Below are 136,221 nucleotides of genomic sequence, written 5' to 3' on the forward strand. Positions count from 1 at the left end.
ATATTATATTACATATGGTGTAACAGTCTTCTTTGTTCATTGGTTATAATGATCATGTGATACAAAGGATATTCCACGTACATTAAACTTTGTTTCTATTTTTAAATATATTGACGCTATTTTTCTATTTATATGTATATTGAGGTGTAATATCACTATTTCGGAAACCAGTCGCCTGTACATACCAAAAAGTACTTCGTAATGACACGAAGTAGTCCCAATATTGCATTGTTTAGTATAGGTATACAAACTTGGTGTCATCTGAAAGCTAAATGAATCAGCAATACTCTAAAAACTTCATTTTCTTTATTCAGTGTAGGGTAAAACAATTCTGAACAAAAACTGTAGGCCCCTTGATATGGCTAAATTTCAGAACGAAAGTAGTGATTTCCGCACCTGTCTGCTTTCACTTTACCGTTCTTTCTTAAAAGGCACATAAGGTAGATTGGTATTTTTATGAGAGTTAAGGTTAATGGTGGCCATCATAGCGATACCCCTCTAGCACCATCTGTACTGATGCAGTATTTTTATGAGCCTTATAAAAAGCTGAATTTAACATAGAAAATAATGGAGACCAGAAATAGTGGTATGACACCTTGACGCTATGTGTCTATTTATTTGTTTATTGACACTGTATTATACTTCTAAATTTAGACCCGAATATAAATCGTTCCGTTCCGTAATTACTCTCAGCCAATCATGGCGAAAGCGCCGCAGACGAAGTAGACAAAAGAAATACACTATCCACATATGAAATATGTAAACTAAGGACCGTCACTCAGCCAATATGTTATATATGGACCTGTTAGATTATATTGACCGAGGACGCAATCCGGGGTCAGTATTATCTGAACATGTCCATATATATGTATTGATTTCGTTAAAAGTCCATAACTGATAATTATATATAAACAAAAATTGTATTTAAAGAAATGCTGAAGCGTCAAGAATGTAAAATCCAAGTGCATAACCTGAAACAAAGACGATCTACATTCATAATGTAGCGAACAGAATAAAACAGATTAGATATAAAACTAGGAAAACTAGAAAAAAAAACAAATAAACAAACTAAAGCACTATCTATTTGTCGTGAACGTCTTCAAAAGGATACTGCATCCTAAATTAATCTAAGATGCGGATCAAAGACCAATCCGCCTGATGAGGCCCTAAGTATGAAGAAATTGATTTCTGCATGATAGTGAAATCAATACGACGTGCACGTTGGCGTATACATTATAGTGAGTACACACTTTCTCCGTCAAAGACGGATAAGACACGTACGAAATCTTGTTCAACAAAGTGATCTTAGTTCGGCATAAGTTATGAATAATATTGTGTCACTAACGTGTTGTTGCATATTCATAGACGACATCTATCTTAAATCTCTTCCTCGTTTTCCCCGACATGTTACACAATTTTGATCAGTCGATGTGTACGCGCGTACGTTTTGACGTAAATGTAGCTACGCCATTGTCAGTGAACCTATAGGTTGTAACATTCGAAATGCCAATGTTATGGTCACGGACCCCACAATTGGCAATCAAAAATTGCAAAAGATTCTATTAACGTTCAGTATTTCAATATTGATAATCCTGAAATTTTGAACTTAACAAATGTTCATCGGTGTGAGTTATTAACCATTTAACAAAAACGTGTAACAAAATTGTCTAGTAAACAAGTATGCGTATATAAGTATAGATGAGGCCGCGTTAAAACAGCCATTTAATCAAAACTATTTCGACCATCATATTCATTATTTTCCCTTGAATTCTGAGTGTAAACCATGTTTTATACTTCTACTTATATAAACGTAATATTTCTGAAATCTGGATGGGATTTCTTTGGAATTCTGAGTATGCAACATTGTGCAATAATTACATTCATACAGAGGACCAGACACGTCACGAGTAAGAGTTGGCATTTAAAAGGAAGGGTCAAAATCTGGGGCAAAGAAAAGCGACATTTGTTTCAAGACGTATAAAAACAAAACATTTTGCTCCTTTTCGAAAACGAATTGATTTTCTCCAAAACATAATATATACATTCTATATAACAAATTTTCCAAAAAAATGGGCCCCCTGGATCCGACTGCGCATTAAAAGCGTTCTTTCAGGATCCAAAATGCACTAATCCTCTGTTTTCTTTCTGTCAGGATTTAAATTCGATAAACTTTATTACTTTTTGTCATTGTTAAACAAAAAAACTCTTAGAGAGGTGGAAATCAACTTTATTTAACTCATATGCAAACTCAGACCTTTGGCTTCTATGAATGTTCGTTTGCTACAAGTTCCAACAATGTCAAGAATATTTTGATCTATAAATTAAAGTACAATGTACATATACATGCAAGTTGAATTTCATGAACACTTTCAGTTATATTTTAGTAATAGTGTAATATGGTTGTGAAAGCTTGAGCATACTGAAATATCACAACAAAGAGAAACCAAAGACTGAAGTCTCGTCAAATATTCTATTGCCACTGATTTTTGCTCGCTTTCACAACTCGGGCGAATTCAGTGCTCAACAAAACTTAACTCCCAATCAATCAGTGATATTTTTTCTCATTTTCACCATAAACTCTGGCGTAGATATACATTGTATGCATGGACTTGGTTCAGAATTCTAAAAATTACAAATTTTAGTGAGCTGAAACTTTAAGATTTTAGGTCGAATCAAGGAATATACATTCATGTTGACATCGTACATTAATTTTGCACATTACTAGCAAAATATCGTACTCCTTTTTTCGAAAATATACTTGGCATTATGTAACGCATCTGCTAAGATCGACAAACTTTGGGTGAGTCCGAAATGGTATGAACTCAAGCGATGTTGAAATATTCTCTAAATTCGGGTTATTTTGTAACCATTATGACCCGAATATCTGAATATGAGACTATGAGTCTCTCTGCTATATTACAGAAAGTTCTATGCTAACCGATGATTTCATCTTTTAAATTAGATGTAAACTTTTCGCTCTCAAACAAGTAAAATCACACGTAGAACATATGTGTATGGAATTTAAGAGGTACATTTTTATCTCGTATTAGGCTAGAAATGACGGTTCTATGGCACCCATCTGAAACAAAAGATGGTGTAGTAATATATAATTATGAAAATCATATACGAATGTACAATATTGAAATTACAAGTTTTGGCGACTTAAAAACATTGAATTTGTTAGAAATTTATAAAGATTGGGACCATGAAACTTCTTGTAATGTATTTAAGGGTGTCAAAGCTAGCAACACATATAGTTGTGTTATCAGGCCTATGGAGATTTCCCCTAAACCTTGATCTCGTAATTCAGATGTAGACTTAAGAATTCACCAACAGATTTTTTTTTAAATATGCATATAATTAGAATAGATTAAACAAACAACTGAAGGTATATTCATGGTATTTCAACATTCAATTTGTCTTTCTGAGTGAAAAATGGACATAGACTTGTCAATACTGTATGTAAAGATGAATATAAAATTAAAAAAAAAAGAATTTCAAATATTGGAATAATATTTTAAAAACTTTTAACCAGGAACCTATTTACAAATTGTAAGTTTAACGAATCTTATGTTACATGCTATCTTGATATTAAAACGTTTCGAATAAGTAATCATTCACCTTAAGATTGAAACAGGTCGAACGAGATATTGGCAAACAAGATAAATTACCTCACGGCGAAGGAGTGTCTAAAAATGTACATGCATAACTGTATTGAAGACGAAGTACACTTAATGTTTATTTGTCAACTTCACGATTTGGAGAGAAAATTACTCTATGAAAAACTAAATACATTTCATCCAAATGTACACAATTCGACCCCCAGAGAACTTTGACCGCTTTTAATATTGAAGTTTTTATTTCATTACAGTTTATTTGGAACCAATTTGTTACATAAGAGTGCAAAATAATACATTACTGATATGTAGATTCATGTACATTCATTGTTTGTACATGTACTATTGTCTGGATTGGCTCTTCCGGTTATATTATTACCATGTTACATTGTATTTTTTCTAATTTATATATGTCGATTCAATGCAAATTAGATATGAATGGCTATGCGTTTCATTTGTAGACTTTGTGGTGTGCATGCTCATTGTTTCTGAATAACCATACCCGCAAAGGCTCAGTGATTAAGCAATAACATTATTCCTTTTTCTACGGATTTTGACGTAATGTAAACACCAGTTATTGAACAATTACAGAAAGATATATTGGATTATTCTGCAAAGCACGGGGTCCCTTTGACATGAACTCCTTCGTCGTTTAGGTGAAGATACCAAAACATGATAAAGTTCGTGGATCGTATGGTACTCTTATTTATTATTTGTTACAGGAGCTAGGGGAGAATGACGAGGCAAAGAGGAATGAGTCAGACTGTATAGGGTGTTAGTTATGTAACAGTTGAGACGAACAGAACAGGGGGTAAGCAGATTGGCCACCACTACGGACCCGCCAACCAGAAAGGGCCGAAACACCTGGGAACAGTTAGAGTTTACTTACAGCCAATCTCCAGACTGTAATACGTGTAAGACCATAAGCGACCAGAATCAGACAGGACACGCAGTTTGATTCAACAGACGCAGATTTTTTCTGTAAGTGTTTATTTTGGTAATGTGTAATACATACATGTAAATGTATATACAGGTAATGTTTATTAAAATTCCTGTTGTAGGAAACTACTTGTATATTACTCATGTATGATTTAGAATTGTTTTAAAACATCGATGACGGTTACAAATAAGTTAACCTTGATATTATTATTCGTAATTAAAATTGTCAAAATTATTATATATATATGAAGACCAACTTCTTTTACTTATCGATACATCAAACAAGAAATGAAGTGGATTACATTCCTTTCCTTATATCTCGGTCATCGTTCGATGTTTGTGAATGGACAGCAATGTTCCAGTCCAGTTTGTAGAACTGATTGGAAATACGATGAACTTCCGTATCTTTCTGAACGAGAAGGACTGTGTGGCCGGAATTGTACTCACTCTTTGGTTTGTGATCCTTGCAAAATAATAAGTTCACTGACAGGTATATTCATATTAAGGAGGGGGTACAGGTAGTACATTGTATGATGATAAAAATGTAATTGAAAAATTCAAGAAAATTAAGAATACAGTGTATTATGTAACAAGGCATCAAATTGATACGATGTATTTTTTTAAGGAGGTTGTCTGACGGTCTACGGGCCCATAGAAGTCAAGCATTAATTTATGCTAATTTATAGATTAATAGCTACTAAAATGTCACTTTGAATTGAATATTATTTCATATGCAAGCTGAAGACAGTAAAGGAATAATTTGGTTAAAAATCACTCCAAAAGTGGATATAGATTGTTGTTTACTTTTACATTGTATACATGTAACAGTATACTTCAATTTGTATGAACATGTTTTACATTGTATACATGTAACAGTATACTTGTATGTACATGTTTTACATTGTATACATGTGACAGAATACTTGTTGTATGTACATGTTTTACATTGTATACATGTGACAGAATACTTGTTGTATGTACATGTTCTAGGTGTTTCAATTTACATGTAAATGATTTTCCCCTGAAAACAATTATTATGTCCTCGTCCTACTTTGAGACGGTGTTTTTTTTTAACTTGTTTATCCTACAAATCTCCGTATTCATTTCATAAAGTTGTTTTCTAGTTTTTTATCTTTGTTTTTTTTCTTCTTTAGCTTGAAAATGAACAAATCATACGCAAACCTGCTTATTATTTCTCCTCTCTATGGTGAAGTTCTCTTTGAACAAGACATACAGTATGACTTTTCTTTAAACAATATAGTAAGCACAGGAAAGGTATTAAATGAACTTTTTTAAAGAAAGCGGTCAACCAAATGGTACCAACAACAACATTAACTCGGCAATTCTGCCGCTGCATGATTATTGGGGTTTAACGCCCGATATATTGCTGCTCGGGCGTTAAACGCCAATAATCAATCATAATCATGTAGCGACCGAATACCACATACATTGATTGGTAAGGAAACCCACCTGTTTAGAACAGTAAAACATTTTCAAATATGACACTTGGGTACTTCATATTTATAAACTGCATGTAGAGTCAACATGGCACATAGCTCATCATGTCAAATCAAACTTACGTGACAAAAAAAAAAAAAAAACAAAAAAAAACAAAAAAACAAAAAAAACAAAAAAAACAAAAAAAATACCAGATATACAAATATTTCCTCGCAATGAAAGCTTGGTCAAATATGACAAAAATCTTTTTTGTAAACGTACAGACGAAAGAAATCATCAGTTTTTCACCTTTCGGACGAGTTTGGTATTAAACGTCCTATATTTGTTTATATAAACACGAGCTTATCATGCTTCAACTAGAAGATAAAACAGGAATAAATTCAATGCTTTAATTCCCTCATATTAATCTGTTTTTTTTTAATTTTTGACTGAAAAAAAATACACAATGAAAAGAATCTGATGCTTTAAGTTTGTAAAATGGAAGTTAATATATAAGAAATTGCTTGAGCCATGCTAATTATCATCACCAGTATATTTACGCCGCAATGAGAGGGGGGTTGCGCGCTGTAAAACCTAGATTTAATCCACCATTCGTTGAAATGCATGTACAAAGTCAGGACCATTGCAATACCAGCTACTCCGGTGGTGTAATATCTATTTTGTCCGATTTAATTTGGACTTGATTATGGATCGGACTAGTGTTCGGTAATTTTGTTGTTACCCCGTAAGTTATTTTCTTTTGAGGTCAGCCTACTTGTACATGTTCATGTATGTGCCTTTGAATGTTCGTACATGTACCTGTGTAAATAAATATTAATCTAATTCAAATTAGACCTATCAGTTAAGTCTGTTGTTCCATGTACTTACTGAATGGAGAAGTAATCAAGAGAACCAAGATTCTAGTGGAAAAAATTGATATGTCTAATTTTTAATTTGATTGAGTTAATATATTGACCAAACTAAATTTATCGTGAAGTACATGTACAATATTAAGGCACAAAAGATAAAACTTATCTGCATCTATCAGATTTAATGAATTGTGAAGATATTAGCCAAAAGCAACACAATTCTGGGGACTAAGAATCAGCAAAGGCCGATTTGACCACGCAACATTCAAACATCTTAAAGACTTCAAACAGTTATGTGCTACGCATTTGTTTCATTCATTGTCTGCTTCCTGTACACATGTAATATTATGTCGACAAAGACATCGTGGTGGCTGACGACATCAGCACAAAATGTGAGCGTCCATTTAATAATTGCTGTTATTATCAACACTACGTTTTCATATATTTACAGCGGACCAAATAGACACAAAAATCCAAAACGTTACGTCATCAACATCGTTGTGCAACAACGACAACGAGAACAGAGTATACATTGGCGTTGCTCTGATCAATAAAATTGATTTTACATATGGGTAAGTATATACGTGTAATATAGAGTTACATGATTTACCTTTTTGTGACGGACGTTCACCTATCCTTAAATTGACTATAATATGGGTTTCCAACGGTGTCAAAAAGAGGGAAAATAAATAGGTTTAAGTAGCACACGAAGTTAACGAAGCATTTAGAATTATATGAAACTCAGTCCTTTCATTAAATAAGTGAAAGAACTGCTCTAAATAAATGTTCTCATATCTCTGCTTAACGTCCTGCGCCCCCTATAACTTCAAATCATAAAACCGCCCTGACTGAGTATTGTCCGTGTTAAGTGAATTAGTTGTTTTTGCCCAAATTATTTTTGCTTTATACGTTGTAATATTTTGAATATTATTAGAGGCCATTACTAGTTAAAAAGAGCTAAAATTAAGTTGTGTACTAGTATTTAAGAAGTCAACTTCAGGCGGCAAAGTAATCCCAGCTTTTTTGTAAATGAATAATGTTTGCTGTTCCAGTTAGTATAAATATTATTAAACATTGGTATTATGCTGTATATACATGATTAGTTTTGAGAAATCGTGTTTATTGTGGTTGAATTGGTTTTCAACAACGATGTTTAAGTACAAAATGCACATAAGAAATCGACTCATTTTAAAGTTTTTATTTAAGACAAAGGAAGATAACGCCAAGAATTTCGCAACAAATCTTAGAAAACGATGGAACCTAGGGCCGTATTCTTGTGACAGCGATGTAGTCATATTTTTCTCAAGAACAGACAGACAGGTATGCTCTTAGTACCTTGTATAAACTAATATTCTAGCAACATATCTAGTAATCGACTTTTACATTCGCATAAACGTATTATTTACATATACTATATCTTAATATCATATTTCTCTGTGACAAGCGCCTGACAGTTAATGTGCTAATAACGTCTATTTCGCTAAATGTTTAAAGTGTTTTTACTATTGACAGGGGCAATGGTGTCATACTTATATTTCGAAAAGTATATCCCTCCACGAACTGTTAAGTTCAGATTTTCTCGGGATTCATCCTTGAACAGTGGGAAAGGCTGGAAACCACTAATTCCACTTCCCATAGCCTTCAATGGTAATTTAACAATATTCAATGGCTTCTCTATATTACACCTTTAAGTTAACTTAGACCTACGGAAAACTATAAATCGGCATGATTCTACACATATGTCATCCCACAATCCCCAGAATGGCATTTGGGGTACTAAGAAAACTTTAAGTGCAGTACTGGTCACCGGAAGTGAAGGGTATATACAATGTATTAATTAAATAGCATGGTAAATCCCAGGGTTTCACAATATAGGGTGTATTTAGGATCATTATGGAGGTTAGGATTTACATCACAAGAAGAAAAATACCTTTCAAATGTGCAAAAACGCTTTTTTTTCTCTTTTAGTAACAGTTTAAATTTTTGAAATAAAATGAGAATTATTTCCAAAGCTAAGAGGTATATGTACGGGGGGTGTGGGGGGGTGGGGGTGTAATTTACGTTCCAAATGCTCATTGGTAAAATTGTTGGTGTGTAACCTGAAACCCGATACTGATTGATAACAACGAATCATTTTGCTACTCATTTCTCAATATTACGAAAGGCATCGTTATGGTTCAGTATACAATATCACATCTGTCGATTGTTCATTTAGGAATTCAAACAGTAAATTTATTCCCCAAATATTTATCAATACCAAATATTACCTTCGGCGTTGCTCGAGGTGTAAGTTGGTACCTCGGAGTAATAAATTAACTGTACCCCTCATGACCATTCAACCAATGTATAATACTACTGCAGTAATGTGAACGTCTAAAAGTGTGATAAATCTATTTGTTGTTCCATAAAATCATAATAAAGGGATTCAGAAGATAACGTAAGCATATGTATACATGTATAAGGGTCTCAAATTTACCCAGTGCAAACTTCTGGTTGTTCCCTCGGAGGGATTTGAAATTGCATATGTACCTCTCGTTTTGTAAACTGCATGCACTAAGCCAAGTGCCCTAGATCACTAAACCAGCAGGTTGAAATGTTTACTTTTTTACATCATAAAGAAATACATGTAGTATACATGTAATATAAATAATGGGATTCATTTTTCAAGTGTATACTGCAGGTTATTAGTTGTACAAACTGTAGTAGTTGATACATATATTACAATTTTAGTTTTGTCAGCATTCGGAAAATGGTCACCGGTTTAAATGTTGGCTTTCGAGAAAAAGGTACAGTTTGAATTCATTGCAGTCGAGGAATATGTACTTTACATTCTAGATCGTAATTTCAGGCTTCACTCAAGTTTTGAGAGGGAAGTCAAAAATGTTCATATTGGATAAAACACCGGAGCTTCGAGAATGTCACAAAAACCTGAAAAAAACTTCAAACTTGATATCGTCTTAGCATGATTTTATCTAACTTTATAATTTAGTAGCCCAGTGCTTTTACCTGTACACCTTAGTAACTTGTAGGCCAAGGGTTTGTTTGGAACAATTCTTTTTTATAAATATATTTTTAAGTTGATCTGTATGTCCCATTTTTTTTACCAGGCGAAAGTAACGCCTTAAAAACATGTAGTAACTTGCAGGCCAAGGGTTTGTTTGGAACAATTCTTTTTTATAGATATTTGTAAGTTGATCTGTATGTCCTATTTTCTTTTACCAAGCCAAGTAACGTCTCTAACACATGTAGAATATCTATTTCAGATTTACACCTCAGTTGGGAGCGATGCAAACAAGGTTCTGAAATCATTATGTATACAGAATATATATGAGGATGCTAGAGATACATATCTGAAATCAGATCGATTTGGAGAAGGCATTAAGTATATGGTTGATGAATACAAGTAAGTTATCAATTTATTTTGCTTTGTTTTTGTTAACGCTATAAACACTCAATCTTAAGTCAATTTTTCTCAAATCCTTCATCAAATTGTATATCAACCAAACAAATCGCTTGGCATTGAAGTGTTTTGAAAATTAACTCAAGAACTAGTCTTATAAAACCCATGCCTGATCTTGCATTTCATGAAAATATTTTAAAAGATACACCGCATACTACTTTGTAGCAAGTTACACAAATTAATCATGCAAATACAGTTTTATAGTGAAATTAAAAAGTTCCAGAACAAAGCATGATGATGTTGATCGTGGGAATCGAAGTTAAGGGAATCCGTGGATGTTAGGTACTAATTTGCATAAAGAGGTAAATTGAAGTACTGAGTGTAGCAGAGGCCAGGAACGGATCAAGACACTTTGAAAAGCAGGGGGCATGAGGGTGCTAAAACATTATTTATCTTTTTTTTAAATTCTACGCATGAAAATGACTGATTTTCCAAAGGACGAGTGCCAACCCCTTGCACCCCCTGTATCCGCCACTGGATGCGTAAATATTTGAAATGGTGAATATACCGATTGAAACGATAAATATTAGTTCTTGATAAGTATTAATGCATGTATCTCTAAAATAGTAAACAGTAAATGTAATTTTGATGACCTGCTGGTTATTATCACCTTAATTTTGTATGTTCAGTGTGGTAAAGTCTTTCTGTTCGTACTTTGTTTGCTTCATCTTTATCTTTTTGTTTTCGGATTTATGATGTCTTTTTGGTCGTGGTGAACATAATTATGATAAAAATGACATACCTTCTTAACCTCTGAATCAAACACAAGAAGTATTACATGAAATTCGATTCGGACAATAAATACCTACATTTATACCAAATCAACAGTTTAATATGAATGTGCTTTTTTTTCAGAATGATTTTTGAAGGTGGGAAGTGTGATGATACCAGTAATGTTTTACTCATAGTTGGATTAATGTTCGGCTTTGTTACAATAATAATCGTTGGTTCTTTTGGCGTTATCATCTACTGCCGAAGGCATGGGCATTGCGAAGAAGCTGGCAAAACAGGGGCGAGGTCTAGAGGAGGGGCATTTAGTCAAAGGAGTCATGGTTGGAGTAGTGGTGGAGGGGAAGGGGGAGGATGTGATGGTGGTGGTGGTGGTGGAGGGGGTTTCTAAATCTATGAAAGGGAGGTAATGCATAGCTACGATGTCATTTTGTCGTGGTTGACATTTGATAAACATTACATATCTTCTTATCTTAAAAATATCTCTGAATCAAAACAAACAGGTGTTGAAGTTCGATTCAGACAAGAAATACCTTCATTTGCATCAAATCAACAGTTATGATTTTAAAAAAAAAAAATCTTTTAATGTGGACATGTGATGATACTAGAAACTTTCATAGTTTTATTAACCATAATACAGTGTGTGTGTTTGTATCTTATTTAATAAGCTTATTTCTTTAGTCGTTGTACATATTTAAGTAGCTGCCTTTGTTAGAATCATGCAAAATCTAAAAAAAAAACACCCAAAAAAAGGCTACATATTTCTATTTTTGTTATAAAGTTGCTTTATATGTCTATATAATGTAATGTATATTTATCCATTCCAATCTGTCTGCTTTTATAATTTAATTCACATGGAAAATCCAATATTGTATTTTAGTGTCTTTATGGAGTTACCTCCCTTAATTTTGAATTTTACTGTCCATTCTATATGATTTTTATCTATGAACAAGGGTTATATGAAAAACCACATGTTACTTTCTGTTTACTATGACATTTTAAACAAACCATCAAAAGTAAAAATATGCAGACTTTCTAACAATGAATCATATTTTGCATGATTCTTATGTGGAGTGCTTTGTAATAATTAGGTCATACAAATTCTGTATTATGTGATATACCTAAAAAGGCTACACAGTTATATTTTTATTAATAAGTTATTTTGTGGGTCTATATGATGAATTGCATTATCAATCATTCCATTGTGTATGCACATGGGAGATTCTGCATTGAAACCCCAACAGTTTCTATTGTAATTTAGTGACGTTTACAAATCGATGGTAAAGGAAAACTATTGACCAAACTTTACGACAAACGTGATGACCTTTCATTCAGAATTGTCAACTTTCCTTTCATCTGTGGCAACATCTCTTCAGCACCTATCTATGGAGTGTTCATATCACAACTCTTACGTTATACCGGAGCTCGCCGAAAATACGCAGAATTTTTGTATCGCGCTGAAATTCTAACAAATAGGCTTCCGGAAAGGAAGTTTTATGGTCATCATCATGAACTCGTTGATCGTTACGGTGTATCCATCTGCGCCATGAAAACTGATTTGTTCAACGTGTCGTAGTTTTCCTTTCCTCTTTCGTCTACCCCGGAGCAACTCGGCGGGTGTTTCTAGAAAAGCAGAAGCTTATCCTACCGGTGCACCTGGTCCATGCTCCCAGTTTTTAGTGGAGTTAAAGTTGCTCATTTGCTTTTGTTACTTTGTATGTATGATTTTAGTTACTTTATGTCCGTTGTTGTGTATGTCTGTTTTCCATGTCTGGTCTTCGTCCCTGGATTACATCCTTTGATTACCGCTATTGGTTACAATAGCGCAATTATGTCTCCTCGGTATTCCGCCAGATCTTTACCCAAACATGCAGCCCAGTGGAAAATACAGAAACGTTCACGATTGGTGGATAATAAAAAAGATATTTTCATGAAAAAATTGTACGAACAGTTAGGAACCAAAAGTATCGAATTTGAAAATATGCGTATTTTATGGAGCACTTAAGGCTTAGGGTGGCTACTGAAAAATTGATGTTTGAAAAAGTATCCCTCTTTCTAACCCTTAATTTTACGGACAGAAACGCCGCATGGCATGGTGGTTTTTATTTCCAAATTTAGAAGCTATATGGGTGTATTTCAGCAACATTGCGTTACATTAGAGAAATTTCATCCGGATCTATTTTTAGAATTAAGTGGAAGTGAGGACCCCCATACGGAAATTGCATTGTGAATAATTGCGCTCTTGTATCCTATAACCTTGGTTCCCTTGATTATTCTCTTACAGAATTATCTCCCTTAAATTTTAAATTCTACTGTACAGTTTCTATATTCTTTATTGCCTAAGAGCACGGGTTATATGAAAAGCTACATGTTAATTTCTGTTAATTATAACAAATAAACAAAATATAAAAGATAAAAAAAATATGTAGGCTTTCCAACCATGAATACCATTTTGCATTATTCTTTAGTTACCTGGATTCCATTAACAACTTTTGAATCCATCTTCTCTTCTGAAATTATTGATTGGATTTGCAGATGAAGCTTAGCATGATTGCTCCCTAAAGTATCTTGCACAAACTGAGTTTTTCTCATATACAGGCATACCCAAAGTCATAAGGTTTAACTAAATTCTGACGTGAAGGGGTTAGTGTTCAGTACGATGAGATATGTCTTTTGGATGAAAACCTGTTGCGCCAATTTGGAGCAGGAGCCCTTTTTTAACCTTATGTTGCTGCTTTTGATGAATTACTTTTTAAAATCTTCTCAAAAACTGCTGTACAGAATTTAATGAAAGATTGTATGATTGTTTCTTAGGGTATCCTGCCCAATCCGATCGTTTGGATTTTTGATCCAAAAGTCATGACTGGTGTTACTAAAAATAGAACACAGAGGTCAAGATACAGTTGTTACTAAAAAACTGTAGAATTTAGCAAAATTCTGATGGTGAGTGATATTGTTCACCATCAGGAGATATTCGCTCAATTATTTTTAATAAACGAAAAATGATTTATTGATCCTCTTCTTTATATTCCATATACTAGTAGTATCATTCATACATGACGAAAGTCCTTAGGACAAACATTTGGACCCCCTTCCTTACACGATATGTTTGATTTTGTTTAATACTTTTTTGTATTTAATATTAATTTTACTTTTTTAACTTATTTATGATTAAAACTTTATTTCCCTTCCTCACATATTGTCTACAAACGCGTTCGAACATTTGTAATCTAAACGACGATTTGTTAGCTGGCTGTATTTCGTCTTCGTGGAAGACACCCTATTTACTATTCTTAAAGGCGGGAATAAACCGACACACAAATGTGACTCGTACATACCAAATGCATTTCTCTCGTCATTCTACAACCTGTTTGAAAGTATTTTAATCACAAGGATTCAATCACTTGTATGCTAATTAAAACTCGTTTTCAAACAAGCAGCAATTATAACTCACGTTCAAACAATCAGCTACAACAGAAGGTTCAATTGTTTGTCTACGTGGTTTGTGTGTACTGAAATCCTGATGAGAAGAATAACATTGTATGTCATCCTTTTTGGATATAAAAAGAGCTTTTGGTACGTTGTGGCATGCTGGTTTGATTATTTAAGTACTTCTCCGTCTAAGAATCAAGCAGAATGTGTATAAGGTGTGGCACGTGAAGTAAAAATACACAGAGATTTCATTGCATTATCCAAGTATTTATACCTCATAACCTCATGAAATTACTGTCAAAGTGTTTGTAAAGTTTGCCTTTTTAAGATATTGATAGTTCAAATTTAGTTGAAATGCACTGTGAAAAAATTGGGGAAAAGTTTTCCGGAACTTTTTCCGTATACATTTGTATAAACATTCAAAAAATATCTACAATGTATGTCACCAATGCTTCAGGATAATTTAAATAGCTTTTCAGTTGTTTTCTAGATCTATTTGAATATACTTGAGGCAAAAAAGATCAAATTGATATAAATGAAGTGCCTTTCATTGCCTGATTCTTAAACAGAATGGTACTTAATTATATTAATGGAAATTAAAGGTTCAATGTTCATTATTGACCAAAGCTATACATGCACGAACAGTGCGATAAAATATGATATATAGTGCGCGATCACAATGGTTTCTTATAAACCGAGGTATGCGGCAAGGAGGAGTTTATCTACTTTCTTGTAACGAGCAAATCTTGTTCGGCCTTTGGCAGTAGCGAACTGACATTAAAGCACAAAAATTCATCTAGGCACAGGGCTTATGACTCAGTTGAAATCAAACGAAAATGTTACACGTACATGTACAAGCGAAAGATCTCGGCGGTCATTCCACGACGTGTTTGGCGTTTCGGGTTTCCAGAAAGATGAGAACACTACAAACAATTTCATACTTTATCACACCGTAGTAATTCTGTCAGTTTTATATGGATGTATGCTTTGTAGTGTTATGAAATTACGCGACACTCAGGCATTGAGAACATTTCAACATGCCTGTTTAAAACGCATATCCAGGGTCTGGTGCAATGTACATCACTAACTGTAGAAAATTTGTAAGGCTATTACGACATTTTGTATGAAGTTGACATTAGGAAACTATAATTCTTTCAAAAACTTACAACACATAGAACAAAGACCATTACTTACATGTAAATGTTTATTCCTGTACAAACTTCATAATTATCTGAGTAGTGAAGAACTTACTACTTTTGGCTTTATTCCTCATTGTTTTACGCTTCCCTAGAACTACGATCTTAGGAACTAAATTAAAACTTTCATTTGAGAAAAACTTTTCGTGGTAAACATTATCATCTAAACGAGTTATGAAACATGTAGTGATGTATGCGAACGAGCTAATGGCAAAAACCGTGGTCAGTGAATAGTGACTTTCATATTTTATGAATCTAGCGATTCACCGATTAGCGTGCTGCTAAATCAACGACAGAACTGAACAATGTATTTATCTTGCAAAAAGTACATGTAACCTGATACGTGTGTGAAATGTGCATCAAGCCACACTAACCATATTTAATACTTTATTTTATTTGTCATGGCACTTGGACTGACATTTTGGACTCATGTGGAATACAGGCATTGAAATGAAAAGACGTTCTTGCTACTATCCTAAACCCCAAAACATCACTGCACTGGATATTGCATGAGCTATACTGCAACAGTCTTATGTTTCTATTTAACGTACATGTTAAAATCAATTTTGGCAGTGAACATTCATCAATCCACCAATGAACTTAAAGTGCTAAATTTTTGAAAGAAGACTTCAGATATGTTTTTTTTTAAATAATCTTGATATTGTTGAAACAAATAACTGATTTCTTCTGTTCTTTTTTTCTTGCCCCGTGCAGGTCCGGGTGTTAAAAGAATAGGCCTGCAGCAACGCTAAGCTTGTCGTAAAAGGCGACTAAATAGTGCTCAAAAACCTAGACGGGGCTAGGCTCTCTGTCCACAGAGCAACTGGGATGTGTGTCCCAGGTGGTGGAATGAGGTATCCCTGGCGTGTTACATGCTGGGGCTGTCAGGCTACAATACGGAAAACCTGACCGCAAACCATAGTGGTGCACCGTGGTGGGAAAAATGTCACGTTCCTCGCATGTTAAAGAATCCTGCTGTGGTATTCGATAAGAGTAGGACCCTTTGCTCTCCGCCACAGGAGGCTAAATTGCCCGACCTTACCCATCCCTCCCTTTTTCTAGTGGCAATCAAAATTTTTCGACTCTGTTATCCTTGTGTCCAATCCCTTTTTTCCATTTCATCATCATTTCATCTTCATTTTATCATCAATTTCATGTTCATCGTCTGAATATAGCTGAAATATTGCTGCTCGGACGTTAAACCCCAACAATCAATCAATCGGTTCTTTTTTAAACACAGACGTAGAAACCATCTTTGGCTATGACCATTCAGTCTTCTAATTCATTAAAGTATGTGCTAAGCATTTAAGGAACAAATATTTTTAAATAATCTTGATTTTTTTAATTATGTTTTTATATGTTATTCATGTTCCATTTGTAGAATTGTCTGGTTTCATCATGCATGCATGTACACATAACGAGAATATGAATGGTGAATATGTCGGAGAGACAATAACCTCACCGGGATGAAAATGTCAGCCTAAAGTCAGCCTTTGGTCTTCTATGTATGACGAAGAAACCATACATATTAACAAATCTCGTTAAAAGAGGAATTTAAGTATGATGACAATGACTGACATTGTTTGCAAAAGACATTCTATCAAACAATGGACTCTGTTTTTGTGTATATAACTGTATGAGGAAGCATTTAGAAGTTTCAGGAATTTCTTAAAAACACATTTTTTTTCGGAATTGTGATTAAAAAATAATTTGATAAGTAATATTCAAGATTTTGACTTTAGCGAAACCTTAACTGTGCGACATTTTGTCTTAACATTAACCAGAAGCTCTCTTCAGCCTTAGAATCATCTTATGAGCTACTTGAATACAAATCTAGTAACTAGACACCCTCTTTGAAGAATTGACTTCAATCTCTTAAATTGTTGTCTAGACAGTAAACTCTTAAGAATTTAGGTAGTCCTTATTTGTGTACGTAGAGTTTTTTTATCGGGTTCAACCACAGATATTTTTTATTATCCATAAGGCCACATTCAAAAGGAACTATATACAAATAAAAACACATATTGTTTGTATTTAATTTTTTAACGAATGTGGCTATTGTTCACTTTTTCATTATTCGAACTTGTGCTTAACCATGAAAGGATGCAACCATTTTATTTCTATACGGGGATTTTCTATTCTGCCTTTTTATTTCAAGCAAATATAGGTCCTTTTTATATTTGGTACAGATTGTCAAAATTTTTTATAATAACAAAAATATCTGGACAATAATAGATGGGTTTTTAATTTTCCATGGCCTTTCTTGTGTTTTATTTCTTGAAAACTTCCATGTTGCCTTTTTAAATTCAAATTTTAATCTAGCCCCCCTCCCCCCACCTCACCCCCTCCCAAAAAAAATCAAATGTTAAGCCACTTCACAACTTAATTATGTTTTTCTTTTATTTAGGAAAGAGGCTAGGTTTATCTCGGAGAGCTTTTTCCTTGACCACCTCTTCGGCTCTCGCACGGGCGATGGTAAAAAAAAGATTAAACTCATACAAATCAAATGTTTCTCGAATAGAAAGGGGGGAAGGTCAACGTTAATTGTATTCACACGATTATCATCATTGGAGACTTAAACTTAACTGGGCGGACCCAGGATTTTAGATTGGGGGGGGGGGGGCGCACAGTAAAACAAATTTGAGGTTAAACCCTTGAAATATTCCTCTAGAGTGGGTGCAATGTAGATATCTTTTGTGGCAAAATTAGCGAGAAATTAAAGTTTCATCCTAAAACCGCCTAAAGCAAAACACCGAGAGAAGCAAGTCCGATGTATTATAAATAAATTAGTGAAACCAAAGACAGTAACTTCGGAAAACTTTACTAAGAAGCGGTCCTTACATTTGCTACTTAAGAGTAATGTAAATGAGGTTTAAGAGTATTTTTCTAGTTACAATCTTAGAACGCTTGTAAGTCTCTCTTTAAACCATCGTAAGGCTACTCTTATTTCATACTTACGATTAAGTTTCTAGTTACTGGCCCCAGAACATTACGAACGTTTACTTAGAATTTGATGAATTAAATTTAGCATATAAAAAGTACCCATCAAATTCATATTTTTTTATGTGATATGTGATTTTACTTGGCATATAAATACAAATCATTTCTATTCAAATTAAAGGAGCAATATAAAGGTTTAATGTAATTGTAAAGTTTCAGGTTCCCCTTCTTTTGCCATTGGTGGGTTATTTCCCTTCTTTGAACAACACCTAGTTCTACTCAGACCTTTTGCTTCCAGGAAAACGCGTAACGGATGAACAAATGATACAAGTTCCAACATTGTCATGAATATTCTGACCTACAAAATAAAATGACATGTATGAATCTTCTAGAATACATTCAGTCTTTTTTGGGGGGATTCTAATATTTCTGATTGTGATGAAGTACATAAATCATTATTTTGCCACATATTTTTTCATCAACTATTTATAAACATTTTGATATACATACTTTCATTTTAACATGCCATTTAAATTTGATACATGTGTCTTCGTGAAATGTGTATTTTTCACGATTTTTAAAGGCTAACTATAAATGGGAAATGTGAATCATGTTAATTTATTCAAGTTTTATCGTGAATTCAGACAAGTGTAGTTTTTCAAAACAAGTACTATCTTTAAAACGACGCAGTAAAATTTGTTCTTTTTACTTATAATTTTCTACATTTCATTCAGGAAATATGTTTTTAAACACATGGCACGCAATTTCAATTTCCGATACAGTTTTTTCGAACGCCACTAAGTTATCAGTTACTTGACCAATCGGAAAGCAGAATTGCGATCAGGTGACTTGCGTTTCCATGGAAGAGCGTCTTTCATGTCAAAGAGTAAAAAAGCGAAACGAAACTATTCCGGCTCCGTCGGAAAAATGTTCAGACCTGTCGTTGGGAATCTGTTGACATGTTGTACCACATAAAAACTGGAATCTGTATCATTGAAAACAGACCACCTAAAGATAGTCCCAGAGAAAACAAAATGCTCTGGTGTTCAAGAGGATAACTGAAAAGGTAAAATATATTCAATATAAATAAATAACTAGACGTTCTTTTATCACGTTCCATTCCTCGACCAAACTTTATATTAACTCAGTACAATGTTTTTTAAAAGTACACAATAAATTCAAATATGTACAATAACAATAAACAACAGTCACATTTATTACGACAATAATCGATCCTGTCTTTTTATTTCTTTCTTATGGTCTGTCCTGGCTTTTTCTTTCTTCAAAATTTAAATACTGCCTTTTATTTTAAATTTGATCCTAACCTCCCCATAAAAATCAAATTTTAGTTCCGGAAGACAAGTAAACCATGAAAGGAACTACAAGCTTCCTTTTTTGATTGTTTACAATTCATTTCATGTTATAATATAATGTTTCACTTATAATACTTTTAATGCGTTTTAAATGTTAAAATTAAGTATTAAATTGAAAACGCTAATTGAAACACTATCAATTTCTTGATGTTACATGTATTCGCACGTCATCATTAGGAAGAGATTTGCGAAAGCATTAAATGCCTGTATTTGACAATGGTAATTTGACGTTCGAATCCCATTCTAGATGGCTTTTTCAAACATTGCAAGATTCTTCCAAATCGAATATTTGGAAAAAAATAAATAATGTTAAGCGACATTATTCGTCAAATGACGTGTAATTGATACAGTCAAAAAAATTCGTAAGGCCTGTCTGCAGTGTTTGGATAGAGCGAAAATAAATATCAGTCGATGCACGTAGCTAAGGTTAAAATATTAAAATATACTAAGACTTACGCAGAAACATTAAATGATACAGACGTACTGTAGAGGAAAGACCTGAACAGTGTCACTATGATAAATTCTACGAGGAACACAGTCTCCGAGGTATAGAAGGTTAATATATTGAGGATCAGACCCAGGATTACTGTTACAGTCAGAGGGAAGACACTCGGCATCAGCTGCCTTTCTTTAACATGTCTCCTGTCTAAAAGCAATGTACATGTACATGTACTAAAAAATGAAGACAACGTTCTGTTTCATCAGTTACATGTTAGGTTATATCATTTTTCCCAAGTAATTTATTGTACAAAAACCTGAAATCAGCCATTTTTAATGAGTCAGTCCAATAACTAAAAAAATCGAAAGGGAGCAAATATCAATGAAATAATTTACTTCCGTTTCATGAAAATGTTGAGAGTGTTTTTGAAATATTGTGCGGTGTGAACGACGAGCCGAAGGATCCCCCCCCCCCAAAAAAAAAGACTGGTGTCTAAACATCACATCAGAAATCACCTAACAGTTATTTTGTTTAACAAAACACATATAAAATATATGTAACTTACATTTGAATATTTTCTGCTGCCATTCAAATACCATGCCAGGAATGAATGCTGTTATTATACCACAGAGCATTATAACAGCCAGTATGTTGGTGAAATGACTGACTGCGAAGAAAATATAATTTATAAATTGTGTTATCTCACTCTTGACAGAATAAATCATGGACATTGTTTATTAATTCATTGGTGGTAAAAATGTCAAAATATTGGCACAACATACTGGAAAATAGACAACTGAATTATAAAAATATCAAATAATGGCACAACTTACTTTGACCAAACTTTACGACAAACGTGATGACTTTTCATTCAGAATTGTCAACTTTCCTTTCATCTTTGGCAACATCCCTTCGGCTGCTGCGTATGGAGTGTTCATATCACAACTCATACGTTATGCCAGAGCTTGCCGAAACTACGCAGACTTTTTGTATCGCGCTAGAACTCTAACAAATAGGCTTCTAGAACAGGGTTATGTTGCTACAAGATTGAAATCATCACTACAGAAGTTTTATGGTCGTCATCATGAACTCGTGGATCGTTATGGTGTATCCATCAGCACCACGAAAACTGATTTATTCAACGGGTCATAGTTTTCCTTTCCTTTCTTCGTTTGTTTACCCGGACTTGACTTTTTATGAGCAACTCGGCGGGTGTTTCTAGAAAAGCAGAGGACGCTTACCCTACCGGTGCATCTGGTCCAAGCTCCCAGTTTTTAGTGAAGGCCGAGTTGCTTATTTACTTTTGTTACTTTTTATGCATGATTTTAGTTACTTTATGTTCTTTGTTGTGTATGTCTGTTTTCCATGTCTGGTCTTTGTCCCTGGATTACATTCTTTTGATTACCGCTATAACCTTCATTCCCTCTTACTTAAAAATGAACAACTAAAAATTTGGTTTTAAGTTACTTCTATGTAAAAATATCTCAGTGGAAATATTTGACTCATAAAAAAAAACATCCAGTACCAGTTATTACTTTTACCTTTATCTTGGACTGCTGCATTCAGTCTTGTATTTATAGAACCAACATAATACAGAAAATTGAAAGTCCATATTGACAATGTTATATAAAATGTCAGCGTTTTAGACGAACATAAGCTATGTCGAAGTGGTATATTGTCTTGATTCGGTAGTTTAATATCACCTGTACCATCTCCTTTTGGAACAGCACCTGAAAGAGATTAAAAAAGGAAACAATTCACACATTTTTCAATAATGATATTTGTAGATTGAGGACTTTTAACAAAATTCTTGTAACGTTTTTGTTGTAAATTTATGCTGCATTAGCAGTTGAATAGTTTCTTTTTGAATAAAAGAAAACAAAATAGCGTCACGGTACAATTTTCGTCATATCAGTAAAAAAAACTATCAGTTCTATTATACAATGTACATATTTAACTGGCATATGCACAAACATTTGTCGATAAGCTAATATAAGATGCTCCAAACACTTCTGCATAATACGACAACTTGTAAGTATGAACATTTAAACATAATTAATATTAGTTACACTCCAATATGAAGGAGACCGAGTTTACCCGAGCTTAGCCATGAGTGAATCCATCGTGGAAATATCATCTGTACTATGATCCTCCGATCACTTACAATGTACCATCACAAACTGAGTGATGGTAGGACAGATGCACTCATACGTCGGCCATATTTCTTAAATTCGAGTAAATATAAAACGATCAAACACTGGTTTTTCCATAATTTATCGATGTGTAAAATCGGACCATTCACTCACAAAACAAGAAGGACTTTTATATCAGGTTTGTGAGTGAATGGCTCATTTTTAAACAGCCATAAATTTATCCTTATAATCCCTATCCCTTACTATCTGAAATATACAAATACTTTTTTTCTTAAAGGCTCTCATTCTGTGAAACTGATACCCAAAATTAGCACAGCAAATGTCGGCATTCAAACTGACCACGTGACATGGTTGTCAATTTCAATATTCAAAGTATTTATATACGGGCTACTGAAAACTGTATAGGAAAGTCGCCAATCTCATTAGTGATGTCATATTCACTAATTTGCATAAGTGTCAAATTGGCTGGCAAATAAACAATTAACAATTTCATGATTAGAATCCAAATTTTCAAAACTTTATAGCTTTGTTATTTTATATCTAATTTTGGTTCTGTAAAAAGTTTCATTTAGAAGTAATTCATATTTTGTATGTGAATTTTTTACTCTTATACTTACAAAAATTATTTTTAAATTTTTATGCTCACATAGTCTAATTACAGAATATTTATTTTAAAATTCCGTGGATAAAAAGAGTATTATTGGGAGTGTAGTGAACCAAAAGAATTTTTCAATTATCTTAAAAAAAACGAAAAAGTTATGATGATTTAATGTTGATGCCCCATACTGGTAAGTGATGACATCACGAAGAACTCTCCTATTCTTTCGAAAAATTGTTATTTTGAATACATTCCCGAAAGAGAATGGAATAAAGCAGCAGATAATATCGTTTTAAGCTTCTAAACAGGTCTATCTTTTGCCGAAGCAATGATAGACATGTTATTTACGGTATAGTATGTACATGGAATTTACAACGTTATAAAAAAATGTCATCGCTGAGGTCGGTCGTAAAAGGTGAACAACCAATCATGATGCACGAAAAAAGGCATATGCTTGAATAAAATTGCAATCATTATAGCTGATTAAATTCAGACTTTCTTGTGGTGAAATTAATTCATACAGCGTTCTTTCAAGAAATGTTGTTGGATTAAGACATTTCGCCAAAAAAACGGACTCGTGCAGGTCCGGGTGTCAAAAGAATAGGCCTGCAGCAGCACCAAGCTTGTCGTAAAAGGCGACTAAATAGTGCTTAGAACCCTAGGCGGGGGCTAGGACGCTTTGCCCACGGACCAACTTGGTTGTGTGCCCTAGGTGGTGGAATGGGGTACCACTGGCATGTCATATGCTTGGATTGTCAGGCTATAATATGGAAAACCTGACTGCAAACCATAGTGGTGCACCATGTTGGGAAAGATGCTACATTCCTCGCACGTTAAAAAAAAACCCTACTGTGGTATTCTCCTGGAGTAGGAACCATAGGGCTCCGCCACAGCAGGCTAAATTGCCCGACCCTACCCACCTCTCCCTATTTCAAGTGGCAATCAAAATTTCTCGACCCCCATTGTCCTTGTGTCCCGTCCCATTTTTCATACCATCAACATTTCATGTTCATTTTATCATCCACTTCATGTTCATCGCCTAAATATAGCTGAAATATTGCTGCTCGGGCGTTAAACCCTAACAAACAAACAAACAAACCAACAAAACGACAGCGATGAGACAACGTATGTTGCTGAAAAGATTTCCAAAAATTGCCCTTGAGTCGCCCTGAACATAGAGTGGAATGACGTTTGAATAGTAGACATTTACACATTAAATCTTAAATATATTAAAATCAATTTCACATTTCAAAGTACTTTGACGTTGAACCCACTTTATAAAAAAAACGCTAGTGTCATAGTGTACATTTGCATGTTAGACGGTGAATTTAACAACATTTTAGGCGTATTTTCTCAGAAATCTTACACTCCTTGAAACGTTCAGGTTTCCCATTTTAGCGTTCGTGCATCGTTAAAACGCACGATATTTTTGTATTTTGATCATTTCCATGATTTTACTATAAAAGAGATTTTTATATTTTTGTTATTATCAATTCAAATAATTTTGATAATTTTATTTTTTATTTTTTCTTCCTTCATTATTTGTTAATATTATCATTTTTTCACCGTTCGTTTATCGCGGGTTTAAACGCACGCTGGGAGCGTTCGTTTATCGTCCGTTTCGTGAGCGTTTAGCGTGCATTTGGGTATCGTTCGTGATGGAAACGTAAACGTCTCAAGGAGTGTAACTATGTTTATACCGCCAGCAAGTTGTTCATTGACACGATCTTCCATGTCTTCATTAAAATCTTCTGTTGTTTTCACGTCATAATAAGTAGAGGCATTCGTCGTGGATTTCTTTTCAAACTTCCGGTGTAAAACGAGACTTGCTCCTGATAAGAAAACTTCCAGTAAAGCAAACCCAACAAGAGGATACTTAAATGATATACCTTTATCATAGAATACCTACAACATATAAACTACCATAAATAACTTATATAGGATGTAGTAGCCTATATATCAATGTTGGCCCAGTGATAAATTATCTTCTGTATGGAACAGATTTCCAACTTTTAAATGCACGGAATCAACAAAATTTTCACCAAAAGAAGGGATAGGTCCATATAAAGGGAATGCAAATGTTGCCATAGCAAAATATGACCGTCTAATAAAAAAATAGGCTCACTAGAAACATGTAATCTCTCTCCTATACTGTATTCATGACCAGACTTCAGTCAAGGCAACGCTCTGTGTTTCCTCGGACAAGAAGAGACAGTAGAAACATATATCTGCACACTTTCCTGGAGTATCACTTTTGAAAATTTCTTTCCTGTTTTGTGCTTAATATCTGGCAAAATCTTCAATGCATTGAAGGTAGTCGAATGCATACATGTACATGACATATGATAGATGGAAACTGAAGTACATGTGTACTTTTTACAATCCGTAGAGTATACTTGTTGATATGATTTTTTAACTTTGCCTATATGCGACAAAGCGATTTGAATGTACTCTAATATAACATTTGACTTTGTTGATAGTGTGCAGCTGTGTTGTTAAATCGCATATGTCTCTGCTAACGGACATACAGGGGACGTCCATTCCAAAATTTGTCATTTCCGATAGAACAAAATTTAGCAATATATAGGACGTTACTGGCGCTCCGTCACTACGAGTATACCTACTGTACTTACCTTGACGATTCGTAGCGATATAACTGATGAATCACACGCACCGCTGAATACAGCGACATAGAACCCAGCACCAACGCGTAGCAGGGCGCTTACCTAAAGAAACAAAGAAATTGTCAATCAAAATCGGTTCCTTGCTCATTGGTCCGGAGAATTCTTTATTAATTATCATAACAAGAACTAGTGTATTATTTGGTAGGTTGTAATATGATGAAAATTAAAACTTGTTACGCTCCCGAAAAAAACATTAATTAAAAGCAACTTTGATAATTTTTGTCAGCTCTGATTTCATATATTATACTTGTTCATAAGGAATTATTTGTTGTCGTGGTCCGAAATGTTTTCGGGTCGAATTGCCCGGTGCTGGTAAACATTATAGTTCTTATAAATTGCAAAACGTCTTAAAAAATTTCCTTTATTCAATTTAGTTCAGCTTCAATCTGCTTCGATTTGTGTCGTTTACTTACGATTTTATTACGATTTCCTTTTATCGAGATGTTTTGTTTCGATTCTTTCTTTTATCGATTATTTTCGTTTCGTTTTGCTTCGTTTCGCAGTTTTTATGACCCGAGAATTATGGGTAATAATGATAAAGTAATTTTCGTAAATATCTGGGCGCCATATGGCAGACTATTATGACCAACCCTATCTGGGAAAATCTACGATTCGATTTGTATTTAATTATCGAAACTAGCGAATATTTTCCAATATATATTTGGAAAATATATTGGTTTGGCTCTCAATCGCATATATAACTATACGCAAATGAAGCTACCATTATGCTGTTTTTTTTCAGCTCCTGAAAATGAAGGTAAAAACCGGATATTAATGCTTTCTTTTGCCATAAGTATACAGAACCAAGTTGATAATACAACCATAAACGATCCCTTCGGCAGCGTATTACAGTTGCGGTTCATGAAAAAGGAGGGGGTAGTTACAAATTTTGCATGAATTAAGCATTTTTTTAACAAAAAGGGCGAGTCAATGGATTTGCCATTGGTATCAGATAATCTTTTCTGTTTCGTAGAACTTTATTCAATTATTATAACTGATTATTGCATTGAATTAAATACTCAATTTCTTTGCGACATTTGCACCCTTTGTTCATTCACTGCATACCAACTAGTTGGAAAAAAATTCTAAAACCGCTCAATAGTTAACCTTTTGACAGAAGTATTTTTGTTTGTAGAAAGTGCTGAGAAGACCTTTAGTGTAAACTGTTAGGTTGTCGATGTGCATGCTTATTTTACACTTCCGAAAGAAAATCTTGTTCCAAGCCCTACATCGCGTAAGTGTAGGTTACGCATATTCATCGATTGCCCGTATATTTACACTCTTTGAGACGTTTAGGTTTCCCACACGCACGATAAACGCTCACCAAACGCACGATAAACGAACGCTTCTATCGTGCGTTTAAATGAACCCTCCTAGCGTGCGTTTAAACGCACGATAGACGAACGACGAAAAATAATAATATTGACATATAATGAAGACAGAATAAATAGAAAATAAAATTAATGAAATTATATAAATTAATAATAGCAAAAAATATAAAAAATAACAGTTAAATCAAGGAAATAATCAAAATACAAAAAAAAAAAACCAACGCTCGTATCGTGCGTTTAAAGACAAATCACACTATTGTTTATGCGCATTGTATGGCGCAAGCTATTATTTCGTCGTCGAATTGTGACGTCGCTCTTAGCGCAAAAATCGCGACTTATCTCCCTTTGACCGTAGAAGCAATATGACGTCGAGGTTCAAGGGACACTTTGGAAAATCTTCCGTAGATGCCAGGCGTCCGTCCGTGTGTCCATCTGTCCTACACAAACTCACGACTACAATTTCACAAGGACATTCCTAAGAAACTTAAACACAAATTTTACCAAATTGAATACTTAGACTTTGAAACAAAAATTAACAATCAGCTTTGTCCGATAGTTTTAGGGGGAGTCTTGCCAATTTGATTATCAAACATTTTAGCGAGGGTCGGGTGAGAGATATGGAACAATAATCTTTTATTGGAGAATGTGAGCTAGTTTTCTCAATCACGACAAGTTGTTGAACTGGGGGATATTAAAGGTGGTCCCGCATCATTGCAAATAAAACACTATTTGCCAGTTCATTTACTAAGGTAAAAATGTAGAAATAGTTTCACGCAAATTATGTAATCCATGCACGGATTCATATGGGCGGAACCGGCGAATGCCCCTCCCCTGAAATTTGAGGACATATTTTTTTGGCACAAAATCATGATTTTTTACAGATTCTATCTCCGCAAATGTGTTTGCTTTGCTTGAAACTAGGTCGTATGCATATGATCGATTGTCGTCCATTATAAAAAAATCTATGCAGTATCATTGTAGGAATTAACACCCGAAAAATAATATAGCCTTAATTTACGACCAGGATGTATGTTTACCGACAATTTATTTTCTTGAACAAACTTGTTCGGAAAGTTAAAACGGATGACCTAAATTTTTATTACAGGATAAGGGGGTCATGTTTCTTATAATTTCAGAAGGTGGGTCATAATCCCCTCCTTTGTAAGGGAGTTCGTTTCTTTTACTTAATCAAAATAAGATAAGTTAATATAATAGGGATTCATACATCTACTTATGGAGCAACCATTTAATTTTAATTGGGGATTGGGGGAAAATTTTATGCCCAGCCTTTTTATTTTTAGAACACTTTTTTCATCAGCATAGAGCACCGAAATGGTTTTTAATGTAAAAGAAAAATATTAGGACAATAATAGGTCCTGTCTTTTTTGTTTCTTGAAAATTTCAATTCTGCCTTTTTATTTCAAATTTGATACAAAGTACGCCACAAGAAGACACAAACTTGTACAAGTACATATGGTTGGTATAAGTGCAATCTATTACATGCGAAAATACTTCAACGGCATCTGTCGTGCAATATTCCGTTCCCAAAATATTACTACTAACTGTTGAAATACCCCACGTACATATGTAAATGTTGTACTTTAGATACAGATAAGTCATTCGAAGTGTAAGTAAGCACTGTGGAAGCTTAAAATATGAATACAAATTTTGACATCTTCACGCAAGGAAACACGATCATGCAAAAACCAGAATAGTTTTATGTATAAATCGGCTGAAGATCAACTTTCTGTGCTCTCCCGTCGTAATTCTTTCGTCTTTCGTTTTTTTTTCGCAGTCAAGTTTTTGTATTGTAATTTTGGTATTCTATTTTTTCTTTCTGTTTCGAAGCTTATGAAGACGTCCCGTCGCTGACTATGACGTAAAGTCATCCAACATAACATTTTGAATAGGAAACATTCAATGACCAAACAAAATTATGCATGAATTGTTCACAAATGTGGTTAACTTTCTTATATGATCGGTGACCCCCAAGTTTTAAAGAGGTAATACCATCGGCTAATGGATACCTTTTCATACCGCAAATTTGGAAAAAAATCTTAACGTGAGAAGTATTTTAAATTACTATGAATATGGTTCAAAAGTTAGTTTTTCATTTGGCGGGAAACAATAAAAAGTCCTTTTTAGACGAATGAAACTCATTGTATTTTGTTTTTAATGTTTTCAGAATGAAGAAAAGAAAATTTTCAAGCTAGTGGTGTATGGCATGTGTCAGTCGTAAAAGCATTGACAAAATCAAAGACCTCTGAATTTAATTCGGAAAATGACTAAGAATCAAGATTTTACGAATTTTTGAACTGCTACATCTTCATTAAGAGCACGGTTACTTATATTTTTAGAAGCTTATTTCATTGCGTTATACTTGAGAACATTTCAGTAAAATTTCACGAAATTCCTAACGTCAGAACTGGTTAGTGGTATTTGTCTTTAAACGAACGCTCCTATCGTGCGTTTAAACGAACGTTCCTATCGTGCGTTTAAACGAATGCTCCCAGCGTGCGTTTAAACGAACGCTTCTATCGCGCGTTTAAACGAACGCAAAACGATGCGTAAACGCACGATAAACGATGCACGAACGCTAAAATGGGAAACGTGAACGTCTCAAGGAGTGTAACATACGAAATGGACAATTTGTGGAAACCAACTGTAAACTTTATCTTACCCTCATATTAATGATGAGAAGGCCAACACCCCCAAGACCAACGAATGCTAGTCCCGGGATTATCAACAAAGGTATATCTACAAGAGATATAAAAACTAAAATTTATTCAGTCATAAACATGCATGTGTACAGTTATAATACGCGTGAAGAGTTTCAATGGATTGAATTAAATGCCTATTTTGTATGGTGGGTGCATGACCGAATGCAGAGCATTTCATATAATTATGAGATATGATACGAATTGATATGAGTGAATTTTGTAAGCGCAGATTATATTTTTCACCCACTCAAACAAGATATTCAGAATCTATACATAGAAAACAACACATGACAAATTTGTATTGCATTTACATGTACATGCTATTATCCCGAGATATCTATATTTAGCACGAGGGCTTGTAGCCTGAGGCCTGATACTAATTGTTGGTGATACGGTATATGATACTGATTTTGAAATGTAATATATACTGTCTTCATCATAATCTTAAAATAGACGAGTATTACGTACAAATAATCAATCAATAATTATTTGAAAAATCCGTAGAGAACTCCGAGTAGGGGTGCGATAAAGGAGTGTGATAAAGGTTGAAAATGCTGCTCATTTGTGTCGAATTATACAGGAAATAACGGATCGTAAGGGGAGTGAGAGGTTATAAAACCTGGTTTAACCCACTTTCATTTTGGAAATTCCCGTTCCAAGTCAGGACCATTGAGGTTGTTTCTAACTTTCCGTTTTTTACCCTGATATGGCCACTTGTTATACGGATTTTCTTTTTGAATACTGCCTAGATTTTATCTGTTCGGTAATTTTTTTTTATTACCTTTCATGTGCCACAATACAAAAATGTGATGTATTTTAGGGTGTGACGAATCAGATATTCAAAACCACCATATTTAGTACTGAATATATGATAAATTACTATACAGATTTGATGAAATTTAAAAATAAATATATGTTTTATTGACGTGTAGGTGCTGAAAGGTATTTTAAATCCTGTTGCTTTACAGGGTGAATTGCAAGTACGTAATTTCATAGATTTTTTAAACCTTTGAAAAAGGCAAATGCAACTATAAATAATACACCATTAACTACGTATTGAATGCACTTTTGCAAAACATAATTAGTAACACATGTTCAAACAATTTTATATTGAACCAGAATCAAAATTATTCTGGGTTTTGAACAATGAAAATTTTAGCCTTTATTTCTAATTTGATCGTGCAGAGTAAAAAAAAAATGCTGTCATTGTCTGACTATTTCACATATGGAACAAGATGGCAAGATATATATATTAAAAAAAATATGTATTATTATATTATTCATATTTTATAAACTACATAAAATTTTATATAAATAAATACATGCAGATATTGACTCAATAAAATTATATAAAAAGAAACATTGAAATCATGCCTCAAGCATCGTCCTTTGGTACCACTTGTACCTTTCATTAGTAACATAGGATTTATAATAATTGTATTCTGAATTTGAGGCAATTTACTGTAGGGGTTAAGTCTGTGCGCGAGGTTCCTGTCTATACCAGGGTGTAGTCGATGTTTCATAGCAAATCTGTTCTTGTCATCATTACAAATTTTAGTGACCTGTATTTTTACGTTGTTTGAAATTATGATCATGATTGTTGAATATACTGTTTACCATGCCTCACATGACTTTAAATTTGGAAATATTTTTTTTTCAAATTCTTCATACGGCCGGCATATCTGTACGGTCTAGTTCATGATAATCACACGAATACACACAGTCTGCGTGTTTGTTTGGTCAATAATTCATGATAACCAAACCTCTATGCATACATACGATCAGTATATCTGTTCGGTCTATCTCAATCAAACCTACACGCGTGCATACGATCGGTATATCTGTTTGGTCTAGCTCTTGATAATCACACTTCTACCCGTACATACGATCGGTACATCTGTTCGGTCTATCTCAATCAAACCTACACGCGTTCATACGATCGGTATATCTGTTTGGTCTAGCTCATAATCAAACCTATACGCGTGCATACGATCAGTATATCTGTTTGGTCTATCTCAATCAAATCTATACGCGTGATTACAACCGGTATATCAGTTTGGTCTAGCTCATGATAATCACACTTCTACGCGTACATACGATCGGTATATCTGTTTAGTCTAGCTCATGATAATCACACTTCTACGCTTACATACGATTGGAATATCTGTTCGGTCTAACTCATGATGATCACACTTCTACGCGTACATACGGTCAGTATATCTGTTTGGTCTAGCTCATGATAATCACACTTTTACGCGTACATACGATCGGTATATCTGTTAGGTCTATCTCAATTAAACCTATACGCGTGCATACGATCGGCATATCTGTTTGGTCTATCTCTTGATAATCACACCTTTACGCGTACATACGATCGGTTTATCTGTTTGGTCTAGCTCATGATAATCACACTTATACGCGCACATATGATCGGTATATCTGTTCGGTCTAGCTCATAATAATCACTCTTATACGCGTACATACGATCGGTATATCTGTTGAGTCTAGCTTATGACAATCACTCCTCTACGCATACGGCACATACTGGTTCAGGGCTCGGACGATACGAGTATACACGAATGGTCTGGAAAATGTAGGTTTAATTTACATGTACTATATATATATACTAACCTGGATTCACAAAGGCAAGCATTAAACACCCAGAACTTATCAATAGGCTGAAAAAGAAGACGAGCAAAATTAATACATGTATGTATTAATAATATTTTAACCCGACGTTTTAAAGCATGTACCAGTTATACGGATAACAATTTTGAGAATGACTGTGCCTTTTTCTAATGCAAAAGAATTCCAATAGGTCGTAGTAAAAATGGTTTTAATGGATATTTACAGCTTGAATATGATAAGTGACACATGGCCCTCTCGAATTCCAACCACTGATGTACATGTAACTACAATGTATATGTTTTAAATGCTGTGACAGGTATTTGTTCGTTTACTCTTTAATATTTTAGTATACTAGTCTAGTATTATCCGTGCTGCCCATATAACTATAAAACTTTAAGCACGGTTCAATTCATCTGATGTGAAGTCTTATATTTTAAAAATATTCCGCCAAAATTCCTATATTTTGATTTCTGTGATTCTCTTCAAATAAGTTTTAAAGTGCGGTTTATGGTTTAAATCTGGGACGCAAACATTCACATACAAGAATGTTATTATAGTCGTTATCTCAATTCTTTATTAGCTGAAACGCTCAGATTTCGGGAAAAATTCGAAATGTCAGAAGTGGAATCATTCAAATACGTCAAAATAAAAAAAAACAACAAAAACAACAAAAAACAAAAACAAAAAACAAAAAACAAAAAAAACACGGTCTAGTAGTGAGCACATGAAAAAGAGGCGATCTACATACACAATGTACCTAACGAATTGAATAGAAGATTATACATGAAAACTGAAGATAATCGAAACAAGACGTGACACAAAGCAATATAAACACGGAGAAAGGGGGTGATATCTTTTGTTCCGGAAGAATACGCATCCATTTTAACTAAGTATCATAATTACGTAATATTTAACTTTAAGTTAACATACTTTATAATGCATTTCTATATTTTCTAAAATAAAAATGGTTTTTGGTATAAATATTTTTTTTAAATTGCACAGGGAAAGGTATTAGTCGTTTTCTATTATCAATCTAACATTGTGGGGACCTTATAGCGATATGAGGAGGCGTTTACATAAAATTATATTTTGCTATGAAACAATTGAATGCATTTGCTTTGCCTGTGCATCTTTTGAAAGAAAATCTAAAACTAATAATAAATAATCTAAAAGACCCCCCCCCCCGATACAACAACAACAAAAAACCTATTTTCATATATTTCAGGTGAAAACAAAACAAATATTGTAAGAAAGTTTCAGTCCATTATTCATTAAAACAATGAAAATATTGACAATTTCGTGTGTGCATCCCAGGCTTTTACTTTAAGAATCATAAACTCGTTTCTTTTAAGGAATTTGATGGTTAAGATCACTCATTATTCTATTTATAGAGAGGTACTGTAACATTTTAATAGCCGTGGACAATCATTTAATATAAAATTAATGCGAGCAGTATTATAATAACGAGAATGGATATGGTGAATAAAGTATGTCACAGAGACTACAACCCCACCGGAAATGAAAAAATGTCATCTCAAGGCCACCAATAGGTCTACAGTGAATGGCGAGGACATACCACTGCGCAGGACAGGCTATCAATGGCCCCAAAACAAAATAAAACACGTGTGCAGTGAAATAGTTTGCCCCCCATATACTCCAGCAACATAAAAGTAAACTGAAAGTGAAAAAGAAACATACAAGTACATACAGAGGACAGGAATGACTGACTTGGGACGACGCAAAAAAAAAGTAAAAATGTAATTTGGCATGACTACAACTTCTGGCCACTGTGGAAAACACATATCACAATTAAACACACCTTGAAATCGGTTCAAAAAGGTCTGAGACCCTTGTGTTGCAAGGTATACAACTTTTCTATCTCCTAAAATAGTGTAAAAGTTTTCGACCCCCGAAATCTTTCACATGGACCCGTCACATGTTTTAGCTTAACACTAATTCAAATTAAACCGGCACAAATGTGTTTAGTATTTGGTGTACAATCAATCACATCAAAGCGACCGGACTAACTCCGTTTCCGTTTTGTAAAAAGTACTTAAAATGTTAAATTGATAAAATTAACAACCAAAACAAATGTATGTCTGTTTGTCACGTGTTTGAAAAAAACGCTCCATCATCAGAGTCTCTCATTTTAAGTAATCTAACAGAAAACAAATGTTGAAATAGTTTCAAGCGAGCAAACGTACGTTTACTTACATGGAAAGAGTCTTCGGCCATGTCACTCCCAGTCTGTACACCAATGGACCCCAGAATACAACTAGCAGAAATATTATACCAATTGATGCTGTATATAAAAGATGGAGTTGTTCTTGCTGAGCCTTGCATGTAGTGGGTTTGTATACAATTTGAAGTCTATCGTCTGTAATCACGGTATATGGAACTGATTCATTTTTGAAGTTTTTAGTAGCTCCTTGAGTAGTTGGCGAGTTGAATTTAGAAACACTAATATTTCCTGTTATTTCATGCTGACATAATTCTGAATAAACTCCAAAGTCAATTAGTATATACACATATGAGCCCCAACCGGCGTACATGACCCCGAAAAATAGAGACTCGAGAATGGCAACAAAGGCCAGCAGGTACACAAGACAATTTTTATGCATTTTCCTTTACATAAATAAACACGTGTACAAGATACACAATTATGTATTAACAATTTCTTATCTAGTGTATTTGATTTTATACATCTCATCTCTCCAATAAATCGAAGTAATAAAAATCTGCATATTAGTTGTCATTTGAAAGACGAGGAAATCAATACAGTCTTTTTGTGTGAATATTATTTCTGTTGTCGTAAATTACACGTTTACATTATAACAAATTGACAAATTGAGCCTCAATAGTCAAACAAAAGTACTCTTCCGGAATAAATGGAAGGTAAAAAAGTGAATAGTGTTCGCATATTTTATCCTCTTTTCAATGCGATCATAACTCATCGAAAATTTTAAAAGTTAAATGTGTCATGTCTGGTTGCATTTACAATATAGGCAGCAAACATTTGATTCTCTAAGCAGGGTAGGGGTGCCTGTGAATCCAGACGCTTTGAAAAGGAAGGGGTGCCAGCTGGGGTTCCACAGAAAAAGGTGGTGCTACAAAATTTTGCCATTTTTTGTTAATTTTACGCATGAAAATGACACATATTCCAATAAAAATGGGGTGCCAACCCCCTGTACCCTCTAGATCCACCACTGAGGCGATTTATAACTTACAAGATTTTGAGAAAATTAAAAATAATTTGTCGCCAGCAATGTGAAAAAAAAAATTGTATGATTTACTCTCAGCTTTCAATAGCTAAATTAAGTCAAAAGCTTTAGTTAAAGTCAATACACATAAAACATATACAAAGGAAAGCTTTATTGAGCTTTTAAAATCGACTATACATCTATTTATCATCAATAGCACTGGCATCAGTCGTATAATGTGCATTTGTTACACTACATACTTGATAGCATCCATTTAGCACCAATAGTTATGGCATCAGTCGTATAATGTGCATTTGTTACACTACATGCATGATAGCATCTATTTATCATCAATAGCTATGGCATCAGTCGTATAATGTGCATTTGTTACACTACATGCATGATAGCATCTATTTATCACTAATAGCTATGGCATCAATCGTATAATGGGCATTTGTTACACTACATGCATGATAGCATCTATTTATCACCAATAGTTATGGCATCAGTCGTATAATGGGCATTTGTTACGCTACATGCATGATAGCATCTATTTATCACCAATAGCACTGGCATCAGTCGTATAATGGGCATTTATTACACTGCATGCATGATAGCATCTATTTATCACCAATAGCTATGACATCAGTCGTGCAATGTGCATTTGTTACACTACATACATGATAGCATCTATTTATCACCAATTGCTATGGCATCAGTTGTGTAATGTGCATTTGTTACACTACATACATGATAGCATCTATTTATCACCAATTGCTATGGCATCAGTTGTGTAATGTGCATTTGTTACACTACATGCATGATAGCATCTATTTATCACCAATAGCACTGGCATCAGTCGTATAATGTTTATTTGTAACACTTCATGCATGATAGCATCAATTTAGCACCAATAGCACTGGCATCAGTCGTATAATGAGAATTTGTTACACTACATGCATAATTGCATCTATTTATCATCAATGGCACTGGCATCAATCGTACAATGGGCATTTATTACACTACATGCATGATAGCATCTATTTATCACCAATAGCTATGTCATCAGTCGTACAATGGGCATTTGTTACACTACATGCATGATATCATCTATTTATCTCATAATAACTGACAAAAACGAGGAAGGAATCAAATAAACAAGCAACTCACCATATACAAACGAGTAGTATTGTTGTAGTGCAAAAGTCCCATAACTCCTGCAAAATTGTCAAATCCAAATGCGGCTCAAAATGATCAACTATAAATAGTGATCAACAATTCTACAAAATTAGAATCAAATCCGTTTAGTAGTTTCCTAGGAGTTGCGTCCACAAGTGTGACCGGACGGACGGGCGGACTGACACCGTTATTCCTATGTGCCCTTCCGCGTAGCAGCGGGGGACAATACATTAACTAATAAGATAATCAAACGATAAACTAAGTATATTTCGTTAAGACATTATGTAATTAATTTGTGCAAAATCAGAAACCGGAAGTATCCAATTCTGCATTTGTAACGGGGAAACATGATTTGACTCTGTATCGTCGGCTCGCCACCGATTGTTTGTTGTTTGTTGGGGTTTAACGCCCGAGTAGCAATATTTCAGCTATATTCAGGCGATGAACATGAAGTGGATGATAAAATGAACATGAAATGATGATGAAATGAGAAATGGGATGGGACACAAGGATAATGGGGTCGACAACCCAGTTGGTCTGTGGGCAGAGCGCCCTATCCCCCGGCTAAGGTTCTGAGCACTATTTAGTCGCCTTTTACGACAAGCTTAGTGCTGCTGCAGGCCTATTCTTTTGACACCCGGACTTGCAAGAGGATCGAACCTTAAACCACTTGGCCACAAGCCAGCGACGAACCGATTTGTCTACAGAATTAAACCTTCAGTCAATTAACTGGCTATTAAAATAATCTCATTGCCTAATTGAATGCAAGTACACCGTGTCTAACCCTTAAAGCAGGTTTTACGGTTCCAACGCCGGATTCACTGTTTAGTATTACGCCGGTGTTAATTTACAGTCATTTCCTGAGAAAATAAGTGGGTAGCCTTTAGTTAGTAAATTGCTTTGATATGAATGTTAGTGTTATGTTACCTTTTCTCAATCAATTGTGAAAAGCAAATGTAAACAAAGCAAATTTTGTTCCATTTTTTTTTGCATTTTCACCTTAAAACGGCCTGTCATTACCCTCAAATGCAGATCGGGCACTCCTTTTGTCATCATTTAGTCTACAGAGTTCTAAGATTTCCCGTAAATGCTCTCATTTTCGCAAAAACACGGAATTTTGATTTAATGCCGGGTTTGATGGATTTGCATTCTTGCAACGGTATCATTTTGATACCAAAATTAGGTATTATAGTAAATAAATATGAAGAATTTTAACAAAAACATCCCGTGGTTGATGTGCGTTTTGTCCTAGACTTACAAGCATGCTCGTTTGACAACAGTTATTAGAAATGAAGTTTCGTGACCATTAATGATTTCATAGTTTGTAGCTTATAAATTTTGCAACAAAAATGTTGTTATGGTTAAATGTTTCATATGCCTTTCATAATACATGATAGATACCAGGGTTTTGTTGCAAAAATAAAGCCTGTGTATTGAATGAGGCCGACGGACGGGACAATACTTTACTGGACATTTTCAACGTCTTTCGCCGAGTACGCATTTTCGACAATATCAAAATTTTGTTTTTATCCTGCTTTGGAAATGCAAAAAATGTTTTAAATATAGGTAGAATTTGTCTATTTACAATTCAATCCCATTGTGCCCCCCTCTAGAACTGTTTTGGCATGGGAAATGCGCGGCTTCTTGATTATCTTTGATTATTAAAGGCGATGCAATGCGATAACTTCTTTACGTAAATAAAGGCGGTGGTTGCAGAATGTATGAAATTACATAAACACAGAATGTTAGCGATAACTGAGTTTTTTGTTTTTAGTTTGTTTTGTTTTTCTTTGGTTTTTTTTTGTTTGTTTTATTTGTTTTTGCTTTTGTTTGTTACAAAAAATAATAAATTAGGAAATAATTAATGTTTTAAATGAAATCACGAGACATCACTTTTTTTTTTAAATTGCTCTTGGGCTTTTTTGTTAAGCACATTTCAAAATTTTTTTTTAAATACCTAATTTTAGTATCAAAATGATACCGTTACAAAAATGTACAACTGTCGTTGTTAGAATGTAAAACCGCCAAACCCGTGATTAAATCAAAATTCCGTATTTTTGCTAAAATGGGACCATTTATGGAAAATTAGAGGACTCTGTAAATTAAATGATAAGAGAAGCGCGTGCACGGTATGCATTTGAGTGTAATGACAGGCCGTTTTTAGGTGAAGATGAAAAAGCTAAAATAAAACAAAATTCCCTTTGTTTATATTTGATTTTCACGAATTATTGAGTAATCAAGGGAACAAAGAGGAGATTTAAGCGACTGCAACAAGTAGCGGGGTATACTATTACTATCAATACCCAGCAAAATACTGTTAAGAGTCCTATTAAGTAACAGTCTTGTAAAAATCAGGCAGAAGGTGATTCATGTATGTCAAAAACCCACCAAATTCAGTTTATTTCTTATTCAGAATAAGTAACTGATCACATAAGCAGTCTTAGTTTTTCATTTGGTTGTTGCGCTTTTGAGATAAAAAAATGTATAGATTGTACATGAAATTTGCACTTTGCAAGGGTTATCGTTCTTGAATTGTCTTCATTTGGTTGCTTTTAGTGGGAGATAAATGTATGATTTTCTCAAAAGTGCTAATCTGAATACAGAAAAGGTTGTTGTTATGTGAAAGTATAGCATATGTAGACTAAAAAAGCATCAATTGTTTGGTGGGTTTTTCTTAACCATGAATCACTTTACCATTGGTAGTGTCTGAATTTTATGTGGACTTGTACTTAATACCTTTTCTATCTGTATATTTGTAGTTTTGTTAGTGATAAATAATCTGGATTTATAGGCAAAAATCTCACTTGACAACTGTGGTTTGGTTATAATCTGTTCATTAGTTTTGGAGGAGAAGCTTAAGATGTTTAAAAAAAAGTTTACGACGACGACGGAAAACGGACACATAGTTATGACAATTAGCTCACAAAACCCTATTTACAATGTTCTTATCAAAAGAAGACTTGAATTACGCCACTCACTAAATTGTGAAAGCAAAATACCGGTGCCTTGCCCAACGACACAAACTGGGTGTAATGAACCACCTTAAGGAGGTAGACCTAGGTTAAAGAACATAACTCTTGAAATCAGTGATATGTTTGTATCATACTTAATTTCACCAAAGCCTATCAAGCTTTCCTTTGAAACAGAATGAAATCAATCCATTTAGATACTTCGATGCTTACATGAGATTGATGTCAAATGCGGAATACAAACATTCCAATAATTTGTAAGTTGTGCACCTTACCCTAGGTCTATCTCTTTAAGTTGTTTATATTCTCAAATCATTCAGTTGCTAAATACATGTACATGTATATTATTTGGTAAATCTGATATAAAGCACCTATAATACAAACATCCATTCATGTGGACAAAGATATCCTTTACTCCAAAAAATATCGGTCAGTGGCTGATCCAGGGAAGTTGCAAGGGGTTTGCAACCGCCTTATACATCCTAATAATATCCTAGCATCCCCATTTTTCTGGGGAATCTCGGCTGACAACCCCCTTTCAAGGTGTCTAGATCCGGCCCTCTCGGTGTTCATCTTAAATTTGACAGTCTATGAATAATGAGTTGTCGTTCTTTTGACACTGCTTCTCTGTTATGGGGTTACATTTATCCCGTTTCTTAATTGAATGTTTTTTATACAATGCTCATTGTTTTGTATACCATGCTCTTAGTTTGGTAACCGTCCATCATGTTCCTTAAGTCATGAATACTATGTTCATAATGTTATATATGCAATAATTATATATTTTAAAGTCCAAATAATTTCAAACTTTGAACTGATTTGTTTTCGCAAAGAAGGTACAAATGAAAATCATTTTTTATGTATTATGTCTTGCACATTTACAATAAAAACCACAATGTTTGTGAGAAAATCAAATTAAACCAAAAAAAAAACAAACAAACAAACAAACAAAACAAAAAACAAAAACAAGAACAAAAACAAAAACAAGAACACATTTCCTTTGGATTCATTTCTTTACTCTCCGTATTCATTTTTGTGATCTTTTCAAGTGTATTTTCGATAAGCTTCGTTTTATAAGAGATGGTACCGTACAAAGATTAATTAATTACATAAAAAATATTGCAAGAAATATCCTCACTTTGATTTTTTTTACACACATGTACACACATGATACATGGTACATATATGAGTTTTCATTCAATATTATGCTTAATTTATTTATGTCACTGCAGATTCAAGTTTTACACTACTATCAACTAATTTAATACAAAAAAAATGTGCAAAAATAATGAATAATGAATAATAAATTTAAAGTTTCTTATTACTTTCGATATATGTATTTATGTTTGTTTTATTTTGTTTGTTTGTTTGTTTGTTTGTGTTCTTATTAAGGGGGTCGCTTTTGTTTTGTCCTCTCTTAAATTTGTCTATCGGTAGTTTGGAACGTGTCCATGTACCTTGAATGTGATAACCCAGCAAGGTCGGTCGCGAATTTATTTTGCTTTAATTTTGATAATTTAATTTTTAACATAGATTACTAATCTATCATATTGCTATTTCAGGTTGATTATTTTTTGTTTGTTTATTTTGAAGAAAAAAAATTGCGTATAGTGAAGTTGAAGATGCGAACTGAAGGATCGACAAATTACGTTAATGTCTGTGTTACTTTCCTTGTTGAAGGTAATTGTAGGTTTATATTTAAATAACGACTTTTTGAAGCACCTAAGACAAGAATGTCTAGCTTCTAATACGGTTGGTTAGTTTAGAGTACAAAACTACCGTTGCAAATGCAGTTTACTTCTATTATTTTACGACATAATAAACGAAAAAGTTACATGTATGATGCATTCATTGTCTGTAGCTTACATGTACGTTTTTTTTGTATCAGTTCCAGCAGCTGGATTCGGAAGGGGGAAGTTCCGGGTGTTGGATTCACCTTTTTGTAGGAAAATTTGCTTCAAACTATGGAGAAAATGAGATCGAGCAAGTGATAGCCTTTAAACCCCCTTTTACAAATTTCTGGATAGGATCCCTCCCTAAAAGAATTATAAAATCTGGAGTTTGCTAATGTCGTACATTCCATTCACACGGTGAAAACTTACTTATATGTATATAAGTCCAGAATCTGAGAGTTCCAAGTAAATATTTTTCCATGAATAAAAGTATTCAGCAAAACTAGATTTGAAAGTAAAAGACAGCAGTCGCCCAAAAAGTCACCGCTATACAGGTGCAAGTAGTATTATAGACATCTCCAAGTGCATTGAATCTTGCAAGTCAATTTAATATCTTGCAACTTGGAAAATTATCAAAATACTTACACGTGCATTACAGAAGTACATGTAAATAAAAATTCGTGCAATTATACAGTAAATAATCAAAATTTGAATAAACTCTGGTTTATATTTGGCTCGTTGAATAATATGACCAAAAATAAGTTTCTCAGATTTTAAAATTTATCACATTTATCATCAAACTTATTTATGTTGACAATTATGCGAGCAAACAATTGAACAGGTGTAAAAGCAACACCACTTCATCAACAAAAGTCTGATTTCTTCTTAGAAAATAGTTACTATATTCGTGAATAACTGATATACAAATGTACATCTATTGAATATCATACTAGGTACATTGCCGACATGAAAAAAATGAGCTAGATTATGTTTATTTTTAATTACATTTAATAAGTCCAAATTTACAAAGATTAGTGGAATATCACAGCTAAATGTTGTATACATGCGTCATTTCAACTTAGAGCATATATCAAACTATTGAAAAATGAACATTTGTTCTTAACTTAGTCGCTAATATTATTAGACTTCTTGCACTCGTAATTTCAGTACCTAATATTCGCATGTGATTTGCTTAAATATGTACGCCACGTAAAGCTGCAGATCCTCGCCGTGTTATAGTTCTAGCTTCATACGAGATAAAATGTACCTCTTTAGTATCATAGACGTGTGTTCTACGTATGTTTCGTGCTAGTACTGGAACGGGAAGTTTACATGAAATGATGGGTTAGCTTTGAACATTACCCATTTTCCGATTCAGGCACTATGGCTCGCTGCACGACTATATAGGTCATATACATTAGCACGCCCCTACATCTACGAATGTTCATTGCCAGCTGCTTTATTTGGTTTTTAAATTGGTTCCCTGGTTTATGTCATACACGACCACCCGAAGATCGCAGCAACGTACATATTTTAAAACATATCAGATCTATTTTTTTTTGTTTTGTTTTGTTTTGAAGATAAAATGATCGGTTAGCATTGAATTTATATAATATCACCCAGTTTCCGATTCAAACACAGACGTTCGTTACATTTGACTATATAAAGGTCATATATATTATCAGGACCCGTATATCTATATATAGCCATTGCCAGTTTATTAATAATCTTGTTCCGGATGATTGAAAACATTCGGGTCATCGCGGTTACAAAAGAGTACGCGATCATAGCAAGGGAACCAAGATTTAGCGGAAGTCACCCGATATAAGAGCATATCGCCTTCGTACCATTTCAGATGTTGAAATTAAACCAAAATCAGTGACAGTGAATATTTGACGGAAGCGACTTTGAAGTATTTTATTATTTTAACTGAGAAATGATGCAGTCCAATATTTGTTACTTTTCCTATTTGATCGAATGTAACAATGTTGTTTAATCATCTCTGTTCTGATCAACCGTATTTGTAATAAGCACCGTTTTGAAAGAAACGGGTTTACCCGAGTGTGTACTCTGCTATCTATTGTAAATATAGTATCACATACATGTACATTGACTCCTCTATCGTGTGAATGAAAAATATAAATACAAAACAAACAAACGTCAAACAAACAAACAAACAAAGATAAACAGACAAACAAACAAACAAAAAAACTGCTTACATTAGTCGAGGTTCGAAACCTGTACCAAACACTTCAAAGAGTTATGAGATTTTAAGTGTCGTCAAAAAGACTGGAAAGCGTCAGTGGAAATAGAGACATGTTAATAGATTATAGAGTGGTGGTATTTCAAGATCGCCAAAGGCTCCCACCTATGCTACACCCCTAATGGCTATTATATAATTGCTGAACGGTACAAAGTATCCACACGACTAAGCCAGTCACGAAATTGAATGCTTACATTAGATATTTAAATCTACCTGGTATAAACATTGTGAAATACACATTCAAGATCAATATTTCAATGAAGATTTGTTTTGAAAACTCGTCTTGACTGTTTCTATACTAATCAGCCAGAGGAAAAAAATGCGTAGCAATTACTCGACCAAGCGTGATAACTTGCTATTACAATAGCTAGAATTTGTATATTCAGCTGAATTTTGACATTTCATAACGTTCCTCCATTCATTTAAATGTATATATCGAAGAGTTAATCAGCTAGTGCTGGCATGGTCGTGTGGCTACTTTGTCAAGATAAAAATAAATAAAAGATATTTAAAAAAGTTAAAAAAAAATATAAAATGTTCGAGAAAAAATATTTAGTCCACAGACGCTATCCAGTTCTTTTAATGATATACATGTACAAACCACGAATTCAGCCATTTCCACTAAGACTAAAAGTAACCAGGTATGCATACAATGTACGTTGTGCCAGATAGAGATGTAGGTGAGATGGGGAATGACTTTTTTCCTACTTATTTCTATTCTATCCTTTGCAGCTATGTGAAAACAGTTATTATAAAAGCCCGCTTCCCAATAGCTTCGCTTGAAATTTTTCACACAAAATATTTGGTCAGTTCGGCCTGAAAATGGTTTCCTTGTAAGCTTTGCATTACTACATTGTGTATATTAATGTATGGCCTTTTCCATATTGGCCCTGTAACATGGCCGAGGTATTAATAATGGCCAAGGATGACTATAATGGACCGAGGCAGCACCGAGGGCCATTACAGCCATCCGAGGCCATTATTAATACCAAGGGCATGTTACAGGGCATGCCGACGTAAAATTGCTGAAAGTATGTACATTTTTAGGAAAAATTAATCGGAAAAGAATATTGTGTAAATAAGTTCTTACATTAATAATAAAATTTTTTGCCTAAAATTAAAGCAATTTCGATAATTATCTCAAAAAGAACATATGAAATTATTCTTTGAAATGTCGTACCCTTTGCAATAGCGCAATTCACTATTTTAGCATTTTGAACCTACAGTTTGTTACACCTGACATATAGAATTTTGACGTTTTTACGGGTTTTTGGAAAGTTTAATTGATAATAAAGAATTAGAAGTACCATGTGCGACAAATATTCAGAAATTGTAATTTGTCCTGATTCCAACGGTAAACAGCTTTCACATAATCACAATTTTGATTGTTTCCAATAGTCATTTATAGTTTAGATAGGTGTGTTTTTTTTCCAACACAGCTGAAATAGGGTGCGTAACGTCTGTATATTTTTAAACCATGTATCACACCTCTAGACCAATATCGCACCCCTAGCACATCTTACATACTCACCTTCACGGACCAAACTTGAACTATAGTTAGAATATATGACATATATCAACTGCGTATCAAACTCAAAACATGTATCGCGTGGTACATGTATCAACCTAGCTTCGACCAATGTATATCAACCCGCGGGCCGGCTGTCCTTTGTGTGATGGAAGAGTCTCGGGTTAATACGGCATGTCATATATACCGATTTTGACATGTGATATTCAGTATAATATACACACTTTTTTAATTACATTGTGAGTGTTTTTCGTTTCAAAGCAAGGTCTATTTTTAGAATACTATAGGTTTATATACAATAATTTTTCCCAGTATCGATCGGCCGGCTTAGTCGTGTGGATACTTCGTTTTTTAAACATTTCCCTGAGTTGGTAAACTTAGTAAGTGTTCGTCTCACAGTTTCCACTGGCGCCGTCTGGCTTTTGATTTTGGAAATAAAAAATACACTTTTTTTCGTCTGTATTTACCATAAGTACGTACATGTATACTATATATATGTACATAATGAGTTGAATAGCATTAATTTCCAGTACATCAATGTAGGTAAGAAAGATTTAATTCAGAAAAATAACAAGTGTGAACTTTTTGCCATAGAGGTCACAACGGTACGAGTTCGACACCAGCGGAGGGAACGACCATAACAGTTCGAACATCGTTGGGAATTTTTCAGACCCCCCCCCCCTCTCTCTCTCTCTCTCTCTCTCTCTCTCTCTCTCTCTCTATATATATATATATATATATATATTTGCATCGCAAATTTGACAGTTCTAACACCGTAGAAAATTGTTCAGACCCTTCTATAAGTTTACATCATCTTCCCTGTATATTGCATGCACAAGACGCTGCACCAAACGGTTACGTATCATTTACCTTTCAAAATAAGACGTCTGACCCCCTGTATGTACAGTCTATGCATTTGTTTTACGTTGAAGTTTTTTTTGATGAGTTGTTTTGAAATTTAGGACCAACTCCTGGGTCTGCCACTAGTAAGTTGCGCCTATTAAGCAAATATACATTTATTACTAGTTCACGTTTAAGTTCTGTTTTTACAGAATTTACGACCGCAAAAAAGAAAAGTAGTCATATGATGGTATCATACTGTCGTCGTGGTCCTTCTGGCATTACGTGTCCGGACAATAACTTAATAGACTATAGGTGAATGAATCTCTTTAAAATTGTACCACAAGGTCCAATGCCACAAAAAGAAAGGGAGGGGGGTGATTTTAGCGGAATTATGACTTCTGTTTAAGAATGGGGGATCATGGGGCTAGAAACAAAACAAAAGCAAAAAACAAAACAAAACAAAACAAAAGCAAAAATTTCTGATTGAATATCATAGCTTATGAGAATTATAATATTCTTTTTTTTCACGTAATCGATATTGCTTTAAACAAGAGATCAAATTGTGTGGTTCTTCGCCCTTTATGTATACTATAAATTCTGAAATTACGATGTTTCTTTGTGCTTAATTATGAGAACATCTAAATAAACTGAACATACTTTTCTTTAAACAAATCCACAGAAACTCAGCTAAATAAAAGAAAATATTTACCTCATTCATGATTATTGTAAACATGAGTTGTCGCTCTTTGTGTACAATATAAATTATTGCACAACAATTATAATGCGCATATATACTGAACATTGATATGTTATCTTCGGCTGGCGTAGCCATGTGGATACTTCGTCAATTGACCCTTTACTTTCACTAAAGTTTGTCACCAGTTCTGCTGTGTTTCCACAGGCGCTGTCCAGTTTTTATATCAAAAGTGTGATACGTTTTTTTTCGAAAATAACTGTGGTGTTGTTATTTATATATCGAATTAATTTTGCATGTTTTGATCGATGTAGAACATGAACATGATTGCATACATTTTCTCCGATTTCAATGGTTTTCCTCTTAATGTGCATTCCCTTCAATTTTGATTAAGGTGCAAAAAAAAAAAAAAAAAAAAAATGAAAGAAGAATAAATTTGAACTTGAAATTTAGCAAATGTATGTATGAAGTGTTCTTTAAAAACGAATTTTAGTCACAATAACGACTTTAAATTTAAAATGCATACAAGTATGCTTTATACATTTTCTTTCATTAAAATAAGTGTTAGTATTTACAAAATAACTGGTAATAAGTGCGGGGGATAAGGTTTAATTATCAAGATCTATTTTTAGAATACCAGGTTTATATACAACAATATGTGTGTTTATCGATTGGCTGGCTTAGTCGTGTGGATACTTCGTTAGTAAATATTTTCCAAACGGGAAAAATCGTGTAAGTATCTCACAGGTTCCACTGACGCTGTCCAGCGTTCGTTTTTGGAAATGAAAAAAGTGTTTTTGTCTCCTCTAAATACAAAATACTGACATATGTATTACAAGGTAAAATAGCATTAATTACATTTATACTCTGTGTAATGATTGTTGGTAAGAAAGTTGTAATACAGACAACTCAGCAAATGTCATTGTAGATTGGACGTTTCCCCCTTAATTTGGGAAGTTATATCTTTTGGCATGAGGTCTGGATTTTCACAAATTCTACCCTTTAATTTGGTTTGTCTCGATTTGCTTGTCAATTAATGCTATTTTTACCCACCTAACCTGAAATCCTGGATCTGCCCCTGATTTGGCTGCCAATTAATTGGTTTGTCCCTAATAATAATAATAATATTTTATATATATATATATATAAACAATACCAAATTTAGCTTACGGAATTTACTGTTGTTACATTGTATTTATATGGCCATGCGCCCGGGTGGGGGTACAAAAGAATGTCACATATTGATAAGATATTTTTTTTTATTAAAGGGGGTAGTTGCATGCTTTTATAACTCATTATGCCGAAACACGAGAACCATACAAAACATGCTCGCTATACAGAAACAATGTTGAGAATTTCAAAGAAAACCACTGCCGAAACCTCATGGATTGATACATAATTTAAGCCTAATCTCCTCTAAATCTAGCACATCCAATACCTTTATGTTAGAAGTTTTCTAACTCTTACTTTATCTCGGATTTTTTAAGCTTCTTTAACTTAATAGAAAAAAAAACGTAATTTATTTCATTCAAAATATATTAAAGTTAATGTTATTGTAAAAAGACATACGAATTGTCTTAAAAAACCCACACTTAATCCATAATATGAACAAGAAAATGAATATTTACTAACAGCTAAGAATAATTTATGATTTATGATTGATACAATGAATTTCAGTATACATTTAAGTGTCTGGTTCACTTATATTTTATTGCATGCGAAGGGCATTTATCATACATCGTCAATCATTTGTATATAGTGATAAGATTTTGAAAATGCTATATATATAGCATGTTCAAGATCTTATAAATACAGTGCATGTAACTTTTTTTTCACTTAAGGCAACTAACTTCAACTTGTACTAAAATTCCTTATTCCTATATTTGTCCAGTGCTTGGGTGATGGAAGCGTTTTTTTTAACAGTTAGATGATGGCTTTCAAATGAGAACAAATACGCGCAGGCCTATTTTATCACTCTACTGAGGTTTACTTCATAGTTGATCTTAATAAAAAGAGAGAAAATAGTTTAAACAGATCCTTTATCAGGTTTCCACGTTCGTCTAACCTGGAGGTTAAGTTTTATAAGCAACTTTGAGATTATTTCTAGAAAAAAAGGGGACGCTTACACTACCGGTGCATCTGTTCGATGCCCTATTTTTTAGTGGAGTTGCTCATTTACTTTTGTTTCTATATGCGTGTTAATTTTATTTGACTATTTTATGTTTTGTTGTGTATGTCTATTAATTTAATTGTCTAATCGTCATTGTTTAGAAGACAATTATGTTTTTTGACTTCAATTTTCATATGTTTTTAGATAACGTTTTTTTAGCTAGTTTTATTTCTTTTCACTTTTAATTTTCATTGATAATTTTACATAGAAATCGAATTGTAACCTTGATCTAGTTAAGATAAGATAGTCGTTGTTTGTCTGGTCATCCAGTACTTGGAACTAATTAATTATTTTGATAGCGGTCAGCTGTTTAACATATTTAATGATCTGTATCAGACAGACAATGAGAAGGTAAAAGTTCAAATTGGTAATTTGGGGAGTTACATTTAGGTTAATTGGGTTTATTTGTTCAGATTCGGCACATAATTATGGTCAGTTAGAAATCAGAGTTCGATCGGTAAACATTGTATTCAAATATGTGAATGTATATATTATGTAAATAAACGTAGGATTAGAAAGATCGTTTTTAATCGAAATCATGGTCGTAGACAAAAGTTATAGTGCTCGTCGTCTAGCTTCCCAATTGCATGGTTGAACAAACAATCGTGAAATCGCTTCCACTGCGCAATCACTCTGCTCCATTTTCTGGTAGCAGAGCGTGGTTAATATGGACAAAACGGACTTATCGAAATCGTATCGAAATTATAATTCATAATCGGAATTAATATTGACATTTAGTGATCGTTAATCGAAAATGAGCAATTGGGAGTTAGATCTTAGAAACGAAAAAATGGAAGAGACAATGATCGAACAACAAAATGAAAAAATCGAGGATATTAAAAAGGACAAGGCAAAAGCTAAATCGGCCTTCACAAAATTGAGACATAACCTTCTCCAGTTAATCGATGAACCGGGCGAAATTCCAGATCGTGATATCATCAAAGAAATAAGACAAAAACTTACAGATGCAGAAGCAAATGCTATGAACATTATGGAATTATTATATGACGAATATAAGAAGAGAAACGAATTATTAAATTTACGGAAAACAGCTAATGAACTAGAACAAATGGAATCAGAATTTTCTGAAGCGATAAATGAATGTCAAAACTTTTTGATAAGTACAAAAGACGGTTCTAGTGTTTCATCGCGTGCATCGAACTATAGAGAAGAAATAGATAGACAAGATGTTCCAGTTACCGACGATACTGGCGATAGACGTGAAATTAAAGATGACATTGGACAATTAGCAGATCGGATTAATCGTGACATACCAGTTGAAGTTCAAAGTGACAATCGTATCGAAATCGGAAATGACATGTGGAAGCAGTTGAAACGAATTGCGATTCCAATATTTTCGGGTGATAAACGAAGTTATTAAGCATGGAGGGCCGCCTTCATGTCGTGTGTGGACAAAGCGCCGGCTACACCTGAATATAAACTTTTACAGTTAAGACAATACTTATCGGGAGAAGCATTAAAAGTGGTTGAAAATCTTGGATATTCGGAATCAGCGTACGTGGCTGCAAAAGACAGATTGGAGCGTAAATATGGAGGTAAACGACGACAGATCGCACGTTATATAGAAGAGTTAGAAACTTTCAAACCAATTCGAGTGGGAAATTCAAGAGACATTGACAAATTCGCAGATTTAATTGGCGTAACTGTTGTGAATCTAAGGGATGCCGGTCGTAGTGAAGAACTTGGTAATGGATCGTTATACAATAAATTACAGCAAAAGTTACCCGAGTCTATGCTTGCGCAGTACCATAGATGGGTATTCGAGAAACGGAGACCGGAATCAGTCGAATCGTTGAGGGAGTGGATAATTCAGGAAGCGGAATTCCAAACTATCGCGAGCGAAACTGTCCGAGGATTAGACAACTTGAACAACAATGACGTCAGGCGTCCGAGACCGGGTACAACAGAACTTTCGTCAGTAGCACTGAAAACACAGATAGAAATGCTCGTAGACGACTATGTAAAGTATGTAATGAGCCGCATGGTGTGTGGAACTGCGAAATGTTCAAAAGAATGGATTTGCAAAAAAGGTGGAATGTTGCAAAGGAGCATAAACTTTGCTATCGTTGTTTAGGAGATAATCACCTCGGACAAAGGTGTCCAAGAAGTAGAACGTGTGGAATCGATGGTTGTAGGGAGCTTCATAATAGAATGTTACATTATGGAAGGATTAACAATTTTAATCAACGCAGGCGAGTGGACAGTAACAATGTGCACAGACATTCAGAAATATTCAAAAGTGTTACAGAGCCGAACACTGAAGGGGAGCGTCAAAACAGAACGATGATCGCTAAAGACCGAGAAAAGGTAAATAATGTAATTTTAAGAACTGTACCAGTAATTGTCAGAACTGGTAATCGAAAGTTGAAAGTGAACGCACTACTCGATGATGCTAGTACAAAGACTTATATTAATTCGGATGTAGGCGTAGAGTTAGGTCTCCACGGACAGTTACAAACTATGACAGTAAATGTTTTAAATGATGAATGTGAATCGTTTGAAACAATGCCAGTTGAGTCCGAAATTGAAAGTGTGAATGGCAGAACAAGAAATCGAATCGTAGCTTTCACGACAAACAAGGTGACCGGGAATATGAAACCCATAGATTGGCGACAGCACAGTTCTAAGTGGGAACATTTGAAAGGCATACAGTTTCCGGACATAGGTTCGAAGCCTAAAGTTGATATGTTAATTGGTTTGGATTATGCCGATTTACATTATTCGTACAAGGATATTCGTGGTAAACCAGGCGAGCCGATAGCAAGATTAACTCCCCTTGGATGGACGTGTATTGGGAATCCAGACACTGATGACAATCTGACACATTACAGTTACACATACTTCGTCGGAAGTATCAATGAATCAAATGAATACGATTTATTGTTAAAGAAATTCTGGGACATTGAACACGTCAAACCTATCGATAAGAATGAGATGTTAAGTGCCGAAGATAAACAAGCTGTCAAAATCGTTGAACAATCAATGTGTTTCAAAGATGGTCGCTATGAAGTAGCCTTGCCTTGGAAGAGTGACCCTGCTAATTTACCGGACAATTATAATATGGCTTATCGCAGACTTGAGAATACTGAGAAGAGGTTAATTAAGGATGCGACTGTGAAGAACTATTACGTTAAAACTATTGAAAAGTATCTTGACAAAGGTTACGTCCGTAAAGTGCCAGCTGAAGAAGAGGTGCCGAAATCGGGAAAATGGTATTTACCGCACTTTCCAGTTGTAAGACCAGACAAGGAAACTACAAAGACAAGGATCGTATTCGACGCGTCTGCAAAGTGTGAAAATGCATCGTTAAATAGTGTCATTCATCAAGGTCCAAAATTACAGAGGGATTTATTTGATGTTCTATTGCGATTTAGAAAGAATCCAGTTGCGTTAGTTTGTGATATTGCTGAAATGTATCTGAGGATAAATATAGCTCCGGTTGATAGGCCATTTCACAGGTTTTTGTGGCGCTCAATGGAATTAAATCGAGAACCGGATGAATATGAATTCAATAGTGTTGTCTTCGGAGTTAATTCTTCGCCATTTCAGGCCCAATATGTTGTGCAGAAGCATGCCGAGTGCATGAAAGCGTCGCATCCGCGAGCCTCGGAAACAGTACTTCATTCGACTTACATGGATGATAGCATGGATTCAGTAATGAATGAACATGAGGGAATATTATTGTATAATCAATTGTCTGATTTATGGTGGAAAGCTGGAATGTACGCACGCAAATGGTTATCAAATTCAGAGGCAGTGTTAGATTTTATTCCGAAGGAAGATCGCGCGTCCGAAGTTAATCTTGATGATGGTAGTTTGCCTACTGTGAAAACCTTGGGAATTATGTGGAAAGCGAATGTAGATTTATTCACATTCAAAGCGAATCCTCCAGGCGAGGACTTTGTGTACACAAAGCGAAATTTCTTGAGAAAAGTGGCTATGTTATTCGATCCTCTTGGATTTATTTCGCCGTATATAGTGAGAGCTAAAATGTTGCTTCAAGAAATGTGGTTAACTGGATATAATTGGGATAATTTACTAGATGAAAATTTAATATGTAAAGCAAAATCTTGGTTTAAAGAGCTAAATGATTTGAATCAAATCAAAGTTCAAAGGTGTTTACAAGTTGTGGATCAAAATGAGGAAATTATTCATACTAATATTCATACATTCGTTGATTCGTCTGAAGAAGGATATGGTGCCGTTTCGTATAAGAGAATCGAGTATAAGAGTGGATTAATTTCGACAAGGATTATTGCATCGAAATCGAAAGTTGCACCAATTATTGCAGTTAGTATTCCGAGATTAGAGTTGGTGGCTGCTGTTTTAGGATTAAAACTTGCACTTTCCATTGCGGAGCCGCTTAGAATACCGACGGAACAACTTGTGTTTTGGTCAGATTCTATGGATGTTTTATGGTGGATACGTGGTCGAAGCAGAGACTTCAAGCCGTTTGTCGCGAACCGCATTGGAGAGATACACAGGGCTTCGAGTCCAACACAGTGGCGCTACGTACCAACGAAAGAAAACCCCGCGGATCTGGTATCGAGAGGCAGGACTGTTATTCAGCTGAAATCGGACATTATATGGTGGGAAGGTCCAGACTTTCTATCAAAACAAGAATGTGACTGGCCTGAATGTCGTATTAACAAAGGACTATCGTGCGAAAAAGAAGTTAAAAGTGCTAAATCGGGTGCTAAATTAGAGACTGCCAAGGACAGTGAAATATTTACAATGAAAATTGTGTCTGTATCGGAGAAGGATTGGCGTTTAAATCCAGAACATTATTCGAGCTGGTTGAGACTCGTTCGTGTTTGTTCATGGGTTAACAGATTCGTTGAAAATTGTAGACTTACGCGTGACTTGCGTAGAAAAGGTGGACTTAGTGTAGATGAAATCGACGAGGCAGAGACTCAAATCGTGCGCGACGCGCAGAGGTGTGAATTTCTAGAGGATTATAATTCAATTATGAAAGAAAAACAGTTACCGTCGGGCAGTAAACTTCTAAGTTTAAAACCGAAAATCGATGAATATGGACTACTTAGATGTGACGGGCGTCTTGAACATGCAGATTTCTTGCCGTATGACACTAGGTATCCTATAATACTTCCGAGGAAAAATCGCGTGACAAGACTAATCGTGAAATACTACCACGACAAAGGTAGACATGTGTGCGGGACAAATCAAACATTATCCATGATGTCATCTAAATATTGGATTATATCCGCCAGAGAGGAAATACGCGAGTGTGAAAATGAGTGTTATACGTGTCGTAAGAGAAAGGCGAAAACAGCAGAGCAAGTAATGGCTCCTTTACCGGACATTCGTTTCAGAACGCCATTACATGCATTTGCGCGTATCGCAGTGGACTATGGTGGTCCATTTATAACAGTGCAGGGTCGAGGAAAGAGACGTGAAAAGAGATATTTGTGTTTATTTACGTGCTTGGCATCGAGAGCCGTGCACTTGGAAGTTGCTTTTGGACTAGATACTGACTCTTTCCTTAATGCGTTTTATAGAATGGCCAGTAGACGTGGAATGCCACAAGAAGTTGTTTCGGACAATGGAACAAACTTTATCGGTGCAAACAAGGAATTACAGGAACTAGTTTCACTATTAGATAAAGACAAAATATGTGACAATACGTCGAATAGAGGTGTGAAGTGGCATTTCAATCCTCCTCTCGCGCCTCACTTTGGAGGCGTACATGAAACGATGATAAAAGCCGCAAAGAAAGCAATTTATTCCATATTAGGAAATGCGGACATTACTGACGAAGAGTTGTTAACTGCATTTATTGGTGCCGAAGCAGTCATTAATTCGCGTCCGCTTACATACCAGTCGGCAGATTCCAGAGATGACTTACCGTTAACGCCTAACCATTTCCTACATGGACAAATCGGAGGAGCGTTTGCACCAGAGACCGTTGATACAACTGACTTTAACCCACGTAAACGATGGCGTCGAATCCAGGAATTAGTTAGACATTTCTGGCAAAGATGGATTAAAGAGTGGCTACCAGGACTAAATAGAAGACATAAATGGACTGAAACTGAAAAGGACTTGAAACCCAATGACATTGTGCTTGTAATGAATCCCAATCTTCCACGAGGACATTGGCCGTTAGGCAGAATCATCGAGGTGTACTCAGGAAAGGACAATCATGTTCGAGTCGCCAAAATTAGACTTGGACAAACTGTTTTAGTACGACCAATTACCAAACTGTGCCCGTTGGAAGTTAATTGACTTAAATTTAACGTGCAATAACTATCAAGAAGCAGTGACTTTAATTTTCTCCGTTTACATGGACTATCGCTATAGTTATGAATTATAGACTATCGAATATTTTCATTTATTTCGTTTTATTTTTTTATTTTTTTTGTTGTTATTGATTGGCTATGCTCAATCAAGAAGGGGAGAATGTTTAGAAGACAATTATGTTTTTAGATAACGTTTTTTTTAGCTAGTTTTATTTCTTTTCACTTTTAATTTTCATTGATAATTTTACATAGAAATCGAATTGTAACCTTGATCTAGTTAAGATAAGATAGTCGTTGTTTGTCTGGTCATCCAGTACTTGGAACTAATTAATTATTTTGATAGCGGTCAGCTGTTTAACATATTTAATGATCTGTATCAGACAGACAATGAGAAGGTAAAAGTTCAAATTGGTAATTTGGGGAGTTACATTTAGGTTAATTGGGTTTATTTGTTCAGATTCGGCACATAATTATGGTCAGTTAGAAATCAGAGTTCGATCGGTAAACATTGTATTCAAATATGTGAATGTATATATTATGTAAATAAACGTAGGATTAGAAAGATCGTTTTTAATCGAAATCATGGTCGTAGACAAAAGTTATAGTGCTCGTCGTCTAGCTTCCCAATTGCATGGTTGAACAAACAATCGTGAAATCGCTTCCACTGCGCAATCACTCTGCTCCAGTCATCACTTGATAGATTTTTTTTATTACCGTTTGAGTCCTGGTTTTCAAGATTTCTCTTACCCAACTCATATTCTTTGAAATTAAATTTAATTTGACAAATGTTCTGAGTAGGCATCACACTTTATGGGAGTTAAACATTGATCAGACATATAACTATGAATACAATTTTCGCCGTCAGTTTTGTCATTTTCATATAGATTTAAGATATAAACAATAACTTAAAATACTATAATGTAACACGAAATAAGAATATCAATTTGTTACACATGATAACAGTACAAATGGGTTGTCACCCTTTGCATGCACAGGTCTTGAAAGTTAAATGAATTGTAAGTTAAATCATATCATTATTTGCATGGAAATAATGAAGAGAAAACCTTATGAACTGAAATGAAGAAATATACCTAATCATGATAAGTTGTCAAAGAGTTGCATTACAAGGTGATGATCACATATATTGAGTACATATGATTTTGTATTGAATATATATGAATACAGCCTGGGAAGCGGTTCAGAGATTTTTCCTAGATAATTTTTTTCACTTTAAATGATCTACTTGTTCTATCGTTTTTAAAAAGTGCTTTCCATTTTATTTGCTTGGAAACTTCCTTTAAAATTCCTGGTAATTTATTTACATTGAAAAAAAAAATTGTTTATAATATAGTTTCCCCTTTAGTCTGGAGGGGATTACAAGATTTTACAAATGAGATAGTTAAGTATTAGATTTCAACCGACGAGATTTAGAGAGTGGGTTAAATAAAAAAAATATCTATCGAGAGTGGAGAAATTTTGTAATCCCCGAAAGCATTGGAGGATAATCTGTTTCTCCCACGAAATTGTGTTGAACTTAGAATGTAAAATGGCGGGAAAATTTTCTCAGAAATTTAATTACCGCTCGGAAGTAAAACAGTCATGAGCATTTTGAATCACCGACAAAGAATGGAAGACAAGTGGATATGCCTTTATTATTATTTTTTTTTGTATTCATGTATGATTTTTATTAACATTAGATGTCGTCCTTTTTGTACATAAATATTAAAGCTATTGCTCAAGAACTGTAATGCGCATGTATACTGTATTTTGATAATATGTATTCGGCTGAAATAGCCATGTGAATACTTCGTCAGTTGACCCTTTATTCTCATTAAAGTTTGTCACCAGTCCTGCTGTGTTTCCACTGGCGCTGTCTAGTTTTTATATCAAAAGTGTGAGACTTTCTTTTCTTCTTTCGAAAATATTAACTTTGTGCTGTTGTTTTTTTTAAATATTTGATTAATTTTGCATATTTTGAAAGATGTAGAATATGTACATGTATACATTCTTCTCCGTTTTCCATCTAAACTCTTCATTAATATGCATTCCCTACAATTTGATTAATGTGCAAACAATAAGAATAAATTTGAACCTGAACGTAGCACTGGGAATAAAGCAAATGAATAAAGTGTTCTTGAAAAACTAACACATTGAAATAGTTTCGATAACGACTTATAATTGAAAATGCACATGTGTATGCAGTTTACGCAAATATCCACAAATAACTAGTATTAAGCGTGGAGAAATGTTGTAACAAATCTAGATCTATTTTTAGAATACCAGGTTTATATACAACAATTTGTGTGTTTATCGATTGGCTGGCTTAGTCGTGTGGATACTTCGTTAGTAAACATTTTCCAAACCTGAAAAATCTTGTGAGTTCATCTCACAGTTTCCACTGATGCTGTCCAGCTTTTGTTTTTGGAAATGAAAATAGTGCGTTTGTGTCATCTAATTACTAAGCATATATGTATTACATTTGTACATGGCAAAATAGCATTAATTACATTTTCATTCTGTGTAATGATTTTTGGTAAGAAAGTTATAATACAGACAACTCAGCAAATGCCATTTTAGATGGGACGTTTCCCTCTTAATTGGGAAGTTATATCTTATAGCATGAGGTCTGGATTTTTCACAAATTCTACCCCTTAATTTGGTTTGTCTCGATTTGCTCGACAATTAATGCTATTTGTGCCCACCTAACCTGAAATCCTGGATCTGCCCCTGATTTGGCTACCAATTAATTGGTTTGTCCTTATTTTAAAAAACATATATACAAACAATACTAAATTTAGCTTACAGAATTTACTGTTGTTACATGGTATTTATATGGCCATGCGCCCGGGTGGGGGTACAAAAGAATGTCACCTATTGATAAGATATTTGTATTTATTAAAGGGGGTAGTTGCATGCTTTTAAAATGTATTATGCCGAAACACGAGAACCATACAAAACATACTCGTTATACAGAATCAATGTTGAGAATTTCATAGAAAACCACTGCCAAAACCTCATGGATTGATACATAACATATACCTAAATCTCCTCTAAATCTAGCACATTCAATACCTTTATGTTAGAAGTTTTCTAACTCTTAATCTATCTCGGATTGTTAAGCTTGCTTGACTTAATGAAAAAAAAACGTAATTTATTGCATTCAAAATATATAAAGTTAATGTAAAAAGACATAAGAATTGTCTTTAAAAACCAAACCTTAATCCATAATATGAACACGAAAATGAATATTTACTAACAGCTAAGAATAATTTATTTATGATTGATACAATGAATTTCAGTATACATGTAAGTGTCTGGTTCACTTAAATTTTATTGCATGTGAAGGGCATTTATCATACCTCGTCAATCATTTGAAATAGTGTTTAGATTTTGAAAACGCTATACACATAGCATGTTCAAGATCTTATAGATACAGTGCATGTACCTTTTTTTTTCACTTAAGGCAACTTACTTACTTCAACTTGTACTAAAATTCCTTATTCCTATATTTGTCCAGTGCTTGGGTGATGGATGCGTTTTTTTAACAGTCAGATGGCTTTCAAATGAGAACAAATACGCAAGGGCCTATTTGATCACTCTACTGAGGTTTACTTCATAGCTCATCTTAATAAAAAGAGAGAAAATAGTTTAAACAGATCCTTTATCAGGTTTCCACGTTCGTCTACCCTGGAGGTTAAGTTTTATATGCAACTTTGAGGTTATTTCTAGGAAAAAAGGGGACGCTTACCCTACCGGTGCATCTGTTCGATGCCCTATTTTTTAGTGGTGTTGCTCATTTACTTTTGTTTCTATATGCGTGTTAATTTTATTTGGCTATTTCATGTTTTGTTGTGTATGTCTATTAATTTAATTGTCTAATCGTCATCCTTTGATATCATTTTTTAATACCATTTGAATGCTGGTTTTCAAGATTTCTCTTACCCAACTCATATTCTTTGAAATTAAATTTAATTTGACAAATGTTCTGAGTAGGCATCACACTTTATGGGAGTTAAACATTGATCAGACATATAACTATGAATACAATTTTCGCCATCAGTTTTGTCATTTTCATGTAGATTTAAGATATAAACAATAACTTAAAATACTATAATGTAACACGAAATAAGAATATCAATTTGTTACACATGATAACAGTACAAATGGGTTGTCACCCTTTGCATGCACAGGTCTTGAAAGTTAAATGAATTGTAAGTTAAACTATATTATTATTTGCATGGAAATAATGAAGAGAACACCTTATGAACTGAAATGAAGAAATATACCTAATCATGATAAGTTGCCAAAGAGTTGCATTACAAGGTGATGATCACATATATTGAGTACATATGATTTTGTATTGAATATATATGAATACAGCCTGGGAAGCGGTTCAGAGATTTTTCCTAGATAATTTTTTTCACTTTAAATTATCTACTTGTTCTATCGTTTTTAAAAAGTGCTTTCCATTTTATTTGCTTGGAAACTTCCTTTAAAATTCCTGGTAATTTATTGACATTGAAAAAAAAATTGTTTATAATATAGTTTCCCCTTTAGTCTGGAGGGGATTACAAGATTTTACAAATGAGATAGTTAAGTATTAGATTTCAACCGACGAGATTTAGAGAGTGGGTTAAATAAAAAAAATATCTATCGAGAGTGGAGAAATTTTGTAATCCCCGAAAGCATTGGAGGATAATCTGTTTCTCCCACGAAATTGTATAGAACTCAGAATGTAAAATGGCGGGAAAATTTTCTCAGAAATTTAATTACCGCTCGGAAGTAAAACAGTCACGAGCATTTTGAATCACCGACAAAGAATGGAAGACAAGTGGATATGCCTTTATTATTATTTTTTTTGTATTCATGTATGATTTTTATTAACATTAGATGTCGTCCTTTTTGTACATAAATATTAAAGCTATTGCTCAAGAACTGTAATGCGCATGTATACTGTATTTTGATAATATGTATTCGGCTGAAATAGCCATGTGAATACTTCGTCAGTTGACCCTTTATTCTCATTAAAGTTTGTCACCAGTCCTGCTGTGTTTCCACTGGCGCTGTCTAGTTTTTATATCAAAAGTGTGAGACTTTCTTTTCTTCTTTCAAAAATATTAACTTTGTGCTGTTGTTTTCTTTTTTATAAATATTTGATTAATTTTGCATATTTTGAAAGATGTAGAATATGTACATGTATACATTCTTCTCCGTTTTCCATCTAAACTCTTCATTAATATGCATTCCCTACAATTTGATAAATGTGCAAACAATAAGAATACATTTGAACTAGAACGTAGCATTGGGAATAAAGCAAATGAATAAAGTGTTCTTGAAAAACTAACACATTGAAATAGTCTCGATAACGACTTATAATTGAAAATGCACATGTGTATGCAGTTTACGCAAATATCCACAAATAACTAGTATTAAGCGTGGAGAAATGTTGTAACAAATCTAGATCTATTTTTAGAATACCAGGTTTATATACAACAATTTGTATGTTTATCGATTGGCTGGCTTAGTCGTGTGGATACTTCGTTAGTAAACATTTTCCAAACTTGAAAAATCTTGTGAGTTCATCTCACAGTTTCCACTGACGCTGCCCAGCTTTTGTTTTTGGGAATGAAAATAGTGCTTTTGTGTCATCTAATTACTAAGCATATATGTATTACATTTGTACATGGAAAAATAGCATTAAAATTACATTTACATTCTGTGTAATGATTTTTGGTAAGAAAGTTATAATTCAGACAACTCAGCAAACGTCATTTTCGATGGGACGTTTCTCCCTTAAATTGGGAAGTTATATCTTATAGCATGAGGTCTGGATATTTCACAAATTCTACCCCTTAAATTTGTTTGTCTCGATTTGCCCACCTAACCTGTAATTTTGGATCTGCCCTTGATTTGGCTACCAAATAATAAGTTTGTCCCTATATTAAAAATGTACAAATACAAATAAAAAGAATACTAAATTTAGCTTATAGAATTTACTTTATTTATACGGCTATTGTACAGATTGGGGTTTTAAGGAATTTCACATATTGATAAGGTATCTTTTTTTATCAAAGGTTGGTAGGTGCTTTGTAACCTTTTATGCCAAATCACGAGATCGATAATAACATACTCGTTATACGAAAATAATGTTCAGAATTGCAAAGAAAACCACTACCAAAACTTCATGCATCGGTTGAGAAATCGCCAACACCTAAATCTGTTCTAAAGCTACCACATTGAATACTATTACAATAGAAGTTATCAAGTTTTATAACACTTTACCTCGGTTTTTTCAGTCTACCCCGGAGGTTATATTTTATAAGCAACTTATGAGCTGTTTATAGAAACACGGAGGACGCTTACCCTGTCGTTACACCTGTCCATGCAGCCAATGTTTAGTGGAGTGTGGTTTCTATGTGCCATGCAGTCAATGTTTAGTGGAATATGGTTTCAATGTGCGTGGTAATTTGGCTATTTCATGTTTTGTTATGTGTGTCTATTTTCTTTTTCTAATCGTCATCCTTGATATCTTTCTTTTTTATTACTATTTGTATCCTGTTTTCCTTGATTGCCCTTTCCAAACTCACATCCATTAAGTATCTGTCTTTATAAATATCAGACTGTAGGTGATTCATTCATCTCAAAAACCCACCGAATTCAGTTTTATTTCTTTTTCAGAAACTGTTGTAGATCACATAACCAGCCTTGGTTTTTCATTTGGGGGTTGGGCTTTTGAGAAAAAAAAATATATAGATTTTACATGAAATTCACACCTTGCAAGAGATAAATAATCGTTCTTGAGTTTGTTTGATTTGGTAGATTTTAGTGGGAGGTTGATGTGTATTTCGCTCAAACGTACAGATCTAAATACAGAAATGACTATAGTCACATAAAAATATAGTATATGTAAACCAAACAAGCATTGTCTGATATATGGGTTTTTCTACACAATGATTTGCCTTACCATAGGCAATGTCTGAATTTTTATTGGAATGGTACTTAAAATTAAATTTAATTTGACAAATGTTCTGAGTACACATTACACTTTATGGGACGTAATCATTGACTCCACATATAACTAATATAATTCTGGATCTGCGCCTGATTTGGCTACCAATTAATTGGTTTGTCCCTATTTTAAAAAATATATATACAAACAATACTAAATTTAACATATAATACAATTTTCGCTGTCATTTTTGTCATTTTCATGTAGATTTATTGAATGAATCTAGTACTGCATGGACATGTCTACCTATTTGTGCTTACCGAAATTCTGGTATGCGTTACTTAATGTTTTATCTATTCATCGCCTTCGAAAAACACTTTTTCAGTTGTGAAATTAATTTTTAGATTCCACTTTCATTTTTATTAAGTTGCACTCCAGCTAAGAATCATGAAAAATGTGATACATGGTTGGAAAGCCTACACATTTTTATTTTTGATATTTTGTTTAAAATGCTTCAGTAAACAGAAATTAATATTTGGTTTTTCGTATAACCCGTGCTCATAGGAGATAATAATTGTATAGAATGCACTGTAGAATTCAAAATTAAGGAAGATAACTCTATAAATGCCACTCAAATATAATAGAATTTATTGGAGTTTTGATGTTGATTATCTCTTGAGAGCAGGTAGATTTGAATGAATAATTACACATTTCATAATATAGACCCATAAAACAACTTAATTACAATAATAAAAATATGTAGCCTTTTGGGGGGAGGTGTATCACATTTTTCAGATTTTGCATGATTCTTACAAATACACTACTTAACATGACTGTATACTTCTACAGTTGAACTAAACACTAAAAAAACGTGAACCTGTCAGCATACGAAAGTTTTAATACCTATTATAAAGGTGTGAATTTGTCTGAAAAGTACATTTAAGTGAGGCTTGAGGAGTAAACATAAGCAATAACTTGAAATACTACAATGTAACACGAAATAAAAATATCAATTCGCTACACATGAAAAGAATACGATAGGGTTGTCACTCTTTGCATGCGCCGATCTTGAATGTTGAAATAATTGTAAGTTAACTTGTGTCATTATTTGCTTGAAAATATGAAGGAAAATCCTTATTAATTGAAATGAAGACATATACTTAATCATAATAAGTAGCAAAGGTATTACATTACCAAGGGATGATCACATACGTTGAGTGATTTAAAATTTCGTATTGAATGTAAATGAGTACAACCTGGGAAGTAGTTCAGAGATGTTTCCATGGATGATTTTTTTTTCACTCTAAAATTATCTACTTGTTCTGTTGTTTTTAAAAGGTGATATTCATTTTTATATGCCCGGAGACTTTAAAATTCCTGAGAAACAATAAGCAAGACAACCAAATGTAGACTAAAAAGAAACATTCCGACTGTATCATGGAAATCTGATGCCAATACAAGGTTCACTGCAATTTACACCATAATTTCATAATGTCTTTATTTTACCAGGAATAGAAAATACACAAAATTCTGTAATCATAGAAAAAACCAAGGGTACACAATCATAGGTTTAACTATTAATTCAAATTTGTGTGTAAGGTTTTTTTTCATATCGGTATGTAGAAAATGAATTTCGATATTTTTTCCGAATCAAAGTTTAAAATAAATATAACATTTAATTAAAACGTAAGATTTAATTGATTTGTAGGGATCAAATAATCCATTTTTTTCATTTTAAAGGACTGCAAGCCATTTTAGCAAGTTTTACAAAGGTCTTTATCTACATACACATGACAATTTCACTATATATATAATAAGCACCTAAATGTTTTGAAATAAGTTATTCAAATGTATTCTAAAACTTACACCATCTTCTATAATCAAATATTTGGATTTGAGGTCCATAGACAATATTCTAAATGGAGAAATCCGGAATTGTTCCGAAATTATACGACCCTACTAGACAAAAACTGGTACCAAAATAAGCATTCTCATATAACAAAACTTTTGTCTGAATTTTCTGTTTGTAGTACGTAAGGGCATTGTTTGGTTTTATAAATAGATTTTTCTACTAATAAATCAAAATCAATTTCCTGCGTGACCCCCCCCCTTTTTCTTCTTTCAAAGACCTGCCATTTAACACCAAATAATCTTGACCGGAAGTGGAGGAAGTTAATTTAAATTAATGATTTTTTTTATTTGGAAAATCTTCTATTAATCAAATAACATAAGACAAGAAAACCAGCCAGTCGGGTTGGAGTTAGTTCTCTTAGCTTACAATTAAAACAGTCAAAGTTGGGAAGATGACAAAAGGACTTTTAAATTAATATTTTGATAAACCCAGTATGGCTTCCCGATGGCCAATAAGTAAAACCACACATTTATATACCTACAATAAACTTTTAATATTTTGTACACTTTGCTAAAAAAACCTTTTGACATAATACCGAAATTAATTATTTCATGCCTTCGAGGAGGATATGAATTTGTACTTGGATTACAAATGTGCATGTACATGTCTTACACTGTTTTGATTAATTGTCGTAATGTGTTGTAGGGTCAGATGTAAGGTGGTAAACACAATAATTACATGCTGTGTTGTTATTTGAATTAAGCCAACAAAGGTAAGACCATAATCCTTTTGAAGGATTTCATAGAATAATACATTGTTTGCATTTTTACTACAAAATACGGTAAAAAAGATATCCCTTAAGATAAAATAGAAAACTTCAGTTCATTCATGCTTAGTAAGATGTCATTCATATTAATGTAATGTGTTTTACGCAACTAGCTATTTTCTTTAGTATTGGGCATTATTTTTAACCTTGTAATATGTAATAGTAATTTCGTGTTTTTCTTTTCTTACTTTATCAAAATCATATTTCAATCATTTAAATAATCAATAAAATGTAAATTTAATATAATTCAGAATAATTCGTTGCATAAATTTAATTTAACAAATATAGGTAATAAAGTCACACTTAAGCAACAGTTTAAAAATAATAATTAGAAATGACAGAAACCTTTACACAGTTGATTTATATAACGTATTTAAGTGAAACCGTGGAAGATTGCACTCTTCATCATATCAGACAAAAATTCCTAGTCATCATTATTGTCTCGATTATTATTCATGTATAAAAGTTAACATTTCCAAAAGGTATCTGCTCAATGAAGTCAAATTTATGAATATGCCATAATTGTCTTTAACATCATACAAGTATTCCCTTCTTCGTTATAGAATTGTTTTCTTTTGACAGATGAAATGTAAATTACTTGCACTTGCTGTACCGGTAGTGTTCTTGTTTGGATGTATAATAGCTGGTGAGTGTCAACTGTACAAAAAAAATAAAATAACGAAGATTGCGTACTATTTTCCTCCCTTTTTCACGAACAGTCTCATATTGAAACTTATAATACATTTTGTTCTTTATGGTTGTTCTATTAAGAGGGTGTCCATCCAAAAACCAGGCAGTTGGTTGATCATGACAAATTTTGTCAAAAAAAAAATCCTTTTTTTATCAAAAATGCATTCTTTCTCAAAGTCGAATGATGGTTTTTGTTTTTGTTTTGTTTTTGTTTTGGCGGCCTCTTAATCATTTTAGTAACTTTTTGTAAATACTCTTATACGTAAAACTATTCGCTTTATAGTTTCTAATGTTAATGTTGAAGCTTTCCGATTACTGGGCCATGCGCTAGTTTATTGTTACATTTCATATATAATCTTATTTTAATTAATAATTGATTATAATATATTTTGTTTGTAAGAATAAATTTTAAAACACATTTCAACATGGGTTCTAATAATTTAAAATGTTTAAAATATCTTAAATCATTAGATTACTAAAATTATTTATTCATCTTTACTTTCATATTTAGAAACGAAAATACAGATCGCGAATAGGTGAATATTTACTTGTTGATTTTTTGTAAAGTTGAAATTTTCACTATAAATAATACATTTTAATATTTTGATCTCTAAATTTCAGAAATATCAGTAAAATGTTTGCAGTGTATCTGTAATGTAAGTTGAATGATATAACGTGTTGTCGATTTTTGTAATTCATATGAAATAAAGGAACGGTCATGTAAAACAAATTTGTTCATATACATTACGGAAGTCCTGGTAAAAACAATCATTTTCACCTGTAGTAATACAAATTTCCAAGAACAACTTATGCACTTAATTGCCATATATATATATATGTTTTTTTTTAATTCATATCGCATAATATTGTTAATATTTTATCTGTTGTTTCTATGTTAAAACACGTCTCGAACAGAAACCAATAACATTTGGCATGATTAGCATAAAGGCACGATACAGAATAAGGCACATTTTTACAATCTACAGAACAAAAATAACAGAATTTGCCATTTAATGTCTATTTAGTGCATTTTGTTCCGTTGAACTAATTTTAACGATCGGTAGTTCCCCTTTGATCTTACATCAAATTGTGGTACCATACCTGCTGTGTTGGTTTGGCTAGGAGTAGATCTTAAATTAAGGGTCAGTCTCTGTAAGAATCAGGCGGTGTGAAACGTGGAATGAAAAAAAAACCTACTATTTTGATACTTTAATAGAGACAATTTGCACCATCCGAATCGGGGAAAACAGACAAGATTTTATATAAAACATTCGTTGATTGAGTTATAATTTCATTGGAATGCAATGAAAATGAAAAATTAAAAAGGGCAGACACTCTGTCAAAAACCTCATTTTTCTTGCAATCTATTGACATATTTAAGTGCAAACCTAGTGATGAACAGAAAAAAATAATGGTCTTTTTACCCTATCGTTGCTCCTGGTCCATGCTCCCAGTTTTTAGTGGAATCCGAGTTGCTCATTTTCTTTTGTTACTTTGTATGTATGATTTTAGTTACTTTATGTTCTTTGTTGTGTATGTCTGTTTTGTATGTCTGGTCTTTGTCCTTTGCTTACATTCTTTTGATTATCACTATAACCTTGGTTCCCTTGATAACTCTTTCAAATAGAGAAATCATCCTTGAGTGAGATTATATTGTTAGATCAGTTGGTCTTTAACATGAATATTTATGATTTTCCCATTTTGCTTAATTCTTACAAATACTTATACTTAAAAACTGAAAACATTGACATTCTGATGGTAATGCTTCCGTTTTTACATTGATTTTGCACTGAGTTCCACAATAGTTAATCAGCATGTCTTCTAATTAAATCCTCAATATACCTATAGGTGGAATCAGGGTGCAACCAAAAAGAAAACTGTAACAGCAATGGAGGATATGAAGCTTGTGGGGCATTCCATATTTATGAAGCATATTGGATAGACTGTGGGAAACCTGGTTCAAGTAAGTTTTTATAGATCCCCTTCATACATACTTAAACAGCAGACAGGTTTTTTAGAGAGGAGGTGACGCACGCATGCCAAAAATCGACAATATTTACTTTCATTTCTTATTCAGAGACAGTTATTTACCACATTAACAGTCTTATTAAAAAAATCATCCAATAAGTCTGACAATATTAGTACTTGTTCGTTAAAGTTTTTTTGTTTGTTTGATATTAGACCATATTATTTCAACACAAATTTTATTGAAATAAATGTTGATTTGTTTTGTCATGACTGCACGTGTTACGATATTTTAGCATATCAAATACCTTTAATTGAATTTTATTGCTATGCCAGGTTTCAAAAACTGTACCTTAGACTATGAATGTTCGAAAGATTGTGTGATGAAATATATGAAGAGATACGGAGGAATAACTTGCCCTAACACGTGTGAGGACTATGCCAGAATGCACAACGGTGGTCCATACGGATGTCAAAATAATGCCACAGATACCTACTGGGCTAGGATGAGGAGTGTAAACTGCACTAGTTCAAGCTGATATGTTTTATTGTGATACTAAAATTTAAAAATAAAAAAAGTAATGATAGTTTTGACATTTTTTTCCCTAGACATCGCTTACATTTATTACATGAAGATTAAAAGTGATGTCATTAATATTTTAACTGATAGAGACTTCAGTTAAGAAGAACACTGAAAGCCATAGTATTTGCCTCAATGACATCCCCAAGTATGATGCGTGTAATGTCATCTTTCAACTCGTGTAAGTCCTTTTGGAGACATAATCTTTTATACTGGAATCAAAACGCATGTGACCAGTCATCAGGGAGTACCATAAAAAGAAGCAGATATAATGCAAAAAGATGCAATAGAAGTGAAATCCTTCGACATACAGAAAAACAAAAAGCAAAACATCAATAAAAACCGGGAATAAATTCAGATATTTTGAAAGGGCGACAAATCAAGGCTTCATATATTTTGTTTCAGAACAATAATTTCGTGTGAATGTATATTTATTAAAAATCTTCCACAAGAATCTTCTGTTTAAAATGATATTTTATTGTACGATATCTTTCAAATTCACTAGAAAGTCATTTTACTTACAGTCACAAAATGGAACGATTTGATACGCTGCCAATGCTCTTCAATTTAATAAAAAATCTCTACTTTTTAGTAACATGTATTGAGTTATTTATGTTCTGTCTGTTGAAATAGGGAACATTGTGTCAGATGATATGCGTATGTCTTCATGGTGCAGATGAAGCATGCTTATTATGGCGGTTGTAGAATTTCTGAATCGACGCTGTTTATATATACATATTGATGTCACATAACTTTGCCATATCAGCTTGTTACCTAACGTCCGTTTTATTACTGAAGATGTTTTCTTCAGTGATTCTTCAGTAAGATTTGCAATCTTAATTTCTTGGGGTGGAAGGACAAAACAGTAAATATCTTTTCAAGTAAAGTGTATACGAGAAAATAAAATATTACATATTGAACTAAGGCATATCTTCATTATTCTCCACTGTTCGACTGAACTTTGATAGGGACGAAAAGTCAGCAACTTCCTTTTTATAGGGGTTGGAAACAAAATGGCTCAAAACTGTTGTGTCAAAACTGGTGCACGTACTTCAGTATTGATTTGTATTATATTCTAATTTTTAAACTGGCGCAGAATCGGAGTTTTATGAAGTCTCGCAGATTCTCCTTGGTAGAGACAATATCAACAAATTCGTTATTTAAGCACACATTTTAGATATGTCCTTTAAAATTAAAGTTAAAATTATATTAAAATCATAATTATAAAACTTTATTATTTTAGTTAAGTACAAATTAATATCGTGTGTTATGGCATACGAGCAAAGAATCATGTATTAAGATAACACTGTTATGTGGTCTAAATTCAAACCTTATTAAATGTAATCCTTTAAATATATTTTCCCAAGATATGTTTTGTTTCAAAACTACCATTAATTTCTTGTTCTAAGTAGCTAACATGAGCAGAAAACTGTCTATTGACAAACATTTATACTCGCAGCAAGTGTGAAGTGTAAACAATACAAACTTGTCTATATGCCTTGCTTTAACTCTTACAACCTATCCATCAATCCTAGTTTTGGGGATTTGATACACCGCATCTACCCCAAAGAACTTGAGATAAAGGATACTACAGACACTGTGAGGTCAGCCTCATATCTTGACCTACATTAAGAGGCCAATGGTAAAGGAAAACTATTGACCAAACATTACAACAAATGTGATGACTTTTCATTCAGCATTGTCAACTTTCCTTTCATCTGTGGCAACATCCCTTCAGCACCTGCGTATTGAGTGAAGTCATCACCACAAAAGTTATATGGTCGTCATCAAGAACTCGTGGATCGATACCGTGTATCCATCTGCATTATGAAACTGATTTGTTCAATGTGTCATAGTTTTTCTTTCATCTTCCGTCTACCCTGGATTTGACTTTTTATGACCAACTGGGCGGTAGTTTCAAGAAAAGCAGAGGACGCTTACCCTACCGGTACACCTGGTCCATGCCCCAGTTTTCAGTGGAGTCCGAGTTGCTCATTTACTTTTGTTACTTTGTATGTATTATCTTAGTTACTTCAAGTGCTTTTTGTGATTGTCTGTTTTCCATATCTGGTATTTGTCTCTACATTATATTCTTTTGATTTTCGCTATAATCTTGGTTCCCTTGATCACTCTTCTACACCCTGCATACTTGTTGTGTAGAATAAAATTTTCTGTTGTTAACGATATACACCTAAAGTGTTTTGTAATTCTTTTACTTCAGAAAACCACTCTAGACTTATCTTTCTTTTGTTATCATCACTCACCTTATGGTATGGGTTAACAATTATGTATGCTTTAGACCTTATAAGGTAATTTAGTCGTCCATAAAGTAATTCACTATTTTTTTCTTAATGAGTAAACACCAAACATACTCGTTTAAAATACTACAGACCATCTACCATCAATCTCTCAGATGATAAATATATTAAACCCTATAAGAGGATTAATACCAGCAACAGGTGGGTTTATTTGACAGTCTTCTTGGACAGCTTTTTTTTTCGAAATAAAAATGAAACTGCTATATGCGAAATCACTCAAATATGGTTAAATGCGATGATACCCGTGGAGTAGATATATACTGACTAACTCTTTCAATGGGATGAATGTGGTAAGTTTTCGGACTAGAAAACGTTATAATATCATTTAAATTAAGACTTTTCCGTTGACATGAACACAATATTTGATTGTTTTGTTATATTTATGTGAACTCCTGATACTTTCGTCATCTCCACGCATTTCAGATGTAAAATTGAAATTAAAAGCAATAATTACAGTATCATGACATTTTTTTAAGAATCATATAGTTATAATGTATTGAATTTTACATTTATTAATTAAAGGAATATTTGACAGTGGCTAAATTCAAGAAAAACATCACAGTAATTCTGTTTATGGTTGACTTTTCTTGATGCATAAGTTATATACTATATTTTACTAAAAAGAGTTTAAATGAGTTTAAAGGAGATATTTTTGTTATACAATCAATCTGACAAATGAATTTGCGTTGTTTTGTCCTTTTTTATGTCATAAATGATGTTTCTGTATGTTTTTCAATGAGTCTACAACATAAATAAATGCACAAAATTTACTTGTTTTAATGAGGTGTTTATACTACATGCATGACCGTTACTATAAATATCAAGGAGAATATGTTAACATGAAAATAAGGCCATTATTCCTTATATTATTGTAAACTTTTGATGCACATGTGAACTAAAAATGCAGGAAAGCTAATGAAGCATCTCAAATGTTGTTCCGTTCGTTTTTCTAATGCATATGACACATTTGAATAAACAAAGGTCTTTGATGTCGTATTAATCGACTGTTAATAATTTTATATGAGAATTGCTTGTAGGTAAATTAAAGTGACCTTTTGCTATTTACTTTGCAGCACGTGCCGCCTGTGTTAAAGCCGATTTATAGATTGGTGTATTTATTTGCCTTAACTACAGCTGTCGTCCTGTTTTATTTGACAAAGTGTAGGACCTCAGGTAATTCTGTAGATTAAATAAAATCCCATGTCGGAAACTAAAGTAGTAATCAATTATCATTATATCTTTGCGGGTTTATTGTTGCAATTATATATATACTTAATATGATTAAATTTCATTTGCTTTGGTTCAAAACGAAATCGCGCATGATTTCATTAAAGATATGAACTGCTCTGTACAGTAAGAACAGTACAAAGTTTTTCATAAAAGCAGAATAGAAGTAATCAATAAAAAAAGACTCGAAAGTAAACGTAAAAATAAATTGAATCAGACAAGGTTCTTAGTTTTTTTTTTCAAAAAAGTAAGTGTATTCTTCATGCACATGTTCTATGATATATACACACAGATAATCAGACTTTTTGTCCCTGACGAAGGCCTTAAGGCGTAAAATTTTGGCCCACATTCTTAAATTTTTGACCTTTTATTTGTATTTTTTGTTTATAGTTCCTTTTTATCTTTTAAATGTGACTATTGCTCATTTATTTATTATTCTAAAGCAGCACACAGACTTTAAAAAAAAAACGGATATGAATGCAGGAATTTATCGCTATCGTGATCCCATGTTATCTTTAAACTTATTGCTAATTTAAGTACTTTGGAATGTTTTCAATTATATTTTCATTAGTGCAAAACAATTATACTACGCTTTTCTATAGGTGACAGACGCCTGTCCAACACTTCTATCAAAAGTGTTCATATCGGTAGACTAGTGTTTAACCGGGAGAATAATACAGTGGCGCATGACCAGAAAGGTACTCTATATATATCTGAATATTATAATCACACCAACAATAACAACTATTTATACATATTTCCAAGCTTTGCACAGCTGCTGACGTTCTAAATTTACTCTAGACGCTGCTGCAATGTCAAAATAAATTGAATAATTTTACGCGACATTATTCCGATTGTCAAACGACGTATGATTTGAATTAAGGCCGAGAATTTCGAAAGGCCTGTCTGCAGCGATTAGTAAGAGAGAAAACGAACGTCTGCGACTGCATATAACATGGATGCCCCGGTAATATATTCATTCCACAAGTTTCTCTAAAATAACCCTGGGTCACTGATGACTTCTTCTTTCCTTTGATTGCCTGTGTGGATAAGACTTTATTCTATTTATTTTTACATAAAAAAGAAACGTTTAAATATTTCTGTAAAAATTACTTATATTTCTTTCCTTTTGATACAAATGCACAATAATAAAGTTAATTTAGCTAATTTTATCTAGGTTTTATTTATATTTCATTAGCGGCAATTTACTCATATTTTGTGCATATCCATCAGTATTGACCAGGGAACCAGATTACCCCTGCATGGGGCTTGACATATCCTAATCCCAAAATTACTTTATAACACTCATAAGAAGAAATGTAAATCCATTACTTGATACATCATAGTTTACTAAATAAAGAATAAGGAAGTATTTGATATGTTATTCAAGCCTAAAAGGTGAACATTTATCAGTAATAGGTTTATATGACTGAACTTAACATCTTCAAGATATAAAAATTAATGTGCTTACAAATCTAAAATATTCCGTTTGAATAATTTTTCAGCTTTTTGTTTGTTGTTATTCTTATTTTTGTGTTTGCCATAGTACTATCTCTGAAATATCGAGTGTCCTATTCTTTGATGAACGGTGGACAATGAAAAATGAAAAAGGTAGGAAATTGTATTAAGCATTTAGAAACAAAGATTAGAGGTGGAATGTGACATGGAGGTTTTAAATAAACAATGAGTTAATCAAAACATTTTGTCACAATATGTCTCTAAATGAAATGAATCTGATTTTTTTATTGTTTAGATAGTAAGTGCATCCGAGGTGTTTTGTTTTCAAGAACCTTAAGGATGTGGTGCGTGTATAATGTAATATAGCGCAATTTTTGCTAGCTGAAATCGCCGATTTTTATAAATGTATTTTTGTTCGAACATAATGTTCAGAAACAAGAATCCTGTAGAAAATTCAATGGTCATAAAACGTTTTTATATATTTCGTTGATAAATGAGTTTCTAGAACAAACTGTCATCCAATCCAATAAAGTTTCAGGCATGTCGTTCGTCGTACAAAAAACAATACCGAATCTTTTTTTTTAAATCAATGTGGGTTACACATCCAGCTGTATTCAACCATAATGTCGATAATCGCAATTCGACTCTTTAAATATCATATGAACATTGATTATATGATAAAAAGCACGAAATAGTTTTTAATGGTCATGTTGCTTTCGTTGCAGGTATAAATAGGTCTACTTACGCCACCACTCAGAAGAAAAGGCAATTGTTATTGATAACGTACATGCGTAGTGGCTCAACTTTTACAGCGGATATTTTGCAACAGTCTCCTGACGTCTTTTATATATATGAACCATTTAAAGCAATGAATAAAGAATTTTTTAAAGCTGGCAAGGCTTGCAAAACGATAAATGGCCAATGCAGGTAGTCATGTAGTCGTAGTAACAACGGGCTAGTAAACTGAAACGACCTCTCACTATCATTTGGTTAAGTTAAAGCTTGTTTATCATTTAGTCCTAAAATAAATTAGTATAAAACTACACTTGGAATATCGGTCGTATTAAAGTATACAAAGACATCTTTAGATCAACTGATTTGAGTGAAGAGTAAAATTTATTCTTACCACCTTATTCAAGGAGCGAGGAAAAATCAAATAGAATCAATTTACACCCGAATATATATATATATATATATATATATCTAAAATATAAAAATATTTTTTTAAAAACGTAAATGAACCAAGCTTATTACGTTATATAGGCAGTAACAACACGAAAGCAATGAACATTTTACTTGGCATTGTAAATGCTCTAAGCATTATTGTTTCACTACTGTTTACCGATAACACACATGCTCTTATATCGCTGTATTAAACTTAGAGAGTAAAAACATTGAGAATATATTTGCATAAAAGAAGTTAAATCAATGAAGTGTTTCAACTTACGACAAACGTTTTTTTTAATTCAGACCATCCCCTACAAGAACCCGACGGCTTCTTTATGACACTTACAGTATATTGACATGCCATATCGGTAACACGCAGAAAAATGTAATCCGCAAATTGAAACAAACTGTGAAAGCTAGCAAACAACACCACGAATTTACTCTGTGCTTAGGTCGCTATAAAGAAAGGTCATGTATTCGTGTATTGGAAAGAAACTGTACAAACAAACTAGTATCAATGATAAAGAGTATAAGACTGACACTTGATTTTACTATTCAACTTGTTAAGAAAATGCCAGATTTGAAAATAATACACCTATTACGTGATCCACGAGGTATATTAGATTCTCGTCGTCACGGGGGTTACCTCAAACTGGATAATTTTCCATTAGCAGCTAAAGTCCTCTGTGAAAGAATGACACATGACCTACTTACGGCGGAGGTACTAAATAAAAACTATCCTGATAAATATCTGAAGGTGTATTATGAGTCATTAGCGCAACACCCACTGCAAGGAGCCAAGCTTTTATATGATTTTAGTGGACTACCTCTTACAAATTACATTAAAAGCTACGTGACAAATATAACACATGGATCACAAAACAGTGGATACTTTAGTACTGTGAGGAAAGATTCCAGCAAGGTCTCTAGCAAATGGCGACAAACTTTACCGTATAAGTATGTGAAGCTGATAGATAGTAAATGTGCCTTATTTTATGAATTGTCAGGATATCATAAGATACCATCAAAATATCATTTATATAGTGAGAAGTTCCAAACATTAGACACAAAGTGACTAAAACCAATGCTATTAACCTGTGTCTTCATATGTACACATGTTCTAGTAAGTTATTCTTAATCGTGGATTTAGATTTGTACGCTTTGAACTTGTTACTTATTGTAACATTTTTATATGTTGTTATTAAAACAGCATAGATATATTTTATAATGCATTTATCTTATTTATTATACTGTGGTGTAATTTTTTCTTGATTACGGTACAAGGATGTGATCTCTCGTTTTTTTTATGATACAATGGAATTATTTCTCCTTGTTTATGATACAATATCATTATTTCTCTTTGTTATAACACGATGTTTATGCAACTATGGTATGATTTCTTCTTTAGGATACTGTTGGTTTATGATATGGCGTTTTTTCTTCTTGTTTATGGTAATAGGATGAGATATCTCGTTTTTTTTTATGATACAATTGAATGATTTCTACTTCTTTATGGTACTATGATGTGCTTCTCCTTGTTTATGATATAATGTTGTGATCTGGCTTTGTTTATGATATAATATTGTGATCTGGCTTTGTTTATGATATTAAGGTATGATTTCGTCTTGTTTATGATCTTTGACCTTTACTTGTTTAGGATTCTATTGTGTAATTTCTCTTAATTCATGATTCCATGGTGTGATTTCATCTTCTTTATGGTACTGTGATGTGTTTTGTCTTTGTTTATGAAAATTGTTGTGATTTCTCCTTGTTTATGATACTATGGTGTAATTTCGCCTTGTTCATGATACTATGGTGATATTTCTCCTTGTTTATTTATGATACTATGGTTTGTCTCGCTTTGTATATGGTACTTTAGTGTGATTTCTACTTATTTAAGATACTACTGAGTGTTTTCAATTTGTTTATGATATACTGGTGTGGTTTCTCTTTGTTTATGATACTATGGTCTTATTTCTCTTTGTTTATAATACCATAATGGTATTTATCCTTGTTTATGATTTCTCCTTTTTATTATACTATGACGTGTTTTCTCCTTGTTTACGATATAATGTTGTGATATCTCCTTGTTTAGGGTACTTCAGTTTGATTTCGCCTTTTTTTATGATATTAAGATGGGATCCTTACTTTTTTATGGATACTATTATAATATTTCTACTTCTCTATGACTATATGATCTGATCTCCATCTGCATCATGAAAACTGATTTATTCAACGTATCATAGTTTTCCTTTCCTCTTTCGTGTACCCCCGGACTTGACTTTTTATGATACTCTGCGGGTGTTTCTAGAACAACAGAAGACGCTACCCCTACCGGTGTACCGGGTCCATGCCCCCAGTTTTTAGTGGAGTCCGATTTGCTCATTTGCTTTTGTTACTTTGTATGTATGATTTTAATTACTTTGTGTTCTCTCTTGTATGTGTCTGTTTTCCATGTCTGGTCTTTGTTCCTGGATTACATTCTTTTGATTACCGCTATAACCTTGGTTCCCGTGATTACTTTTTACTCTTTTAGAATGTATGGTTGGATCTCTCCTAGGTGTGAATTCACATTGTTTATGGTGGTATGATGAGATTTCTCCTTGCTTAAAATTCTATGGCGTGATTCCTCGTTTGTATAGGGTACTTAAGAGTGATTTCTACTTGTTTATGATACTATAGTGTGATGTCCTCTTTTTATGATACTATTGTGTTATTTCTCTATGTTTAGAAACCTATGGTGTGATCACTCCTTGTTTATAATACTATGGTGTTTCATCTTGTTTATGATTGCATGGTGTGAATTCTCCTTTTTAAGATACTTTGGTGTGATCTCTCCTTTGTATTTGATACTTAAGTGTAATATCTACTTGTTTATAGTACTATGTTGTGATGTCCTCTTGTTTTATGATACAGTGGCGAAATGTTTTCTTATTTATGACATTATGGTGAGATCTCTTACTGTTATGATACTACGATATGTTGTATCGTTTAGGCAATACCTGTCATGTTCATAGAAAATGCAAACATTACATCCAATCGTTATGTTTTAAACAAAACAATACTATACTAACATAAACCTTTTATAAAAAGTGTTCATTACCTGAAATAATTTTATTTTGTTATTACTAAAATCATCATACTAGATATCTTAAATCTTCATACATTCGATTGAAATCAATACCATTCTTTTCATCGCAGTTAACACCCTACGAGGTTTGCTAATGATACTTACACAACAGATGCTCAATTATTACAAAATACCCAATAAAGGAGGGAAGTGGTTATATCAAAGAGGTTTTTTTTAAACTAGGAAGCAACACATATGATCAATGAAGATTTAAGAATTTATCACTATCGTGCTAAAGAAAAGTTACGTAACGGTATGTGTAATAGATTTGTGTACACATTATATATATGTAATGACTGTGCATGATGCGTTGTAATACAAATTATAGTTAACGACAGTTAACGAGTACTTCACTTTTTTTACCAAAAAAAAAATGATAAAAATTAAATGGTTCAAACAGTTAATGATACGAAAACTGGAAAAATTATTCCACCTTTAAAAAAATCAAATGCCATCGCTTGTTGATTTACATGCGGATTATTTTATCACTAATGTTATACGTCGTATTGTTAATGTGTTAAGTCAGGTAATCGTCAAGATCGGTGGGTTGTCACTCCGTTAAATCTAACACTGCGTTGAAAATGTTACCGCTTTCGCTAATAAATTAGAAGTAAAGACTGAACTTATTTATACCTACCATGTACCAAATGCTTTATCAAAAATATCAAGTTAGAGATTTTACCTCGATCAACCTTACTGAATACTAATTGAAAACTGGTCACGGATTCATTCTACTACAATTTATTTTTGTTCAATAAGTGGGTACTACTTGTTATTTTCTTTAAAAAAGTGAATTGATAATACTGAACGCAAATGAAAATAAGGCATAATAAATACGGTAAATTAATTGGCAAAGACTCGTTCAGGAAGATTTAAATTGACAACGGGAAAGAAGAAGAAACAAGAAAGAAAAAAATAAAAACAAAGATTAACACCACGACCACTATATAAACTCAAAAAAGACATGATAAGATATTGTCTATGTACAGCATAGATACACATTTTAAAGCGTTTACTTATGCTGTACATAGACAATATTTAATCATGTCTTTAATTGACAATTTTGATAGAATAATCCGCATGTAAAGCAACAAGCGATGGCATTTAATTTTTTTAAAGCATAGATACACATTTTAAAGCGTTTACGCCCCGTGCAGGTCTGGGTGTCAAAAGAATAGGCATGCAGCAGCGCTAAGCGTGTCGTAAAAGGCGAGTAAATAGTGCTCAGAACCCTAGCCGGGGGCTACGGCGCTCTGCTCACAGAGCAACTGGGTTGTGTGCCCAGGTGGTGGAATGGGGTACCCCTGGCGTGTTACATGCTGGGGTTGTCAGGCTATAATACGGAAAACCTGATCGCAAACCATAGTTGGGAAAGATGCCACGTTCCTCGCACGTTAAAGAACCTATCTGTGGTATTCTCCCGGAGTAGGAACCATAGGGCTCCGCCACAGGAGGCTAAATTGCCCGACCCTACCCACCTCCCCCTATTTCCAGTGGCAATCAAAATTTGTCGACCCTATTATCCTTTCGCTAATAAATTAGAAGTAAAGACTGAACTTATTAATACCTACCATGTACCAAATGCATTTTGTTTATCAAAAATATCAAGCTAGAGATTTTACCTCGATCAACCTTACTGACTACTAATTGAAAACTGGTTACGGATTCATTCTACTACAATTTATGTTCAGTAAGTGGGTACTACTTGTTATTTTCTTTAAAAAAGTGAATTGATAATACTGAACGAAAATAAGGAATTATAAATACGGTAAATTAATTGGCAAAGACTCGTTCAGGAAGATTTAAATTGACAATGAGAAAGAAGAAGAAACAAGAAGGAAAAAAAATAAAAACAAAGATTAACACCACGACCACTATATAAACTCCAACACGTGCTCCGGTAGAATGAGCAGTTACTGCTCCTTCCAGGACTCCCTCCATGTTGCTGGGCGAAAAACATGTTCGGTAGAAAAACAATGATAAGTACAGCTCATAGGTCACTCTTGAAACGGAAAGGTCATAACGATTGATAAGGTACAAATCTGTATTCACGTTGGCCGTCAAAAACATTGAAAGTATGTCCACGCAAAGAACTGTACGATAATTATATGTCAAGGTCGAACAAACAATATATAATCATAAACGTCAATGACGCCATTTATATCTTCTAGCATTGTTTGTTCTAGAGATGAAATATATTAAAATATACCAACAAATTAACCTTTTCAGAAATTACTTTTGTAATCTTTGCTTATTATTTTAATCAGTAAGCTTGATTTTAACAATGGAGAATAAATAGTCCGAACAATCCGTGACGTCATATAACAGATACGTCACATGATCAATTAAAGCGACAACGTACGATATTTGAAATTGAGTTCTCATGTTTTTTTGCGCTTAGAATATTCGATAAATCACTGTTTTTATCAAAATAATATGTAATCTGTGGGATAATTTAACTTAGGGTTAGTACACGAAACCTGTTTGACAACAATGTTCTGTTAGAAAGATCAAAATTCTTTGCCAAATAAAATGTGATCCATGTTTTATAAGAGAAGATTAAAAAAATAATTTGATGATAACGGTTTATATTGCTGCATATATATTCTCCAATTAATATGGTAGATTTTTATAATAGGGTACAATGACAAATGAAACCCGGATAACGGCCAGTCATATTTCATATTTATGTTCGTTAATTTGGTTTGATATTCTAGTATAACCTTTTTACATGTTTCTACCACAAATCATTATTATGAACGGTCATTAAACGAAAACAAAAAATATGTTTTAAGTACATACATGACAAATACATATAATGAAACCAGAAAAATAAAGGAAATATGACGTTTACAAATTAAAAGTTGAGTAAGAAAGAAGGGAGAAATGAACGGTTATAATGAGAAATATGTTAGTCGCTTTGACTTCTAAACATATATCAAAAATTTATTTCATTATGTTCCTATATAAGAATTTTTCATGGTTAATATAAATCAAAACCCGTCAAGGATAAAACAATATCAGAAATACAAGCTATAGTTAAATTATATAACAAACCATACGTACAATTGGGAAAATATGAACAAAATCAGAAGGAAAAAACATACAATTTTTTTAAATATACATATCACCCCTTTCAAAATCAGAGCTTGTACGATAACTTCTTTTCTTTAATTTCTTTTGTATACTAACAATTCATTTTTAATCATTATTTGGTTATCATGCTGCTGCTGCTGAAGGTTTGATCCTTGCAACACGTGTACATCATACCGAAATTTGTAGAATTTATATTGTTATTATTTTTATCATATAGATAGCAGTGATTTACCAAATGTTCTCTGTGTTAAAAAAATAGATAATTCTCACTGTGATATTAATTCGGGTTTTTCACCCTCGGACTTTCTCCAACCAATAAGTCACAACATGCATATCAAATGGCATAATTTCAATTTTATGTTGAATATAATAACGAATAAAGGAGATAATCTATATAATGGTTATTGTGAAAAAATAAAAAGAAATGTAATCATTCGTGCAGAGAACGCATTAAGATTCAACTCCACGTTCTAAGGCACTCATGATCATATTATGGTTATTCACTCTTTCAAATTAATTATCTTATCGTAACTACAACTTTTAATCATACACACATACAAAAGAATTTGAAACTATACTTAAGTACCAGTGGCTCTTTTCACAAAAAAATCATAAGAGTAAAATTAGTTGTAAGTTATGACGTCACATACCTTTATTTACTATGACATTATAACTTACGACTAATTTTACAATTACGATTTTTTTGGTGAAAAGGATCACTGGTTGTTAATTCAGACACGTTTATAGTAACAACGAATCTCTTATTTGGGCATGGTAGAAAACATGCATTTATGTTCAGCGAAACCTGTCTAAACCAAACCCTACATAATCCGAAAACCAGTCTAAGCAATACCCTGCATAATTCAAAAACCAGTCTAGACCAAGTCCTGCATAATCCAAAAAGCTATCTTATCAGGACACTTTTAAAAGTCCCTTTTTCTCAATTTAAATATATTTTTAACATTGGTTAACCAAACTTTGTCTAAATCAAGTAATTTTTTTGAAGTGCGATAGAGATTTTGTTAGGAAAGGTTTAAGTGCATTATTATTACATGTATTATTATTGTTTGCTGTGTCTCATTGCTGTTGAATGCATTTGAAGTATTTTATGTTATATAAAATTATAATTTGAAAGAAACTATGTATTTTCAAAATTCTTTAAGAATGTGGGATATTCAAATTGATTATGGGATTACATTTTTTAATAAGTTTTGTGTATTTGTTGGGGAAATTCTTCACTTTCGTTTAACGTTTTGGTTTTAAATCCATGTATATTTCTGGGTATGTTTTAAAAAAAATCCGTTATCCTTAACTTCGGGTTAGATTTCATATAATATACAGACATTAATGTTCTATATCTGGTATCAATTATATATTATGTAGTAGCAAAGTCGCTGAAGAGTTCATTTCTTTTCATTTTTCCTTGAACCGTAATATTGCACTATATTTCTGTTCACATCAACGCTTAATTCCACTTTTACATGCAACAACATTTTACTTAAAGACAAGCAATTAATTATATAAAGAGATATTTTAAGTTTTATTCAAAACCGTATACACTGAACAGGAGTCCAGATAATTATACATTCTATGAATTACAAATAATCTTTCATCATTTCCTTTATTGATATGTACTTTATATCATTTAAACGAACATGCCTTGTAAATTTAATCTCATTTCCCAAAAGGTAAAATTGTTCTGATTTAGCGTCAAAATTCAAGTATATTAAGAAAAAAAAAATATATTTATTATCAAATAACCTATGACATTAAGACGAATCCAATGTCCCAAAATGTGAAATGACAGACATTGACAAAAATATAGAAACTTAATCAAATTGAAAGAAAAAGGTTACACCAGCGCGCTGATAGTTTAATGGTATTTAAAGACACCAGGCACTTGGTCTCCTTCTTCCACGATCAAACATAGGCAGGCAAAAACCTCCATAAAATGACTGGTAATGTTGAACCAATCAAATGTCTTGTATTAAGTCTCTGTATGGGTCATATGTTCTGGCACTGAAAATTATAAGAGATGATTTAGAGCATTCACTGGACTGATGAAAGTTTTACAAGTGATAAATTTCGTCATCAGCCATAATTCCTTGTTCGAACCATTATATTCTATAACACGACTTGCCAATATCAACAAAGAGGTTTACTTGTGAAAGATCTATTTACATGAAAGTATTAATATCACCAATATCTCATATTAGCTAAAATAATAATGAATCGGAACTTGTCTCGTTAATGGTTGGTATCCCATCTCAGTCTAATATCCGGGATATTATTGCAACACGTACGAAATCGGAAATAAGATTTAATGAAAAAGCTAAAAGGCCAGTCGAAAAGCTAATAGGGGGCGTTTTGTCAACATTGATTCTTGTTTTACCGGAAGTCCGGAGAAAAGGCATTAATAAATACACGAAAACGAAATTACTTGACCTCGACCTAGAATCGTATGTTGGGAAAAACTTCATAAGTTTGTGAAAGTTGTGTCCTATCCCTTTTGTAAAATAAAGAAATTTGTTGTAAACTATCATATGCTGCTGTCTCTTCCGCAACACTTTCAACACTCAGAAAATTAGTAAATGCGATTTGATAGTAAAATCATTGTTTGGTAGGGAAACAACTGACCAATGTACAAAAAATTATTTTCGTTGTTCCAACACATAAAAGATTAGAGATTTTGTATTTAGTTTAGAAACTTTTTGCCAAATAAAATAGGATAACATAATTATTAGAGATATACATAATGTCATTTAGGGATGTTGACATTGTAATGGAGTTTTGTCACATGTTTCCATGAAACTGTATTGATCATATTTTACACAATGTACTAATTTTTTAATTTTTTTATTTTTATTTTAACAAGCCTTTTGCCTATTTATAATTTCATCAGAAAAAATTTGAACAAAATTGGAGATGTTTCAGACATGACTCTTAACTACTGTCTTTGTTGTTTACTAATGAGGGTTTAATTATTGAAAATTGTAAAGCCCAACGTAGCGGCAGAAGTCTTTTTACTCCTACGAACCGTTGCATACAGGCCTTATGAAATTCTCGGGCGTTATTCAAATCATGCGTTTGAAAATTGGATAACATCGGGTTAAATAATTCACTCTTTCCGGGTTTTGCAAGAATTCTTCCATTTTTTGAGAGGGCTGGCGCTACAGCGTCTGGAGTGAATTTCGAATGTCGGGCGCTCTTCGGAGCTCGAAAGACTATAGAATGAAAATGAATATTCCACAAAATATATATATGTAAAAAGCAGGACAAAGACAAATAGACAAAATAGTATCAATTGGATTGAAAATATCATAGGGACAAAGGAAATCATAGAAGTATTGCCAACGAAAATGATACATGTATTGCCCATGAAAGGGGTACAGGCATTACTGATGAAAAAAGTAGGTTTTGTCATGATTATATGTTTACATATGTTTGCGGAATTTCTTTTGTATCTAGTTTAACTTATGTCATGCTCGATTGCATTGGTGATGAACTACCTATCGAACTTGTATCATAAAGCGACGGCAAATTTATATTATATGAGTATATTTAAACTTTATCGTACTTGCAAATATTTTTGGCTTGTGACAGCAAGGTGTCAAATGTAACACATTTAACTACATATTCAGCAGTTCTTGGCTGCATTAACTTTTTCAAAATTGTCATTTTTTATGACAATGCAATTTTACTTTTTATTTTAGGAAATCGATGAATCATTGAATAATATTTCTAGTTTTTGTTACTGGTGTAACGTCTAATGAAATCAATATTAAACAAAAAGGATTACGTTTATTTTGATAAAATATCTCATTGAACAAATTGTTTGATTATTCTAATATGACGTGCTACAAAGCTCTTTAGATCACAGCCATGGTAAAAAGGCATGATCACATGACCATCGTTTCATGCAACACATAGGCCGCGTCTATTTCAAAATATGAAGAAACTAGTCCTATTAGAATCGAAATATATCACGAAAATTTCATTTTTTATCATTTTTTACCACGGGCTGGCCATTTATGTCGTTATTTATCCCCTCGCAATAGCTCGGGGTAAAAAATGCGACATAGATGGTAAGCCTGTGGTAAAACAACGCTAAAATGGAGTTTCCGTGATTTATTTCTTAATTATATTCTTGATAATTCTAAAGAATCTCATTTTATAAGAAAAGCTTATTTTGACACACACTTTCTAACGTTGATAAGATTATCTTGTGCTTTTTTGGGATATGTCTATTATCAATATGACCTATACCTCAAGGATAGAAGAATCTCATAAAACAATTTTCTGTCGATATCAAGATCCTATTGCAGATTATTCATTTAACATTGGAACAAATGATAACAGGTATTTTTTTTCACTACACTTGTCATGAATTCAGTTGTTGACCACTGTTGTACCAATTTTGAATTTTGTGTTTACAACACAACAGGAACACTTATGATAGAAAAAGGAACAGACATGGTGAAACGCAACAAATGCACCATCGTAAAACCCTTATAAAAATAAACAACTTATTGCAATAATGGAAACGGACGGTTTGCTAGCCATAAAATCTTGTTTTACCCACAATGTCGCTTTGAAATACATGTACCAGGTCTAGAACATATTGTTTTTTTTTATTTTTCCGATTTATTCTTGCAATTCATGTATTATATGATATGAAAATAATAAACCATGCAATCATGTTTTCATGCTACTAATGTATGTTCCTTTTTGTTTATTATCTTACGCATCAACTTACCCATAAGTATTTCTTAAAAATTGTAATCCTGACGGGAATCCTAGAGAACTTCTTTTTCCGTATCGGAATGGTAATTTGACGCCTCGTTTTACGTATGGTAAAGAGTCTGGGTTGAAACAGTCACAATCTAAACCTAATCGTAATGGACTGACTCCTGCTGCACACAGTACTACACAGTCTGATTGTACACTTCTTGCCAGGCTGTCATGAACTAGAAGTCCTAGAAATACTGTTATAATTCCGATGGCTTTAGCTTTATTCATGTTGTGATGATTCTAAAACGAACCAAAATAAAACATTCAAACAATATGTAAGCATTATAATATGAAATAGATCGATTGTATCACGTAGGAGTGTAAAAAAGGTATCGCTAACCCTCTAATTAGAACCAATCCTTCACCTAAATTGAACAGGCCTTTATTTGTATTCGCCTTTAATATCCACAAAGGAGCTTTTTATGTGACAATACCTATTATGAAAATTGATAAAACTTTCCCAGGGCAGCTATGTGTTAATCTCACCACAAACCAATGATAAAACAGGGACACATTATTATCACTTTTCTGATTTACTCAAAACATACGCGAAGAATCAAGCAGACAAATTTCATTGGCCGAGAGGAAGTTGAAATATATCAATGTTTGTTTTCAAAAGTAGTTAAACGCGCATTTCCGCGTTTAAATCTCAAATAAGTTTTATTTTCTTGTGAATAATGATAAACTTTGTTCACATCGTTGCACAATATGAAATGAGTTTGCAATCAAACTTTAAACAGCATAAAGCTCCATTACCTTTTTCAATCTCTGACGATTTGCCTCGAATGGATGAGTTTATAACCCATCCTAAACAGCCTATCTATACCGGTTTGTTATTTGATGCTTCTGATAATCAATTTCGAAACCAGACATGAATTATATGAGACATGAAAGAAAGAGATAGGCAGACGGAAAGCATGGTATCCGGTATGTCATGTTAAATGAATAATAAAATCCTACAGAAGACCGTTAACTGCCATAGAAATGAATATTAAAACATTTTGCATTTCTATTTGATTAATCATTCAGTTCTTTTATATAGTATTGATACCTTGTTAACAAGCTATAACATAAAAAATCGTACTTCAAAATGGTAAATACATTTATTTATCATTAAGTAATAGTAATTTAACTTATGAGTTTACTTTGAATACTTGTAAGCATTGAATTCCGTCGCTTGTTTTTGTTTTTTGTTTTGTGTTTTGTTTTGTTTTGTTTTTCTTTTATTATTATTTTTAAAGAAAGTGACAGTGTTAAAACAGCATGTAAATACATATTGTAACATTGTCAGTTTTTTCTTAATTTGTGTATTGATATGACAGACAGTATACCTTATCTTTATTTCTCGTTTTAGCAATTTTCTGCAGGATCCATATTCAGTATTCTCATCTTGAAATTTCACCTTTATGTGTTTAAAAGGGAAAAAAATGGTTTAAATGTAATACCCAAGTTCAATTTGTACGGACTATAATACAAAAGATAATGAAATTTTAGAAGTTTGTCTCGTGCTTTTTACTAAGTCCTGTTCTTTCTCCAGATGTTTTTTTGTATGATAAAAAACTAAAACAAACCCATTCTATTATTCTTGGAGAAGACATAGAAAATGTATGTTACTGACTAATAGTATTTTTTTTTTCTGAAACCTTCTTCTACTAATGAAGTTCACCCTATTAAAACTAAAAAGTAGAATTAAGGGAAATTAGTTTCAAGCTTTCCATTGTTTACAAAAATAACGTCACATACATGTGCCATTAGGAATCAAGATTAATGACAATTTACTATTCTCGTAATGACAGTTTCACTCCGACGGTAATATCTCTACACATTAAAACCGTTAAAACCATGTTTTATAGAAATAATCGGTATGACAGGTTAGAAGGTAAGCATGTTCAGAATATTAATTATCCAAATGCTGCCATTAAATCCCGATCAATATGGCAAAGGTAAGACTAACAATTCTGATTAATTTGTTTCAATAACCTGACTCCTAAACCATAAACGAAATTTCGATGTTTCACTTAGAGATGAACAGTATGATCAAAGGTTCATTTTTTTCTAAAGTTTATATTTAGATTCCCAGGCCACGTGTTCGCTTTAATGGACATGTGAAAAACAGTGACATATTGCTTTGGTCATTTGATAGTTTTCAAGTGGTTTTATTAGCTTAATATAACAACCATACATACTTTACAGCAATATAGCATGATTTTAGCGAAGTTTCGTGTGACAGAAGTACTTTTGACATTTAACTCCACCTTAATCATAATTCAAAACAACGTGGTCAAGTTGTAACATTTATTGCATCCTACGTTACAATAAACATTAATGCTAATGAACTCTTTAAGCCGTATAGGATCTTGATTTACGTATTCATTTGAGCAATTTTCAAACTTTCGGAACATATGGCTGAATGAGAAAAGAAGGATTCCATTGGCAATAATTGTAAATGTAATACCTAAACGCAAGCCAGATACCATGATACCGACATATCCTATCGTGATGTACCTTATTGTGAAACTATATCTGTTAGGGTATGGAGGTAGACCTAGGATAAGGGACATAACTCTTGAAAACAGTAATATGTTTGTATCATATTCAATTCCAACAAAGCCTTTTAAGCTTTCTTTAACACAGAATGAAATCAAAGTTACTTTGATGCTTACATGAGATTGATGTAAAATGGTGAATACAAACTTTCAAAGATTTGTAGGAGTTGTATCCCTTACCCTAGGTCTACCTTCTAAATCCACTTCAACTAACTTACAAACTTTGTTATGATTTCGCTTTATTTGTTTTTTATGCTACAATGTTCTTTATTATTTTTGACTATATTAATTTCAATTTTTAATCATTTTTTTTTAACTTGAAAAATCTTCCTTCGTGTGACGGAATATCATATGAAAAAAAACAATTGTTGTTCAATTAAAGGTAACAGATAACATGCAAATGCCAAATGATTTGTCAATCGGGTTGAGCTTAGGTAAAATCATAAATACAACGATCAGGTGACGACGACAAAACTAGGAAAATATACAATGAAGTAAAACAAATAACCCAATTTCTTAAATTATTTTAAACAATACTGAATCAAATATAACGATATAACAAATTGTATATTTAACACTGAAGCTAGTATGCATATGCATAATACTGCATCCGTCAGAACTGACATATAAAAGCCATTAATAAACGAACCATTGTCCTGTTAATTGCGATTTAATTGTTGTCGTTAATCTCACCATTTAATTATTGTCGTTAATCGCACCCGTGTTGAAGTAACATTAAATAGAACATTGTACGAAATGTTTCACATGAGAGTAGGTTATTGCTACATGAGGATAATATATATAAAATACACGGATATGAACTTGCCATGTTTAATGGAAGTCAAGGCCTATGTTCTTAAAGGGTGCATACAACTGGCAATGTGATAATCACTAGCATTATCTACAAGACAAAGCACTTTACTAAGCATGATCAAACAAATTTGATGTAACCTTGATTTAAACGGCGTTAAACAAATCTACAAATGACACTCACTAATATTAATTATATATTGGCAAAGCAATTAGATATATATCATTATACTATTATATCATATTATATTATATTAATGGCTTTCAATTATTATTGTAATCAATTTAGTTTTGAGCAGTTTACTTCCAACGTATTTGGGTATAATGCTGCTGACCTCATGTGCAGCCTACCATAATTGGCACTAACAATACCACTAGTTTTTTTTTGTTTTGTTTAGACAAATACAACAGTGTAAAATAAGAAAGAAACAATTAACAAAAGAAAATATATTTCCTTCATAATAAGGGTGATTACGCATATGACCAGATTGAGTTGATACGAAATACAGTTACAGTTACATTTGTGAAATTTTAATAGGTGTTCAATAATGCCCCACATTAGACCAGTCAATACTTAAAAGAATCTCAAAAATAAAAAGAAAAAGATAGCTTTAAAATCGTGATTAACATAACGTTATTGTCATAGATTTGACTGAAGTGGGTTTTGTTTCGCTGCTATCTTCTAAAAACATTAAGCATGATATAAAATGAGGAAGCTGTATTGGCTACATAAGGATAAATTGTGATAACCCAATTGGCCAAATAAGTCATTTAGTTAACCTCATGAACATTCTCAAGGTGTTACCAATATGTGTTCTTTAAGATATGAATTTAATGAGTGTCGTTAATATCACGTTGCTTATTGTTCCGCTTGTCATATGCTATTTATGTCATAATATCTTAATTGTTACACTGCATAATGGGTTATTCCCGTATGATGTTGAAAGATCATTGTTTTACGACAGTAACGTTTTTTTTTTCGCAACAAAAAAAGTGAAGTGCTAAAAACGGATATGAAGTTTGAATATTATAATAGCTAAAACAAATTCGAATGAATATTTGTAGAAACGGTCCAGACTACTTGTACGGTTAAGATATTTTTTCTTTCTTTTTTTCTCGAAGTTAAGGATGAAAACATAAGTCTTTTTATGTCATGTTAATGTCAATGGTAAAGTTTATAATTTCAATTTTATACTTCTATAAGATTTTTTCATAAGGTGCAGTAGAAACAGGTATTATATAGAGTAAGAAAATACAAAAGTGACAACAAATTCAATGTGAGATCGATAGACACAAAATTGACCCGAAAAACGGAGGACACTATCTAGCCTCAAATAACTGAGATAAAAACCTTCAACCCACTACAAACTATATAAAACACAAAACTACAAAAAAAAATAAATAAAAAAATAAACATAAACATATTTCCCACGAATGGAAATATGCGTGCTTACCAATCATCTTGTATAGCAAATATTACTTTAAAAAATTCTACATTGAGATTTGATTTACAACGGATTACGTGATTTCCTGATTCTAGATGTGTACAGATGGTTTAATCAGTGTCATTACTTAGAACATTTTATGGCACATTTTTTAAAAAAGAGAGCATTGCAAAATGTCATGCGATCATCACTTATATTAGGATTTGTTAAAAAAAAAATACTACTGTTCTATATTGAGGAAATCACTCATATTTCAAGTTATTCAACCTACGAGTTCTTTAAATTAAGATTTCAATTTCTAAAAGGCAATCTAGGAATTTATATAAAACTTTCTGACATTAAAAGCAAGAGTGCATAAATGTCCCAAGGAACATGTAATGCCAATCAATAAGTCAGTAACAATGTTTTAGAGTGAGAACGGGCATCAATTCATACCACAATGTAGGAAGAATCCAGGGAGAAACTCAATACTAGATTAATTAATTAACCTCATTAAAGAAGCTGAAGATTCATCGAATGATTAAGGGCAATAAAGTCATGACGATACGTATACGTACAAACTTTTTGCACAAATCTATATCAACTTGGCCCCTAACGTGTTCTTTAAACTGTGATTTGAAATTTAAGTCACTATTTTTCCAACAATATGTTGCGCCGTTGTTAATATGTACGTTTTCGAAACACATATTATAACAATTTAAGTGGAAATAATGTAATGTGGTCAAAACATTTTAAAACTGAGATAACTGTGTAATAATCACATTGATACAATTGGAATGTTGCATTGAAATAAATCAATTTTATCATTATTTGTAAAGTATCATAAGCTTTTAACAAGGGATATATATCATCGATTATTGACCTATGGACAAAGAGTTATTGCTATGACACACGTTCGACTGTTTAATGATTGTTCAATAGTCTTCATGAACGACTGATCTACTCCTGAAATTGGGAATATATATTTCAATGCTAGATATTTGCATTCCTTTAACACTAACAATCGTCTTCATTTCTTGACAATTGATGTTAAAATTTCAAATATTTAACTGTTCTGCGTTAATTGGTGGTACCACAGTAAGGGGCCACAATCAAACAAAATTATACTGAAATGGTTAGGAACGATACTCTTGTTTATATATAACAAATTCAAAAATTGCAATTTTCTGTCATTTTATTGACTTTAGCAGTTATCGGTAATTTGCTTCTTGCGGTTCATATTACGGATACTAGACGCAGTTTGTTACTCACTTTGTAATGATTGACTTATTTAAGTGAGTGACAGCTACAATTCTAATGGAAATGCAAGCAATGAATTTATCTTTTTCCCAATTCAAACACTCATCCAATATGAAATTAAATTTTCTAAAAGATGCAGATATAAATTGACATTTGTCACGTAAATCTGCAATAAATAATCGTATTTTCAAAGAATTATGTAAAACATACATCATTAATTTAATAAAAACTAGAAATCTTCATTTTTTTGGTTTTATATCGGCATTAAATGTATTTAACATGTTTTTTTTAATGTCGATTAGTTTGAATATAGTAAAATGTAGTTTATCAGCAGTGGCAAGAATTAAATGTATTTATTCTGAAATTGATTGCATTAATCAGAGTAGGAAAATTTATCACAAGTGTATCTTTAAAGTCATACTTATTTAAATCTAAAAAGCCAACTATAACTAGAAATATTCAATGAATACGTAAATGGAAGTTTTTAAGTACTTCTCCGTCTAAGAATCAGGAAAAAATGTGTATAAGGTATGGCACATGAAGAAAAAATACACAGACATTTTATTGCATAATCCAAGTACATATACCTCATAATCTCAAGAAAATACTGTCAAAGTGTTTGAAAACTTGCCTTTTTAAAGACATTGATAGGTCAAATGCACTATGGAAAAAGGCGGGAAAATTTTCCAAAACTTTTTCCTTATATAAGCAGTCAAAAAATATCTACACCGATGCTTCAGGATAAATTTAAATAGCTGTTCAGCTGTTTTCTAGATGTGTTAAATGTATTTGAGGCAAAAAAAAGACCAAATTGAGAAATATGATGTACCAGCCATTGCCTGATTCTTACACAGAATGGTACTTAAGAGACAACAAACAAACACGATATACATGTGCCAAGTCTTAAAAATTCTAAAATACTGTGTAGTAAATGTTTTACGGGCACATGACAACTCGTCTTTGAATGATAAACTATATTTAAAAGAACGAATCATATATCCAATTTTCTTGATAAAATGAAAGAAACACACCACTTTTATTATGATATTGCTCTACCGGTGTTACTTGTCACCTCGCCTCGATATAGATCGGGGTACATATATTTTCTATTTGTTTTCATTCGTATCCTGTATTGTCTTTGTTTTATCTGTCTTCCCTCCTTGTACATTAATATTCGAATTTCTTATTGAAATCAAATAACAGTTGCTTTTCCAGTGCTGTAGCGTTTTTCTTTTGTTTTTTGCTTTTATTTTTTTTTTTAATGAATCAGCATTACCTTTAATTAACAAATTACCATTGAGCTTAAATGATCCAATTATAAAATGAAAAACAAACGAACAAACAAACAAACAAATAAAGTAATTACAATGTTCATGATGAATTCAAAATTTTAATTGTGAAAACCAAAGACTAAAACCCCTTGAATTTAAAAAAAAATTCTTCAAACATGAAACATAAAAAGTTTGCTCCAATAAATATACGATGTACAAATTTATTTTTGTCAAAACGGCTTTGCTTACTACTTTGCTCGGTCATAGATATCAAATATTTTATTGTTTAAGAAGTTACAAGGAAGTTATATAACGGCAATTATAACGATGACATCAATTCAAAACTAAAACAAAATACTAAGCAAGTGGGAGAGTACCAACACAAACATCCAGAATCATACAGAAAACCACAAAAAGTAAATAAGCAACTATGATGCCACAATTTACAATGAAACATGGAACAAGCGTACTGGTCAACTGAATATACCCCACTTCCATAGACGCCAAAATGCTACTCAAGTTCTGTGTGATAATATGGATGGAATAAACATGCCGAGAAAGCAGAATACTAGATTAGTTAATATGGTTTTCTAATGAAATTCGTGAAACATTTTTAGGGATATTTGGAAACGACAATAAAACAGTTGAAGGATATTGTTCATTCCTTTTAACCGAACTGAGATTTCCTTAAACGTAAAACACCTATCTACCAAGTACTATTCACTAGGTATAGTCTAAGAATTTCATTTATTTCACATACCCGAATCACTATAAAAAATATAATAAAAAAGGCAAAGCAACCAACGTTTGAAGTCCATAGGACAAATATTCAGGCAAAAATAAAGATTAAGAAACCTGTTTTATATTTCTAATTTCCTTTTGTCCTTATATGGTAAAGCGGTATAATAGGTACATTTATCAAGAATACCTTCAAAGACAAAAGTAAGTTAAAGAAAGAGTCAATTAACCAACACCGACACTCAAAAAGGTTTGTAATCAATGCAACAGAAAGACACGTTTTAGTTTATTGTTTTTGTTTGAAGTAAATTATGAATTGAAATGGATATATAATGAGTATAACATGAAATAGTTAAAACTTAGCCAAACTGTTAGGATAAAGTAAAGGATACACAAGTAATGACATTGCAATAAAAAATATTCATCGGATTTATTAATCGATGAAAGTACATCATTCACACGTTACTTGTAGATAATTCCGATAAAAATTCCAGTTGGTCTAGACTTCGTTAACCACATTGCTTTATATCATTTTTAATGATTAGTATTTTGCGCTAAAACGGTATTTTAGTACAAGAAAATGCTTTACAAAGTTGTTTATTCAAACATGTTTAATAGCGTAACACGTTTTTAACGTTTACTAAAAAAATAGCATGTACATGTAAGTAATCAGTTATTGTTATACAATGGGACAAATGAAAGGTCGTAAAACAAAACCAAAATAAGTATTAGATATGATTATTTTCAATAGGGTTTGTAAGTCTCGTTCTAGTTTCAGTTTCTCTTCCGGAATTTCCTTTGTAGAACGTATCGAAATCAGAAGACCGATATGCATTATAGTGTGTACTTCTGGGAAATTCAAACTCTGCTACACAATGCAAAATCTTCAATTTTATGCTATTGTAAACATTTTTATCTCTTAGAACTTGATAATTGTCATTTTTTATCAGTATTTTTACCCAAAAATGATACTTCGCTTTTAATATTGAACTCAATGTTATGTTAATGACGAATCTCCATACATTTGAATGGTAGACTAGGACCCATTCTTACGAAACCACGTAGTTACATGACGAGACTTACATACCCTATTCCTAATGTTTTCTTTTCTCGAAAATCTAATCAAAATTTTAATAAGAGCATTACGTATAATTTTATTTTTATGCAGGTGGTTTACATGAACCATAGACAACGAAATATCACCATAGACATATTCGCAGATTTATTTATTATAACGTGTCAAAAACTTATTGTATATGGAAAATAAACAAGAAACGAAGTCGGAAGCCTGTAGGGAAACACATATTTATGTACTTAAAAGTCGGATGACCTGTCATTTCATTGTCTGACTTAATTTTAAAAAGAAATTACATTTTGTCAGTAATTATAGATCTTAATTGAAAAAAGGAATAAAAGACGATATATATTAGTACGCTGGAGAGAAAAAATACTTATTAAAGTACCTCCAAGTTAAATAGCCTTGAAAAATTTGACTTTCTTAAAGTTTAAACAGTTTACTTTGGGATGATTAAAACCCATAATTCTTATTCCACATTGAAAATATTGTACTGGACAATAATCTAAGAATAAGAGTTAATTATCCATTAAAATATTTTTTTTTATTTTTGTAAAATCGATAATTTTCAATAAATTATTCGATCTTAACAAATTATAATATAAAAATCTTTTGTAAACACAAACTTGTTTTAATCATCAAAAAAGTAAAAACGGTTTTTATGAGATAACAAAAATGTCTCTTATAATAATTGAACCAGGTGATTGTATTCATATAAGACTAATTGTTGTTTTACAATACTGTTTTTTTTTCACTAAAAGCAATGGAAAACTTGATGTGCCATTAGTATAGTTATGCCATTTCTGTGGCATTACAACAAATCTGATAGCAGTTTTTGATAACGTGGTGCCAATGAGCTTTGTTCAGGATCATGGTATGATTTAGGTTATGCAAATTATGCAAAATGTGATTCGTGGCTGGAAAGCCTACACATATTTATTTTTTACAGTTTGGTTAAAATGTTATAGTAAACAGAAATTTACATGTGGTTTTTCATCTAACCTGCTCTTAGGAAATGAAAATTATGTATAATGTACTATTGAATTAAAATCACGGGAGAAAACTCTGTAAATGACACTAAAATATAATAGAAACTGTTGTATTTTCAATGTGGATTATCTCCTAAGAGCAGACAGGTTGGGATAAATAATTATACATTTCGTCATATAGACCTATAAAGCAAGTTATTGTAAAAAATATAAAAAAAATATGTGTAGCTTTTTTTCTAGTGTATCACATTTAACAGAATTTGCATGGTTCTTACAAAGACTAATAATTAAAAATCCGTATACATATCATTTTATTTAATCATGTAGTTTACGCTTGAGTTGAGAAAAACTCATAATTCTAATTCCTCACTGAAAATATTGTTTGTACTGGGCAATAATCTCAGAATTAGAGTTAATTATCGATTTACCTTATAAAGTTGTTTGTAATATAGTTTATTTCAGATAAATCATTCGATCTTAACAAAATTGATCAGAATGTAAAAATCTTTTGTAAACACAAATTGAATAAGAAGGGTTAAGCTTGCTTTAATCATATAAAGGAAAAAGGTTTCATGAGATAACAAAAATGTCTCTTATAACAATAGAAATAGGTGATTGTATTCATATAGGACTAATTGTTGTTTTACAATACTGTTTTTGTGTTATAAGCAATGGAAAACTTGATGTACCGTGAGTATAGTTAATTCTTTTCTTTTGCATTACAACAATATATCTGGTAGTATTTTTAAGTCACTGTATTGGTTGCGACTTCATGCTTGCATTCGTACTTTCATTATTTAATATTCGCATATGATTTACATAGATATGTACATGTGTTTCATGCTTGTATGAGAAAGGGAAGTTTACATGAAATGATATGTTAGCAATAAACATTACTCAGCACCCGCATCAAGCACAGGAACTCGTTACAAGACTATATAGGTCATATACATTATCAAGACCCCGATATTTATATAAATATAGCAATTGCCAGTTGTTATATCTGGTTCCTGGAAACCATTTGTTTTGATTGAAAACATTCTTATCATCACGGTTACGAAAGAGTAACAATCAAGGGAACCAAGATTCTAGCGGAAGTCGCCCGAATATAGAATTTATCGCATATGATGACATGACTTTTTCATTCCTTAAAATAGAGTTTACGCCTACTTCTGAATATGACATCTTAAGGTAATAATAAACAGAGCAACCAGTCGTTACTTCAAGTTATGATGTTCTTCAACATTTGTAATTTTGACGCACATTCTATGTCAGATTATACAATGTATCTCGTAGTTTAAGAGGTAGTTATTTTGACCTAGATATGGTCGTACGTTTTACTTGTCATTTTAAACAATATCGAAATGAATTAAACTGATTGGTGCGCATGACTATAGAACCATAGAGAGATATGACATCTATGACATCAGAAAATTTATGACATCATAGAAATTGATCATCAGTCCATGCGATACCCGATAGAGTAGTCAAGGCGTTAAAAACCGTATATGTGTCTTGAGAGTTTTTTATATATCAAGAATAAAAAATAAATGAAAAATAGTCACATTTAAAAAGGTAAAAGGGAAGTCAGATATATTAACCAGGGAAATTGATGCTGTTACCCGATCTAAAACTTTGCTTAGATAGCATCTCTTGACAAATGATTTCATCATGTCTCATTGATCCAGAATTTTTGGACGTTGCTGCAAATACAGCGAAGAAATTCTGACTTGGGAATGGCATGACTGAGAATGACAGAGGACTGATAATTGAAGTAGCAATGGGCATCCTTGGGTTTGTAAACAATCTGTTGCAGAATCTTAACAACTGGGATTTAACAATTAATGTCAAGGAAAGGAATGCACTCCTGGATGCTGTTAAAATGTATACTTGATGTTATCTTTTGTAAAGACATGCTACGCGGCCTACGTACTTAGAGAACGTTTGTCCTCCACTCTTTTAGGTAACCAACAAAAAGACAGACAAAGCTGGGTCCAATTTTGGTTCAAATTTTGCCTTTTATGTATTACATTTTCATTCCTTCAAAAAAGCCCAACCTTACTTACGAGATTTGAACTCGGGTCATCAATGTGTGTGAATGCAACCCTTAAAGTGGTATCGATACTTACCTACGTACATTAATCGCCTGAATATAGCTGAAATATTGCTGCTTGGGCGTTAAACCCCAACAATCAATTAATCAATCAATCAGTCGACCAATGGATAAGATTTTCAAATAAATATGATTTGTATTTTTTATTAGATAACCACTGGGTCGATGCCATTACTGGTGGACCAAAGCACCCCGAAGTTTGACACCAACCCTGTAGAAAGACTTTTCTAACCCCCAATATTATTTGCAAATTTCAAAATCTCCATACAACGAAGGCTTCATTTAATGTAATGGAATTGGTACAACCTGTAATTTGACTTCCTGTTTTCATAGTTTTGGTTTTGGTTTTGACCTATTCTTGTGTAAAATTAGATTACTTTGTATTTGATTCTAATGTAACTGATGAGAGGTTACTGATTGAAACACATGAAAAGCATACCAAAATTTGAAATATTGATATTGTTGATATTTTGTAATTATTGGCAAATGAATTATTTTCTTTCGTATCAAACTCACTGTATATCCAATAGATAAAAGTCATGCGTAAATATTTTTGAAACATAATGTTGTGTTTAGTATTAGTTTGCGTCAAAACGATGAGTTGTACGTTGGTTTTCTTTACATCATACTGTCACTAATAATTAGAGGGGTAATCAATGCGTAATACGATACAACTGCTTTGTAGTGACGCCTTCTTTTCTTTCCCCATTATCTTCGTGCATTACCATAGAATAATGTTTCTATAAAGACCGATTAACTCACTTCGTGTTCATGCAATTACAACAAAGATAAGTGGGCGATAAACGCTTAATTAAATTGGCTAATTGGTAAAGTAAGCGTTGATGATTGCAAACGCGTACGGATATACTTTCGCTATAGATTCCATCGTTTATATCTTAACGGAATTCCGGGAGTTCGAATAAAACATGCTGATGATGTTTTTTCATAGAACAATTAATATTGAAATGAAACCAAAAAAATATTTATTTTGAATTCCATATAAATCTTGCACTGTGGAACTTTTAAGTATCAATCAGTACTAACTTATGACACTGCCATATGTAGGAGGTGTACAGGAAAACAACTCAACGCACATATAATGCTTTTTTTGTCTGTCTGCGCCATATGTATTGGTAACTTAAGTCCTATTTACATACATTATTTTTCTATTTTAAAGACAGCCGTTTAGTCATCTTCAACATAAATCAACCAAACCAAGATCGACAACTCTTGTAAAGTGGGCCCATTTCATTTTCAATCTGAAAAAAAATATCTCAAAATTGCATCAACTGAATGCAAATCATGATCTTGTCATGTGACCAGATAAATGTCGTGTAACAATCAAAGTAACTTGGACTGATTTAATTTTTTTAATGAAAGCTTGATAGGCTTTAGTGAAATTGAATATGATACAAGCATACTTCTGATTTCAAGAGTTATGTCCCTTATCCTAGGTCTACCTCCTTCAAAACTGGTTTGTAATTGTCCATTCAATTAACACCAAACTATCAGGATAAATGTACGCTGCATGTACTTAACTAATACGTAATACGGAAAACAGGCCCAACATAAGAAATATTAAGTAAGTGAATGAAGAATAAAAACTCATTGTTTGATTTAAATATATCACTTTTAACCGATAACAGGCATATTCACTCTTCACCTTGTGTCACCAATTAAAGGTGAATTTAATCATTTTTAGATGACATATACTAGATTTGCCCCGGAATGTATGGTAGAACCTATAAATAACTAGTCCTTACAAACCATTCCTTATTTACAGCAGTAGCTTCTAACATTAGACCATTGGTTTACAACAATATTGCGTATTTGTTTTTTCTTCTGCGGTTGAACGAGTTGCTTGACCTCGGAGAACCATAAATGTTTCCAACAACAAAGTTATATTGCTGTTTTTCTTTAAATACAAACAAAATCAAATACATTAAAACAAACTTTGGAATCTAAATTATCAAAAAGCGACTTTCTTTATAATTTATAATTCATTTGGTTCAGACAACATCGATCAAATGCTCCCAACTGTACAGTATTTATGCAAAAATGCCTTTTTGTCGTGACAACTCCTACCAAAACTTACTTTTATAAAGTAAGTGAAAACTGCATAGGGGCTTTATTTTGCGGATTATCTTTCGGTTATAACACTTCAGTAATGCATAATAAATGTAACATTCCAAGAATCTGTTTACTTTTATTTAAAAGAGTAATCAAGGAAACCAATATTCTAGCAGAAATAAAACGAATGAATCCTGGGACAAAGACCAGACATGGAAAACAGACAAACGCAACAAAGAACAACATAACATAAAAAAAACTTCCCAGAGAGTAAGTTGAAATCTAAATGAAAATGAAGCAGTTGTTTGTATATCTAATTTCATCATTGCTGCGTAGTTTTACTTCCAGATGGTAGATGTAACTCAACAAATAAATGCCAAATAAATCTCTTTCAAAGCGCATGTATGCTCTGGGTGTTTATGACAAAAATAAAGTAGAAATTAAGTCTTAACTACGATAGGTTAATCGAAAATACAGAAGGGTCTTTGGAAATGGGATAAAAAAGAGGGTAAATCCATTTATACAAAGTGTTTGGGAGATCTGAAAAAGCTCCAATTCAAATATTTATTTAGTTTTACGAAATAAACCTAGTACCGAACAAATAGGTCAAATTGTAGGACGCTTTCAACACGCGTCCATTATTGCTTCATACGTCATAAGCAGGATTTGTCTTTCAACTCCGGATACCACGTTTACTTAAAAAACAAATAATCACTGAATTTAGTACGGAAAAAATATACAGTATCAATATATATGTATAAACTATCGTTTAACATCTTGTAAATGATTGATCAATTCGAAAAGGCGCTTGTATCGTACCATTTACAACCAGAAAACCACCACCAAATACAGGAACATTTAATAGCAAGTAACGTAATAGTAGAAATCAAAGTGGACGTTCACATGGTTGTAAACGGACATTTTTAATTCTTAATGCCTAGATAGCTATAAAACAGTTGTGAAGAAATCTTTTTTTCCTCCAGCAGTACAATTTATGTTCAACTTCAATCCTCTGACAACATGCAACACCAATCTAAATTTATCAATTTAACTATTGAGCAGCTTAATATCAAAATAAGTGTTTAAGATTGACTTTTATCTTGTTTAATTAACACGACGCCTGTTTGAGTTAGAGAAGCATCGCTATTCCATTATTCTGAAGAAGATCTTTTGTTTTCATTAACCTTTATAACAAATTTCATACATCGGCATTGCCCGTCCGAACAATCAAAGACCTCGTTCTCAAAGTTCTCAAAGATATACACGGTGGATTGTTAAACCTGAATTTGATCACCCGTCTGGAATACATAGATTTACTACCTGGTCATGAAAAAAGGTTTTTTGGTTGTCACTTAAGATTTATTTTTTGTTGCGGGTAATTCTTTTTTCTATGGATTTTTTTTTCTCCATATATTTCCTCAGTTTGTTCCGCCGATATTGCTTCAACTTCTCAGATTAGATAAATGACACACAAATGAATTAAAACGGAATGATGTAGCACTACAAAACGAAATACTTCAAATCCATCATAAAAACTTTAGCAGAGCTGATGTGACGTTTAAACACGTAGTGTTGTTGATGAACGCATCGACTTCGATATAACGAAGTTAAACTTGAAATTTTGGACAAAGAGGAAAAATAATGTTATTTTTGTTCGTTTTGTTTCATTACGTAAAAGGTGTAGATGTTCCAGGTGTTGCTCCATAGGTGTTATAAAGCAGCATCAGCAATCTTCATTCATTTATAACCTAACAAAGGTGCAGTACTGCAGTTGTTATATTTTCTTTGATTAATTTTGGTGGTCATAAGAAATTTCGATGGATACATGTACCTGGATTCGTAGTTTGCGGGTTAAAAAAACCATATATGTTTGTGTATTTCCGAAAAATAAATTACTTTTATTTGCAGATTTGAAACAATAATTTATGTAATTTTTCCACATTTAAAATGTGTTCCTTGAAACACAAGTAATTTTGATTACGAAGAAAGTTACAGACATGTATAACTGATGCATCTGTTGAAAAATTCTGTTTTCATTTTTACGAATTTGATAAAAAGTTCTGGTAATTTCAAGTGCCATTACGTAATATAATGTTCACAGAAAGTGTTAAACCTGAGTATACAAATCACCACTTTTACAGCAACCGTTATCTTTGGAAGATGAAAATATTTCACATTATTCCTATGATTTATTTATACTGACATTACACAACTCAGGTAGCCTTAAGCTTTTGGGGGCTAAAACAAAAACAATTGATTTGTCGTTTAATTAAACAGTTGAAGGGTTACATTACATCGACCGCTAGATATGGTTTCTTCCTCCGTGACATTTGAGGATACAAGAGCGCGATTATGTACAATACTATTTCCGTATAAGAGAGGGTCCCTCATTTCCACTGAAATTTAAAAATAGATCCGGGTGAAGTTTTTTTCTAATCTAACACAATCTTGCTCAAATACACGCAAACAGCTTTATTTTTTTAATTACAATTTTCATGTCATGCGGCATTTCTGCCCGTAAGTTAAGGCTTTAAAGGGGGATAATTTTTCAAACATCAATTATTCAGAAGTCACATTAGCCTTACGTGGAGCATAAAATGCACATATATGGGCTGCTAGCTTCCAAATTCGAAATTTTTGGTTTCTTATTGTTCGTACAATTTTTCATGAAAATTTCCTTCTCATTATCCACCAATTCGATTGAATGCTACGGAGACATAATTGCGCTATTGTAACCTTACAAATGCCGAGATATATTCTATGTCATTCCTTCATCATCGGACATCATAGTTCACTGGGGGTCGTGTTATCGCGGTTCCACACTACCCACAAAAATCACAAAAAAAATGGTACACCATGAATAAAAAAACAAAATAACACATTGTTGTTAAAAACATGTTAAAGCATAAATTTAAAAAAAAACAGTTAGACCCAGAGAAACTAAATGAACAACAAAAGTAAAGCTTTTAGTACAGACCAATTCTAGTTTTCCAGATTTTTTTCATCACTAATTAAATAAGAATACATAGAGAAATAGTATATAATCTTTACATACGATATCTGAAATCAATAACAAGGCTAACCAATGACAATGGTATTCTCATTTTAAAGGATGGATAAAGAGGTTTGTGGAAAACTATGGATATAAAATTCTTATAAATGAGTCATAATCAGAGTAAGTTTTCAAAAGTCTACTAGACACTACCAAAATCACTTCTGTTTGCTTAATGAAAATTAGGTCTGTTTTTTTTGTGTGTGTGTGTTTGTTTTCTTTCATAAACATTCCTTTTTGATCTGCATTCATTAGAAAAAAAAGAGAGAACCCATGACATCTCACTTTAAAACAGTAATTTACCTCCTGGTAATACAATAATGTTTAGATATAGTTACAAACTAGACTATTCCCTTCATTTTCATCTAGTGTATGTTAGCGAAGTTAAATTCACATATATTGCTAGCAATAAACATTAAAATTCCGTTAAAGTATTCCACGACGGTTTTTATATAAATCACCGTTAGTTTACAATATTTTTTAATCCATGTAAAGATTTATAACAATGTGTCATAATCATGATTTTATTTTCATAACAAACAAATGACCGAGAAACTACCGTAGACCTTTGATAACCCTTTCAATATGTACATGTAAAATACTGATCTCGAATAACAATAAGCGTTCGTTATAGACATGATTGGACCTAACAATCTTAAGCAATTGCTTGTCTCTTCCAAACGAACAATTTTTGCTTGGAATTTATCATCTTATAACGCAGAGCAATTACAATGGATTCATATTGAACATCAAACTTGCAAATTGAAATATGACAATTGATTTACACAGTGGATCGTTCTTGAGGACACATCACTTAGTTTAATAGTTTGTTAGTAAAGAAAACTTTAATATTTAACAAATATTGCTCTCTGACAGTTCAGATATGGTTTATTTTCTCGTTAAGCACTGAAATTTATAAGAATGCTTTCATATGTGAAATTTGATTTTACAAAGACACTGTGTAGGCAGCTATAGAGCTTAAAGGCTTGACAAAGAAAATAGCGTAATAAAAACCTTAACCTTTAAATCTTAGCTTCTAAGTTTCATAACCTTACAGTCTTCATATAAATACTGTTTGTAGATTCATGTATATCACACATAAATGTAATTTGTTCATTTTAGTTCTTATTTTTAGTAGGCAGTGGCCCTTTTCACAAATATTCGTAAGTGTAAAATTAGTCGTAAGTTATGACGTCACAATACATATATCTACTATAAATTCCTTTACTTTTTTTTACCAAATATTGTGTGTTATTTTTTTAATTTTGCTGTATTTATATTTTTTACCTTTCGTGTTGAACGCATTGTTCGTACATGTTCCCCTTTTGGTTCCCTAAGTTTTTGTCCACATATTTCTTTCGTTTAAAACATTTGACGACCATTACATTTTGAAATTTTGTATGGATTTCATATGGTTGCCAGGTTGAAAATGAACACAAACATATTCTCAAATGGGGTATATGTATATTAAATGTCGGTCTGAGTAGGAATTAGGCAGACGGTGAAACATGGTATGAAAAAAAAACAATATTTTAAGAAACAATGTGACTATTTACACCATCAGGATCAACGAAAAAGGACAAGATTTTCCATATCTTTTTGGTAAATTGAAAATGAGTATTTTAAAGGAAGATAACTCTGTCAAAAACCTCATTTTTCCAAGAATTACATAGTTGCAAATAATAAAAGTAAAAAGGTAAAATAGAAAATAAAACATGTCCACGCGATCTTCTTCGTGATACCATTTGGAATATATACATGATGATCATATTCAAATAAAATGTTTGCATCAAATTCCACAATAAGAGATTAAAATAATTTAAGTTAATCCAGTAAAAGAATGCGAGATTCAAAATTGTTTTATTGAGTCCACAAATCTTTCCTTGAGTATCAAATAACAAGCTTAAATTCAATTTATTAGTGAAAAGAAAGAAAAATATTATCAGAGACTCCCATTAACCTCTGCTAAATTATATATCTTTAAATTTTTTATTGTGTAAACAGCTACACGTACAGATAACATACCTAAGCTTGTTTTTGATGAAGTAATGTGGCGCAATCGATTGATAATTATACTAGTTAAACGTATTCTGAACATGAATAAAAACAGTTTCACAACAAAAAATTAAACATCTTTACAAATTAAAAAAAAAAATTCTTTTTTTATCTAGACTACATATGAATTAAATTGTTTTGTTTTTGTTTTGGTAGATTTAGATTTAAATTTAAAATCTAATATAAGTTTCTTACCTTTACTATCTCTGAAAACTAAAGTAAAAAGAAAAAAGTTCTGAACAGTTAAAAGGTCCTGTACTTTAGAGAGGCGTTCTTCCTTTTAAGCGTTAAATCTATGCCGTCATAGAGCCCACACTCCTACAAAATATCGAACTCAATGAAACACCCCTAACTCACTGACAATGTCAAAAGTCATCAACGGTCGTAACAATAAGTCATCAGAGTCACTTAAAAGATTATTATTAACTAGATCACGTGAGCTTTATAATAATCGATACAAATACAATATTGTCAAGTAATAATACAGCAATCGTTAATGAAGTTCTTATTCTTTAGTGAATAAATCAGAATACAGGGGACTGAAGATAAGCTATAAGATGTTGTCCATGTCAGCCGCGTGTAGCATGTGTATTCCGAGGATGATACTACTTTAAAGTTTTTAACGATTAGAACATCAACCCCATGCTAGATTTGATTAATATCTATTTGTCGTGATATTTACATAATGGTAATTCTATGCTAATTAATTTGCGATTTACTGGTAATCTCTGTTTGAATATCGTTGTTTACTATTATATTCTGAACGCCTTGACAGGTCATAAGGTCGAAGAGGGTACTTGGATAGAAAATCTAGTTGACATTGAATGGTTTCGAATAATTGTCTTTTCATACTTTTAATCGTGAAGCAATTTAAGCAAAGACAGGCGAAGCCTTAAAATCTTAGTATTTTTTATTTTCTACACCATACAGATAAATATACAAAACAACCAGGAACAACTTGTTAAATTACTGGTATGTAGTGCCAAAGCCTACACGATTAAACATTAGAGTATTAACAATCGTTTTAGACAACCACCAAATGAAATATTTATGATATTGCACAGTACAATTGATGAAGATTGTGGTACAAATTCTGCAAACGTGTTTGATCGTAAAAAAACTAAATAATAAACAAAAAATTTGGAGTTAGTATAGAGAGACTTTCTACACTCTGTAAGGAAAACTCAGTTCATTGAACAACATCACATTTCTATTGTTAAATAGAAGTTTTATGGTCGTTATCATGAACTCGTGATCGTTATGGTGTATCCATCTGCACCATGAAAACTGATTTATTCAACGGGTCATAGTTTTCCTTCCCTCGTATGTCTACCCCGGACTTGACTTTTTATGAGCAACTCGGCAGGTGTTTCTAGAAAAGCAGAGGACGCTTACCCTACCGGTGCACCTGGTCCATGCTCCCAGTTTTTAGTGGAGTCCGAGTTGCTCATTTACTTTTGTTACTTTGTATGTATGATTTTAGTTACTTTAGGTTCTTTGTTGTGTATGTGTGTTTTTCATGTCTGGTCTTTGTCCCTGGATTACATTCTTTTGAATACTGCTATACCTTGGTTCCCTTGATTATTCTTTTAAACCCCACTTCAAATTATTTTGGCGAATATTTATTTTTGCATTTCAAAAATTAAATTTGATTCAGCAACAATTCTGTTTGCAAACCAAATTTATTCTTGTTTGCAAAATGAACAAAATAAATCATTTGCAAAAATAAACAGGTTCACAGTATAAATCAATTATTATCTTTGTGAAAAAGAACTATGAAGATATTTAGTCGTAACATTTTTAATGTTGTTACAGACCAGTCTTAACCATGTTTTTAAATTAGAACCTCTTTAAGGACAAAATATATCATATCAGAAAATATAATATAGAAAATGAAAGTTTTACCAAGTTTGTGTTCAATTTATGAACTGACGAATTCTAAAACCCGTAAATTTACATATTTAAAACAGTTGAGTCAATATATTTCTTCTTGTCGAGGTTACAAATGAGAATATTGTGCATGTGGAATTGTAATTGCGTCTATCTCGTATTTCGAAACTGAGATAAATACACAGAACACAGTTTTTGATATATAGTAACTGAGTATTTATTTATTTGAGAGACGACATTTGAAACCAGATAATTGATTCAAATGCAGTCAATTTAACACCTCCTCGAAACCAATGTTTGTTTTAAACAAAGTCAATAGTGTTTATTGTGTTACTGATTTTCTTGTCTCTTAAATCTGTCATAGAACAAAAGAATGTTGGCACCATTAAAATAAGAACAAAAAAAGACCACACCTAACCAGGAAGATTGACTTCTGAGGATAGGGGAAAAAACGTGGTAAAGTCTAATTTGCCCATCAAAAGAACGTTTCCTTGAATATTTTTCAAAATGAATTGAAACTGATCCATTCAAATGCAAACAAATGTAGATTCAAATAAAGGTAATACAATATACTATACAATATATTACACAGTGAAACAATAAAGGCACTTTCATACATCCTAGCGAATGACTGGGTTTCCTTTTGAGTAATATGTAAAATAAAGATAGACGGTTGCGAATTATAGTTTAAGGAAATAAAACAGCTTCGTTGTAATAATTATATCTAAAAATATGTTATCAAGTTATTCAATTATACTATTTGTTATATCAAAATATCATTCTTCGTGGGTTTACCGAATTATACCAAACTGTCATCTGTTGAGTTCGGTGTCCAAGATTACAATCTTTAGCACGCTCACTTCTCGTATGGAAAATGCCATCACATTATCAACTGAGTGTAACCACTCTCACGTTCAGTTTTCTAATCACCCTTTTTAGTATAAAATTTCAATCGCCCTCGTAAAACGTAAACTATGTTCAGTCACTTTGAATGATATTTCTGACTACAACTATGACAAAAAATCGAAATGCAGAATTACAAATTGAAAAAAAAACATGCAACATTGTGCTCATTGACATTTTTCGTACTGGTAACCTTACCAACAAAACTTATCACACAAATGTCACGATGACTGAAGTTGCAAATCGGCCAACCAAATCTACGAACTGGTATGCAATTAATGCGGATTAGCCCATGTTAGTGAAACATATGAAAGACTACAGAATGGAACAAAAAATCAACAAAGCAACAAAATAACATAAATGTGATGAATCTGTTGAACAACTACCCAAGACATATAAGTTTCATGGCCATCGCCACTATACATAATCTAATATGCATGATATCCCGAAAGAGGACTCGGTATACACTTAAATCGGTAACCCTGTTTTAAAAAAAAATGGTTGTGGATTAGACGATATTCCCCTTAGACGACCAATGAGGAAGTCCAGGTTTTGCATCCGGAAACCTAAAAAGTCAGTCATTCAGATGGACAAATAAAATTATAAGAGGTGGGTTAACTGAACTTTAGGCCCTACGAAGCTGAAATTTCTTCCGAACAAGATAACTAAATAAGACAACAACACTTTAAAATTTAAAATGAGTAATTTAAACACACATAAAATGCTTGCTGTACAAATGAGAAAATTTGCTTCTATCTCAAATTAACTTTATGTTTTGATAGCTGATTTAAGCTTATGGTTTGAGGTCTGCATAAATATTAACGTATTTCGTATTGTTCGTATGGGTTTTTTTTTGCATAAATACTTACTGAAGGGTAATTAAAAAATTTACCTAACTGTATTTTTGGGAAAAAATAGTAGTAAATAATTCGTAATTTCGAAAGTGTTGATTTTCTGTATACATTTTTTGGTTAAAGGGGGTTGGGCATCAATAGATGTGTCCTTTCAATATAATTTGCCATACATTGTATGTAGCAAATATGACGTATGGCGATATAAATGGAGAATAAATTTAACAGTTTTGACATCTTGTCATTTGACTTCCGTAAGTAATTAATTTCAAGGGAGTTCTTGTAACTACGTGTTAGTCTTATTTAAACTAACCAAATACAGTCTTCTTAGAAAGATTATTACCGTTATCGTATAATAGCAGATGTACAAACAATAGAACTTATCGTAAAAAGTGTGGCGATCCTGACAGGCCGAACTGTGATGCTTATGCTACCTTTTCTCTCAAGATTTAAAATGACGCGTTGTTTTATTATACACACAGTGTGACAGTGTCGCTGACAAAAAACAATTTTATCAACAGTATGACAAAAACTTTTAGAGATTACATAACTGACAGTAGCCTGTTCTTAATACTAGGATAATTGACTTATTGTAATTAAAATTCGTCGATACGGGTTGATCTCATTTGAAAAGCTGCAAAACAGAATGTAAAAAAGTTATATTGTTTAGTATGGAGGTACAACTTTTGTTCATTTAAGAAATAGTTAATTTCTCATTACTATCCCTGTGACATACTAAAAAGCAAAAATGAGATGAGATATGCGAAACAATTTTTAGTTTAGCGTCAAAGCCCGCTGATGGTCACAAATTCCAGTGCAGTGTAAATGGTTCAACTAGTTAAATGTAATTTTATCGCTTCTAAGCATATTTGTTAAATTTGAAACACACTTTTAAATTAAGTGTATCTTTTTGTCCAGTTTTCACTAATTTGTTAAAACTAACATAGTTACATTGTTATCGTCGATGAATCCGTTATTTATCAATTTGGATGTTTTACATATGACACGTTTCTTTTTGTTTCTTTCATAAAACTATTTAATTGATTTTCTTCTACCTACCAATAACCAAGGATGCCTCTATTTACACACATTACTATATTACTATAAACTAATACAAAATGATGCAATAAAATATTAATAGTATTTACATTACAATTAATTGATCATTCAAAACAAATATTGGAAGAAGTCTTTGAAATGTTGAAATAATGAAGGAAATATTCGAAAAAAAAACAACATTAATTCAGTGCTCAATATTTTTTTTCACAAAAGATACCGTGACATATTTCAACCAACATAGTAATTGAAGTCATCATAACTTTTCGCATTAGTAGATAAAAAAAAATCTTGACGTCATAGTATCTATTATGTTAGAAATATTGCACTCCATATTCAATGAAAATATTCAATGACGTGGGAGAGCTTGAAATACTGCTATAATGTATAAAACCGGTAAGTATTCTGTTTCAACCTCAATTATTCAATAATAGACTAGGAGACGTATGCAAATAGTTCTACATATAATCTTGCAGATCTTTTTTTTCACCCCATGTAGTGAAATTCATCCAAACGTTGGTTCATTGGAAGGAAAACAAGTTATCGCGGTTCTTTGATGTCATTTTTTATTATATAGTTGATGTTTTATCACTAAGTTATCTTTAATATGGTATTGCAATAATGTTTTTAGTTTAATATTTCAAGATTATCAGTGGGAGAAATTCAATCTATGGTGTGTAATATTGTTCTTCTAATTGTCTTCTCGCATTCTATCAATTTTATTTACCCCTTCCCACTTATCCCAACCACTCACTCATAACCATATGCCCTTTTCTGTTTATCACCGTCAAATATGTATAACGTGTAAATTTTCATCGAAGCTTCCAAATAACTAATAGATGAAGTAACCAAGGGAACCAAGGTTCGAGCGGAAATCAAAATATTATATATCCAAGAATAAAGACTAGACAGGGAATGCAGACATCAAAGAACGTGAAATAACCAAAAGAATATGTAAAAAGAAACAGAGGATAATGAAAATCCCGAACTCCACTAAAAACTTGGAGCATGGACTATGTGCAACGAAAAGGTAAGTTTCCTCTGCTTATTAAAAACTCCCGTTGCTCATCAGATGTCATGCCTTGGGTAGACGAAAGAAGAACGAAATGCAATGACACGGTAAACAAATCGGTCCCCATGATGCAGATAGATACACAATAACGATCCAACAGTTCATGATGTCGACTAGTATTGTTTGCATTTTCTCAGACTTTTTGATACTTAGGTATATTGCAAGACTTTAGGTATAGTAATATGTGCCAAAACATTCCGATTTTTAAAATCCCATTGCGGTTTATTCTTAAACACATTTGATATTGATGTTAAACCAAAAAAGGTTATATGTTTGTTTTATTCTTGAGATAATTACGTGACAGTATAAGGAAATTTTATGGAAGAATGTTGTGTAGTAGAGGTAAGTCATTTTAACATGTTTTAAGAGGTGGTAAACAATTCAAACTGACACACATTGCCCGACATTAAAACCATTTTACCCATTTGCAAGATACTGCGTAATGTTGTATTACCCATATGATAAGGATATCACGCTGTCTCCGTTCATCACATTGAATTCATATACGGACGAGTGCTTTATAACGGTAATATATAATAATTTATTATTGAAGTGATCTGCTAAAATACTTATTGGATGTACTCAGACTTTCTTTTTCACGTAAGGCTAACAAAAAAGACGAGAAGTGCCGATTGTACACAAATTTGAGAAAAGTCGCCCCGCAGACACGTTTACCCAAGTCGTAGACCTAAAACGACATACAACTTGAGATAAAGTACACATTAATCGATAGATCATAATTTCTTCCTTTAAGAGGTTACTCCCGCTCCGTACTAACAAATGACCCTATTAGTAATAGATATTCTTGCTTCGTTTAATATTTTGATTATGATCTTCCTACATATTTAATTTTAATGCCGCTGATGAGACGTTGAAAACACGTGTACACCGAAATTTACAATATATAAAACTGGTATTGTTTGTATTTAACTTAATCTTCAAGGGGCGTGTATTTTCAAAGAAGTAGACACTTTTAATCCTTTCAGAGCACCCAAGTGTTCGGTTGGGTTCTTGTTTTTCGATTTTCTAAACATACGTTTCATTTGTTTCTGTCTTTGTGTTGTCCAACGATGTCACGTGTGTACCTTGGTATTCTTTCCCCTTCTCCATGAGAATCAAAGGATTGATGCCCACTTTACCTTCTCTAATTTAACGTTGGTGTGAAGAAGTGCTCCAGCTAAGAATGATGCAAAATGTGATTCATGGTTGGAAAATCTACTTTGATGTGATATTTAATGAAAATGTCATAGTAAACATACGTTAACATATGGCTTGTAATATAAACTTGTTCTTAGGAGATTGAAATTATAAAGAATGTACTATTCAATTCAAAATTAAGGGAGATAACTCTGTAAATGACACCGAATTACAATAGAAACTGTTGGATTTTGATTGTGGAATATCTTATAAGAGCAGAAAAATTGGAACGAATAATTAAACATAACAAAATTTAGACCTATGAAGCAACTTTATAACTAAAATAAAAATGTAGAGCGTTCTTTGGGGTGTTTTACATATAACAGAATTTGGATGATTCCAACAAAGACTATTTCGCAATTCTTGTGAAATGCTTCCTTAAAATTTATTTAAGAGTAATCAAGGGAACCAAGGTTATAGCGGTAATCAAAAGAATGTAATCCAGGGACAAAGACCAGACATGGAAAAAGACATACACAACAAAGAACACAAAGTAACTAAAATCATACATACAAAATAGGAAAAGCAAATAAGAAAAAACGTTCCATTTTGCCTACTTGTGTGCTTACTTGACTGGACAACAGAGAGTGCAATTAATGTTACAAACATCACGTGTTATCATCAATAGTGATCAAATATAATCTGGTTACTCTAGTTATTCTGTTTATTATTCTAACTAGTTAATCCCATTATGTGACAAATCAAACACTACCATTGATCTATGATATTGTAGAACTGTATTTTGTTAGAATATTTTATCCGAGTCGTAAGATTGCCCTAGAAAGTCTATTTGATTAGATGTTCCCAATTAGACATCACACAAGCTTACGATTGTATCTTTTTAAAGGGTAAATAGAAGCTTTTATTGGCGGGTCAGTCAGAGCTTCCGTCTCATATTAGGATTACATTAAAGCTTTTAATTGTGTTGTTGTGAATAATTGAGGCTTTGCCTGATTATTTGTTCCCATTGTTACCTTACAGACCACAATGCATAGTCGTAAACAAAGGGTACTTTGTGGTGCATCATAAATTACATAACAAATTGCCGTTAACTTGTCTCATAATTTCAAATGTATTTGTACTTTTGGAGATTCTTTTTTATAAGAACATTTTATAATTTCAAAATTATACTTTAAATTTATGTATGAATTGTGACAGCAAATTCGTCTCATTCCTTTAAAGTACAATGAAATAAAAGATAAAAAGATCAATTAGATGTATGAACAAAGCACAAAGCAAACAATAGAAAATATGTAGAAATCTATTATTAATACAATTTCCCCATATCAAGGAGCAATGGCAAGAGGTTAAGTGTCTAAGAATACCCCACTTAACCATTTTTGTCAATCCAAGAAAGGGGTGACACTTTAGAAACTGTCATGCTACATTATAAACCAAATATCTAAGCCATATCGCCAATAGAAAGTAGAAAGATATGACGAAAATTTTCTTTATGCATTCCAAAAAACTACTAACAAGATTATTTGAAAAAAAAAAACTCATCCATGGTGACCTTCACCGTATCATTGTTAAATCTTCGAATCATATTTATTGGTTCTGATATTGACTCTTTTGTTAATAAACTAGATATTAGTTAATGTCACTGAGAAAACTAAGTGTGCTTATCAATTACTTTGAGGCTTTAAACTAGCTTACTGAAACAGTGAGTACTACTTCCAGGTAGGTACAGATTGTTGTCTTTTGTCCTATTTGTAAAGGTGTTTGTATTATGTATCGATCTCAAGGGATAAATTCGAATTCGACAATTTGTATAGTTCGCTTTTTGGTTGTATTTTTCATCCAGTGTCCCTGTTTTGTGGGATGATTGAGCACTCACAAACATATTTAACTCCGCTACATACTTTACGTCCCAAGCCATCAACCTGTAGTCCAGTGGTTGTTGTTTTTCATGTTCATTGTTGTTCGTTTTACGTTTTCTATAGATGGGTCAATTTTTGCCTTTAAGAATATTTGAACATCATTTATTTTATTGCATCTGACAGCTTGCTCTATGGTATGGGTTTCCTCCATCATTGAAGCCTGTGTGGTCACCTATAGAAATTTAATTGTTGTTTGTTTGGCATTTGTTGGATGACTAAATCATTGGAAATCATACCACATCTCCTATTTTTATAAGTCGATCGGTAAACCTGTTTAGTTAAGCGACAGTTCTGAAAAGTACAAGGCATCATCAAAAGGTAATGTATCCAAATATATGAGCATCACATAAAACATTGACAAAATTACGAAGTTGGTTAACATGGAGTATATTATTAAACAGACCTAGAAAAAAGGGCACGGTACAAGTCATCATGAAATGGAAATATACCAAATGTTTCAGCATTTTTTGGTATCTTCAATGGTGAAGTATTAAAAACGTAAATAATCCCGTTTGAGACAGATATCATCATCGAGATGGACATAAAGCTGGTAGAAGAATTCGTTAAGCATGTAGATACCACCCACTTCCCTCTATAACAACATGCAGCTTTTGACCTAGAAATTGTTTTGGATCAAACCTCAAAACAGACAGTGGATGACGGGAATATGTAATACAGTTTCTCTGTTTATAATTTTTTGTACTTCATCTTCTTTCTTGTGTCTTTGTGTCCGGGTTATAAATAATCTGTTCTTAATGTTTAATAATGGTTTTCTTGCTTTAATATGCTTTCACTACAAAATCAAATTCATGAGAAACACTTTCAATGAAAGGGCAAACGTTGAGTGGATTGTATTGTCATATCAAATCCCCTCTGATGCAGGATATTATGATAATTGGAACAGTTAAATTTGATATTGTTTCTAAATGACTTATTAGGATTTATAACGTTGAGTTTAATAACACGATCATTTGGTTTTTGAAAATGATAATACTTGATTAATTCCCTGATGATATATGGAAAATGCTTTCAGATATCCAAAGAAAAAAATCATTATTGAAATTCAGCATTATAAAACTAAAAAGAAAACAACCATATTTTATATAGAAGTAATAACCATTTTGTACATAACCAACATAGTTTTTCTTATAAGATAAATGAGGAAAATTCGATCAATAGCACTTAGTCAGAAAACAAAATAAAATACTTTGAAATAATCGACAAATACTCTTCGCATTAAAATGATATAACAACATTTTATTGTAATTATCGCCATTTTCTAACCATTAATGAATGTAACGTTGTCAAATAATGGTATACTCTGTCTTTGTTTGCCGTACAACAGTATAAAACAGCTATCGTGCAACAACTCATTCCTAATGTCGCAATTCATCATCTTCATTATTAAAAAATACTCACATTTTCAGACACTCCATGAAATACTGATTTGGAAATGATATTTTTAATGCCAAATTTAAAAGTGTTCAGTGGAACATTTAAAAGTATGTGAATGGTTTCAATTTAAGCATTTTTTCCCTTTTTTTTTTTTTTGGTTAAAGCCAAACCGACTATTTACATCTACCATTGACATTTCTTTTTAAAAAATATGACAAGAAAGCTAAGAAGACTATACGAGACTCGCAGGCCCAATATCACGGATATTAATCTATTACTATGGTGATAAGAACTTAAAACTTTCGTCTTACATTTAATGGTAACAACTATTATTTTGTATGTTTATAAAAATCATACAATGAAAAATCATAATGACTGTCATTGAACTGATAACATTTAACATCGTGTGAAAAGGGAAACATTTACCAAAAAGTGAAAAACTACTGGTCCATGGCTTACTACACTTAGACTTCGAAGTTGTGTTCTATACCCGTAAGTTTAGAACAGATACAATTGTGTTGAGAGTACTTTAACGGATGGCGAAATGGTAACGTCCGAAGTAAATGCAAAAAATGTAAATCAGTCGTGTAGCGGATTTTTCAAGCTGATGGTCAACGTCATCGAACATTCGTGTCAATGAGTCGTATTGCCATGCGTTTGTTTTTGCGCATAAATAATAGGCAATTTCGAGCATCTCGTATTATATTACCTTTGACATAAGGTGGTATAACTTACCGGTGCTGAATTCGGCTTTCTATTCGATATTTGTTGGTTTTAAATACCTCTTGTATATAATTTTTTGTAACACGTGTATAAAATACCAAAATTTTTATAAGATTGGTATGGTTGTGTTGTATAATGAGACTGAAATACAAAAGTAAAATTTCTTTTTCCACTTAAACTATACAGGTATAAGCTTATTAAATCCTCAAACAACGTTTTAATATTAAAAGAAGTATTTTCTATGAAGTATAACGAGAATGGAAGTGGTGAATATGTCAAAGAGACAACAACTCCCACGGGGAAGAAAAATGACAGTCCATGGCCACCCAAGGGTCTGTTTTTGTGTTGATTTAAGTACTTTAATCCAGAGGATATCAGAGCGGATTATTAAAACTCGTACACAATAAAAACTAAGATTACAAGCAAAGATTTATTTACAAAAGAAACATCTTTGATGAATGTAAGGAAGATTGCACGAACAAACTCAGTCATCCCTATTGTATAGTTTAAATGAAAAGTTTGTTTCTTTTTCCATCAACAAAGTGAGACGAATTATATTATTATTTTTTTTTGTGTGTGTGTATTTCAAAGGTTTGTCGAAGGAACTCATTAAGAACAACCCTTCATAGTCTGAAATAATCCTAGAAATAACTTAGATCTTTTATTTGAAATCAACTACGATCGTACAATAACTTGGTAAATGATGAAACGTATGACTTTAATCTGGATATTAGGGTCTTGAAAATAAGATTGGACAGCTTAAGAACAAAGACATTTGCATAACATAAGCAAGTAGTGACGACGATGAGTTTTTACAGTGACTGCCACTAGCGTTACAGTACTGTTGTGACTGTTAAAAGTGGATTGTTAAAGTATAATGTGTGTGAAAATTGACAGACGATCTTGACTGACTTTACCTTAATATGGTAGCAGTTACTGACGGGTATCTTATTAAAAATGCATTTTTTAAGCTTTGAAATACAACTGAAAAGTTCGTTACTGTTAACAAATAACAGTCAGTAACGGTTAACATATTAAATACGCTATAAGTAAGCCTTGACAAAGAACTGCAATTGCCACTCTATGGTGGTAACAGTCAACAACAGATAACCTACTATAAAGTACTGTGTCAGGACGGCCTGTCTGCGTTGTAGTAGGAAGTGAGTTTTAAGTAGTCAGTTAATTGACTTGGCTAGTGGATTAATTCTTGAGCCGAATCGGTTTTTCGATGGCTTGTCACCGCGTGTTATATTGTTCGATCGTCGGTGGCAGAGTATAATTTTGTGTGGGTCAAATCATACTCTCGAGTTACAGTACAATATGCTAGAAGTTTGACAGGCAACAGCAACTTACGATACTGTATTTGCGGTAACAATAAACAACAGGTATTGCATTTAAATGCATTTTATGAGAAATTGAAACAATATTTTGTGGTAATAGTCACTATCGGGTATCGTATCAAAGAACATTTTGTGATACTACCGTTACGAATAATGTATTAAAGTAGAGTATAGGTATACAAAAAAAAAAACGATCAAAATTATTCGATTCAAAAAGAAAGTCTTAGTTTTAGGCACAGCACTTAAAGCTGGTGCAGAACGGTAAATTTGCAATGGAAACTAGTTCAGTTCATCAGTAGGATTTCTTGATCTAGTAACAACGATTACTCTCTAGAAAACATGACTATTAGGTGTAAGTCATTGTAAGAATCAGGTAAAATTGGAAAAATCAGAAACATGCATGTAAAACACTACTGATGTGTCAATGTAATATCACTCAATGTCACCTTCTCTATTTGAAAATACCTTTATTTAATCTCTGTATCACTGGCTTTACTCAGATATTTTTCATAGAATATTAGAAAAATGAGGTTTTTGACAGAGTTATCTGCCCTTGAAATGTTCATTTTCAGTGCATTTCAATGAAATTGTAACTCAAATGTCCAGGATGATACAGAAAATCTTGTCTGTTTTCCTTGATTCTGTTGGTGCAAATAGTCAAATTACACTATCGAAATGACGGTTTTTTTCATACCATGTTTCACCTACTGCCTGATTCGTACACGAACTGATACTTAAAGTTTTTTAAAATAACTTTCATTTGATGAATGATGCATACCCGTGCTTGAACATTTGCAGAAAGATGCATAAAATAGCATTTTAGGACAACAGCTTGTGGTATTATATAAAACGTAAAGTAATTAATGATCATTCTCTCCATATTACATAAAAGCACAAAATATAACTTTTTTTCAGAAAGTGATGCAAACATTACAGTCCACTGACGAGTTCCAGATGCATGTTACTCATTTTAATGGAATAAATATTACGAGAATTTACACGGCGAGTGTGTAAAAGATACAACAACCACACCGGGATGAAAAATGACAATTCAATGCCATCCGTGGGTCTTCAATGAACAACGAGGAAACCCATTTTTGAAAACACATTTTCAACTTTGATGAAGCCATCAATAAATGTCTTCCGTCTTGGCAACCGTTTGAACAAGTATACGTAATGCAAAAAACATCAATCGTGATAAAAAACGGTATTGAACAAAAATTAAGGAGACAGCTATAAATAATACTGGCATCCTAAGATAGCGCTTCTAACAATGACAAAAAAATCTATTTACAATCCATGAAACATAAAAGCCTGCAAATGGAGAGGAAATGACGTGTAAAATAGTCAATTTGAGTTTAATTAGTCCAAATTGATACAAAACACGCAATACACAATCCGATATTTTCTCTGATGACAATGCTACAGTTTAAACAAATGTTCAAACAATGTTTTTGTTTTTTACAAAATTTTACCTCAATATTTTGAAAGGATCAAACGTTATCAAAGAGAAAGCAAAACATTTATCACTTTGCAGGTTCTTTGTAAGCGGTAATATTAAAGTAATAACTATTATCAGATGCTTGTTCTTTTTTCCTGATATTAACTTGCATTTTGTTTTGTTCAAGAAATAAAATAATATTGTACTGACATCAGATATATTGTTTTTAGTCTTTAGTTTTTTTTTCTTTTTTTATATTGAATGACGCAACTCAGTTACATGCATAGGAAACGTAAATGTGTTTAAGATAAAACAAAATTAATTAAGGGAACAAAGATTCGAGCAAAAATAAAACAAATATAATCCGAGGATACAAACTAGACATGAAAAACAAACACAACAAAAGACATCAAATAACCAAAATAACACGTACAAGGAAACAAAAGTGTTTAGCAACTTGGAGTCCACTACAAACTGAGCTTATTGACAAGGTGCACCGGTAGTGTAACGGTTCTCATGAAGCAGATGAATATACTGTAACGATCCACGAGTTTTTAAATAAATATATAAAAAAGGTTTAAAGACATTTTATATACTTTTATTATTGATGGCGAATGAAATACTCCATTCCAACTTTACATTATATGGAAAGGAAATTTCGCAGCCGCAATATATTTCATAATTTTGTCAATCAATAAAAGGTTAATTCATCTTCACGACGACAACAGAATTAGAACTATTTCATCTAATAATATTCTTCTGTCTAATTCTACTGGACATGTTATTGGCATCCCGTTGAATGATTCTGAAAGAACATAAGTAACTTATCCTCCCGCTTTTACATGATCCTTGCAACACACTGTTTTTACAGACTGGCTAGTGAGTATACCGTTTATTTTTATTTTTTTTTATTTTTGTATTATTTTTCATAAAAATAAAGTAAATATTATAGCAATCATTCATGTTATTTAAAACTTAAAATACATTATTTATTTCTGTTCACCATATCAAAATATTGACAAAATGTGTGTTCATCTAAAGCGCATGCGCGGTTTTTCTAGTACTATTTCAGTGCCGATCCATTAAACATTCAGATATTTACAGTAGAAGAAGCAATTCATAGTGAATAAAACCCTTTGAACAAAGAATGCAACAAACACCATATTTTCAAGTTACTCTAGTCCATTCTGTATACATGTCTGAACTATAGGGGAACTATAAAATCATCTCCTTCGTAAATCAACCAAATCATTTTGATAACTCTTGTAAAGTGTTACAGTTTCATTTACAATCTATATACTTTTATCTTATCACTTGAATTACTGAATTAAAAAAAAACTATAATGGTTGTAATGTCTACTATGACTGTTTCTGAATAAGAAACAAACGTTAATGAATAAAGCATTACACTATACGGATTGTTATAAATGCAGACCAAATCGCGATTTTCCTCGGATTGGAAAAATAAAAAAAGGAAAGAATTTATGGTTGCGTAGTGTGACCTTTTTCTGAATGAGATTGAAAAGTTGTGTGGGTTTTTGACCTGCTTAAGTAATCTCCTTGAGATATTAATAAAGAGTTCTATTTAAAATGTGTAAAGAAAAGGCTTTCGGTATATGATATAATGACCAAACTGCTTTTACTTTGTGACTTTATCAAGTGTTATTTACTGACAAACTGATTGATTTCCTTGTTATTTAAGAGAATCATAGATTTTATGTTTCCTTACTCTTAATACAAAATCATATATGAAAACAAAACTAAAAAGTAAACTTCGACAACAATATATTGCATTACATTACATCGGCATTGATATTACGGATTATTTATGTAGTTATTATTGCGATTATCTTCAAATTAGGATTGACCTTTGTCAGTTATAATATAGAGTAGACATGGCCTAAATCAGCAAAAACCGAGAGCTTTTTTTCATACGTGTACTGTCTGTGTGAGAATCGTCAACATAATGAAAACGTTACAAAAAGGGTGGGAGATTACATGACAATTTTGTTTCGCAAGTGCAATATTTCATTTTAAATTTCAACGGCAAGCAAAATTAATATTTTTATTTCAAAATCTGTCTTGTTAAAAAATGGGGAAATTGTTTTTTCAATGAATGAGCATTGAGCTAATGTTTAACTGCTTGGAATGAGTGACTGTGAAATTAATGTTTTTTCTCCAAAATTCTGACCCAACCGCATTTTCACTTCGCCTTTCAAATGGTCAATAGCTATGTGGAATTTCGCCACAGTTTACAATTTTTATTAAAGGCATCTCTAGTAACATCCTTTTAATTTTAGTCGGTCAGATCAATTTGTACAGATACCGTAAATATTACAGTTCTCCACGGATGGTGGGAATATTTTACACAAATCATGTGACGTAAACAAAATTCAGATGCAAGTGACAGCTGCAAACAAGAAAATGGTTGCCTTTGCCTATCCGGTTGAACAGCGGAGATACACGTACGAACATCCACGTGTTTCCCGATGTTTTTTTTTAAAAACATCACATTCACATCTTGAAATAAGTAAAAATAAAGAAAAAGACTTGAAAATTATCAGCAAAAGATTAATTTATTTCTACTGAAACGTTATCTTAACCTATATTTATTTATTAATTTGATTGAAGGAAATGGTGTATTTTCTCCGTAAGGGCAGTCACTTTTTTGTTACTTCGGGACATGACTTTTTTTCGTTAGATTATCATTGAGGAATCTTAAGGGAAATTTAGAAAGTACACGTAATAATCGTAGAGCTCATACCGTTTTGGCGGTGCTCGCTATGACACATTTTTCTCTCGGCAGATTATGCATATAAAAGTAAACATAAGGGGTGTTGAAATCTGAAAAGAATATTTCAATTTAAATTAAAACTACCTTACACTCATATAGCTTCAGTGGAAGCGCATATTTGACTTGGAAAAAGCTTGGTTCAACTCAATATATCACTTTGCTATACTAAGTCAGTATCAGTTCACCTTCTTTGTAATATATCCCTCCGATTTTTTATTATGAGTTCGATAATTTTGTTTAGACCCTTATTTACCTCCTTGACCATATGAGATTATGTATTTGACCTGTTTAATTTGTGAAATTATAATATGCCTTCTCTTCTATACATATCTTTCTGCTGTCCTTAATCTCCATTGTTTACCATATTTGAATGTGAAACTTAATTTGTGAATAGCTCCATAGTAAAATCGTATCATATTCTGAACAGTAACCATCAAAGACGTAAAAATCGTATAAAATGTTCTACCGGTTTTTACTTGAATTCTACAAATATCTTGGTTTTATACATTTCAACAATTAATAAATGCCAGGATTAATATCGTAGTTAAAACCATTAAATCGTAGTAACGAGAAAGTTGTTCGAGATTTATTACTACCATGAAACCCCTTACTCTGAAACGAAATCAAATATTCATACAGAATTTCAATAACTGTCCTTGAGGACTTCCAATAATTATAAATTTACAAATTTCATTTTGTCGTTTCAGGCTTTATATGTGGGTAATAAATATCATCTTGTATGAGGTTAGCAATAAATGCAAACTACATTTCGGGCAAAGTTTAAAATAAACGACTTTAAAATGGTTAGATTGACTAGAAACTTTAAGTCTTCCTCAAGCAATACAATGCACTACAAATCTTTTTTTTTCATAAACATGACACAGTACTATAACGCCTTCATCTTAGGACATTTAACTGATTTTTTCTTGCTTTCAGACAGGTTATCCATTTCACAACTTCCGTGATTTCAAATACATTAAACTACGCGCACCTGTATTAGTACATTTGTCAATTATGTTACTTTACGTCCAGAGATCAACAGATCACTAAATATCGCCCAATTTCAAAGCAGGGAACTATGAAAAACGAGGCAATGTCATCCCAAGTATATATCTTCAACAACAATATTAAAGAGATAACTGTATTGCATTTCTACAATTGAGTTAACTACAGACCCGTAAGCTGAGCCACTAGACTGATATTTTACATAGTCAAATTCTAATGCATTAGTCCAGTATAACTGCAAAAATTTCAATAAAAAATTCCAAACGATAAGGCTCTGTGTGTATACAAAAATATTGAAAGAGTCAATTATGAAATTGTTTTTGACCATTTTTTGATATAAAATAAACATTTTTATGATCGAATACATGTTGGAACAAATGTAGCTGTGAATACAACAAAAAAGGAGCTACTGATTATAGATTAAACTCGAAATTTTTAATTACATTCAGTATTGTTAAGATCAGAACGACAATAAGAATTGCGCAAAATTAAATCATAAAGCTCAAAAGTTCAAACCAAATAGAATAGAGACTGCTCTACACAAGATTTAAAGTAACACATATAATATTCTGTGAGATGGAAAACCACGCACAAATGATGGATGACCATATGTTTGACGAATTCATAAAAAAAAGTTTAGAGTAATAGATACTTAAATATTGTGTCTGTTCAAGTGGAACATTTACCAATTGATAGGAAAATTATTGTTTTAAAAACCTGCCGCCATCCTTCTTTTATGATAACGTGTTTAAGTGCCGTTAAGAAAATAACAATCAAAGCTTCTTAACTGCACAATCACTCGCTAATTAGATACCAGTGCTGCAAATTGCATAGAAACTGAATAATTTGACAATAAAAATGATAATTCAAGTTCATTTTATCACTCTTAAAACTCTGATATTACAATATTCATGCCTAGGGCTAGAAGAGAAGCAATTATTGTAGATTTCTAATTTATTGTCAGTAAAGATGGTAGTGCAAGTTTGGTAAAATAAATACAGGCAGTTCTAATAACTACTTATTTTTTTCTGATGATTATGGTTTTTGAAATACAACGCAAGTAAAAAAAATGTTATGCATAGTTTAATTAATCAGGCAGGACAATCGAAACTGTTCGTTAAAAGCTTTTGAATGTTTGATACATTCACAGTTTTTCCTCTTACACTTTTTGTTATGATGTTTGAAGTAACAGGAGGGAATAACAAAGTTTTTTCAATCATAGTAAGAATAGTTTCGTAGATACAATATAACCTTTTATCATAGCTTTGGCTTCAGACGGTTAAAAAACTGATTTACATAAGGTATTTGCAAATAGGATTATTAAACACTACCAAAGTTGGGTATCTATCAAAAAAGGCTCCCAACGATTGTCAAAGATACACATAGTCAGGTTTTTATGTGAACATGCTTCTATTGATTTGTGAACGTTCAAGGTACTTCAAATATCTGTCATTTATGAATTCTTAAGTAATGGAAATCCTATGATGCTTGTTTTCAACCATGCAGAGATGAAATCCTTGACAATTGCCGACAATCAAAAATACTATATTTACTGATCATATCGATGATATTTAACAAATGCATTTTAATGTATTTAAACTCCTGGTTTCCTAACTGCCTACACTGTATACCTTATTAAATGATTATTAGAATCTTGCAACATGTTTCAATACACTTTATACGTAAGAGAAATTTAAATACTCTTACTTTCAGGAAGATCGACTGATTACAATGACAGTGTTAGCTGCCTACACTACCTCTCTAAATGTCTCAAAACTTTTTGCAAATAGTTATACCATAGTGTCATACAACTATCTGGTAAAAATCAAAATTCAGGATTGATTTATTTCAGATTGTGCATCTAATAAAAAGGGGCAAAAAATGTCATTTTTACTCATTTTTGTAGGACATACCTACTATTTCAGTTAATATTTACCGTTGAATGCTTATTTTTCTTTAAAAATGTTAGGTTATAGTTAACGTATTTTTTTTATTGTTGATGAAGTAACGCTGTGCAATAAAAATCAGATTTTGCAGTAAATTGATCAAAAATAATTTTTGTCAGCCTGATACCCGATGATTTGCAAGAAATCATTAGTTGTCATGAAGAAAGCATACCTTCATCTAATAAATCAGCACAAAGAATCAATGGGGCATTCCACCATGATTGAAACATAAAGATTCTGAATTATCAAAGAATGCTGATTCAGCAATATTTTTAAAAATCGTGCCCCGACCATAACATTTTTGCTATTGGACATATACTTTTGATATTTGCTATGTCGGTAGATAACATGAAGGCAATTTTTCATATATCAAATTTGGTGACCTTCAACCTTGACCTTTGATCTCAAGGTCAAATATTTGAATTCAGACAGCCAATTTCTTGTCCAGACTAGAAGTTTTTTACCTTTTGATATAGGTTTTTGATATTTGGCATGTTGGTAGAATATATGATTTTGATGTGTCGCATATCATATTAGATGACTTTCGATCTTGGCCTTTGACCTCAATGTCAAATATTTGATTTTACAAGGCCATTTCAAGTCCAGGCTAGAACTTGTTTTACATTTTGACCTAGGATTTTGAAATTTGGCATGTGGGTAATACAAATGAATGTGATGTGTCACATACCATATTTGTAGATATTTGACATTAATCTTTGACCTCAAGGTCAAATAATGGATTTTACAAAGTAATTTCTTGTTCAGGCTAGAACTTTTTTGGCTTATGACCTAGTGTTCTGGTATTTAGTATGAAGGTAGAACACATGAAAGCAATGTGTCACATACCAAATTTGATTATCTTGATCTTTGACCTCAAGGTCAAGTACTCAAACTAATATGAAATTGAGACATATGTTTAGTATGCAAAAATAGTTCCCCTAGTTCAGTTTCAAAATTATAATTTTATGCTATATCATATCACCTCTTGCATATCGTGTTTATATTGCCCCAATTGATTTCCTACACTAGAGCAATTAACAATTACTCTGATTTCAATTAATGCAAAAAAACATATGCATAACAGATGTCTTAAGAGTATTGGGAAATATGTCTAAAAAGGCATGCTACTAAATTCTTTCAAATATCAATTTTTGGTCCAAAGATATTCTGTTGCTTCCAAAAGCATGATTAATGATTGTTTCTTGTAGCTTTTCTTTTCTTGTGTTACATACTCCAAGTTTTTGGTGGATTAATTTATATTTTTAGTTTTTGTGTGTTATAATTTTGTTACATGTACTTCATGTGGTTTGTGTTGTGTATGTCTGTTTAATGGATTTTGTTATTGACAATGAACTTTCACATTTGTCTATCGATACAATTTTGATCGCCTTGTACTTTTGTTTGAAATGCCTGTACCAACTATTCCTTTTCAGCCTGTAATAACATCATTGTCAAATTTCAGATTTGTTTTTTGTCCACGGACAGATTGGTGTTTTGAAATTATATTCTTGAGATAAAACAATCAAGGCCGATGCAGATGAATACATACACCAAAGAAATTCCAAGTTTTTCTCATAATAAAAACATATAATTTCCTGTTAATGCAAATAACAACATGCATTGATTTATTTTTGCTGCATATCAATACATAATATGATGCTTTATTATTAAATGTATATTTCAGAAGTTTCAAAGTGCACTACTCCATAAACTACATGCACATGGAGTCTTCCATGGACGACATATGTTGCCTGCTCCTAAGTTTTCAATAAACAGAAAAAGTCTGCAAAAAATGATTTACTAAAGTATAATAGAATAAAACATCCTGAAAAATATCTAAGATCTGATTTAAGACTATGGTTCGCACCAAAATGATTCCTATAGGTACAGGCAATATTTAAATGAGACAAGAAATCTATAGTGGCGGCTCACTCATGATACTACCTCTCTAGATGCTACATACCAAGTTTCTATTGGCTGTGATTTATACTTTCCGAGAACAGTGCGCCAAGAGTTTACCCAATTTTACTGCAAAAGCTTAACAATTCACTAAGTCGGCAAAGACCTGAAGTGCAGCAGACCTGAAAACATATCCCACCATAGGGGAACACCTATAGATGAAGCAAACCAAGTTTCAAGAAGCTGTCAAAGTAGTTGCTGAGAAAAGTGCAACAGAAATTCTAACATTTCAGACGCATGGACAGACACACACACGAGGGTAAAATAGTATACCTTTGGAGTTTGGGTATAAAAATCCAAGAGTATTCATTCATGACTTCTCTTTTTAAATTGGAACAGCTAGTGCCTAATAAAAAAAGGCTGCTCTAAAGTCTGATTCATCATTTTTTTTGCCCTTTTGTGCTAGTCTCGAGAAATAGTGAGACACTTGTTGTGTGGTGAGAAACAGTGCCCGACTAAATCTATTGATGCCATCCTTTTTGTAAGCCTCATTTCCTCTTCAACTTTAGAATGATCTTTTTTCCTCCCAGTTTTCTTTCCAACATTGAATTTATCAGTCAAAAAAGCCTTTTGGTAAAGATCGTTTTCGGCTTATTGACTTTAAATGCCAATCCCTTATCACAATGGGCACTATTGTTTTCACAAACATTTACGGCATATGTTGAGTACATTGCACAGACATTTCCTTTTTACAGCTTTCTTGCATAGCAAATCCTTGCTTTGTCGGCAAGTTTGAGTTTTTCTTCTTTGATAAAACAATTTCCTAATTATACATGCTGATCAAGAGATGATGCATACTTGAATGTTCGTGAACATCCCTCCTCCGGACAATGGAAAACTTTCATTTCTGTCTTTCCTTTTTTTAGTAACTGGTTCAATATCTTTATCATCATCGCCATCGCCATCACCATCATCATCATCATCATCATCATCATCATCATCAGCGGCATCATCTTCATCATGGTCATCATCATCATTATGTTCTGCAATTAATTTGTCATATTAAATTCCTACAAAATTAACTTTCAGGACACAAGACCAAAATATGTAAAAAAAAAAAAAGGTTGTCAGTGCATGCAATAAAATTGTAAGAGAAAACAAATTCCTGAATCTACAGTAATTTCATTTTTTTTCTACAGTACAAGAAAATGTCCACTCTGTCAGTGATTAGCATTTACTGCACAAAATGTACATTTTACAAGATATTGAAAGACCAAAAAATATTCACTTTGAAATACATGATCTAAAATTCTACTGACTCACTCAAGAATTCATTTTTCATTCAAACTGAATTTTACTATGTGCTGTAATATGTATTATTGCATTCACATTGACTATGCCTGTAGGGACTTAGGATCCCAATGAACTGTTTAACCCCACACCATTTTTGAACTGTATCAAGTCAGGACTTAGGCTTATGTGTGTGTGTGTGTTGTCATTTTCCACATTTCATTTATACTACATGTGTCTTTTGATGTACCACTCTAAATGTTTTAGAGTTCAATCCGTCCCAGGGTTTGAATACTCCTCACCATTCATTGAATTTAGTTTGGGGTCTTTGGTTTTACTCTATTGTCGGGTTGCTGTCTCTTTGAAATATTCCTTACCTCCGTTTATTTTTCTACAATAAACTGATAAAAATGAGTTATCATTTCTAACGATGAAATTATTTTTAAGCATAATTACCATCAACTATTTCTGCTTCAACTATTTTGAACGTCGGGTATATTCAATCTTCATGGATAATAAACTGCATCACAGGAACTATCTTACTTGCTATGCTATTCCATTGTATCAATTTACTTAAAATATAAAATTTAATTACTTGTATTAACCCATCCATCATCACAATTCAACTCAGGATACCATGTTTATCACAAAAACCAAATATCGTTGAAATACGGGCAAATGCAAAAATTTGCTGGAAAAGGTTAGCCATATTGAAAATGGCTGCTTGGTTCAACTTTCCAACAACACCTTTCAAGTCAGGATACTATGTTTTCTATAAAAAAACTAAATATAATTGAAATTCGAGCAAGCATAGAAAATGTCAGGGAAATGACAGCTATTTTGAAAATTGCCACTCTATCAAATTTACTTCAAAATTATTCCATTTGATATACCATGTTTCCTAAATGTAATAAATGTTGTTGAAATCAATTGCTTAAAATACAGTGGTTATGTGTTAATTTCTAGAACAGAGTTGAAATAAACAATCATGTACAAATAAAATGAAAAAAAAAAAACATATTTTGAAAGATTTGTCGTGTTTCTAGCTTTCAAAGTTTTCATTTGTACAAGTTTAGGCTAAAATTGCTCCGAAAACTATTTTTAAATTGATTATTGTCGTCTTCCAAATGATATATCTCCCCAATTCTGTCAAAGAAGTCACACAAACCATTTCTAGTGCAAATTTTTAACTGTCGGCAGTCAAAAGAATAGGCCTGCAGCAGCGCTAAGCTTGTCGTAAAAGGCGACTAAATATTGCTTAGAAACCTAGCCGGGGGCGTTCCTCGCACGTTAAAGAACCCTGCTGTGGTATTCCATAGGAGTAGGAACCTTTGCGTTCCGCCACAGGAGGCTAAATTGCCCGACATTGCCCATCCCTCCCTTTTATCTTGTGGCAATCAAAATTTGTTGACCATATTATCCTTGTGTCCCATCCCATTTTCCATTTCATGTTCATTTCATCGTCCATTTCATGTACATCGTCTGAATATAGCTGAAATATTGCTACTCGGACGTTAGACCCCAACAAACGAACAAACAAACAATAACAAACCTGTTTCATTTGACGAGCTGTTGTAACATTGTTGCTTTCATTTACATTTCTCTTTATTGTTGCTTTGAAAGGTATGCCATGTACAACATAACTTATAATTGCAGCTGTGGTGGCAAAATCTTAAGGGACAGGCTCGCGTCAAAGATGTGCACATGAGTGAGATGTTTCAGATCCTTGTCTTTTTTGATGATTACAAATGTGATGTGCCAGTGTAAATTCCTTTTTCCAAACCAATCTATTTGGCCTTCTCTAAGCATCCTTGGTAGAAATTTCATGGCCCAATCGGCTACAATAAATACCTCATTCTGACCAAGTGATCTTACAACTTCGTGTCTTGCTAATTTCTGGTTTCTAGCCCTAAGGATGTGTCTCTTCCGTCGTCGACTTTACGGAAGAGACAACAATCTTACAGATATCTCAGGTTCATTTTCTGTATTCTTCTCATTAAAGGTACAGTCTGTACCAGCGGAAGATTATCCTGATCCAGAGTAGAGGTTCTTTCTGCATCTTGAACAAATGGCTGAAGAAAACAAAACAAATCTATACATATTGTATGTCTGGATGTGATAATTCTAAATACATGTACTTTTTTGGCAATGAAAACCAGTAATTTTGTGTTTTATTGTGTGTAATAAGAAATCATATGAGGCTTGACAGGCCTGAAAACCATATACATTTTTAAAATTTTTAAATTAAATATATAAATCATTGAATGTTTCACGATGAATTGACACATTAAACGTTGTATAATACACGCTAAATGTACAAGATACATGTTGAAAGTATGCACACAGTAATCATAATCATACTAAAAAATGCCCGAGAAGAGAACAAAACACCCGAGGAGTTATAAAAAGCGCTCCAGAGACAATAAAAAGCACCCGGGAAGATATAAGTACAGGCAGAATCAATTATGTCAACTATTTGTGGTATTAAATAAACATTTAGTTTTATGTGATTTGTTCCAAATTAATGAAGTACTAGTATCTGAAATGGAAAGAGGAAATAAACATTTCAAATGAATATAAGATTTTTTTTGTGTTTAATTTAAAAAGATTTTATTAGAATTACAAACAAATCCAATAACACATCATACAAGAATGTACTAAATCTATCAGCATTTTGTCCTACGTGGTGTGTTTAAACCCGAGTCAAGTATAATTATTAACTACATTGTATAATATAATTTTAAAATAGACAACTTTTGATCATCCTCAAATTACTTAGTATGTTAGATGACATAATTATAATTTGAATTTGAAACGGAGATAACATAATACGGTGTATGTATCAGTTAAAATAATTTCAAAGTTTTTTTCTCTCAATTCATTCCAAAAAAAATCATCAACCGTTCTTGGTTTTATTTTGCTTTTTTGTTCATGTCTACTGATTTACAGATCTATGTGTATATCATCCAGGGTGTTTTTTTACAGTTTTATTTATCTCATGCGCTTTTTACTACTCATTAGGCGCTTTTTATCACTCCCCGGGTGTTTTTCATTCTCCTCGGGTGCTATTTCTCTCCTTGGGTGCTGTTTAGTAGGACCCCATGCACATGATATACATGTACACGATGAACACAAGAACACGCTTAAATAATCAGGGTACTTGAGTGTTTCAGGGGGTGTATCTGTTGCCTTTAATATTATACAGTTGTTTTGGTACAGTACAGATGTATATTTACATGTAGAAAACTGACTTATTTTGTTGGTTGTTTTCATACTTACGGGTGACAACTGGAACAATGACTCCTGTTTTTGCGTGTACTTTGAGTACCTTCTCTAAAGATATGTTTCGGTCTGCTTTCACCCCAAACCATCCACCAAATATTTTATTCTCTTTGCTATGATTCGAAAGAATGTCCGGTATGGCACACGTTTTTTTGTTAACTACAAAGTCTATTTTGATTTATGAGAAAGTTGAAATGATGGTTACAGACGGAAAAATTGGAAGTAATTGGACCAGATTCGGTCAAAATAATTGCCTGATTCTTTGATGATAGTGAAGATACTTGAAATAGATCGCCAGAACAATCTTCTGTCCCTGATTTGGAAAAATTGCAAGACATGATTCAAACTTTACATTGTTGTTTACTTTTTTTTGCTTTATTTCAATGAATGGAGAGTTCTGTGAATGGAGATAACTTTGCAAGAAGGATAACTCTTGCTCATATTGAAAGTAAAAAAAAATGGCAAATTTCAAACAATTATTTTAAGACTCTGCACGAATGTCCCATGATTTTTAAAAGAAGAATGATTTATTTGAAACTAATGGATTGTACTACATATAAGTAGCATATTCAAATCAATGGGTATTTATGTAAGAAGTTAAATTGCTTATGGCATGTTTCCATAGTGATGTGTCCTTTATAGGCTGTTTTTTCATGGAAATTGGTGGTTTTAGCAAGTAAAAATTTGTATTCATTACTTTTTAATCATAATTAAGTGAAATTTGTAAAGAAAACATTGGCACACCATCAATTTTCATTTTAATATAAAATGACTTTTTCCACGCCTGTCAGGTGGCCTGGTATAGATCCACATCTCCATCAAATAGGAACCCAGTTTTAGATTAGGTTTAAATGCGAATGAAATACTCTTTACATTGATAGGTTTTAATCAATGTTTCCTTTTTTATCATGTTTAATGACGATTTGATACTTTAAGCATAAAAACTTCCGCCTAAGTAAAGATTAAGTTGCCATTCTTACAAATTTGTAAACGAACCGTTATGCTTTTCATAAATGATATTATTCCTTCGTTTTGTTAAGAAAGGTCTATTCCATGGCAAAATGTTAAAATTATATTCTGAGTGCAATGAGGAAATCATCCGACCGATTTTTCCATTCCGGTTTTGAAAGATTCAGTATTGGTATATCCAATTTAACTTACATACTTTGAAGAATACAAAAAGAAGAACAATTTGTGAGAAGTAATAAACTTCAGACATCAGTTTAAAGATGCCATTCACCAAATAAGTAAATAAAAAACAAAAATAAGGATATATGACCATGCTTTTGTCAGCTGGTCAAGTCAAACGATGTCAAGAGTTGAACATTATGAAAAATGGAACTTCTTGTTGTTGTGAAGCATTAAGATTATGAGCATTAAACATTATACTGTTTATATTCTTTGTTACTTATATTAATATCTCTCCATTTGAATTCAAATCTAACGGAGTATATTCTGTTATACCAGTTTTGGTATTATTACAATAGAAATTTATTGTTTGAAGCTTAAATTGCAATCTAAGTGGCGAAAAGTTCTGCAACAAAACCAAGCCTGTTTCGCCAATTTTGCAGAAAGTACATATTTTACTTAAAGTCTGCTCAAAGATTTTCAATAAATGCAAAGATGAATTAGAAAAAAGTATTGTTGGGCAGATGGGCACACATTTTACTTCATATTATGCAATATACATACATGTTTTATGAAGTTCTGTCATCCTTGTAAAAATTATTTTTCAGCGTGAAATTGAGTTTCAATCCCGAAGTTGCAAATTTCGTTTATGAACTATTTGTTGTGACATAGTGCAAGCCGATTCATGGAACACATCACAGTCCTTGAAACTTGTCGTTTTTACTGTTTTGCTCTGCTTTTCAAATCATTGACGTGGTCACATGCTCCGAACAAAGTTAATTTATATGCATTTACTCTGCGATGTTTCTTGACCGATAAAACTCAAAATTACGATGGCCAGAGAATCCAGACACATCTCAAAAATGAGTTTACTGACATTTTTTCAGACAGACAAAATTTGCACCTAAATTTGTCGCATTTTACGTTATAACAATGCAATTCATTATCCTCTTTTCTTTTTCAATGGTCTTATTTTCATTTAAAGTTTTAATATATACAGTTTGGCAACTTCCATTTGCACTTTCTGTTTTGAATATAGTACCTGTGAAGCCTACTGAAGAATTTTCAATCAAACATATTTGGAAATAAGAAAGGCATGAATCACTTATCACAAGCTTCTGTTTTAAGACATAGCGACACTTAAACTCAATTTCCAATTTATTATCTTAACAAAATACAGCAATACAAACCATTAGTACTGATGCCATTGTTTTACTCATAATAGATAACAAGAAAAACAACGCTGGCTCGAAAAAGATCGATTGAAAAATAGTCGATTTGTTAAATAATGGTTTTGAGTTGACATCTTGTATAGCAACCGTACAATGACTTTAATATGCAAATAAATCATTGTTTATATAGTTCCAAAATCAGCAGTTTTTTTTTTCTGACAATATATAATCAAGTTATTCGACACAAAGCCATATCATAGAATAACTTGATTCTACATAATTAAATCAGGACGAGAAATAGTATTGAAAGGGATAAAAGTTAATCCAGGTTGTTTCTTTAAAGAACTTCTGCAGTCTGTTGTAATTACATTAGGCTTAGATAAATGGTAGTTGTTTTCTGAATTCAAAATCTGTAAAAATTAAAATAAAAAAAACATAAACAAGAAATAAAATCTGACCAATCTCACTAATTTGATTCCCTATTTGATGACAAGTACTTTTTGTACTCAAATTTAATTTGGTTCAAAATCTAGAATAGAAGTTGAACAATGGAAATATATCATTTTATTAAAATTCAGTGATGTAACGGGGTAACGGATAAGAAATTAGTACTCCCGTTTTAAAGTCAATATTTTGCCACATGAAACATCCAACTGATATGGGACAAATGTGAAATAAGAAGTGTACATTGTATATATGTAATGAAGATTCTGTAAAAGTTTCATCAAACTCCACTCGCAAGTGCAGGAGAAGAAACGGATGAAAAGATGATACCTCACCGCATTACAGAAGGAAATAAATGTGGAAAGGAAGAAAGGGGGAATTGTAATATGGACATTCCTATATTACAATGCAACCTCACTGAATTACGGAAGAAAATAAATTTGGGAAGGAAGAAGGGGGAAAAGGACACCCCTATATTTCTAACTAACCAACCGTGCAAGTTGAGGGTATAAAAATCATTTGTAGTGAAAAAAGCAAATAGTACCATAAATTAAAAAAAAACTATAAAATATATATATACGTCAATGGAGTTTCTGTGTTTGTTGTGAAGATAAGGTCTATAAATTTGTGATTAATTGAATTTGAAATGCTCTTCATATCAATAGGTACGAGTAAGAACGATACCATATGCAATCGACTGTTTTACTTAAACAAAATACATTTTTTATGTCTTTGGATAACGCAACTATTATTTTTATTATAGATTAACTTTATAAGCAATAAAAATGCTTGAGTGAAATGGTCAACTGATTTTCAAGGGTGCACACGTACTGCATATTTTTTTTTTATTTCTATCAAATGAACACGAAGGAACAACACATTGGTATTTGAGTCTTTGGATAAATGATTAAATTCATAAACCTTCTCAAATATTCTTTTCTTCTTTTTGCCCTTCAAAATAAAAAAAAATTAATGGTTACGCATGTGTAGTAGATTCTAATTTTAGATCCTACATGAATAGCAAACTGATATTTGTGTAAGAATATTTTGTATCAATCATTTTAATGATTATGTGGACAACCATTACACCAAAGCACATGACTGTTATGAGTACTTTAATCGTTCTGTCCGTTTCGGATTGAGTAAGTTTGACCAATTATCTTACATTGCGCACTTTTACTTGTTTATTTATAGAAGAGATAGATCGTACAGCAGAAAAGTGAGGACATTCGAGAAGACGTAATTTTTTGCATTTATTTAATATTTTTGAATATGTTTTATTTCATTTTTTTATATTTAAAAAAAAAACTTAGCAGTATTTTGTTGTAATTTTAGTATGGTGCTAAGCATTTCGATCTGAAAAATGCTGTTAACAATTATATTTTAGTTTAAAAGGTACCTACTTCTAATGCCACGCTTTGTTGGGGTGTAAAAGTAATCATAAATGAAAAGTTGCAAAAATCAGCAAACATTGCTTATAAGATAAATTGTATCATTTAACCAAACAAAGGTTCGAATAGAACATTAGCATATCATTGAGGTGCGCCAAATTAGTCTTCAAGCATTTTTATTGGAAAGAAAAAGGCTAATTGTGGTATATGCAAACATTAAAGCACCATTACAAAAACGTATAATCACTGAAAATACCATATGATTGGGCGTTAATTTAATTTAGAAAACATTTTAGGTCCATATAAAAATACGATAACGTACTTGTTTAATACATTGCTTGTTTATGTACTTCTTTTATGTCGAGATATTTGCGAAAGAGTAATCAAGGGAACCAAGGTTATAGCGGTAATCAAAGAGTAATCAATGGAACCATGGTTATAGCGGTAATCAAAAGAATGTAATCCAGGGACAAAGACCAGACATGGAAAACAGACATACACAACAAAGAACATAAAGTAACTAAAATCATACATACAAAGTAACAAAAGCAAATGAGCAACTCGGACACCATGGCCAATGTGATATGATTAAGTGATATGAAAGATTTTGCCGTTGCGAATGGTTGTTGTGTGTTTGTGTCATTTTCTAGAAAAACTGATTAGTCAAAAGCGGCATTGAGAAGTGGCGTTTCTAACGTTGTTCTCCCTATATTGTTGGTGACGGAATCTCTTTGTTTGATTCCAACATCACAACAAACTCGTCGAGGCTCGATTGTTATGATGTTGTTATTCAATAACTCGCGTTGATATATTGCGATATTTATCTTTCACTCATTATTAAACCTTCAATTTGTTGTTATTTACTATTAATTAATATAAAATTTCGATCCATAACAGAAGCTTCATATATTTTTTTTTATAATCGACGACGGATCTGCATTCATTGCGTTATTTTTAGGTTTCCGTTTTTCATTGATCGTCTTAATTGAATCTTTTTCGTTTTTTTTTTACTCGTTCTTCTTAATTACCATTGAATCTAATTGAAATATTTTAGATGTATACAAAGAGGAGTAACAAGAATTTGGATCAACACATTTCTATTACATTAGACTTTAGAACAAGCAACACAAACTATTTTTGTTTCGTTTTTTACCGTAAATACGTACTTAAGATATTTGAAATATGAAAATATTAAAAGCTTGTCAACCACTTTTCACAAACGCAAAAAATAGACAGTTTGCCATCATGTACTTTTCATAAATACTCTATGTTGCGATGACATTCACTTCCTGAAAAGAAAGATTGGTTATCTTGATATTGCAACT

The 136,221-nt window shown here is 32.5% G+C and overlaps 7 protein-coding genes across 10 annotated transcripts; 4 read left to right on the forward strand and 3 right to left on the reverse strand.

Moving 5' to 3' along the window:
* Positions 1-4,723: 4,723 nt before the first annotated feature.
* Positions 4,724-14,061, forward strand: LOC148611991 (uncharacterized). Its single transcript, XM_088593059.1, has 5 exons — positions 4,724-5,046; positions 7,314-7,434; positions 8,068-8,182; positions 10,126-10,265; positions 11,178-14,061. The coding sequence occupies exons 1-5, from the start codon at positions 4,845-4,847 to the stop codon at positions 11,440-11,442; spliced, it is 843 nt and encodes a 280-aa protein (XP_088449185.1). The 5' UTR covers positions 4,724-4,844; the 3' UTR covers positions 11,443-14,061.
* Positions 14,062-17,687: 3,626 nt separating this feature from the next.
* Positions 17,688-35,401, reverse strand: LOC148611992 (equilibrative nucleobase transporter 1-like). Its single transcript, XM_088593062.1, has 10 exons — positions 34,760-35,401; positions 32,549-32,595; positions 29,878-29,954; positions 25,816-25,908; positions 24,883-25,087; positions 21,973-22,161; positions 20,997-21,098; positions 20,449-20,638; positions 19,557-19,677; positions 17,688-18,977 (listed from the first exon to the last, which is right to left on the reverse strand). The coding sequence occupies exons 1-10, from the start codon at positions 35,164-35,166 to the stop codon at positions 18,816-18,818; spliced, it is 1,593 nt and encodes a 530-aa protein (XP_088449188.1). The 5' UTR covers positions 35,167-35,401; the 3' UTR covers positions 17,688-18,815.
* A 15,835-nt stretch (positions 35,402-51,236) lies between these two features.
* LOC148611993 (uncharacterized) lies at positions 51,237-55,331 on the forward strand. The gene has a single exon (XM_088595348.1). The coding sequence runs from the start codon at positions 51,237-51,239 to the stop codon at positions 55,329-55,331; it is 4,095 nt and encodes a 1,364-aa protein (XP_088451474.1).
* Positions 55,332-64,821: 9,490 nt separating this feature from the next.
* On the forward strand, positions 64,822-68,214 carry LOC148611994 (lysozyme-like). The gene is made up of 5 exons (XM_088595437.1): positions 64,822-64,918; positions 65,555-65,618; positions 66,284-66,318; positions 67,511-67,625; positions 67,964-68,214. Exons 2-5 carry the CDS (start codon positions 65,555-65,557, stop codon positions 68,164-68,166), a joined length of 417 nt encoding a protein of 138 aa, XP_088451563.1. The 5' UTR covers positions 64,822-64,918; the 3' UTR covers positions 68,167-68,214.
* Positions 68,215-70,670: 2,456 nt separating this feature from the next.
* LOC148611995 (carbohydrate sulfotransferase 4-like) lies at positions 70,671-75,538 on the forward strand. Of its 2 annotated transcripts, XM_088593063.1 has the most exons (5): positions 70,671-70,815; positions 71,599-71,698; positions 72,355-72,450; positions 73,936-74,137; positions 74,681-75,538. In XM_088593063.1, the coding sequence occupies exons 1-5, from the start codon at positions 70,807-70,809 to the stop codon at positions 75,450-75,452; spliced, it is 1,179 nt and encodes a 392-aa protein (XP_088449189.1). In that variant the 5' UTR covers positions 70,671-70,806; the 3' UTR covers positions 75,453-75,538. The 2 variants fall into 2 exon arrangements, with proteins under 2 accessions (XP_088449189.1, XP_088449190.1); XM_088593064.1 differs by lacking the exons at positions 70,671-70,815; positions 71,599-71,698 and adding an exon at positions 73,299-73,363 and having other exon boundaries at positions 72,363-72,450.
* A 6,592-nt stretch (positions 75,539-82,130) lies between these two features.
* Positions 82,131-105,181, reverse strand: LOC148611996 (uncharacterized). Of its 3 annotated transcripts, none has more exons than XM_088593065.1 (3): positions 104,993-105,181; positions 85,360-85,634; positions 82,131-82,622 (listed from the first exon to the last, which is right to left on the reverse strand). In XM_088593065.1, exons 2-3 carry the CDS (start codon positions 85,620-85,622, stop codon positions 82,577-82,579), a joined length of 309 nt encoding a protein of 102 aa, XP_088449191.1. In that variant the 5' UTR covers positions 85,623-85,634; positions 104,993-105,181; the 3' UTR covers positions 82,131-82,576. The 3 variants fall into 3 exon arrangements, with proteins under 3 accessions (XP_088449191.1, XP_088449192.1, XP_088449193.1); XM_088593066.1 differs by lacking the exon at positions 104,993-105,181 and adding an exon at positions 86,151-86,249; XM_088593067.1 differs by lacking the exon at positions 104,993-105,181 and adding an exon at positions 85,829-85,852.
* A 20,769-nt stretch (positions 105,182-125,950) lies between these two features.
* On the reverse strand, positions 125,951-131,126 carry LOC148611997 (uncharacterized). The gene is made up of 5 exons (XM_088595350.1): positions 130,759-131,126; positions 129,032-129,551; positions 127,936-128,051; positions 127,023-127,232; positions 125,951-126,748 (listed from the first exon to the last, which is right to left on the reverse strand). Exons 3-5 carry the CDS (start codon positions 127,936-127,938, stop codon positions 126,596-126,598), a joined length of 366 nt encoding a protein of 121 aa, XP_088451476.1. The 5' UTR covers positions 127,939-128,051; positions 129,032-129,551; positions 130,759-131,126; the 3' UTR covers positions 125,951-126,595.
* Positions 131,127-136,221: the final 5,095 nt, after the last annotated feature.

Source organism: Perna viridis, chromosome 7 (genome assembly GCF_037379345.1).
Source record: "Perna viridis isolate PV_CMFRI_1.1 ecotype Kerala chromosome 7, ASM3737934v1, whole genome shotgun sequence".
In the NCBI taxonomy this organism is placed as follows: domain Eukaryota; kingdom Metazoa; phylum Mollusca; class Bivalvia; order Mytilida; family Mytilidae; genus Perna; species Perna viridis.

Bases quoted from the DNA above. Each gene is read 5' to 3' on its own strand.
- LOC148611991 (XM_088593059.1), top strand. From the start codon at position 4,845: ATGAAGTGGATTACATTCCTTTCCTTATATCTCGGTCATCGTTCGATG. The intron at 8,183-10,125 runs GTATGCTCTTAG...TATCTATTTCAG, and splicing joins TCTCAAGAACAGACAGACAG to ATTTACACCTCAGTTGGGAG. The intron at 10,266-11,177 runs GTAAGTTATCAA...CTTTTTTTTCAG, and splicing joins TATATGGTTGATGAATACAA to AATGATTTTTGAAGGTGGGA.
- LOC148611992 (XM_088593062.1), bottom strand. From the start codon at position 35,166: ATGCATAAAAATTGTCTTGTGTACCTGCTGGCCTTTGTTGCCATTCTC. The intron at 29,955-32,548 runs GTTAGTATATAT...TATCTCTTGTAG, and splicing joins GCTTGCCTTTGTGAATCCAG to ATATACCTTTGTTGATAATC. The intron at 21,099-21,972 runs GTAAAAGTAATA...TTTTCTTCGCAG, and splicing joins TGCAGCAGTCCAAGATAAAG to TCAGTCATTTCACCAACATA.
- LOC148611993 (XM_088595348.1), top strand. From the start codon at position 51,237: ATGTTACATTATGGAAGGATTAACAATTTTAATCAACGCAGGCGAGTG.
- LOC148611994 (XM_088595437.1), top strand. From the start codon at position 65,555: ATGAAATGTAAATTACTTGCACTTGCTGTACCGGTAGTGTTCTTGTTT. The intron at 65,619-66,283 runs GTGAGTGTCAAC...TCTAAATTTCAG, and splicing joins GTTTGGATGTATAATAGCTG to AAATATCAGTAAAATGTTTG. The intron at 66,319-67,510 runs GTAAGTTGAATG...ATATACCTATAG, and splicing joins GTTTGCAGTGTATCTGTAAT to GTGGAATCAGGGTGCAACCA.
- LOC148611995 (XM_088593063.1), top strand. The intron at 71,699-72,354 runs GTAATTCTGTAG...GCTTTTCTATAG, and splicing joins GACAAAGTGTAGGACCTCAG to GTGACAGACGCCTGTCCAAC. The intron at 74,138-74,680 runs GTAGTCATGTAG...TTTTTAATTCAG, and splicing joins ACGATAAATGGCCAATGCAG to ACCATCCCCTACAAGAACCC.
- LOC148611996 (XM_088593065.1), bottom strand. From the start codon at position 85,622: ATGAATAAAGCTAAAGCCATCGGAATTATAACAGTATTTCTAGGACTT. The intron at 82,623-85,359 runs GTAAGTTGATGC...TATAATTTTCAG, and splicing joins TTTTTAAGAAATACTTATGG to TGCCAGAACATATGACCCAT.
- LOC148611997 (XM_088595350.1), bottom strand. The intron at 126,749-127,022 runs GTATAATTAGGA...TTCTAAAGTTGA, and splicing joins CATCATCTCTTGATCAGCAT to AGAGGAAATGAGGCTTACAA.